General features: G+C 49.0%; 2 protein-coding genes across 3 annotated transcripts; both read left to right on the top strand.

The window, feature by feature from the left end:
- The first annotated feature begins 32,630 nt into the window (after positions 1-32,630).
- Positions 32,631-34,616, top strand: LOC116423677 (basic proline-rich protein-like). Its single transcript, XM_031968775.1, has 3 exons — positions 32,631-33,122; positions 33,320-34,040; positions 34,504-34,616. The coding sequence occupies exons 1-3, from the start codon at positions 32,631-32,633 to the stop codon at positions 34,614-34,616; spliced, it is 1,326 nt and encodes a 441-aa protein (XP_031824635.1).
- SH3BP4 (SH3 domain binding protein 4) lies at positions 33,787-139,937 on the top strand. Of its 2 annotated transcripts, XM_031968256.1 has the most exons (7): positions 33,787-34,040; positions 76,946-77,015; positions 103,518-103,629; positions 120,841-121,080; positions 125,078-127,449; positions 138,340-138,528; positions 139,267-139,937. In XM_031968256.1, the coding sequence occupies exons 4-7, from the start codon at positions 120,963-120,965 to the stop codon at positions 139,489-139,491; spliced, it is 2,904 nt and encodes a 967-aa protein (XP_031824116.1). In that variant the 5' UTR covers positions 33,787-34,040; positions 76,946-77,015; positions 103,518-103,629; positions 120,841-120,962; the 3' UTR covers positions 139,492-139,937. The 2 variants fall into 2 exon arrangements, with proteins under 2 accessions (XP_031824116.1, XP_031824115.1); XM_031968255.1 differs by lacking the exon at positions 103,518-103,629.
- The last annotated feature ends 1,829 nt before the right edge of the window (positions 139,938-141,766 follow it).

Genomic DNA, 141,766 nt, shown 5'->3' with positions numbered 1-141,766 from the left:
GTTTGACCCTGGGCAGGTCACCTCATCCTATTTGCCTCAGTTTCCTCATCTGTCAAATGAGCTGGGGAAGGACATGGCAAACTACTCCAGCATCTTTGCCAAGAAAATATCTCCTGGGGTCATGAAGAGGCTAGTTTTGGGAAGGGTGCGGGCAGGCAGGGCAAAGGATATATCTGGAAATAAAATTTATATAAAAATAAAAGCTATCAATATTTGTTTTTAAACCCATGTTACCTACCTCAAAATCCTTCAGTGGCTCCCTACTAATTCTAAGATAAAACACAAACTCATCAGCCTGGAATTGGTCAGAAGCAGTTTTTAGAATTCCCAAATCACAAGAGTAAAAGGACCTTCCCTAGAGCCCTAGAGTGGAGAAGCCACCGTCCATTCCCTGCCTGAAGAAGTCCAACGAGGAAGCGCTCCCTTCCTTCCTCCAGGTGCCCGGTGGGGCTCAGGAACTGCTCCGAGGGGTAGGATGTTCTTCCTTACCTCAAACCTTAATTTTTCTCTTTACAAGTTCCTTCCGTTGCCCGCTCTCTGCCCTCTGGGATGAAAGAGCTCGAAGGGAATCCTTTGATGTGACAGCCCTTCAAATCCTCTGCAGCAGCTCTCAAGCCCTGCTCACTGGCCAGGCTTGGTCCAGGCTCCCCAATCCCCAACCCAAAGGGTCTCCATCAGGAGAAGTGGGGCAGCGCCCACCCCTTCCCAAAGGGGGAAAGCCTCCTGGCCCATTCCCCCTCTTTATTACACCCCGGCTAAAGCCTACCTGGGGGAAGGTAGGGGATACAGGCAGTGCAGGACTGCAGGACAGTACTTTGGGCAAGACTCCAGGAGGAGAAGGGGGTCCCTGAGGGTCTTCCAGCCAGGAAGTGGCCACCTCGTCACACCAGGATTTTGCCAATTTGGCGGGTAGCTGGGCAGCTGCCGTCCCCACATCTGGCCTGCTCAGGGATGCTTCAGGGCACCAGGAGAGTGTTCAAAGAGTCTCAGGGAGCCATTTCCTATCTGTAATGTCACAGGAAGGGAGGCGCCAACCAATCAAGGGAGGCTTCCAAGAGACCCCACCTTGGGAAGACCCCTGATGAGGAGGGAGCCCCCAGCCCTAATGCCAGCGCACAGAGAAGGGCCAGAGAAGAAAGGCCTGTCTGGAGCAGAGACGGCCCAGAAAGGTCAGCCCTGAAAATCCAGAGGCCTTTTCGCGCACAGATCTTGGCTCTCAGAAGCTAACACTTCCAACTGGTCTTCACCCACTCGGTTAGAACGTCAGGACAAATAGTGAATGTGCCTGAAATAATTAGTCATTTTTATTAGCCATTAGCTTCACTAAGTACTTTCCTGTTTAGCAAGGAACTTTCCAATCTGTTGTATAAAAGGAAATAACATCCCAGGGCAGGATGCCTGACGCTGGCCCCGCACGACAGACCAGCAGGTGAACTTCTCGTGGCACGCTGGGACTTTAGCACATTAGGGCTGGAGGACTCTTGTGGGATATCCAGCCCAACCCCCGAGCTTCAGAGGGGAGGAAATGGACCCCAACCAGTGGCAGGAACTCGGCTAAGATGACTGGGAAAGGAAGCGGTACCTCCCTCGTCGCCAGCCACAATCTCCAGCAGCCACGTTCTCCTGTATCACTAAAATCTCGTTCCCTGTCCTAGATTGAACTAAATTGAAACCATTAAAGCACTTTCCACCCACTAGTCCTAATTCTGTTGGTACCAAACTGAACAATACAAATCTCTCTTCCCTAAGTCAACTTTTTTGGATACAAGAAGCCGCCATGTCCCTACTAAGTCTCCTCTTGTCCAGGTTAAACATCCTCTATTCCTTCAAATAATCCCCCGTGTCATGGACTCAGTTCCTTCCTCATCTCTGAACACTCTCCAACTTAATATCCTCCTTCAAATGGACCGGTTCTTCCCATAGAGCCCTTGTGAGTTTCTCCCATGACATCTATTCACCTTATCCCCCACTGTCCCCTTTTCCAAGGAGCCTTGTCTTCTCGTTACATGCTAGGACACCCCCACAAAGCGCTTTGGCCAACAATTCATAAAAATGATATATGGAAAGTGGAGAAGACACATAAACCCAAAGTTGCTTGCGTCATCTTAGTCACTGTTTGTTGTTGTTGTTTTCTTGGAAAAGAATCATCAACTAATCAACAATAATTTGTTAAAAGCTTGGTGTTCGATTGTGGTAGAATATTATTGTCCTGTAAGAAATGATCATGGGAACCGATTCCAAAAAATAAGGAAGACTTATGGGAACTAATGCAAATTAAAGTGAGTCCAACAAGGACAACATTGTATACAAGTAAGATAGTGATAATTGGTGAAATTATAAGCAATTGTTGAAACACTTGACAACTCCGATGAAGATAATAATCCAGAACAATTCCAAAGAAGTCATGATGAATAATGATAATTACCTTCAGATGGAGATCAGATGGACTCAGAGTGAAGATTTAAGCAATTTTTTTTCTCTTTCTTCATTTTTATTGCTTCCCCCCACCCCACAGCAATGTGTAAATATGTTTTGCACAAGTGAATGCAAAATGAATATTGAATTTGCCTTCTCAATAATTGAGGGAAGAAGTACAAGGAGAAAGAGAATTTAGAACTAAAAAGTAAAAATGTAAACAAATTTTCAAAAAAAAAAACCCTCAATCATTTGTTGTCTATATTTGTCATGGGATTTGTATGTAGCACTTGGGATACAAAGATACACAACATCCCCTGTTCTTAAGGAACCTAGTCTTTGAAGAGAGCCCATATACATATATGTATATATATATATATATATATATATATATTATACTAGATATATGTGTATATATGTTATATCAGGCTTAATAGCTTCTCCCACAGAGAACATAATTGCTGTAACTGTCCAAAATTAAATGTCCTCTAACAGGATAATAACAAGAAAGGCTATCGACATCAATAATTTACTTTTGTGTAGGCGGGAAGGGACTCTAGCATCTATGGGAATCAAGAAAGCCCCTCACATAGGAGATATAGTACTTGGGCTATTATATAGCTCAATATTACATTTATATACTCTGGACTATTCCCCCAAATTTGCTCTTATACCCTCTTACAGGGTATCTCTAGAGAGTGGCTGTGACTCTTGGGCTCTGGGGGACACACCTCTAATGCTAGAGTTCATGAGCCCACACCATGTACTTCCTTTTAGTCTTACTTTGAGGGTTTTTCTTACTGAATGAGATCTGTGATATACCGATCACACTGTCCTCTGCCTCCTTGACTTCAAAAAGGTCTTTCCAAAGTGTATTATATTGAAGAAAAACCCTGAACGGAAAAGGAAGGCATTTTCCCAACTAGAAATGCCTTTTGTCTCTCCTGGGTGACTTTATTGTCTGTCAGATATGGCCCATAAGGAGAAGAAAAGGGATCAAGCATTTATTGACACCTAATATGTGCCAGGAGTTAAACTAATTATTTTTCAAATACTGTCTCCTTATAAGGATTCTGTCCTGAAGAATGAGACTTTAGAGACAGTTTTCTAGATTTTGATTATCTTTTTTGAGAAGTACCAGGCTCCAAAGATACAGTAAAAAGAACACTTCTGTAAATAGGATTTCCATGGCTGATTGGCATCTCTAGGCCATTTGGGCATCACATCAATACTTCCCCTCTAAGATTGTTCCCCAAATCCCTCCTCATTTCTGAACAGTTCCAGAGGACCTGGAATGGATCAGAAGGTATTCTTGCAATGACTTTGTGCTCAGTTCATCTCATTGATTGTGAAAAGCAAAAAGCAAAACAAATGGGATTGACAGCATTTCTCAGTGAGATCTGAATATGGGATGCCCTCTCTCAGCTCTAAGGATTTGCCTTTCACTCCTTGGAAGGGCTTCTCTTTCCTGCTAGGAATGCACAGCAGCCAAACTCCCACTTCTTTCCAGTCTGATCTGTTCTCAATTGTGAAATGAGTTGTATTCTTACAAATTTGACTCAGTTCTCTGAATATTTTAGAAACATGATCTTTATCAGAAACACTGACTGTAAAAAAAAAAAAAGTTTCCTAGCTTTCTGTTTCCCTTTTAATTTTGGCTGCATTGGTTTTGTTTGTGCAAAATCTTTTTAATTTAGTGTCATCAAAAATTTCAATTTTGCATTTTGTGGCATTCTCTATTTCTGTTGGTCACAAATTCTTCCCTTTACCAAAGATTTGACAGGTAAACTATCCCTTGCTCTCCTAATTTGCTTGTAGTATCACCTTTTATGTCTAAATCATCTCTGCTTGGTAGGTTACTCAGGTCTGGAAATCTGCTTTAGTATAAGTTCCATACTAAGTTTCCAGGGTTTCCATTGCTTTCTTTCACTCTTTCTTTTTCTGTCTCCTTCCTTTCCTCCCTCCCTCTTTTTCCATTTCTTTCTTTTCTTCCTTCCTTCCTTCCTCCCCTTTTTCCTTCTTTTTTCCTTCCTTCCTTCCTTTCTTTTTAGCTTCTTTTTTCCTTCCTTTTTTCCTTCCTTTATTTTTTTCCTTTCTTAAGTCTTTTTGCACAAAATAACCAATATGGAAATGTTTTACATGACTGCACATGTACAACCGATAGCAGGTTGCTTACTATCTCTGACAAGGGAAAGGAAAGTAGGGAAGAACAGAATTTGGAAATCAAAACCTAAAAATGAAACAAACCCAAATATCAAAAACAGTTTTTACTTGTAATTAGTGGGGGAATAAAATATTATTCAAAAAAAGAAAAAGAAAAAAGAAATTTATTCCTGAGTACTTCTTAAATGTGTTGCCTCCAGCATGAATTTCTTCTGGATATATTTAGTCAAGTAGAAGCATTCTTCCTGACATCATCATGGTAATAGTTGCAGCTACTGAAAACCCAGAAAAGAAAGGTCTGGCCATCCAAGTCCTTGGCCCTGTCAAGTGGTTCAACATCATCAGCTGAAATGGTTTTCTAAATGGAAATTCCATTTTTAAAACCCTCCAGCATCTGCTTTGTGCTGTACTCTAAGGACCACGCATCCTTTTCATCTGACTTGCCTCCCATATATGTTTATCTCTCTACGAGAATATGAGCTTCTGGAAAACAAGGAGTGACCCGCATTTCTATTTTTGTTTCCAGTACACAGGATGATGCTTTGCATACAGTAAGGACTTTTAAAATTGTTTTTAATTTATATTTAATTTTTTTCATCAAATGCTATTACCAATTGATTTCTTGTGTGTGAAATCAGGTACCAAAGTATCAAAAGCCAAATTTGAGAGTGATTTTACTCTCCAGAGAGGTGGAAGAGATCAGTGGAAGGAAACTTTCCCTGGAGACAAAAAGCAGATCTGTTCCATTTTGAATGTGTCTGTTGCCCATCTTCCAACTTAATCTATAGATTCACCCTAGATAATGTTCAGCTGTTTCAGACATGTGACTCCACTTCCTTCAACTCATTTTACAGATGAAAAAACTGAGGCAGAGTTAAGTGACTTGTCCTGGCTAATAAGTGAGGCCATTTTTGACCTCAGGTTTTCCTGAGTCCACTGTGCCAGCCAGATGCCCTCTCTAGCTGATAATTCTTAGCTGAAATCTACTCCAAGCTTTCTGCAGATGCATTCTATCCCAACTATTTTGTGAAGTGATGCAGCTCCTCATTTTACATCTTTCTCCTTTGTGATTTTTACCAAAATAACCTATTTTCCAAACCAGGGTTTCTTTGGACAGCTGAGCTTCTCTGTTTGGCAGGAATAATAAAAATAAGAAGGGTTTTTTCATCTCTTTGCCTTCTTCATTGTGGTGAACACCGGTTAAACATCTCTAAAAACTGATGATAAAATCAACATCTTTTCTCCCCACACTCACTCCCATTTCCCATATTTTCAGTATGTAAGTTGCTTATTTAAGCAAGAGCCTCTGTGTGACACAGTGGATAGAGAACTGGACTTAGAGTTAGGACATTAAAAATTAGAAAGAGCCACTTTTCTGAGTTCAAATCCAGCCTCAGACACTTACTAGGCAGGTCACTTAATCCTGTCTGCCTCAGTTTCCTCATCTGTCAAATGAGCCGGAGAGGGGGATGGTCACCCACTCCAATATGTTTGGCAAGAAAAAGCCCAAATGGAGTTAGAAAGGCTCAGAAAAAAACTGGAAAAAATTGTCTGGAGTTGTTCCTTTGTTTAAGAGGCCAGGCGAGAGCTTCTATCATTGTAGGCCACTGGATCCCATCCCCTTTGCCTTTCCTCACATGTGGGGTCTCCTCTGCTCAGCTGGCTGGTTGAAATCCCTCCCCACAGACAGATGACCCAAAACAATGGCTCCTTCTGTATCTGGCTGCTTCCTGTCTGTCCACACAGAGCCCATGAGCTGGATAAACAGGAACAAATAGGAAACGCATCCACACAAAGATTGTATTCAGGGAGCAGGAAGCCACCTGGAGGGTAGTAGAAATAGCCCTGGCCCAGAAGCCAGGAGAATGTGGGTCCTGCTGACCTTGACCTAGGTGCCTCTGTCTCTGCCTGAGTTTTCTCAAAAACTCAGCTGTTCTCAGCTACCTCCAACTAACTTGGAAATGAAGCAGCAGAATCCAGTCCTCGGCTCTGACCCTGGCTCCCCCAGGCTGACTTGGCTGTTGAGAAGCAGAAAGAGAAATGGGCCCCGATGGCCTTCGGGGGATCCGAGGGTCCCTTGGGTCAGTCACCCCCCAAGATGCCAACCAGAACCTTCAGCTGCATTATCAGGCTGGATCCCTGACTCTTCATGAGTCAAACCGCAAGGTGCCTTTCGTGGACCTTGTTTTGAACCTTGGCTAACCCTTCATGTGATACCTTAGACAACCTGCCTTCTCTCTCCAGACCTCAGTTTCCCCATCTGTCAAAAGAAAGGCATAACGTCCTTATTTCCTCCCAAGTTTAAATTGTACGGTCCTGTGGCCTGGGCCATTTCTAAGTTACATCGAGCTACCAAAGCCGACTTACTTCTATGGGATCGGCGCATTAAAAGGCAGGTGTAGAATAGAGCTCTATTTGTTTCTAGCATTATTATATTTGCATTTCTGTGAGTTACAGAACTCTACTGTCTCTGAAGAATTAAACAGGAGAATCCCCCAGGGGTCCAGAGAGAAACAAATGATGGCCCTTAGCAGGTTGCCTGACACAGTGAATAAGAATTGGGAGAGAGAATCAAAGGAAAGGGCATCCTCTGAGATGTACTGAGCAAGAAAGGTCAGTCCTTGGGGCAAGTGAAGGGTGACCAGAGGGCATTGAGTGGGATCCATTTGACCCTATAATGTTGGGAGATATCAAGGAAAGAGCCATCACGGTGGCTGGGCACCCTTGGCGAATGTCTGGGAGGGTTAGAAGGGCCCGGACTCGACATCTTAGTCTAAGACTTTATTTTACAGATGAGGAAACGAGACCCAGACAATCTGATTACCAACGTCATCATCGTTCAGTCGTGTCCGACTCTTCGTGGACTATTGCACACTAACACTGCTCATGAGGAGTTTGGGGGCAAAGACCTGGGTGGCCATTCCTTCTCAGGGGGAGCGAGGAAACGCAGATTAAGGCCACAAGTACCAAGTGATCACAGACTTAGAACCAGGAGGAACCTCAAAAAGCTTCTGGTCAACCTGCTCAAGGTCCCCATCCAGTAAGTGTCAGAGGTCAGTGCTCTTTCCTCTTTCCCCCAGAGATGGTCCAACATGGACGGCCCCCTATCGTCTGCCCAGGAGGAAAGACTGCCCGCAGACCCACTGGAATATCTGACATTTACTTAAAACAAAGAGCTTTCGGTTCTAAAAGTGCTTTCTAGCCCTTGCCTCCTTTGAGCCTCCCACCAATTCCGTGAGGCAGCAATTACAGCCATTCATCACAGGCAGAAACTGCCGATACAACGATTAGCACGTGGACGAAACTCAGAAGGGTAGGCAGCGATCCAAGAGCACGTTGCCAGCTGTTGTGTGCGGGGCTGACAGCATCGTCCCTTCCCTTCCAGGTGTGTGCTGGTGTGGAAAGAGGGAGATGATGGGTCCGGCTGCCAAAAGAGCTTCTGTGGGTTTCACAAACTCTGCTGAAATACATTCGATTAACAAAAAAGGTGGGAAGGCACAGGAGGGTGTTTACTGGGACCATCTTGCTTGTTCTTATGACATCCAAGATGTTCTAAGAGCTGAGAGCGACAGTGACTGAGTGAGCAGCGTTAGCCGGGGCCTCCCGGCTCTAACCTTCTCCTCTGGAGCTTTGTTGCCCTTGAGGAGACCTTGACCACCTACAGGAATTCAACAACTTCCTGTTCTGTTATTTTTTTTAATCGACTCCCAGACGATGAGCGTAGAAAGTGCCTTGGTCAGAAGCCCAGTGGACGTGGAACTGTTGGGTTTGAATGGGGATCTCACAAAGTGTCCCTCTTGGTTACAATCTGTGCTTCCAATAAGAAGCTTCATTTTTCTGTCTCGTTCTTTTGTTTTCTGGGTCGAGAAGGCAATTCTGTTTCTTCCTGCCCAGTTATTAAAAAGAAAAGTCAGCTTTGCTGCTAGTCACTCACCTTGGGACACTCAGTGTGTTCTCTTAAAAGGCGGAGGGAGTTCCCTTGTGGAGAAGAAACTCGACTTGCGGCTGTGGCCATGGACCCTCCCCCCGGCCCCCCATGCAATCCCCCTGCTTTGTTAGCCTGGGAGATGGTTTCTGGGAAAACCGAGGATGTGCAGCCCCAGCAGCAACCCCAACCCCAACCTGCCGAAGGGCAAGATGGGCTTCCAAGGAGAGGAAGTAGTTTCAGTGAATGGAACTTGCCTCTGACACTACTCGAGTTCCCACTTTGACCCCGTAATGGGTGCTTTCCCCCCCAATTCAGGAACCATCACTTGAAGGGCAGTTTGGCCCCTCTCATAAGGCTGCTTTTCAGTCTATCCCTCCTCTAGCCTCAGATTTCCTTCCTAACTTTCAACAACAGCTTCCTGCTTCTGGGATTCTGTTTTTATTTTCCAGTGTTTAGGAGTCAGTCATTCTTGTGTCACCGAACCAAGAGTAAATGTCCTTCCCAAGAATGGGAGGCTTCCCCGCGCGAGTTTGCCGGTGTCTGGTACCGAGGAGCAAGATGATGGGAGGCAGTGAATGTGCTGGAGCCGGGGAGGGGGGGACGACAAGCGGGAAACCTGAGTTCTAATCCTCCTCTGTCACTTGCTCTATGTGCGACCTAGACAAGCCACTTAGACTCTCAGTCAGTTATCACTAAGCATGTATTAGGCAGCCACTGTGTGCTCAGTGTGGAGAGAGAGAGAGAGACAGACAGACAGACAGACAGAGATGGGGAGCGAGAGAGAGAGACAGAGATGGAGAGAGAGAGATGACTAGATAGAAGGCTCTGAGTTGTTTGTCCTTCATTCTCTTTTTTTTTTTCTTTTTTTTTTTATTAAAGCTTTTTATTTTCAAAACATAGACATGGATAATTTTTCAACATTGACCCCTGCGTAGCCTTGTGTCTCAGTTTTTCCCCTCCTTCCCTCACCCCCTCCCCAGCTGGAAGTAATCCAATATATGTTATACACATTAAAATATATGTTAAATCCACTATGTGTGAACATATTTGTACAGTTCTCTTGCTGCCCAAGAAAAATCAGATCAAAAAGGAAAGTAAATGAGAAAGAAAACAAAATGCGAATGAACAACAGAAAGAGAGAGGATGCCGTGTTGTGGTCCCCACCCAGTTCCCACAGTCCTCTCTGGGGGCAGATGGCTCTCTCCATCATGACCATTGTTGTCCTTCCTTCTCCAAGAGGACCGAGGACCTGGGGAGAGTGACTTGCAAATGAATTGGATTTAAGGGAGGCCGAGTTGTCCATCATCAGCCTCAGGCTCTCCTCCTATATTGTTGGAGGGCCCCACTGGGACTCAGTTTGCTTAACTGTAGAATGGGGGTTGGGGAATCTGTAGCCTCCAAGGTTCCTTCCAGCTTCAAGTCTAGGATCCGACCCCGCTGGGGGTTCCCCCCCACTGGATTCTCTGCCTTTAACAGCAGGAAGACTCCCTCCCTGGCTCTTCCTTATGCTGTTCATGGGATGTTTACAGCCTAGGATTTCCTTGGGGAGATTCCCTCCAACGGTAAATATCGCGCCACCCACGTTCTGTCCCTTGAAGCTGCAAATGGGCACATGGGAAATTCGGCCTTCACCAGCCTTTGGGGCGTCTCCTGCGGACCCAGCCTCCCTCTGCCCCCTTACCTGACAAGGGCCAAGGTTTCCCACTGCGTCCAAGGCCAGGCACGGCCCTCCTGGCCACCAGACTGATGACTACAGTGGAGGACCTGAGCTGATGGAGACACCTCCAAGGAGCTCTTTAGATGGGGTTCAAACCCAAGTTTTCCTGGTTCCGAGAGCTTCACTCTCCCCTACTTCCCCCCTCAGGCCCACCCTGAGGGGCTCAAATAGGCAGTAATCTCCCCCCAGATGGAGGATGGATGGGTGGGAGCCGGGGACCTAGGATGGATGCAGAGGGCCCCACACAGGCCCCACACTGGGAAGCACTAATGCTGGGGCCTCCGAGAGCTGGCCCGGCTTCTGGGAGCGCCTGATCGCTCGGGCTGGCCTACGGCGGGCTCTGCAGCTTAAGGTTCAGCTCGGGCTTTTTTCCTCCCAAGACCTGCTGGTCCAGGGAACGGCAATTTACTTCAATGATATCCTCATCTCCTCCTGGACGCCGGCCCGGACAGATTGGTCCCGGCCATTCTCCTGTGCTTCCACCACGCTAACAGCTTCCAGCCACCCATGGAGACTGGGGAGGAGGAGATGGAGGCCTGACAGAAAACGGGGCCTCGGGGAGTCTAGATGGCCCCGGAGAGCGGGGGGCTGCACAGCTGGGTGGGGCACCTGTCTCCACAGAGCAGCTCCTCCCCTTCAGGAGACAGGACCGTGCCCAAAGGGGAGGAGGGCGCTTCTGGAAGGGGCAGCTCAGGGGGCAGCTCCCCATTGCCCACATCCCCCGTGAGACTCCGGAGCCCTCCGTCAGCAGGAACACACCGGGGTGTTCGCTGCCTCTGTGGCTGCTCGGTCATTCCCAGCCACGTCTGACTCCTTGGGTCCCCATTGGAGTTTTCTCGGCAGAGACATTGGATGGTTGGCCATTTCCTTCTCCGGCTCATCTGACAGATGAAGAAACTGAGGTAAATCAGGTTACGTGACTTGCCCAGGGTCCGAGGCAATGTCTGAGGCCGGATTTTAACTTAGGAACGTGAGCCTTCCTGACTCCAAGCCGGGAGCTCTACGCTCTGAACCACCTGGCTGCCCAGAACAAAGGTGGAACGATCCGTGATTATGAATATAACAGTATATTTCCATGCCCTGATGCATGATGGATGTGAAGAATTCAGGGACAGAGGGAGGGAAGAAAGAAGGAAAGGAGGGAGAGAGGGAAGGAGGGAGGGAGGGAGGGAGGGAGAGATGACAATAAATAGAAGTTTTTATTATATATTATGTATAATATCTATTATATATAAATACATAGAGAATTAATAAATAAATAGATATAGAATAAATATATAATAATTAATAAATATATATAGAATTATATATTATATAGAATCAATATAAAAAATAGTTATTCCTGGAGCATAGGAAGGGAGATTTAGAACTGAGAGAGACACTAACAGCCATCCGGGTCGTACTCCTCATTTGACACAGGAGGAAATAGGCTCAGGGAAGCCAAGTCCCTTGCTGAAGCTCCAGGGGGGCGGGAGGATTCGAAACCAGAGGGAGCACCTTTGTGCCGGACAGACCCACTGGAGTCACACTCAGGGGGCTCAAAGCTGCGTGGCCCCGGGCAGACGAATCCTTCCGGGCCCCGGTTTCCTCGCTTGGTTTTCCAGATGAGGAAACTGGAAAACCAAGTGAGGATCACTCTAGGCCCCGACTCTTGGGCTGTTGTCAAGCCCCGGTGATAGAATGCATGTGGAAAGTGCTCTGCAAGCCTTCAGTGCTTCATAAATCTCAGTTATTGTCATTAAGGAGCCTGAAGAGACCAGCCTTAATACCTGGGGAGTGGGCCGGGTCTCCCTCATGGAGCAGGCTCCCCCTTCCCCGGGGACGCCTCTCCTCCCGAAGATGCTCCTGGGCAGGCTGGGGCTCGCCTCCCGCTTTCTCCTTCTACTCCCCACGTTCCAGCCAGAAACCAGGAAAATGTTAATTACCGTGCGGTAGCTCCATCTGAATTCCAGGATTAATCTGCTCACATCTGCATCACATCCCCGGCTGCCCAATGAGCCTGTAATTTCTCATTTGCTCAGACTTCTTCATCGGGGGCTCACGCTTATTCCTTTCAGCTCTGCTGGGGGGGAGGCCAGTCCCGCCCCTGCCAGCCCCCCAAAAACACCTCCCCTCCTGGAAGCTGGATTAGCCCCTGGCCTTCTGCCTTCCAGGACAGGGACACAACATGCTCTTGTTTCCACGTCAAAGCGCTGCCCTCTCTGTCTCCTCCTCCCCATGTCAGCCCATGGGACCAGCACAGGGGGCTCCAGGAACTGGGGCAAAATCTCCTCCTCTAACTAGAGAGGAGCCTGAAGGACGCTGAGTGAGTGAGGTGACTTCCTATGGCCACACAATTGGGAAGAGGCAGAACCAAAGATGGAACATGGGTCTTCTCTAAAGCCTGCTGTCCTCCTCCTCCTCCAAAAGCCCCCCATCCTCATTGACTCCAAAGCCTGCCATCCTCTTCCTCCTCCTCCTCCTCTTCCTCCTCTTCCTCCCAAAGATCCCCATCTTCTTCCTCTTCCTTCTCCAAAAGCCCCCCATCCTCCTCTTCTTCCTCTTCCAAAAGATTCCCATCCTCACCTATTTCCAAAGCCTGCCATCCTCCTCCTTTTCCTCTTCTTCCAAAAGCCCCCCAGCCTCACCAACACCCAAAGCCTGTCATCCTCCTCCTCCTCCCCCTCCAAAAGATCCCCATCCTCATTCTCCTCCTCCAAAAGCCCCCCTTTGTCACACATGATCGAGGGCTTTTCCCCATCTCAAAGAAAGCGCATGGGCAGAAATCAGAGAAGCCGACATCAGGATTCTGGGGCCGGAATCAGACTGCCCAACCCCCACGAGGCCCGTACCCCGGCCATCCCGGGCTTGCTCCCCCGTTAGAGCTAGGGCACGAGGCTACATCAGTGTTTGAGCAAATGGCCACAACTTTCCACGGAGCCACTGAAGGGGCTGCAGAGGCAGGATTGTACCAAGGCCTTTTTATTGCGTGATCGTACATCAGCCTCGTCCCTCCCGTTCCAAGCCTCTCGGTGAGTCTGTGGACTGATTGTCTTCTAACCCAATGAAGCTGAAACTCCTTTTCTTGGCCTTCAAGGCCCCCTTGTCCGGGGCCATCCTACCTTTTCAAGGGGAAGGCAGAGGGGAATAAATGTTTACACGGTGCCCATTAGGTCCCAGGCACTCCACAAATATTCTCTCATTGGCTACTTACCACAACCCTCCGAGGGAGGAGCTCGGGGAAACTTTTTTTCTCCATTTTACAGTTGAAGACACTGAGGCAGGGAGAAGTTAAGTGATGTGCCAGGATTGTACGGCCAGTGCGTGTCTGGGGCTAGACCTGAATCTGGGTCTTCCTGACCCAGATCTGGTGCTGTGTCTCCTGCAGCCCCCTCTTCAGTCTTCTCTTACCCCTTCCCCTCCACACTCTCTCCATCCTGTCAGCTTGGGTGACTTTCCTGCTTCTCTTCATGCATTTAACTGCCTCTCACACTATTTGGGGGGGTTAAATAAAGTGCTTTCTTCACTTAACTCTTTGGGCCTCAGTTTCTTTAGCTGAAAAATGGGAGGACTGCAGTCGGTGACCTTCGGAAGGCCATCACAGCTTGAGAATCGTGATTCTGTGTCTCAGTCTCCCACTTCCAAGCCTTTGCTGACACCATTTCCTCCCCCGGCATGCCCTCCCCCCACTCCCTCTTCATCCTCCGGGACCTTCGCCCACGTCCCCTCACCAACGAAGCCTCCCCTGATCCTGCCAAACAGAAAAGGCCTTTCCTTCCTCTGACACTGAGGGGAATTCTGTGTTCTTTTGCTGACTTTAGGGGCTGAGTCACCATGAGGGGGACAGCTCAGCAACGGTGATAATAACAATGACGGACATTGGTAAAGCCCTTCACAGACATTTGAGTTTTAGACACTCCCATGAGGTCCCCAGTGGGGGAGAAATTACCCTCGTTTATAGGCAAAGAAATAAAAACTCCATTTCGATGACTTGTCCGGGGTCCTTGTCCACGACACCCCACGGCTGCCCCAGCTGTGACAGGGCTGGCCTGGTGCCTCTGGCCGCCGGCTCCTCCTCGGGGGTCCTGCACCCCGCCGTGCATGCAGGGAGCCCAGGAGGGACAATGGCCTTGCACTGGGAGAGTCTCGCCCTCCAGGTCTTCCATGCCTCATAAACTCCATTTTCTTCTATCTGGAAGTGTCCTAAGTTGATCTTGGAGCTGTGGGCGCCAAACCCACCTGACCCGAACCCCAGTCCCAACTCTTTACTATTGGGGGGTGGCAAGGGTCCGCCACGGTGAACTCGACAAAAGAAAGGGACCAGACGCCCGCCTTCCCAACATCACTTCAGTCTTTGTGAGTGGAGAAAACACACACACACACACACACACACACACACACACACACACACTCACACACACACTCAGATGTCCTTTTCTTCCATTTGTTCCTACATGATTATGCTTGGGAATCTCTTTTCCAAATATCAAAACCACCCAGCATGGGCCCCAAATTAGTCAGCGACTTGACTTGGCTCCCTCCCCCGAGGGCCCCATCGCCGTGTCCCCGGCCTCCATCACCCTCCTGGGCTCCGTTTCCACATCACCACCTGCTGCTGGAATAACATTTCTACTCTCATCAATCTTCCACTCGATATTTCCAAAAGAGAATTATCTCTCTCTCCTCCAAACCAATCCCTTCTTCAAACGTGGCTCTTTCTGCCGTTATCTCCGGGGCTAATAACAGAGACATTATTATTCCTTGTTGTGTTCTGAACCACCAGATATTGCGCTATATTGCATTGTTGCTGTTCAGCCATTTTCCAGTCACATCTGACTCTTTGTAAGAAGAAAGTGACTCCATTTTAAGTCTTCCCGGCAAAGATCCTGGGGCGGCGGGCCATGTCCTTTTGCAGCTCATTTTACATTGAGGAAACCGGGGCAAACAAGCTGGCCCTGGTCAACTCACCCTCTTAGAGACTCAGTGTCCTCATCTATAAGGTGGGGAAATAGCATCTTTTTTTCCAAGGGTATGATGAGGCTCCCAGGAGGTTGGTCAGATAAGCGTTCTGTGCGGTGAAACATCATGTATCTATGGGCAACTGATGAGAATCTCTTTGGCCAAGTTATCTCAAATGGATATGCAGCCCCTGGGAAGGGAGGGGGGGGGCGCCTCCTGCCTTGGGAGGCAGCTGCTTAGCCCACTTTGGGATAATACTAATGATTTATAAACTTCTAACATTGAGCCAGAATCTTCTTTGATCTGACTTTCATCATCTATTCTTTCTTCTACTCTCTGGGATCAAGAAGAACATGACAAACTCCAAGATGAGACCTTTATGCTCCTTTTTCCAACTCTTGTAAAAGCCTCCTCATTAACATCCCTGCTCCAGCCTTTTTCCTCTCTCATCCATTCCCCATGCAAATATCAGATTAGCCACTCTAAGACCCAGATCTAAACTTTCAGGGATTTCCTGTCACCTGTAAGTTTAAAATTAAGTGAACCTTCCACAATCTGGTGGCATCCTCCCTATATAGTCTTATTTTGCATTGCTCCCCTTTACGTTCCCTACATTCAAGCCAAAAATTGGTCTCCTATCTGTTCTCCCATTGCTTCCATTGCTCGGTGCATCAGCCCCAGCCTGGAAAGGGCTTCCTTCTCACCCCCTCCTGCAGGAGCCTTCTCTCTGAGCTTGCTTCAGCTAATGTTCCTTCTTTTGTGAGAATCCTTTCTCAATCCTCCTTAACCTTGGTCCTTCTGACTGATTACCTCTGCTGGTTATCTTTAACTTAGCTTGGTTATATTGTGTTTGTATATAGTTGTTTACATGTTGTTAGGCTGTGAGCTCCTTGACAACAGGGACATCCCCAGGATTTAGTCCAGTACCTGGAATCAATTAGTGCTTAAGCAATTCTTGGAAGTACATGTGCAAAAGTGTTTGTGGCAGCCTTTTTTGTAGAGGCAAGGAACTGGAAACTGAGTGGAGGCCCATCAACCGGGGAATGGCTGAATAAGTTATAGTTATATGGATGTAATGGAATATTATTGTTCAGTAAGAAACAATCAGCAGAAAGATTTCAGAAAGGCCTGGAGAGACTTATATGAACTGATGCTAAATGAAGTGAGCAGAAACAAGAGAACATGGTATACAGCAAGAATAAGACTATGTGATGATCAACTATGATGGATGTGGCTCTTTTCAACAACAAGGTGATTCAAGGCAATTCCAAGAGACTTGAGATAGAAACTCCACATCCAGAGGGAGAATTTTGGAGACAGAATGTGAATCAAAGCAGAGTAATTAAACTTTTTGGTTGATGTTTATTTACTTGGTTTTTTTTTTCCTCTTTCACCTTTTGATCTGATTTTTCTTGTGTAGCATGATGAAATTGGAAATACGTTTAGAAGAATTGCACGTGTTCCACCTGTATTTGATTGCTTGTTGTCTATGGGAGAGGGTCGCAGGGAGGAAGGGAGAAAAATTTGAAATCGGAGGTTTTGCAAAGGTGAATGTTGAAAACTATCTTTGCATGTATTTGGAAGAAATAAAAAGCTATTTAAAAAAGAAATGCTTGGAAGTTCAACTCTATCATCAAGCTCTGGAGAACCTTCCCCAGCTTCCCACTTTTTAGTATTCCCTTCCTCAAATATTCCTCCAGCAAAGGACTGACTGGCCTCTCCTTGGTGTCTATTTCTTGGTGCTTCCAACTTTATCAGAGTACAGACTGTACTCCCTCAGGAGAATGTAATAGCAACAACTGTTCTTGGTCTTGTCTCTGTTTTCTCCATTTGAAGTCCAGAACAGCTCCTTTTGAAAAGTTTTCTGAGTTGAAGCAAATTGTATTAATGCTGCTTAAAATCAATATTAAACTGGTTTTCAGACAGACTTGAGTCCTTTGAGGTTATTAATCATTTAATAAATATCTATTAAGTGCCAGGTCCCATGCTAAGCACTGAGGATGCAAAGAGAGCCAGGAGAAAAGCCTTGGTCTCAAAAGGTTTACACTCTGATGGGGGAAAAAACATGCAAACAAATGTGTCCAGGAGAACAAACAAGAGAAATAGGAAATAATGACGAAAGGGAAGACACTAAGTTTCAGAGGGGCTGGGGAAGGCTTTCGATAGAATTTTAGCTGGGCTTAAAGGAAGCCCAAGAGCTCAGTAATCAGAGCTGAGAAGGGAGAGTATTCCAGGCAAGGGGGACGGCCAAAGGAAAATTTCAGAGCCAACGAATGGAACATCTTGTTTGCGGAAGAAGACTGGAAAGGGAGGAGGGGGCCAAGTTATGAAGGGCTTTGAATGACAAACAGAGCACTTTGTATTTGCTCCTGGAAGTGATAGGAGACCCCTTGGAGTTACCTTCACTGTAGAACAATCATGTTAGTGACTGAAAGGAGGATGGATTGGAGTGAAGAGAGACTTGAGGCAGGCAGACCTTCCCAGCAGGTACTGCAGTAGTCCAAGAGTGAGATGATGAGAGCTGTACCAGAGTGGGGGCAGGGTTAGAGGAGAAAAGGGAGTGTATTTGAGAGATGCTGCAAAGGCGAAACCAACAAGAGATGCTGCAGAGGTGAAATCAATGAGATGCTGCAGAGGTGAAATCAACAAGAGATGCTGCAGAGGTGAAATCAAGAGATGCTGCAGAGGTGAAATCAACAAGAGATGCTGCAGAGGTGAAATCAAGAGATGCTGCAGAGGTGAAATCAACAAGAGATGCTGCAGAGGTGAAATCAACAAGAGATGCTGCAGAGGTGAAATCAACAAGAGATGCTGCAGAGGTGAAATCAACAAGAGATGCTGCAGAGGTGAAATCAACAAGAGATGCTGCAGAGGTGAAATCAACAAGAGATGCTGCAGAGGTGAAATCAATAAGAGATGCTGCATAGGTGAACTCAACAAGAGATTCTGTAGAGGTGAATTCAACAAGAGATGCTGCAGAGGCAAAATCAATAAGAGATGCTGCAGAGGTGAAATCAACAAGAGATGCTGCAGAGGTGAAATCAACAAGAGATGCTGCAGAGGAATGACAATCAAGAGATGCTGTAGAGGTGAACTCACAAGAGATGCTGTAGAGGTGAACTCAACAAGAGATGCTGCAGAAGTGAAATCAACAAGCGATGCTGCACAAGTGAAATCAACAAGAGATGCTGCAGAGGTGAAATCAATGAGATGCTGCAGAGGTGAACTCAACAAGAGATGCTGCAGAGGTGAAATCAACAAGAGATGCTGCAGAGGTGAAATCAACAAGAGATGCTGCAGAGGTGAAAACAAGAGATGCTGCAGAGGTGAAATCAATAAGAGATGCTGCATAGGTGAACTCAACAAGAGATGCTGCAGAGGTGAATTCAACAAGAGATACTGCAGAGATGAACTCAACAAGAGATGCTGCAGAGGTGAACTCAACAAGAGATGCTGCAGAGGTGAATTCAACAAGAGATACTGCAGAGATGAACTCAACAAGAGATGCTGCAGAGGTGAAATCAACAAGAGATGCTGCACAAGTGAAATCAACAAGAGATGCTGCAGAGGTGAAATCAACAAGAGATGCTGTAGAGGTGAACTCAACAAGAGATGCTGTAGAGGTGAACTCAACAAGAGATGCTGCAGAAGTGAAATCAACAAGCGATGCTGCACAAGTGAAATCAACAAGAGATGCTGCAGAGGTGAAATCAATGAGATGCTGCAGAGGTGAACTCAACAAGAGATGCTGCAGAGGTGAAATCAACAAGAGATGCTGCAGAGGTGAAATCAACAAGAGATTCTGCAGAGGTGAAAACAAGAGATGCTGCAGAGGTGAAATCAATAAGAGATGCTGCAGAGGTGAATTCAACAAGAGATACTGCAGAGATGAACTCAACAAGAGATGCTGCAGAGGTGAATTCAACAAGAGATGCTGCAGAAGTGAAATCAACAAGAGATGCTGCAGAGGTGAAATCAACAAGAGATGCTGCAGAAGTGAAATCAACAAGAGATGCTGCAGAGGTGAAATCAATAAGAGATGCTGCATAGGTGAACTCAACAAGAGATGCTGCAGAGGTGAATTCAACAAGAGATACTGCAGAGATGAACTCAACAAGAGATGCTGCAGAGGTGAAATCAACAAGAGATGCTGCAGAAGTGAAATCAACAAGAGATGCTGCAGAGGTGAAATCAATAAGAGATGCTGCATAGGTGAACTCAACAAGAGATGCTGTAGAGGTGAATTCAACAAGAGATACTGCAGAGATGAACTCAACAAGAGATGCTGCAGAGGTGAATTCAACAAGAGATGCTGCAGAAGTGAAATCAACAAGAGATGCTGCAGAAGTGAAATCAACAAGCAATGCTGCACAAGTGAAATCAACAAGAGATGCTGCAGAGGCAAAATCAATAAGAGATGCTGCATAGGTGAACTCAACAAGAGATGCTGCATAGGTGAACTCAACAAGAGATGCTGCAGAGATGAAATCAATGAGATGCTGCAGAAGTGAAATCAACAAGAAATGCTGCAGAAGTGAAATCAACAAGAAGTGCTGCAGAGGGGAAATCAACAAGAAGTGCTGCAGAGGGGAAATCAACAAGAAATGCTGCAGAGGTGAAATCAACAAGAAATCAACAAATCTTGGCACCATATTGGATCTGTGCAGTTGAGAAAGAATGGGGAGTTCAGGATGACTCCTAGGTTGGTATTCTGGGGGACAATGAGAACCTGGGACTGATGGCACCCTCTATAGTAATAAGGAAAGTAGGAGAAGGGTTAGGGTTAGGGGGAAAGATAATGAGGTCATTAATGCCTTCACTTTCTCCTTTGGCACAGGGATATATCTTCTTTGCCAGGGGACTTTTAAGGAATAAATATTTAAAGAGAATGTTTGCTGTTAAGGCACTGTCCATTAATAAATATTTAAAAAAGAAAATAGTTACACAAACATTTTTCCTTTTTTTGAAATTATGTAAAATACTTCCATAGTAGTCATTTTGTATAAGAAGACTAGAATAAAAGAATAAAAATGAAAAATAGCATGCTTCAATCTGTATTCAAACAATATCAGTTCGTTTTTCTGGAGATGGATAGTATGCTTCATCCTTAATCCTTTGAGATTGTCTTAAATCCCTGTATTGCTGAGAACAGCTAAGTCATGCACAGTTCTTTATTGAACAATATTGCTGTTACTGTGCACAATTTTCTTCTGGTTCTGTTCATTTCACTATGCATCAGTTTTTGTATTTTTTTGCATTTCCAGGTTTTTCTGAAATCATCATGCTTATCATTTCTTATAGGACAATATTATTCCATTTCAGCCATAAGCCACATTTTGCTTAGCCATTCCCCAGTTGATGGGTATCCCTTTGATTTTTCAATTCTTAGCCACCACAAAAAGAGCTGCTATGAATATTTTTGTACAAATTGATCATTTTCCCTTTTTTTTGGATGTTTTGGGATTTAGATCTAGCGGTGGTATTGCTGGATCAAAGGTTATACACAGCTTCATAGACCTTTGGCCACAGTTTCAAATTGCTCTCCAGATTGGTTGGATCAGTTTACAAATCTACCAAGGATGCATTAGTGTCCCGGTTTTCCCACATATTCTCCAGCATCCAATATTTTCCTTTTTTTGGTCATATTAGCCAATCTGATAGTTGTGAAGTGGCATCTCAAAATTGTTTTAATTTGCATTTCTTTAATCAACAGTGATTTAGCGCTCTTTTTAAATATGACTATAAATAGCTTTGATTTCTTTACATGAAAACAACCTGTTCATATCTTATGATCATTTATCAATTGAGAAATGACTTGCACTTTTGCAAATTTAACTCAGTTCTCTACATATTTCATAAATGAGATCTTTATCAGAGAAATTGTTACAAATAATTCCCCACAGTTTTCTGCTTTCCCTCTAATTTTGGTTGCATTGGCTTTGTTTGTGCAAATCTTTTTAATTTTTTATAATCAAAATGATCTATTTTTACAAGTTGAGCTAGATTCCAATCAAAGATGAGTCTTTCATTGCTGCTGAATGATGAACTTGCATCAGTTCAATTCAATCCAATCCAATTAGATTAGCATTAAGTACCTCTATGTGCCAAACCCTGTACTAGGTCAGGAGCTCAAATGAGATGGTTTAGGTAAAGTTCTGCAGCAATACAGTCATTGTTTATACTAGTTTATCATTATACAGAGACAAAAAGAAAACCATTTTTGCCTTTAGGGTCCTTACATTCTACTGAGGAAAACAACATTTAGGTAGATAAATAAATATAAAATTTGGGTTAGAGTTGGGAGGAGGGGAAAAGAGCTTACTTGAGAGAATAACAATAATTTCTGGCATTTAAAGAGCACTTTAAGGTTCAGAAAACATGTTATCTTGTTTGCTACTCACAACAGTTATGCGGTATTATCCCCATTTGATAGATGAAGAAACTGAGGCTGGGAGGGTGTTAAAGGTTCCAAAGCTTCCAAATCTCTGAGGCAGAATTGAAACTCAGGCCTTCCTAACTGCCAGTTCTATAGTCTCCCATTTGCTTTGCCTGACTCCTTTGGAATTAGGAAAGGCTGGTAAGCCTAGATCACTGAAGCTGAGATCTAGAATCTCCAAAAGTCAGAGAGAGGAAAGGGAGGGGGGTACTGAGACATACACCTGAAAACTAGACCCTCAATTCTGAACATGCAGGAAACTGGAGGAAAGAGAAGTAAACATTCTTAACCTGTGGTCACAGACTTAATTTTGATGTTTGTTTAAGATTTTGGTTACTGGAGTTCCAGATAATTAATTTCCCGTGTTGTCCATTGCCTTTGTTTTTGTACATTGAAACCCATGACTCGGGGGGGGGGGCTCCCCTCCTTTCCCGAGTCTGCCAAGGAGGCCCATCCTTGACCCAGAAAGGTAAAGAACTCTAGACTCCTCCAGGAGGCTGAGGATCAAAGCTATGGTGCCATGGGTACATGGGTACCTGGAGGCAATTCCCATAGCTCCAGTGGCCCAGAGAATGTTTACTTAGAAATTACCTTTCTGATGGAAATGCGATGATGCTCCATCTTTCTCCACCCAGTGACTCCTTTCTTTGGCACGCAGGGGAAAGTTGTTCTGGGTTCTATTTGAATGATTCTAGCTCTGGTCCTAGAAGATGACATTAATCAGGGACCTAGAAATCTCTCCAGATTCCTTCTTTAGACTTAAATAACCCAGAGGTGGTGATTTTTCCCCTCTATAAAACTGAACTTATTATTAACATTTCAGAACAAAGATGGATTGAAGTTCTACATGGGGAAAAATAACCAATGCTGGAAAATCATGTGTGTGTGATTATGTGTGAGTGTATATATGTTTAAAATTTTATTTAATAAAATAAGCATTTCTATAACATTGAATAATTTTTAAAAATCAGATTGATAAGACTGAAAAGGAGAAGGTGGTCTACTTGGAGGAGGTGACCACCCCTTCTGATCCAAGAGGACTTCTCCCCATCAGGACCAGGCCCTCAGTCATTATCCCTTAAGTGTTTCAAAAGGGCCACCATCCCCACTTTCCAGCCTTCATAGAGGCAGGTCATAGGGACCAGACCCTTTTCAGAATACCTGCTAGCCAGCCATTCCCCCTCCATCTTGTCCTAGTGAAACTGACTTTTTGGACCCCAGTGAAAGACTTTACCTTTACCTCTGCTGATTTTCCTCTTAGTAGAGCCAGCACAGGGCTCCAGCCTGGCAAGGTCCTTTGGCCAGTCAGAATATCAGCAGAGCATCAGTGACCTCTGCCAATGGGACAATCAGGCTATCTCTAAATCAATGCTGGGGATGATCCCTCCACATGGATATTGAACCATTCATTTCAACAACTCTAGCCGGACAATCAGGCTCAATCCTTAGCTTTGGGGATCATTGTTTAATATCTAATAATACCATATCTCCCCATCTTCTCCTGCAGAAGAGTGATGGAGACCTAGGTCCAAGGCTCTGCCAAAAGCCGGGTCAGCTCTGTCCATAACCCTCTCCTGATGTAGTAATCCACTGCTGGTGCAGTAATATTATCAACAAAGGCGGTGAAGTGAGTCTGGCTTATTCCAGACTAAGCCAGGCTGGCTCCTTCTAATCGCTGTCTCCTCTCTTGATGCTAGCCAGCTATCCCTATGAATAACTTGCTCTAGAATTTTCCCAGAAATTGAAGTCAAGCTCCCTAATTCATAATTCCTGGATTCTGTTCTTTTCCTTTTTGGAACGTCCGGATACCTTTATCGTTGTCCAGTCTGACTTCTGCTATTTATCCTGAGCTTTCAAAAACATTGACGGTGACAGCCCCTGCTGCCAGCCCTAAATGTGATTCATCTGGTCAAGAGACTTGAATTCAACCCCTTTATTTTATATGATGTGAAGCTGAAGCCCGGGGGATTTCCCAAGATTACCAAAGTCATGAGCTTCTGCCATAGTGTATAAACACAGTTCCTGTGACTTCAGATGACCCTCAGGTCTTGGATCTCATCTTTTAACCACCAGATTCTCTTCTGTAAAATGGGCATCTTGTTTTTCAGATAATAGCTGACATTGTGTTTACAACCTGCTTCCTGTGCTCAGTCTCATTGATTATCTGAAGTTTCTTGTACAACTTCCTCACATGAGATAAGAAACCTGTGAATATAATGGATGAATGATAGATATTGACAGCATAAGGAAAAATCAAGAAAAAGGGAGTTTCAGGGTAAAACTCAATTCTGGACTGAAAGTTGCTTGAGAACGGACAGTATAGCCTGCATTGATCTGCAATGATAACAGGAAACTGTATGCAAATTATATACAAATCAGATTATCCTTTGGTTTGGCTGAATGAGACACATAAGGAAATTCAAAGAAAATCCCAGGAGGAAGTTTGTCCCTTCTTGGAACAGCTTTTAGAAACTCAGAAAACAAACCTCATAAAATAATAGGCTGCAATGGGCCTCTGAGCTCATGTAGTTTAATTCCTTCCCTTTGAGAAGGCCCAGAGAGGGCCATGCTGTCAGGCAGGTGAATAGGTAAAAGACGGAATTAAACTTGGGCCCCGATATCTTCAGCTCCCACACTCTGCTCTGCCCCCTGACGATGCTGTAGTCCCCTCTGGAAGCTGGCCTGCCGACCGTCGCGAGCTGTGGCTGTGTGGGCTCCCTCCTTGACCTTGCTTTTCCCTTCCCGGGGATGTTGTCCAGCCCAGGATGGCAAGAGGCCAAGGAGGCTGCTGCCCGGATCAAGAGCTGTTCTTGGCAGATGAGCAGCTGCTCTGGCCTGGGACTGCCTCCTGCTCCTCTCCCCTCCTTCGGGAAGCCATTGAGAAGCATGTCCCTCCCCCCACCATCACACATCACCTTGTCACCCTGTCATCATCACTAAACAAAATCACTTAGAAACAGGGATAGGCCATAGTATTTATTGTGGATCTGCTCTGTTTTAGTGACAGGAGTAACAAGGAAGAGGAAAAGACTGAAAAGAAACAGTTGATTTAGTCCCCGATGGAAAGACTTAAAACATTAGCCAAGAAACAGACCGAGCTAGGGCTAATGGGTTATTAAAATGATTTTTTGTTAGTGGGAAGGAAGCCTGCAGGATTTGGAGAACCTGGGTTCAAATCCTCTCTGCCTGAGAGTGGGTATGGAATAAATGGTTGGTTATTGATTGATGGATTGCCTGTATGACTTTGGGGAAAGCCACTTACCCCTCTGGACATCAATCTGCTCGTTCAATTGAGGAACCTTAGTTTTCTTCTGTTGTGCTGTCCCTACTTGGCACTGTGCTTTACATGTGGTAATCATTTAAGAAATACATGTAAGTGGCTAATATGGAATTTGGTTTTGTATGACTTCACATGTATAATGGGGAGCATATTGCTTGCCTTCTCAATGGGTGGGAAGGAAGAGAATTCAAAACTCAATTTTTTTTAATGAATGTCGAAACTAAATGAATAAATCATTTTAGAAGCAGTACATATTAAAAGGAATTAATTGTGAATCAATGAAATAAAATTCAAGACAGTTGCCAATATTCTGGATCTTATCCTTCTCCTCCTCCCCTCACTCCTATTCTGCATTCTGCTCAGAGCCCCTCAGGAGACATATTTAGAGGACCACCCCCAGGGAAATGAGAGGAGGTCTTGGAAGGGCTTTGTAGTTGCACCTTTAGACAACAGAGAAGCACAACAGTTGGTGACCCAGGAGTACCCAGATCAGAGCTGGGCTTGAGGAGAGGGAAATGATTGGAAGAACTCAGGCTAAAGGAGAGACAGATGGCAGAAGAGTCAGAGGCTCCTCTCAACAGTTCTTGAGGCTAAGAATGGGAAGTTTTAGGGGTGAGTCAATAGGGAAGAAAAAGGGGGGGGGTGACTCAAACATTTGGAATTAGGAAAATCAGAAGAATTGGATTGGGAATTTGACCAGAGATTTAGAAGTGCAAGAGACCTTCGAGGTCATTGATTTCAACCCCCTCATTTTTACAGATGAGAAAACTGGCAGAGAGAGGTGAAGTGATTTGTCCAGGGTCAAATAGCTAGTAAGAATCTAAGGCAGGATTTGCACCCATGACTTCCTGATGCTACATCCTGTGTCTGAGCCACTTCACACATTGCCTTTCTGAGGAGTTGGGGGCAGAGCTGAGTGTGGGGAAGGAGGAAAGTGAGAAGCTGGTTTTTATTTTTGCAAAAAAGGAGGAAGAAAAGAAGATTGATGAGCTCAGCTTTCGAAATGGAATTTGAGGTCATGGCTGCAGTCCAGGGAGAAATGCCTCCGAGCCTATTGGAAATGATGATTGGGAAAAGCACCGAGACAGAAATGAGGAATAGAGTGAATGGTGCAAGGTATAGAAGGGGAAATGACATGATCTCCGAAGGGACCCAAGAAAGTCTCTTTAACTTTTGGTCCTACCCCTTAGGGTCACACCTACAGAGAAGAGCTGAGGAGACCATCGAGATGCTCTTGAGATGTCACTTAGGGAGGTTTGGAGCCAGAAGTGACCTTCAGGGACCATCTGGTCTAACTATCACATCACAGATTGAGAAACTGAGGTCTGCAGAAAGTGTAGGATTTTCACTTTGGGGTGAGAAAGGGACTGAGAGGGCAGTTATTCCAGCCCTTTCATTTTACAGAGAAGGAAACTGAGGCCGGGAGAGTTTTGAGCCCCAGCCCTCTGAGCCAGATGGAGCTCTGGAGTATCGTACTGAGGTTACAGAGGGATTCCTTGGGCATGGCCACTTTGAAGGGAAGGGAGGAGCCAAAGAAGGCACCTTGGGAAGGAAGGGACCAAGCAGGAGAGATTAATGCTGTGGGAGATTCAGGGGACCAGGATCTTCTCCAGGAGGAAAGTGGTGGCCATGGGGGGAGGCCACAGAGGTCACAGAGCACGAGGATGGAGAAAACACAGACATTCTAGGGGCTGTTCCCCACAGCTGGAGGCTCAGAAGCCAGAGAACAAGGACTTAAGGAGAAATGGGGCAGCCAGAGGAGGAAGGGGGGGCAACAGGGGGAGACAGCAAAAATACTCAGACCCACCTGATGGGTTTCAGTGAACTGCTTTTTATCCCTTTGGAAGGGAAGGAATTCCAAAGGATTTCTCACTGGGAATGAAGATAGTAAAACCTCTCTCTCTCCCGCCCTCTTCTCTATATTTCTGTCTCTCTGTATTTCTTTCTGGATCTCTATTTCTGTCTTTATATCTGTGTGTCTCTATCTCTGTCTCTGTCCTGATCTCAGTCTCTGCATTTCTCTCCATGTCTCTATTTCTGTTTCTGTCTCTCTATCTCTCTTTCTATCTCAGTCTCTGTCTCTGTCTTTGCATTTCTCTTTGTATCTGTCTTTGTGTCTGTATTTTTTCTCTGTTTCTATCTCAGTCTCTCTGTCTCTGCATTTCTCTCCGTGTCTCTATTTCTGTCTCTCTGTCTCTGTCTATCTCTGTGTCTCTATCTCTGTCTCTGTCCTGATCTCTGTCTCTGTATTTCTCTCCATGTCTCTATTTCTATTTCTGTCTCTCTATCTCTCTTTCTATCTGTCTCTATTTGTGTCTATGTCCCTTCCATATATCCTGCAGACTTCAAAGGGAATCCTCTCCAAGTCATATTTATTGTTTTCCTCATAAGCAGAATTTTTTTTTTTGGGGGGGGGAATGGGCTCAGGTGCTCATCCCCCTACAACTCTAACCTTTAGCACTCTCTCCTTTGGGGAGAGGGAAGAAAAGGATGAGGGGTGTTGGACAGGAAATAAAGGAAAAGCCGGAGGCCACTTTTTGGACATGGGAGGGTGAGGAGGGGCAGCCCTTAATTACTAAAGGAAAAACCATGTCTCTGTACAGCCAGGACTGATCGCCATTTTTAAGGAGAGTTCCACATTGGGGGTAGGAGTAAAGGGGAGAGGCAAGGAGGTGAATGAATCCCCAAATCAGCATTTTTCTAGCTTTTCTTTCATTTACAATTTTTAATAGTCATCAAGGAAGATGATTCAAAGAAGAAAAAGACTCACGTGGCTGTCACCAGGGCTTCCAGCTCTGGTTATTAACATTTTAGAAGTGGGGTGGGTGGGGAGAAGGCTACACTTTGAATTGATTAAGGAAAGCAATGCTTTATTCAGCTTCTTTATCAACTTCCATAGATAAGACTTCAATATAAAATGTGGGCCTCTGTCCTATCAGGACTAGGGAAAACCAACCACTGAGTCCCCCCTATTTTCAGAGCAAAAGGAAGATTAAGGCAGCATCCAATTGTATATATTAGGGAACCCTAGAAAATGACGTGTTTGTCAGTCTCATTAATTTTTAAGCAGACCATAGAGGATCACTTCATACTAATAATGTCTCCTTACAGAGTGGCCGTGTTTTGTCAGCCAGCCCAAAGTAACGTTCTTTAAAAGGGGATTCCCTACTATGCATGTAATTATTATTTTTAATTGAAGCTTTTTTATTTTCAAAACATATGCAAGGATAATTTTTCAACACTGACCCTTGCAAAACCTTGAGTTCCAATTTTTCCCCCTCTTCCCCCCCTTTCTAAATAGCAAGTAATCCAGTATAAAATATGGCAAAAATATATGTAAATCCAATATAGGCATATGTAGTTATACAATTGTCTTGCTGCACGAGAAAAATCAAATCTAATAGGGAAAAAATGAGAAAGAAAATAAAATGCAAGTAAACAACAAAAGAGTGAAAATGTTGTGTTGTGGTCCACCCTCAGTTCCCACAGTCCTCTCTCTTTTCATCACAAAATCATTGGGATTGGCCTGAATCATCTCCTTGTTGAAGAGGGCCACGTCCCTCAGAATTGATCATCATATAGTATTGTTGTTGAAGTACATAATGATCTCCTGGTCCTGCTCACTTCCCTTAGCATCAGTTCCTGTAAGTCTCTCCAGGCCTTTCTGAAATCCTCCTGCTGGTCATTTCTTACCGAACAATAATATTCCATAATATTCATATGCCACAATTTATTCAGCCATTCTCCAATGGATGGGCACCCACTCAGTTTCCAGTTTCTGGCCGCTACAAATAGGGCTGCCACAAACACTTGTCCACATGTGGGTCCCTTTTCCTTCTTTAAGATCTCTTTGGGATACAAGCCCAAGGCTGGATCAAAGGGTCTGCACATTTTGCTAGCCCTTTAGGCATAGCTCCAAATTGCCCTCCAGAATGTTTGGATTTATTCACAACTCCAACAACAACATATTTGTGTCCCAGTTTTCCCACATCCCCTCCAACATTCATCATGATTTTTTCCTGTCATCTTAGCTATGGCATATAATTAAAAAGAGCAGGACTAAGCAGTGTCTGTTCTAGACTGTTTTTATTCTGGATGAATCTACTTTTTTGGGGGACAAACCAGTCTCCATGATGGATGGAGCTAAGTCTGTTCTGAATAACATTATTTCTGCCAGTATATTTAAGGAAAGAAAAGCTTATACTCCCATTCTATGTAACTCCTCCCCACTCTCTCTTTTAAAGAATTGATATTTTTTTTTTACCTAAAAACAAAAATCTTTTTTTTTAATTTTTTAAAAAAGATGGGAACTGTGCTTTCTCCTATTTTTGGGTGGCGCTCTCCTTTTAACATCCTTGTACCCCATCTTTTCACCAGAGAATCTGCCTTAGTACCTCCTTTGCTTAGAAGGTCCAGCTAAATAGGTATATGTCTGTGTATTCATTTATCTATAAACATGTATATGTATATATATATATATATATATATATATATACATACATATACTGTGACCTATATATATATAAAGAGAGAGAGAGAGAGAGAGAGAGAGAGAGATTATTTAAATCACAAAAAAGAACAGAAGTCTATTTCTTCTGGTAAGTGCCATGTCATGAAGATCTGAAGGACCCTTCCTCCTATCTAGAAGGTAAAGGTCGTGTTCAATGGACAAAACCGGACAAAGAAAAGAGTGGAAGGCCACTTCCCAGCCGAGCCATGTGCTCTGCCTTGTAGCTGCCTTTCCAATACCTGCCTCATCCCATCCCCCTTACACTACCCAAAAAATAATCCAAAAGGAAGATCCACACCTGATTCCCTCCTGAACATTCATTTACGACCAGAACAGTCCTGTCCTCAGATTGCTCCGTTCTACTTGGGAAAAGACAGAAACTCAAAACACAAAATAGACTCCAAATGAATGCAAAGTAAGCTGAGGGGAAAGGACCACTGCAAGTTGGGCAACAGGGGAAAGCTCCGGAGGGGAAATGCTGAGATCTGGATTCTAAGAACTAAAGGGTAGGGAGGAAGCCCTCATACAGAGAGAGGGATTGGTGGGGGTAGGATTGGAGGCCAGATCATTTCTAAGACTGCTGCCTGCTCAGCATCCTGGGAAATTACAGTGGCTCACTGACAGGGCTGCCTTCAAGGCTTATGCCCAAGAGCCTTTCTGAAGTAGACTTGCCTCTGCTATGGAAACATTTTCCTGACCTACTCATTACTGTTTACTGATAGCAACCCTCCTTCTCCACCACTAAAACTGGTCTAGCCTCTGTGTGGCTGCCAGACTGATTGTCCCTAAAGCATGGGTCTGACTGTGCCTTTCCCCTGCTCAGGAGGTGTCTGTGGCTCCCTATTACTTTTAGGACAAATTCATTTAACATCCTCCATGGCCTGGCCCCTCCTTATTCAAGAAGTAGGAAGCTCATTGGAATGGGAAGCATGCCGGAGTGACTGGCAGACTCTGGGAGTTGGAATCTTGCTTCTGGGGGCATTTGTAACAGTGTGTTGTAATCCTGTCTGATCTGGGGCAAATTTGCCTCCCCTGGGCTGTGATTCTCATCTGTAAGAGAGGGATTGGCTTGGAGGGCCTGAGGTCACTCACTTCTGGCTCTAAAGCCCATGATCCTGTGACCTACCTGATCATCCTTCCTTCCCCTGGTGATCATACACGTTCCCTCTGCACCCCTCCATGGACCGGCCCGATGGGCTGTTCTTCGGGCTGGCTCCACATCTCTGGGCTTGGAACCACCGGGAAGGGCTCCCAGCCGCGGTTCTGTCAGTGGGCCCCGGCTATCTTCGACCTCAGCCTTAGGCCATGACTCCATTTGGCTTTTACTGACTCTGTTTCCCTAATAATGCTCCTCAGTCACCCTATTCTTTCATTTACTTCATCATCGAGCATTTATGGAGGCCCTGCCTGGGCTGGGTGCTGAGCACACAGACACCCGAGGAAGCAGCCTGGCTTCCAGGAACCTGCAGACCACAGGGAGAACCATTTCTTTCTATTGACTTATCTTGGCACCGGCGCTTTCCCAGTACCTGAGTGCTCTCTGAGGACAAAAGCTGCTTCTCCCCGACCCGTGCCCGCAGTGCCAAGCTCCACACCGGGCGTATAATAAACAGTGTCAGTCAGCATTCCTTCCCCCTCAGGAACTCCTTGATGCCCCCAATCAGGGGAGCCCTTTTCCCTCCAGAACCCCCGGGGTACTTGGTCTGCACCTTTCTGGCATCTCTCATAAATAAATGAGAGAAAACTTGTATTAATTCCTAGCTCCATTCAGAGCCCTGGCTAAGTTCTGGGGATTCCAGTTCATTTAGTGCAGGTGGATCTTGTATTCAGCTGTTTATTTAGAGGATGCCTTCTCCACGGCGGGACAGCTCCTGGGAGAGTGGGGTTATTTCTGCCTTTCTTGGGTCCTCACCAGCAGACAGTGGGCACTCACTCATTGTGTGTTGTCTGCCCAGCTGACCCAAAGGGGGGATGAGTAAGAAGGGGTTGAGACCTACAGTGGAGCCATAGAAAACAGGATGATTTGCTCCCTGCCCTGAGACACAAAGCCCTTTGCAGTATTTCCCTCTCTGTTCAGGATCTCTCCACCTGCCTCACCTTCAGTAATTAGACAAGAAGTTCTAGGAGGGCCGAGAATCAGATTTTCTGGGCAACTTGAGCAAGAACAGGTTTTTACGTGAAATGAAATGAAATCCCAGCCTTAGGCCTGGGGAGAAGATAAAGGTCAGAACAAAGCTCTCAACCCGGCTCCATTTTTGTTTTTCCTGCTATTATTTCCCAATGAAAAAAACTAGCAATCAATTTGTAAAAGCCAGGTGGGCCTCCGGGGCTCCAAATGACCAGAAGATGGGGGAAGAATCAGGTTTATTATATCAGAAATCTGCCCTCAGGCCTACAGTTAATTCACTGGGAATGAGTATGGATGGCAGGGGTCCCACCTGCCCCCTCCAAGCCCCCCACCTGCCAGGTTTCTTTTTATATCTCCCTTCACCGAGAGCTCTTTTGTTTATATTTTTCAGAACTTCTTCCCAGACGGTATTTGGCTGGTTATTGATTCCATTTCTTGAGAGCAAGGCTGCTTGTGGGTTATTTCGTGGCAAGCAACAAATGCCCTCGAATGCCGGCCGCTGCACCGGAGACCCCCAGCTTTCCTTCCATTTGGGTTTTCTCCGTGCAATATATTTTATAGACACGTATCAGGCTTTAATAATAGACCACAATGGTTTTTATAGCATCGCCGACTCCCCTCCCTGGTATTCCGTGGCAGGGGTTTTGGGTTGCATTTTGCTGATAGGTTCGGGGGAGTGGAAAGAGAAACTGAGGCAGCAAACGGGACTGGGGACCTGAATTCTAAGCGAGTCTTGTCTCTAGGCAACCTCACTCCTCGGTGAGAGGAAGCCGACCCCTGCGCAAGATCTGCTCTCTCCAGCTCCGTGACGGAACTGGGGGAGCCGGGAACGGGCTGAGGTTTTCAGGGCAGGCTCTGGATCGGACTGAAGGAGGGGGAGGCGGGGACATAGTAAGGAGACAAGCAGAAATGCTAGTTCCCGACCTCCTCCTCCCGTCGGGGCCGGAAGGGAGCCCGGCCTGTCGGAGCTGGGACCCCCGCAGTCCTGGATCGCGCCTCCGTCTCTGGCCGGTGTAACAAGAGCCCAGAAAGGGGAAGCGCGCTGCCAGCCGGACTCCCGAGCTGGGGCCGGGCCCTTTGGGGTGATTGCAGCCTTAGCTCTTTCCGGCGCGGTGATGGATCCCAAGTCACAGGCTTGGCAGAAAGGGGCCCGAGCCCCGCCCCCCCGCCGCCCCCCGCAGTCCCAGAGTCAGGATTTGGGGAATAAATCGTTTCCCCGCCGGCCGCCCACAGCCCTGGCCAGAGCCGCTCGCTGTTCCCCTCGGGAGGAAGCCGGGGATGGGCCCGGAGAGCGGCCCCACTCCCAGCCTCCCAAGGGGTCCTCCAGCTGTCGCCCTCCAGCCTCCGGGGCAGGACCCCCCATCCCGCCGCCGCGGGCGCGCGGCTCCGAGTCCGGGCGCGGGGCGGCAGGAGAGCCAGAAAGGGGCTCGGAGAGAGAGGAGACTCCAGACCTAGCAGAGGCTCTGGAAGGTCATTGGCAACGGCCCACGAGGACGGAGCTTCTCCAACCTCCCGTGAGCCAGGGGCAAGGCCAGGCTCCGAACCCGTGTCCCCCCCCCAAGCCGCGGCTCCTCTCAGGAGAGCGGATCATTTTGCCTTCGGGGAAGGTGAAGGCCAGGACTAGGCCCCGCCTTCCCGAGGACGCCCGCCCCGGGAGCCTTCCCCTTTCCCCCGCCCGGGCCCCCCTCCGTTCCGGGGCCTTCCCCTTCCCCCCGCCCGGGAGCCCCCCTCCGCTCCGGGGCCTCCCCTTCCCCCTCCCCGCTCCGGGAGCCTCCCCCCCTCCCCCCCCCCCGCTCCCGGGGAGCCCCCCGGGGAGCCCCCTCCGCTCCGGGAGCCTCCCCCCTTCCCCCTCCCCCGCTCCGGGAGCCCCCACTGCCCAGCTGCCTGCCTCTGCCCCGGGAGCCTCCCCCCCCCGCTGCCTCCCCGCGGAGCCTCTGCCCCGGGCCTTTTCGGAGGCCGCTGGTCCCCCCCCCGCTGCCCCCGGGGGTCTGGGCGTCGGCTCCTCCTCAGTCAGAGAAATAACGCTTCCGATGCCCCCGCCCCCGCCCCCGCCCCCGCCCCCGGGAAGCGCGTTGCTTCTCTCTGCGCCCGGGACCGAGCCCCGCTCGCCGGCCGATTGCGGAGGCCTGAGGTGGGCGGGCCCCCCGCTCCGGCCCCGCAGACCCGGCCCAGGGCAGGGGGCGGGGCCCTCGTGACGTGGGCGGATTCGAATCCCGCCGCCCCGCCCCCAGCCCCCGCGGGGCTCCATTCTCCGCCCGCGCGGAGCCTGGCTCCTCCCCCGCCCAGCCCAGCCCGGTCCAGCCCCGCGGCGGAGCCGAGTCGGACTCAGAGCGGCGCGCGCACAGGGCGAGCGCCCCAGCCTGGCCCTCCCGGCAGCCCGGGATCCCGGAGCCGGACTCGCCCGCAGCCTCGCAGCCCTCTCGCCCGAAGGAAGCCCGCGCTGCTGCCGCGGCGCCCCCGGGATCCGGCCGCGCTCGTTGGCCGGAGGAGCGGCGGCCCCGGGGAGCAGACACTATGGGAACGAGGTAGGCTCCCTCCCCGCGCCGGTGGGAACCCGACACGCTTTCCCCCGAGGGCTCCCGCGGGGTCCCCCGGGCCGTGGACACTCGGCTCCCCCGAAGGGGCCCCTGTCCCGGGCTGAAGCCGCAGGCTCCGAGCCGGGGGCGCCCCGGGCATTTCGGGCGCCCCCCGCCCCCCTTTCTGCCCCCCCTCTCTCTGCCCCCCCGCCCCCCCTCTCTGCCCCCCCCTCTGCCCCCCCTCTCTGCCCCCCCCCCCCCTCTCTGCCCCCCCCTCTGCCCCCCCCTCTGCCCCCCCTTCATTCGCTGCTTTCCTCCCCTCCCTCCCCACGCTTCCCGCCCGCTGCGATCCCTCCCGCTTCCTCAGCGCGCCTTGCCCCGTGGGGACGGCTTCCCGGCGCTCGCTCGGCTCCTAGCTTCCTTCGCGCCCCGACTTTTTGCGCGTGTAGACGCCGCTGGCGGCTGCGCTCAGGTGGGCGCCATAGGGGTCCCGGCCCGGAAGAGCTTACCACCGGAATGCCCGGTTCGGGGGCGGGCGCAAAGGTCGCCGACGAAGCGCCCGGCCGGGGCCGGGCCTCGGGCTAGCGCCGGGCAAGCGGGGACCGGAGCGGGGCTTTTCCCGGCACCGGGTGCAGGGGCCGCCACTGGTGGCGCCCACAAGCGCCCACCCCACGGTAGTGGCACAGCCCTGCCCGGGCCCCCGGGGGGAGGGGGCGGGGACCCACGGGCGCGGGGAGCCTCCTTGTCACTGCCCTGGCTCCCTGCCGCTTCGCTCCCGGCGCGTTGCTGCTCGGCCGCTCGGGTCGTAACTGCGGGTCATGGAGGCTCCCGGGGCCCTGGGGCGCGCTCAGTCCGGCGGGAGCGGGACCCCCCGCCGGCCTCGGGCTGCCCCGCTTCGCGTTCGCGTTGTTGGGAAGCCTTCCCCTGGGGAAGGCCCGGCCGAGGGGGCCGGGGGGCCGAGGTGATCTCTGCGAACTTTCCCAGGCCGCCTTCAGCCCCCCGCCGAGGCTCTCGGTGCCCTGCGTCCGCTTCGTGGGCGGGAGACCGACCCCCCAGCCCGCCTGCCGCTCGGCGGCGCGGAGCGCCCGGGGCCAGCGGGAGCCCGGTGCCAGCCGGAGCCCGGCGACGTGAAGGCTCCCAGCCGCTTCCCCTGGCTTGCGGGACGCTCCCCCGCCGGCGTTTTCGCCGCTGCCTCCGGTCGCACCCGAGCGGGGGCGGCCGGGGTGCGTTGCCCAGCGAGGGCCCCTGCCCTTCTCTCTGGCCGGCATCTCCCTGGGGGGGGGGGGGGGGGGGGGGGCCCCGGGCGCGCCGCGCCCCTGGCGGAGGAGCTGCTCGCCCCGGGTCTCTGCGGAGGGGCGGCCGGGGCCGTTCCCCAGGCTTTCGCTCTAACCTTGTGATCCAGGCGAATCGGAGAATGTCGGGGCGGGGAGGCCTGGGGCCGGCCCGCTGGCCCTCCCTCCACAAGTGTCTCTCCGAGGCCACCAGGAGAAAGCCCGAGCTTTCCCGCAAGGCTTAGCCACTCCTGGCCCCCCTCCCCGGGCAGCGCTGGGCCCCTGCGGGGGCCAGCACGGAGAACAGCCCGCCTCTCCGGGCTCAGAGCCGGGGCTCCAGGACCGGAGAACGGGGCTTCCCCCGCGCTTAGCTGACTTCCCGGGGGTCATAAAACTAGCAGAAGCACTTGCCTGATCGGAGCCAGTTCTTAGTGGAGGAGCAGGAGGGCTGGGGGCGGGGCAGTGCATCAGTCCCTGAGTCTGGGTGCTAGAGAGGACCCTCCCCCCAGCCCCCCTCCTCGCCCCTCACCGGCCACTTGGGTCCCTCCTGGGGAAGGCCCGGCCTGCTGAGCTCGGGAGGCTGTTCCTCGGCTCCTGTCAACACTAATGAATGGTTGGGAAGCGTTCGCGGGGACATTAGCCTGGGAAGCTACCACTTCATGCCACCCTGTGGCCCCGAGGTTGGCGCGGACAGACGCACCAGTGCCTGCTGCTGGCTCCCCGAGGGAACCCCATTGGAGGTTCCGGGGCTGGGCCAGGGCCACGGGCCGCTGAAAGGTCCAGTATTTGGGCGCCGCGCCAAAGCCTTGCAGAAAATGGGGGTGTCCCAGAGGGCGGAGCGAGGCCGGGGCTCTGGTCTCAGCCCCTCCTGCCAGGGAAGAACCGGGGATAAGTGGAGGTAGGGACAGGGAGGCCGGCCCCCGAGAAAGTGCCCTTGAGTGCCGGCCCCAGTGCCTCCGAACAGCAGGAATGCGAGAACAATCAGTCCTGGGCCGGAGGCTGCCTCCCAGACTGATAAAGGCCGCCTTCCTCCGCCGCTTTATGGCTGCCTTGTTTACGAAATGAACAATGGGGATCTATGAGGCCTGATGGGGGCCGGGAAGCTGCCCCTCACCCGAGGTGGCCTGAGGTTCCTAAGTCCTGGGGTCTCCTGCAGGAAGTGCCTGCGTGTGTGTGTGTGTAAGAGAGAGAGAGAGAGAGAGAGAGAGAGAGAGAGAGAGAGAGAGAGAGAGAGTGTGTGTGTGTGTGTCACAGAGAGAGCTACACAAAGGGGCAGGGGATGTGTGTGTGTGTGAGCTGTACAAGGAGACAGGGGGTGTGTGTGAGCTGTGTGTGTGAGCTGTACAAAGGGGCAGGCTTCCTTTTGCTGCCGGCTAATGTGTGGCAGCTCACACGGGGGATTGGAGGCTACAGCCCCAGAGAAACCCTGTTTAAAACCAGTGACAGCCTTTAAAGGGGCTGGAGGATTGCCACCCGCCCCTCGAGAATTGGGGGGGGGGTCCTCATTCTTTGTCACTGTATTTCCCGGTCAGTCAGTCGGTCACTAACCTGCTTGGACCTGGAAGGGAACTTCTCTCACCTAGCCAGCTCCTTGATTTTGCAGTTGAGGGAACTGAGGCCAGAGAGCTTGGTGGGGGCTCCTCCGGGTTGGTGAGTGGAGAGCCAGAATTCAAAACTGGTTCCCAGAGTTCCAAAACCTGCCCTCAGAAAGGTCCAGCTCTCCACTTATCTCTGGAGATTCATGTTTTTAAAAATCATCTCCCACAAAGAGAGAGCAACTCTGGGAGGCCCCTGGGCCCAGGGCTAGCGCCTCAGGCTGCTATTCTGTGTAAAAGCCTCAGTCTCTTTGCTTTGTGGGTGTGATGTGTTTCCTGGAGAGAGACCTCTTGGGGACAGGTCTGTGGCGTGGCTGGCTGGGTTACCAGGCCCATCGGGCTGCTGGGATTCTCTTTCCATCTCCACTCCGGAGCAGCTCTCTGGGCTCAGGACGGTGGCTTGTGGAGGGTGGGGGGTGCTGCAAGGTTGCCAGGCCCAGAATGGAGGCCCAGGGCCAGAGGGAGTGCTGGAGGGTCTCGGGGGCCACATCTGACCTAGAAGGAGACGGGGACGGGGGAGTCAGTCAGTGGGAGAGCCGGGGCTCCTGTGATCTCAGTATTCTTTCCATATGGAGGGATCTCTGGGAGCCCTTTCTTGCCTTTCCCGGCAGGGAACAGGGACCCAATTGTCCACAGCCAGATAAAAAGTGCCAGAGGAGGCATCCAGGGTCCTGGGGGCTTCGCACTCCGGCTGGGCCTTTTTAAAGCCCTCACCTCTTTCAGGGTCAGCGGGGCCACCATCTCCCAGGGGCAGCGTCTCTTGCCTCCCTACTTGTGCCTCCTTGGATGAGACTGGCTTTGTGCGCCATAATGGGCCCGTAGAAGTCATCTCATCCCAAACACTCCCTTTATCGGCCAGAAGCTAAGGCCCCCAAGGTTAAGGGCCTGACCTGGCACGGGTGAGAAGTCTCCGCCCCCTGTTATCTTGGACTCTCCTCCCCTCCCTCCAGGAGGTCTTGGGACTAGAAGGTTCCCATCCCCAAAAGTGAAAGGATGTTTGCCCCTGAGTGATTAAGCTTTGTGATGGGAAAGTTCCTGGGAGTCCAGCCTTTGGGCATCCCCCCCCCCCCGGGCCAGAAGCCTGGGGCACGAACCCTCGCCTTGAAATTTAGTCTGTTGCTATTCAGTGGTGGCCGACTCTTGGGGACCCATTTGGGGTCTTCTTGGTGGAGAGACAGGGGGTGGCCATTTTTTTCTCTAGTTCATTTGGCAGGTGAGGAAATTGAGGAAAACAGGGTGACCTGAGTGGGCCGGGGTCAGGCAGCTGCCATCTTGGGGCCAGATGTAAACGCCAGGCCAGACCCTCCAGCCCCTTCGCCAACCAGTGCCCACCAGGTTTCAGCTGGAATCTGGAAGTGGTTCGGCCCAGTGAGCTGCCTCTGGGGCCGCCGCCAGCTTCTCGCCGGAGCTCTCCCAGCCAACTCGGCCAGACCCTCCAAGGGTTCCACCTCAAAAGGCCCTGACAGATCCAGACATTCAGTGGCTCCACTAATTGGATGTTGGAGAAGGGGATTCAGTGCCTGGTTCTCCTCCCGTGCGCTGGCCGGGCTGAGGAAGCGGCCCCCTCTTTACCAAACGGTTGCTTGGCGAATGGGAAAGGACCAATGAGGTGGGTGAGAACAGACTCCGGCTCCCCGAGGCCCCGGGACTTCCTTATTGGGAGCTTCCCTCTGTCTCCGCTGCCATTCATTAGGGCTGCAGCGGTGTCAGCTCCGTGCCAGAGCTCTGGTGATGGCTTCATGCATGGAGAGAACTGTGGTGCTGCCCTGCTGACTGGGGGCTCCCCACACTGGCCTGGGCCTCTCGGAGTCCGGGGTCTCCGGCAAAAGCAGCTTCCTGCCTCCCTGTGCAGACGGGGCCCAAGCCCCTTCACTTGCATCCTCATCCCGGGCCCATGGAGATGGAGGTTGGGGAAGCATCCGAGCAGAGCTAGCCCAGGGTGAAGTGGGCGGCGACCTCTGTGCTGGGCTTTAGGCTGCGGGCATTAGGATGAGGTGGGTGTCTTCCCATTCCCGGATGGGAGATCATAGGGAGGTTGGAAATTAACGGAATTATGAGCAAAGCTCTGGCATCTCTATGGACTGGTTTTGTTTAGTCCGGTTCTGTGCTTCTGGGTGTTATTTAACACAACTCATTGTGCTTTCACATCTTTTCTAATGCGGCCTTCCTCTCATTCCTAATATATAGTACATACATTAGTGTGCACGACTGTGAATCAGTGAAACAGCATCTACGTATTATCTATTTAAACTTTAAAAGTTGTTTTATTTTTACAAGGTGGCAGCCACTGCATAGAAAAACTCACCTTTATCAAACCATAGTAAATAATACAAAGTGAAACAAAATTTAAGTGACAAGTTGGAAAAAGATTTTAATAATTAACCCAGCGGTCTGTCGTCCCAGGCAGTTGGAAAGGGGGGTGAAGTGGAGAGGGGAGTAGGTCCACCATTATCTCAGCAATGAAATAGTATATTTTGCATTTATCCCTCCAGGGTCTTATTTTTGGGCCCTCGTTAAGTCCAGGAACTTTTTTTTTTTCCTAGGATATTTTGGTTTGTTTTCTACTTTCTTTCTTGCCATCATCATCATCTTCTCAAGATTCTCCCACTCCACTCAGATGCTCCATTTTGTACCATAAAGGCAAGTAAAGGCCTAGTTGCCCGCCTCCTCCACACCATGCTTTGTCCATCAGCTCCCAGAAGGCACGACTGCACACTGAGCAGAGTTCTCAGGGCCTTTCTTTAAAAGAAAATCCTTTCTTTACCTTGGGGTTAGCGTGCTCGTGTTAATCATTCCCAGGCTCTGCCAGTCTCTTACTTCAGTATGTGCAAGCCTTTTGCTCCCACTGCATCCAGGGCCAGCTCCACCCACCCTGATTTATTCTGACCCCTGGGCCATGATGGTTCTGGAAGAGAAAGTGAGGCCGGTGACCTTGCCCAGCCCTCCCTCGCTTAAATCCCCTTCACCTAGTGGCAGGACGGCAGATCCCCTATGTCTTGGAGAAGGAAGGACAGACATCAGCAAGGCTTCGGCCATTTCTTGAGGAGCAGCGATATTCACTTGTGTCCCTCTCCATGGTGGACGGCCACGGACAGGGCTCTTACGGGTATCGCCGCTGTAAATACTTTTTGTCAATATGGGCGCTTTCCTTCAGTCTTTGACTTCCTTGGTGGCTCCATACTCGTCAGTAGGTCATAGAGCAAGTACTTTTGATGTTTCTAGCTTTTTTTTTGTCTGTCCACACTTGAAAAAAAGTTTTTTTAATGGAAATACGTTTATCATTCTACATACACGATGTTATTTCTAAGTGGTTGTTCAATCATTTCTGAAGCTTTGTGACTCAATTTGGGTTTTCGTTGACAAAGATATTAGAATGGTTTGCCATTTCTTGCTCTGGCTCATTTGACAGATGAGGAAACTGAGGCAGACAGGGTGAAGCCACTTGTGTCACATTAGTGTAAGAGGGCTGATTCGAACTTTCCAGCTCATTTGACAGATGAGGAAACTGAGGCAGACAGGATGAAGCCACTTGCTTGGATTAATATCTGAAGCCTGATTTGAACTCTGGAAGATGAGTCTTCCTGCTTCCAGGCCAGTGCAAGGATTTCATTAGTGAAGGGAACTTCTGGTGTTGAAAATCCCTCCAGTGATGCCAGATCTCCAGATTACCCTTTTTGGAGGCCGCAGCAAATTGACAGACTTGCTTCTGTGTCCCGGGAGGAGGAACCCTGTGGCTCTGATTCTTTGTTCTCTATGTAAATCAAGCAGCCTTTTCCCCTGCAGCCAGATGATACCGCAGTGCAGGGAGTCCGGTCTTTGACATCCTTGGTGGCTACATACTCATTAGCTGGTCAAAGAGCAAGTATTGGGATGTCAGGCTGGCAGTGAGCTGTGGGAACCCAGGCAGGTCTCTCTCTGCCAGTTTTCTCATCTGTGAAATGGGGATGGTAATAGCAACTCTCTCTCTCCCAGGGCCATGGTGAGAATCTAATGAGATAATATTTGAGAAGCATTTCGCAACCTTAGCTCTAAAGCAAAGTTAGCTATTGTCATTATCACGATTATTATTATAAAATCAATCCAAATTGTTTTGTGGAATGGTCGGATCATTAATTCTTTTAATTGGATGATCCTATTTTCTCTCACTGTCACCTTCTCCCAACCATGACGTTATCCCTTCCACGTGGAGACTTTCCCCATCTCGGTTGCGAGCAGAAGAAATCTTGCATAATTTTAAAATTTCTTTTTCATGCAGTATTTTTATTAACATAGATCTACATGTGGCCTATAACTAAATATTAACCCAAATTTTAAATAAGATGCTGTAAACATCCCATAAAAGAAAAAGGAAAAAAAAAAAAATAGAGTTCTTGAGTCTGGAAGGGAAAGGCAAAAAATTTTAGGTGGATTTTCCAGATCATGGGGGTGCAGCACCCCTAACACCCTAAGCCCCTTTCATTTCCCCCACGTGGAAGGGACATCTTTTGTGCAATCTGGATGTGAGGTTAAATTTCAGAATTGTTTATATTCTCTTGGAGTTTAAACTCAAATAATCTACAGAAGATGTATATAGAGAGAATGGGAGAATTAATGCTATCTATACCCTTGTAGATATCCGGATTCAGCTCCAAACACCTCTAATGGCTGAACTTTGTTCACAGGGTCCAAATGGCCAGGTATGGTCATACCGATTTGAATGCAGGCTTTCCTCATTCACAGTCCCATACCCTATGCATTGTGCTACCCGGCAGCCTCTCCTTCCCTTGATAGTCTCGTAAAATCCCTGATAAAGTAAATAGTCACAAACCCTAAGTCAACAACTTAATACCTGGGTAACTTTGAATGAGTCATTTGAGTGTTTGGAGCCTCAGTTTCCCTTTCTGTTAGATGAGGAAGCTGATAATATCTGAGCTCCCTTCTCATACTGGTCTATAGAACATAAACTACCTGAGGGCAGGAATTGTTCATCCTTTTTCTTCTTCTTTTTGGTATTTTTATCACCAGCACCTAACACAGTGCTGGCCACATAGTAGGCACTTGAGAAAGGCTTGCTGGATTAGATCTTAATATTGAAGATGGAAGATGAAAGGATTTGTGAAGGACAGTCCTGAGATTTTTGCTGCAGTGAAGAAGATCTCCAATTGTTTTCCAGTCTAGTGGAAAAAAGTGAGAACAGGAATTATATCCCTGGGCTGTAGTTATTCTGGTCCCAATAGCTGGTCCATTGGACCAAGCCTTCCAGGTTTGGGGAATGACTGATGTTTCTGGCCCCTTGGTTTTTTGGTTCCTTTTCATCGTGAAAATAAAGGGAGGGAAATTAGAAAAGATGGCTGTCTGCCAGAGTTCCCAGCCTGAAGACAGGAAGACTCACCTTCCTGAGTTCAAATCTGGCCTCGCTTGCTTCCTAGCTATGGGGCTGGGCAAGTCACCTCACTCATTTTCCCCCTCTGTAAAATGAGCTGTAAAAGGAAATGGCCAAGGAGTCTCAAAGTCGGGACTGAACTGAACACAAAGCAGAAAAGCTTCCCTTTGGCAGATCTTGCTAAGAGGGAGATCCTTCCAGGGTGTTTGATCTCTGATGGCCTCTGAGTGTGGATTCTCCTCTCACTCACTTAGATTTGACCTTCCAGGTCTTAATCTTTGTGATTCTTGTCCAGCTCCTCCCATAAGCAAATGCTCCAGGGGATTTTGGAAGGTACCTTCTAGTGTCTCCTAGTGCTGGTGGGTACCGGAACTGCACTTATAATTGACCTCCCAGAATCATAGATTTAGAACTGGAGAGGACCGGACCGGAGAAAACGTTTTATAGAATACTTTAAGGTTTGCAAAGTTCTGTATCCATGTTACCTCATCCATCCTCACAACAACCTTGTGAGGTAAGGGCTATTTTTATACTCAATTTACAGATGGGTAAATTGAGTCTTCAAGAGGTCCAGTGACACTCACACCCCTTAAGTGTCTGAGAGGCAGGACTTTAACTCGTGGTTTCCTGGCTCCCAAATTCTGCACTTTATCCATTTGATCACTTATAGTTGACAGGGCTCTCTTTTTGCACCAAGGGAAACTGAGACTCAGAAGGATTAAGGTGACTTGCTCAAGGTCACAGAGGTACCCAATCTGGTGTCTTTTTCACCTTCCCACCACCATGCTCTATTCTACTTGTCTGGTCCTGGGTTTCCCCAATGTTGTTAAACTAGGTTTTGTGATGGTAGAAGGGGCTCTATTATTATTGAGGGTTGGATTCTGATGCAGAAGAAAATGATTAGTGAATGAGTAGAAAGCAGTTATTGAGGGTGGAGGAGATAGGGAAGGGTCTCTAACCCTGGCGTTGTGAGGAGTGTTTGGGGCTGCTCAGGCTGGAGTGGATGGGGAACCATCCATCACAAACCCTGGTTCTGGAGGTTCTCTGACACTGTCTGCGGGATCCTGGGCGTTGGGGGGAATGGGGAGGTTGGGAGGGAGAGTCTCTTAACATCTCGCTAACCCTGGCAATGGAAGCACTTGAAAAATCGAAATTCTCTTGCAAGACCTTGACCTCCTGATGCCATTGATCCTCTCAGAGGACAAAGTATAACCACCACAAACACTAACCGATAATAGATTGGGGGGAGGGGGTGACAGGGCCCCAGTGCTGAGTTGTCTCCTTCCCAAAAATACTCTAGAGAAAAGTGGGAGATCTTGGTCACCTTCCGATTTCGGTCATAAAGAATGGGCCAATTCTGTTCTCTGGAAGCAACTGGGGCAGCTTTAGATTTGGTGAAAATCTCACAAATTAAAAGTGTTTCGAAGTGGGATGGGCTACCTCTAGAGGTAGTGAGCTCCCTGGCACTGGAGAGATGCTGAGGAGGCCTCTTCCTTCCAACTCTGACTTTCGATGACAGGGATTCAGAAATCCATTTTTCTTTGATCGTTTTTGAATTCTTAGCATAATAGGACTTTGAATTGGAAAGAGCCTTTCGGGAAGATTGTCGCTTCCAATTATTTATATTTGTAGTCAACCAAGAGCAGAGAAAGGAATTCATTGCCTTAGGGTCCTAGTCAAGCTTCATTCTTATTTGGGAAAAGCTTTATTTCTATTATTCTAATTCTCAGAAACTTCAGTTTATGAAATGAATGATGGGCTTGAGTAATGAAAGATGGGCTAGAGTGCAAGTGCAGACTCCAGTTTCCTTACCAATTTCCTCAGTGTGAGTAAGGGGCTGCCCTAGGGGAGGAGAGTGGATTTAAATGTAGTTTCTGCCCCTTTATGAGCTTTCCACCCCAACAAAAGGAAGTTGCCCTGTTTTCCGAGCTCAGCCCTGACAGTTCTGACTCTGATGAGTGCCAGGCCAGAACTTCCCTCTGCTCTACTTTCTTGGAGATTTCTTACCATAGTGATTACAAAACCAGCCTAGACATCAGGGTTCAAGCCCCACTTCCCCCCTTCAAAATAAAGCCAAGTCAGCCAGCCAGCATTAAAGCACCTACTATTTCTAGATATTGTGGTTTGTGCCTGAGAGAAAAGCTAAGAATCCTGACCCTCAGGGAGCTCACAATTTAGTAAGGGAAGCAACATGCAAACTATTATATATGGAAACCAGATTTCTAGAGGGTAAATTGGGATAATCTCTGAGGGATCTCATGTTAAAGGGGAGAGAGAACAGTTTTTGCAGAAAGAGGGATTTTAAGGGAGGCTTGAGAGAATCCCATGAGAGAAAAAGGGAGAGGATGAGTCGCTGGCATGGGAGATCGCAAGTGGAAATGTCGGGGGGGCTGGAGAGGGCATTCTCTGGTACATAGACCAGCCAAAAGGCCAGGTCACTGGAGAATTTTATTTCTCTTATGTGGGGAGGGGAAGTGAGGTGTAAGTAGACTAGAAGGGGCCTGTTCTGAAAGGCTGTCAAAGCTGAGGAGAGGATTTGACCCTTAATCTTGGAGGTCACGGGGAGCCCCTGGAGTTGACAAGGGAGACTTGATAGTATGAGCAGATCTGCCCTATGAGGAGAAGACTTTGCTATCTATATGACTATGGGCAGCCCTGAGACTGTGCAGGGGAGGGGGTCCCCACTGCCAGTGACAGAGCTGGGGCACCCCCCCACACTTTCCATGGAGGCTCTAAGGGAATCTGAAGCATCCATCTAATGGAAGTGAGGTCTTTTCATAAATGAATGGTTTCTCCTCAGTTGGAGAACTGGGGGGAGAAAAAAGGCCTGAAAGCCCCGGGACTCCTTCCCCCAAAGCCAGACATGAGCTTTTCTTGGCTTGGTTCCACAGTGATTTCTGTGCCAATATTTCAAATCAACACTTGAGTCTGAGCAATAATCTTTGATGTGTAGAGGACCATTTAAATCTTGTTTTCTCATATTTTAAAATCTTTTTTTTTTCTTTTTTGTATTGCTCTTTCTTAAGAGTTCGCATTTGACAGCACACCTATTTTCCCCAGTAGTTGTATGGTGCTCTAATAGTTGACATCCTGAAGTTAGCAGCCATTATAAATCCAGGTAACTTGATTCCGGGGAAGCTTCATGGAGCCCAGAGCTGCAGAGCCATCCATCAAGCCCCCGTAATCACATCATGCTTTTCTTCGTGCTCCCTGAAAAACACATCAGGAGGAAGAGACCTGGAAGTGAGACCTTAGAAGTACCTGCAGTGGAGGGTTCAAATCTGGGCCCGGCAGTCAGGGGATTGTGGATGCAAGTTGGAAAAGGCCTTGGAGGCTTCCTCAGCCAACTCCCTCAGCTTACAGAGGGGAGGGAAACAAGCCAGAGAAAATCTCCCCCAGGGTCTCCTGTTAACAAAGGACTGAGCAGGATTCACATCCAGATCCTGTCTCCAAATATTTGCCCACTGTATTCACCATAGTTCTCGAAGTCAGGAATATCATGTGTGTTTGTGTGTCTGTGTGTGTGTGTGTGTGTGTGTGTGTTGGATTAGTTTATAATTTGTTGGATTAGTTTATACTTGGAGCTGATGTTCCCCGACTTTCACTAAATGTTCTTCAGATATAGAATGGCCATAAGAGGCACAGTGGGTAGAGAGCCGGCCTTGGTTGAGAAGGAGTTGGGTTCAGGTCCTGAGGTTCTGTGGTTCTGGCCCAGTTACTTAACTGTTCCATTTCCCAGGCAATTCACGAGACTCTGAGTGACAGAAAAGGTACTGGTCTGAATTGATAGTTTCCTCATGAGAATTTCCACATCTTCACCAGTGTGGACACGGGTCTAGCCTCCCCAAACAGGCAACAAATGAAACGCCAACTGCCAGCTGGGGATGTGACATAAATCCCCCTCGATTTCCAACTCTTAGGGTATGTGTACGATGTTGATTTCTGGGGGATGAGAGTCGGGTTCTCTGGAAGCTGAGATGGTTTCGGGGAGGAGAAAAGACTTCTTCAGGGTCATCATAGGAGCACCCCGAGGGTTTCCACATGGGTCCCTTAAGATACAGTGAAGCTGCCCCAAGATTTAGGCCATTGTTGTGGTTCTCAGCAGTGGGCGAGGCTCCTCCTGACTCGCCATTCTCGGAGAGTGCTCCCTGGACTACTTTGGATGCATTTGTTTGGTATTTTCTTTCTGGGTCTTTGTGAACACCTCTATTCACCTCTGTGAACAGGGCCCCTGTTCGGAGGAGGAGGAAGAGGAGGGTGAGTGAAGAGCTTTTGCCTCTGTCCATTCCGAGCTGCTTAGAGGCCCTCAGAGAGCGAGCTGGCCGGTATCTGGGCCTTGAGGCATCAGGAGTTCTGCTGTTTTCCCACTTGATTTTCCTAATCCTATGAGGTGAGCGCAGAGATCCGCCCATTTAACCAGTCAGGAGAGGAATGCTCATTCAAATTCTGTTGTCTTGGTCCTGCTCCGTTGGTAATTTTAGGCTGGATGGAAGAAAAATTCCCCAAATGAGAACGGTCTAAGAGGGAAATGGGATTTCTTCTAGAGTAGAAGTTCATTAATGGGTTCTGAGTCACCATCCCCAGAAGGCCTCATTTCCAGCTTGTGAATGCCCTGCGTGTGTGTGTGTGTGGGGGGGGAATACTGCCAGATATCGGGGCCATAGGCGTAGTCAATGAACCCCCACTTTCCCCTATAGAAAGCTCCGCCTCCTCACAGTTTCGGGCTATCCCAAAGTGGAAAGGATTCCCCCTCATTGGAGGGCATTTGATCAGAGTGGGGGTTTCTCCGACAGGGAGGTGGGAGAAGGGATTCTTGCTCATGCTGCCGGGGAGATGGTAATTGAGGTCCCTTCTGAGCCCAAGAGTCTGTCGTTAGGGTCTATTGTGCTGCTCTTCTGGAATAAATGGGCATGTGCCCTTTGGGTTTGCTTGGTCATCATGTCCATTGAGTCTCAGATCTAGGCCATTCCAGGTTGGTGCTGGCAGCGATCGGGTGGCTTCCAGATAACACAAAAGCAGAAAGCGTTGACCCATGCGAGGTCCGTCTGTGCCCGAGACACCGGGGAAAATGTCGAGATTGCCCCGTTAGTCATCACTTCCTATTAGTCATCAGGAAGGGATGGCAGCCTTGGCTTGCCGGCTTGCTGTCCTGATTTACAGACAAGAAGGCTTCATCCCACTGCCTGGAACATGGAAATGGACTAACAAAATTACTCTCCGTGGTTAATCATTATCCCTTCCCCAGGGTCCCTTATTAAACCCCAGTGTGCCTTTTGGATTGTTAATGATTCAAGTCACCGATGCTTTAGTTGGGGGATCTTATCAGTTCCCTTCCCTTGTCCTCAAAGTGGAGGGGGTGGGCAGCCAGGGGTAAGGAATTGGGCCCCTGTTAAGAGGAAGAGGAGGAGGGTGGGTGAAGAGCTTTTGCCTAGGGTTGGTCCTGCTGGTGGGATAAGATATTGAATAACACCCTAATGCATTCAAATTTATTCAGCTCAATTTCTTTTTCTCCTCCTCGGCTCCCACACTCCAAATCCATTTCATGCACCAAAAGTTACTAGGATTCTTAACTCAACTGACTGAGAATTTCTCGAGGGCAAAACCTCGGTGTAATCTGTTACCTGTAGCTCCTGATACAAGAGTTCTATTAAAAATGTGCCCTGTTGGCTGATGGAGTCAAAGAATTCTGCTGTATCCTCGTATGGAAGACCTTTCCCTGGAGTGGGGGTAATAGTGCTCAGGGATTCTGGTCTTTGAAGGGCCTGGGGGGACTTTTGCCTTTTATGTGTTCATTAACCAGTTGTAAAGGACTCTGTGCAGAGGGGGAGCAGGTCGGGTCCAGTGGAAAGAACACTGGATTGAGGATTAGAAGCCCTGGGTTCAAGTGGTAGCTATGTGATCTTATGGCATCTCTGAACCTCAGTTGTAAAATAGAGAGGAAGGGTGGCCAGGTGATGGAGTGGATAGTGTGCCGTGCCTGAAGTCAGAAAGACTTAACTTCCTTGAGTTCAAATCCATCCTCAGACCTATCCTAGCTGTGTGACTCTGGACAAGTCACTGACTGCTGTTTGCCTCAGTTTTCTCATCTGTAAAATGAGCTAGAGAAGGAAATGGCAAGCCATGCCAGTGTCTTTGCCAAGAAAACCCCAAAGGGATCACAGAGAGTCAGACAGGATGGAAAGGACTAAACAGCAACATAATGGAGATTCTCGTTTGTTGGGTAATGAAAGTATTATATAGAAATCTGTGTTTGTATTTCATGTGAAATCATTAAAGACCCTCAGAATTTGAATTGGGAAAGACCTGGGATCTCAGCTAACCAGCCCCATCCATTCCCAAGGAGGAATCCTTTTCCAATATCTTGACCAGGGGTCTATTTGTGCTGGATCAGGCCCACCTTAGTGGGCTCTCCACCATCATCTAGAAATGCCAACCTTTGTGGACAGTTATTTAACTCAAGGTCTAGTCAAAGTCTCTCTGCTGATGTGAGAGCATTCGGTGCTTATATTTTCCCCTGATTCTCCTTGTTGTCCATTATCCGTTAGGAGACCGAGTTCCCTCTGGTGACCCCAGTCTGGCTTTCTTAGTTGGACAGCTCCCTGGAATCGCAGCTGGAGTCAGACTTGGTTGTGGGGTCTCTTTCCCACCTTTGAGGGGGAATCCTCTCAAGTATTCAGCAACGAGGATGGGCACCAGATCATGGCAGGCTCTGCATTTGTAACTGTAGGCAAGAAGTGTGTTCACAACATCCCAAAGTTCCTGGTGACCTTACCTACCCCTGCAGCAATTTCTCCATGGAAATCGAGTGATAATGAGCCTTCTGGCTTGTCCAGGATTCCCTGCTACAGTGTCCCTGGCTGGACAGGTCCATCATCCAAGTGCCGTTTGAGGTTCCTCAATGAGATCTTCACTCCCTCCTATAGCTGTCCCCTCCTTGTGGGAGGGAGTCCTGATTGGTGACTGCCCATTTCCATGAAAGTCAAAGTTGTCATCTTTGCTCACTGGCCATTTGCTGAGTACTTTTCAAGGCAGCAAACCTCTAAGATTTGAATCCTTTTTTACTTAGCTCTGGTAACTCTTCTCACGGTTGGGTTGAAATCTGTCTCACCGGTTGCCAATGGAACAAAAGTCTCTTTCCTTCCAGTTTTTGAAAACAGCTATTATAGCTTCACTTAATCCTTTTCTCTTTCGATTAAATGCCCACGCTTTCTACAATCCTTTATGAATGGTTGTAGAACGCTTAACATGGTGCTTATTTCTTGAAATTCGCTCTACGTTTTCAGGCCAACTCCATGGAGCCCTTTGGCCAAGGTGAGGTTGATCCCATCACCCTAGTCTGCTTCTCAATCTTAGCGCGAGGAGGCCAGAAGCGGCTGAAACGTTCTTGCCGTCTGACCTGCTGAGTGGCGAATGCGATGGTAGCCACTGGGCAGGTTGCCGGATGTCTTTGTGGAGGGGAAGGCCGATTTATTTCCTCATCTGGACCCCTAGGACAGCTTGATATCACGCTCACATTTTTATTTTTATTTTTACTGAGGCAATTGAGGCACATTTAACAAGCTTGTAAGCCTGCTCGTGGCCAATTAAAACCGAATTTCCCCCCGACGAATTCTCACTGAAACCTCTGTCCCTTCCCCTTTTCTCCTCCCACCCTGAGCACATGTTTTTAAATTTTCTAAATTGATTATTTGAGCCAAATGCTTAGAACCAAATTCTCCAAAACCGACTGAAAATGGTTTTTTCTTTATCTTTCTTAGAGGACTTTTTGCAGTCCCAGCTTTGCCTTTGGTACATTTGAGATTGTTGTGCATAAATATTTATGGTGAGACCAGTAAATGGCACAGCGGATTAAGTGCTGGAGCTGGAAGGGGGAAATTCTCCTACCTGAGCTGTATTTGAATCCTCCCTCTGACACTCTCTGTGTGACTTTGCAGATGGGCAGGGAGAAACTAAAGAACTGATCCCTGAGACAAGCAGGGAGAAGGCTCTGATAGAGATCTGGTTAGCCCCCTGATCCCACTTTCCCAGAAGATCATCCAGTTTGAAATCTGAGATATGTCATAGCCCCAAGAGCAGCTTCACCTTGCTCCTGTCAGAAATCCCAGTTGTGTCCCTGAGGTTAAAATTTCCCTAGAAAATCTCCTTGTGCCCATCCCTTGGCTGCTGTTTTCCTTTGGGTCAGTCCACCTCTCCTTTCTGCCTCCTGGGATCTTTCTCCTTCCCCTTCCCCATGGTATCTCCCCTAACTCCACTGTTTCCCAATCACCCTTCTCCTTACAGCTAGCTGACTTTTAGGGTGCCGAGTCCCTTTTGGGATTTAGCCTGCCAGCTAAGGACGTGCCCCAGTTTCACAGAGGGCTCCCTTTTTGCTGGGCAATTGTGAGTTCCACTGAGGAACTTTGTCTTTCTATGCTCTTCCCCTGCATTTTATAGTTACCATTCCCAGTGTCTCTTGCGTCCCTTCATTTGGTCTGTAAGCTGTTCCCATAAATAAATCTACCTTTTGCCTACCATCATCAGGGGTCTCTATCACCCATATCAACTCTGGACAAGTGACTTAGGCTCTTAATTTTCTCAACTGTAAGATGGGGATAATGTTAGCCCCTACCTCCAGGGACTGTTGCCAGGATTGATGCTTGTAAAGCACTTGTAAATGCGGTAGGCGACCTTGAGGGCTTGCAAAGTACTTTTTCAATCATTCCTGAGGTGCAGAGGTTGGTGTTTTTTTCTCTTGTTGCTGTATTCCCAGCTCTTAGCTTGCCCACGGGAGCACTTAATAAATGCTTGTTTCTTGAATAATTGTACCTCTGTTAGATGGTGGCAGACCAGGCAGGGGATTCTGGGAGACCCATGTTCAAATTCCATCCCTGATGTCAGTTTCCTGATCTTACTAAGTCATATCATCTTCATAGACCTCAGCTCCCAGGATGGCTTCCCCAAGGAAGGCAAAGGGCTTTGCAGACCTTGGAGTACCATATAAATGTGAGCCTTCTGGCTGCCCCTGGCAGCAGGGTTCACCCTGGGCCAGACTTCCTGGCAGTGCTGGGGAACTCTAGCCAGGTGGCAGTGAAAGCGATTTGTGAATTTTCTCCTTAGAAGTGAAACGCACCCAGCCTGCTTCTGGATGAAAGGACTTGGGAATGATTACAGCCGAGACTTTTCAAACGTTCCAGCCTTCCCATTCTCCGAGGAAACCTTTGGGAACATCCTTCCCCAAAGGCGCGAAGGGAGCCGGCTCTCCGAGGCGAGGGAGACATCTGCCTTTGCAAACCCAAAGATTTTTTTGTAAAAACAGACCTCCAGCTGTGGGGGTGGAAAGCCTTTCATAAACCAAATCCTGGCAAAGCTCGCCGAGGCTGCCTCTTCGGGACTGCTGATGGGCTTTGGGCTCTGACAAATTGAGCCTCTTCCCTGCCCACAAATGAGGGAATTAGGGGAGAGGTCCAACTTGGCCACCGAAATCCTCAGGCTGGACGGTCACGCAGCGATTGGCGGCCTTCCCCAGCGTGGATTCTAGCCCCAGATTATCTTCAATTGGGCCGTAATCTTGCCATCTGGCCGGCTGCCTCTCCGAAGTGCCAAGGTCTTGGCTGTTCGGCTGTTTGTGGGGCAGGCCCGGAGAAATGTTGGCATTCTGAGGGCGGACTTGGTTTGTAAAGTTTGAACTGCTGAACTTTGCCTGGTGGTAAGAAGATGAAAAGGAAGGGAGATGATGAGAGTGAAGGAAGGTGGGATTCTGGGTAAGGCATCCCTGAGCCGCAGCTGCCTTGTCTCTAAGGTGGGAACCACCTCAGGGTGGTTTTGAGGATGGGATGAGAGGGAGGTGGGCTTGTGAATCCCTTTTTCTCAGTCTTAATGGCGCAATGTACTTAACTCTTCTATCTTTAGTATCGAATGTAAAGGGAGATTTGGATCCCTCCTTACTTCAGGGCTCCTGGACTTTGGGAGTGTGGGTCCCTGGGTCATGGCCAACAACCTTTTTCTTCTCTGTGGACCCGTAGGTTAAGGACTTAACTCGATCTCTTTGATCACATCTCTACGCCCCTTCTCAAAAGCAGGTTTTCAAATCTGTAAAGTAAAACACATGGTATTAGAAAGAAAACCAATTCTATAGAAATATAGGGAGTTCCCAATTAGTAGGAATAATGATTGGGGTGAAGTGTTTGCATTATTCAGATTTAGATGGCATTTTTCCATTGGATGGTAACCTACCATAGTGGTTTATTATAGCTTCAAGTGATACAAACTGGATTTTTTGACTCATACTTTGTTTTCATTTGCAAATGTATCCCTTCCTTGTTCAGCAAGCCATCGCTTGTAAGAAAGAAGAGAAGGGAGGAAAAGGCAGTTTCATAAAACTTCAGTTATACTGAGTGTAACAGTGTATTCAGTATTACACACCCTCATTCCTCCACCCCTGCCTAGACCATGCATTTCAGACAGTTTGATGGATGCATTTTGTTACATCGGTTCTTTCGATTCCATCTCTTCCTTGAACACACATTCCCTTCTAATGAAGAATGAAAATGTACTTATTGCATCTGAAATCAGAGATCATACTTTGGCCCCTTCTGTGACAGGAGCAAGTATGCTGTCTTCCTTAGTCCTTGGCAGGATACCTGGCACACAGCTGGTGCTTAATAAATGCATGACTGCTAGCGCTCTTTTCTGAAACCTCTGTTGGGCTTTCATCCTCTCAGCTTGACTTGATTTGGGGGGATTGTTGCTCACATTGTTGTCACTGTGTTGGTCGTTCTGATTTCTATTTATTTGGCTCAATATCAGTCGCGCCACCCTCATGTGCACAAATGTTTGCGGCAAGCCTTTTTGTAATGGCAAAGAACTGAAACTGAGTGGCTGCCCGTTAGTTGGGGAATGGCTGAATAAGTTATGGCATATAAATGTTGTGGAATAGTATTGTTCTATTAAAAAGTGATGATTTTAGATTGTAGAAAGGCTTAGAAAGATTTATATGAATTGATGCAAGTGAAACAAGCAGGAATATACAGTTTTCACAGCAAGTACACAGTAATAGCAAGATTGGGCAATGATCCATTGTGGAAAAACTTGGTTCTTCTTAGTGGTTTAGTGATCCAAGGTGATCCCATAAATTTTGGATGGAAAACACCATCTGCATCAAGAGAAAACAATGGGGACTGAATAGAAATCAAAACGTGATTATGTTCACTTCTTTTTTCTCTTGTGGTTTTTCCCTTTTGTTTTGATTTTTCTCTCCCAACATGATTCATAAAGAAATGTGTATTTAAAAAGTTAATATACATGTATAACATGTATAACTAGGGGGAAAACAGTTTTAAAAAGTATCGTCCTGACTCCAGGGCTGGTGCTGTCTCCACTGTGCCATTGAGCTGCTGCCAAGACCTTCTTTCTCTCAGTGGTTCCATCCAATCCTGGGAAGTATCTCATGGTTGGAAGGACCTGACTGGGACAGCCTATCTAATCATAAATTCTAGATTTGGGGTTAAAGGGACCTTGGAAGTTTTCTAGTCCAATCCCTCACTTTACAGAGGAGGAAACTGAGGCTGGGGTTGAGGATGGACTTTTCCATTGCTTACAGCATTATCTGTGGAAGAGCCACAGGCTGGGTTTGTTAATCTCTAGAGGGCAGAACCAGGGGCATTGGGGTGGGAGGAAGGGGAAGAAGTTCCTGGAGGCCAGATGAGGCTTGGGTCAAGGGGAACTTTGCTGTCAATGGGCACTCAATGGTGCCCGCTGTCACCTTGGAGGTCCCTGGGGAAACTTTGGGCCAGACGGCTGCCAAGTTTGCTTCTGACTCTGAAACATTGAGCTTCGGTTAGTTTTTTGAGTTATTCAAGGTGTATATACTTAAACCAAGAGGGACTTTGCATCTGCAAGAGGACTTTTAAACAAAAATAACCCCATAGAGCCGTTCATTTGCTTAGAAAATGTTTGCATGGTATCGGCTCCAATATAAATCACTCCTGGATATTGGCCACAGACCTAAAGAAATAATCAGACAGACACACAATACACTGCTAAAGTCTTGCTTCTTAACAAGCTTGCCTGTGAGTTTTTCTTTTACAATTTAAATAAAAGGTTTTTTGTTCATTTCTTGCGTTGCTGCTTTCCTCTTGACTTCCTGATCTTTCAAATTGTCATCTGGAGGATCAGCCCTTTTTGCAGGTACCAGTGATAGATGATAATGGACTGGCTTCTCGTTCTGCCTTTTGCAGGTGGCCTTTCTCTGTCCAACACACTGTCCCAGCAGTGGACTTGACAGGAGCCTTTGTGAGGCTGGGGAAGCATTGACCGCTGTCTCCTTTGTTTCTCCAATGTAACTGTTGAGTAGGGAGGACAAGTGGTATGGGCCCATTTTGAAGGTGAAGTAAATGAAGGTCGGAGAGGTTAGTGGGCAGAAGAAAAAAAAAACCAGTATGTATGTATATAAAGGTATTATTAACTCCTAAACTTGTGGAAACATCAGAATGAGGGTGATAATTCCTGGTCTCAACTCACCACTGGGGGAGACCCATATCAAAGACAGTTTAACTCTGGGGCAGATGGAAAGGCTTGGAAACCCTCAGGGTGCCAAGGCCCCGGGATTCCCAGGTCCCCAAACGGGGCAGATGGCCATGGAGACAGGATGGCAGAGGCAGGGCGGATGGAGAGGCCACGGGACCTTGGGAAGCAGCGACAGGCAGATGACTTGTTAAGTGATATTTCTGGGCTCACACATGTACAGAGGTGGAATCCAAAGCCAGGAACCTGCACCGGAGCCCAGAGTCCTTTCTGGAATTGCCACGGCTTTGCCTGGGGAGCTTGGCGGCCCTGGCCCCATCTGCCACCACGGCTGTTCCGTAGCCACTAACTGCCGAAAATACACCTGAATAGCAGCCAATCTCCCCTTTTTTGGGGGAAGTGCTTACCCCCATTTCCCAATTAGGACTGGACAAACTTTACCCCAAGAATTCTAAACCTGGGTCTGGGAACTTGAAGTTTACACATTTCACTGTATTTCAATAGAATTGCCTCCCTTTGTGTTCCTCCATATTTATTTTGTGCTTTTAAAAACGTGATTTGGAGAAGGGGTCCCTAGACTCCTCCAGATTTCCTGACCACGGGGTCGAAGAAGAATTTAGATTCCTCTCTGAAATAATGTCACCGGACAACTGGTGCCATCAGTTAAAAAAGCTGCGTTACGGTTATCTTATGGGAATGACTGACTGAATGAAAATGCATTTATTCAGTGTCTCCTCTGCTAGACACTGCTAGATCCTGGCTACATTGAGACAAAATTGAAATCAATCCTGCCCTCAAGGAGTTTCCATTCTTATAAAATGACTAAACTTATTTTTTTCTTCAATATTCCAAATGCCTATAAAGATAATTGTCAGCCTTCATTATTGTAAAATTTTGTATTCCAAATTTTAAGTCCCTCCCTTCTCCCCCTTCCCCAATATCTGATAGAAGTTGGATATGTACAATCCTTTTAACCGTATTTTCAGATTTATCATGTTGTGCAAGAAAAATCATACCAAAAGGGGAAAAAACAAACAAACAAGGTGGAAAAAGTCTGCTTCAATCACATTCAGTTTCCATAGTTCCCTCTGACTGCGGATGGTATTTTCCCAAGTCTATTGGAATTGATTGACTAAATTTTCTAAGATTCACGGGTGTTATCTTAATCTTAATGGAAAATCTTGATTTTCAGCTGCATTTATTTGAAATGTGGTTCAATGGGCAGAGCCCTGACCTTGGAGCCTCGGCACCTGGGCTCTTCTACTTCCTGAGGTTCGGGCCTTGGCACGGGGATCTTAATCACACTTTCTGCTCCTCAGTATCTTTATCTGTAGAATGAGGAGGGGGAGGAGGGTCAGTCTAGATGACCCTTAGAGGGTCCTTTCATCTCATGATTTGTGAGCCTCCCCTCCCCCTTCCCGAATCAGGTAACAAAAGCCATTTGTAATCTCCAACAGTGAACATCTGAGTATGTTTGTTGTTCTCCGGGACACATTCGGCAGGGGAAACGTGGCCTAGATTTGGTCTAAGGCAGTATATGTTTCATCTCTCGAACCAATCCCCAAGATCCTTGAAACCCAGACGTTCCTTTGCTCCAAAATGTGTGGAGTCTTGTTTATAGCTCTCCGTGACCCTTTAAGTTATTTTTATTTAAAAATTGTAATATCTTGCTCCCCTTTCTCCCAATTAACAAGCATTTCCTCTCTCTCCCCCCTACATTCCCCACTGGAAAAACAACAATAAGCAAAATGTACAAATCGAAGCCAAAAATTCCCACGTTGGACGCTATCAAAAAGATGTGTCTGGTTCTTGGATCCCTCCGGGCTGTCGGGAGGTGGGGGGGAGCAAGGTTGTTATTGGACTTGGGGAACCAGACTTGTTGTGCAAGGAGCTTTTAAAATACAGTTTTACTCCATTAAATATTTGCCACTTGTTTAAAAAAAAATTAAGATTCTTCCTCTTTTTTATTTCAATTTCCAAATTCTGTCCCTCCTTCCTGGGCCTCGCTCACCCCTGAGAAGGCGAGCAAGAGGACACTGTTTTATATGTGAAGTCGAGGCAATCGCCTTCTAGCTGCTTGGTTTCCCCTCTCAGCCATATCTCCCTCAGGTCAGCTCCATTCCCTGGAAAGGGGGTCTCTGGCGTCAGGCGTCCTGGGGGCTCGTCCCAGCTCCCAGGCTCGGCCAGGACCCTCCTCGGGGACAGCGCGGTTGGACTCGGGTGTTCTGTTCATTTCTGATGCCGCGGGAGCCCTCATTGCCTCCTGTTGCCTGTGGGATGAAGTCCAAGTTCTTTTGCTCGGCATTCGCAGCCCGTGACCGTCCAGTCTTTCTCTTCTCACTGGTCACCTCCGGGCCCACAAGCCCGGCTTGCCCGCTGCCACCTCAGAAACCCTTGGGCGGCCTGTCCCCCTTCCTGCTCCCACTCCCCCCATCCGGACTCCTGGTCCCCCCAGGCCCAGCCCTTCCCCATATGCAGCTGGCCCTTGTGTCCATCCTCGGCCGCTCTCCTCCAGGTAAATCTTCCCCAGTCCCGGGACGACCCGGAGGGGTTGGGGAGACCTGGAAGAGGGACCTCCCGCGGAGACACCAGCCACGTGGCCCATCCCGGGAAGGGTGTCTCGGTTCCAGATGCTGTTTCAGAACCAGCCTCTCTGATCCAAGAGGAAAAAATAAACCTGGGCCACGCTGGCCAAAAGTTGTCTCAGACGCGAGGCATTTCCTCTCCCCTCCTCCTTCCCCCCCATTGCCTCCTGGATGGGACTCATTTAGCCACAGGAGAACCAGAGGAGGAAGGCCCTGGGGAGTGGGGGCGGGAGGGCCCGTGTCTGTCACCTTCTCCCGGACTCAGTCCGGGACCAGGGGCCGCTTCAGCTGCCGGGGAGCTTTCCTGCTGGTGCCTCGCACAAGGCAGGTCGGGACACCTGGGGAGAGCTGGGGGCGGAGCACGAGCCCTGGCTGGGGAGGACGGTGTCTGTGCTTCCATCCCATTGTCCCGGTGACGGTGAGAGGCCTAGGGGACGGACGGACAGACAGTGAGCCCCTCCCTCCCTTCCTCTGGCTTCTCGGACACCTCTCCCAGCCGCAGAGGCTCTGCTGCTTCCCCTCGGACCCCTCAGTGGGCGCTCTCTGTCCCCCCAAGGCCGGGCCCTGAGCCCCTCCCTCCCTCCCTGCCAGGATCTGATTAGCATCTCCATGAGGATTCTGGAGCTTTACCTCTTGAACTTCTGTCTTGAATTTCTATGGCCTATTAGTCATTTCTAATGGGCTCCGAGAGGCCTTTCCTACTGGCTTGAATAAAAACAATCCATCCTCCCTTTGTGCCCCGCTCTGTGCTGAGATACAACAAGAGGCAAAAGGCGAACCGGCTTCTCTCAGGAACTTTCATTCTCCTGGAGGAGACAACGGGCCAAAAAACCACCCAGATCTAGCTCCCCACAAGCCAAAGGGAAATAACAAAGAGGGGCTGGGACAGCGGCCTAGAGAGGGTTGGGGCTTAAAGGAAAGCGGGAGGTCAGGGGTGGGAGTGGGGAGAAAAGGGGTCCCAGAAACAGGCTGGGCTCGGAGGGGGGAAGAGATGTGGGGAGAGAGAGACCAGGAAGCAGGGACACCAAATAGAAACTTGTATGAGCTGGAGGGGCCGGAGGGAGCCAGGGCTGCCAGTGCCAAATGGAGCGTTTTAGATTTGATCCCGGAGGGGATAAGGAGCCCCTGGACTTTGGGGAGTGGGGGTGACAGATACAGGAGGAAAATCACTTCTGGGACTGAAGGAAGGATTGCCTGGAGCACAGAGAGACTTGAAGTGGGCCGGAGCCCCTTCCTCCCTCCCTCCCCCCAGCAGCTGTTGGAACTGTCCTGGTAGGAGGTGAGGATGTTGAGGTCTAGACTTGGGGACCTAAATGAAATTAGGGTTTAGTGGTGGTCTCATGGCAGGCTTGGGGCACAGGGAGTCAAACAGATCTCCCTGCAGCCCCCCTGGATTCGGTGCAAGGATATGGCTGTAAATGAGGTCTAGTAGCGGCAATAAAAGCATTTATTGGTCCAAGAGCTAGATTGATAAAAGAGGTTTATTATTGGGTTTGGAAGTAGGAGAGAGGTGAAGGGAGAGCTAAGGAGGGCACCGGACAGAGGGGCCAGTGGGCAGAGGGTCCTCACGTGGCGGCGTGTTTGGAATCCTTAACTACGCTCATTTATGCCCCCTGTCCAGTCCTCTGTCATCTCTACTTCTCCTGAATAAATCTTCATTCACACAATTGCCTCTGGGGTACCCCTGATCTCCTTTTCTCCCGGCTCCACTTTCTAATTGGTGCCCTCCCGGCCTCAGGTCCCTCCCAGACTCAGGTCCCTCCGGGTTTCAGTCTATTGTCCAGCAGCTGACAAAGGGACTTTGCTGAGGCCCACATTGCCCAATTCCCCTGCTCTGTAACCTCCAGCGACTCCCTGTTTACCTTAAGAATCCAATCTAAAACCTCTTCTGTTTGACATTTAAAGCCCTTGACAGCCTGGCCCCCTCCCACCATTCCCATCCTTGCCTGTCACCGGGACGCAGCCTCTCTGTCCCAGGCAATATGACACGCACAATGGCTTTGTGATCGCCAGCCTCCTTGACCTCTGTCTCCCGGGACTTACTGACTTAAGCCCCCAGCTTCCCTGGCCTTCTCTCCCCAAAATACTAGGGAGTGACATGAGCTGTCTCACAAGGGAGGCAGGGCCATAAAACTGAGTGGGGGTCGGCTGGGCCCCAGGGCCCAGTTTCCAGTTCTTTGTGACAACAGACTACTTCTGTAAATCTTTTTGCCTCTCTTTTACCTCCATTTTTGATTCCCCCCCCCCTTTTTTTCCCATTATTCCCCTTAAGATTCTTTTGCTGATTCATTTTATTCCACTTCTCTAAATTAACCCTTTGATAGGTTGCTATAACCCTGAATCTGTGTATTAATTTGGTTGATCTCATTTTTTAATGTGTTGATATCATCTAACCAAGAGCAATAAATACTTTTCCTATTACTTAGTTCTGCCTTTATTTCCATGAGGGTTTTGTAGTTGTATTCTCATAGTTGCCCCGTAGATTTTAGTAGCTGCGACCCTAGATACATATTCTCTGTTTATTTTGAATGGAATTTTTTATTTCCATCTCTTCTTGCGGCGTTTTTTGCTGGTTAATATTGAGAAGGGCCAATTACTTTGGTAGTTTTTATTTCATATCCTGCTATTTTACTGAAATTTCTGTTTCAGTGACTTATTTTTAGCTGAACTTGTCTTCCGCCGCCCCTTCACCGTGATTTACTGGCCACTTCCCTGGAAGCTCTTTCTCTCCCCTTGACTTTTTTGTTTTTTCAGTCTGCTAATGGTTAATCCAAAGAAACCTTGGTTTCTCTACTTGTGTTGTGGGATTTACTTGCTGTTGCTGAAGAAAGGCCTCCCAAGTCCAAGAGATTCTGCTTCCCAGTCATCACTCTAAATTTCTTTGGCCATTTTAGCTCGATTTAATCCTTAAACTTTTGTTGATTTAGTCACACTTTGCTCTGTCTCGTTCCTCTTTTCTGATCATCTCTTCAACTCCCCTAATAAATAGGTAATTTGCCCTTCTGGACCTTCTCTGCACCATCCTGAGTCATGATTCTCCACCTCCCCCAATTTCTACAGTTTCTGATGAGATATCCGATAGCTTTAGGGCCACAGAGGGAGAAATGGACCTTCTGTTTGGTTATTACTCTCTAGCAGGAGAGAGAAACAGAGCTGTAGAAAATGTCAACATATACATTAATGTAAGACCCTCCCTCCCCAAATACTGGAGGAATTAGTAGCAAAAGAGACAGGGAGGGGACTTAAGAGACCTTTAACTTGCTGTCTCCTCCTGGGAGCACAGCAGCTGGAGGAAGACAATTTTATTTACTTATTTATTTTTGTTGGGGAAAGGAAAGAATTACACTAACGCTATAAAGGAGGAAGACAACAGAGGAAATGTTCTGAGTGCTTTGTAACCAAAGCCCTGCTATTCTCTTCTGAATTTTTGGAAGTTTATTTTTTTAAAGGACTATTTCTGAATTTGGTATTAAAACTTTTCTAAATATGGCAAATACCTCAGAAAACGGGTCCAGCTCTAACCACTCTCCCACCTAGCAAATGTCACCCAAGAGTTGGTATTTGATTCTGGAGGTAATTGCCCTTGGACTGTATTCTTTGGGGAATGATGTTGTTAGACTTTGAAGAATGGTTTTAGCCAAGTTGATTTGGCCCCAGTGGAGGATAGGGGACAGGGTGGGAGGCAAGAATTGTTGTGGTCAAACCTTCTAGGGTTAGTTGGACCGCCCCACCCTGACTCCTGACTCTAACCCTAAATACCAGGGACCTGATCTAGGGAGGGTGTGATGGCAGCAGAGAGAAGGGCTTGGACTCTGGAGATCGTCTGGTGATGGAATGGGGATGCTTGAGAGAATGGAGGACACTCAACCTGATGGGGAACAAGCTTACAATCCTCTGGGTGTTTGACGGTTGCTCATGGGAGAGAGATTTGTTTGGCTCTTGGAGAGAGAGCCACCAGCAGAATTCCTGCCCCAGGAAGGAGCCATTTCCCCCTCTTCCAACCAAGGTTCTATTGACTTGGCCGAGCTGTTGGAGAGGTGGCTTCTTGTCCAGGTGGATTGAATTAGGTGCCTCTGAGGTTTCTTTTAGGGGTCTGTGATTTGGGGACTTGGTTATGTCACAGAAGAATTGTGCCAGAAGCAAAGATTACAAGGGCAGCGCAGGAGAGGAGGGAAGGGAAGGCAGTGAACCAGGCAGTAAGACATTGGTCAGTAAGCTGGGCAGGGGATGTGGAGGCTAGGAAGCTGCGTTTCAGGGAAGATGTGACAGAGACAGAGACACAGAGATTTTTTGTTTTTGCTTTAATTTAACATCATGTCGCTGAAGATCACGAGCAAACGAATTGTTTATTCCTGCTAAGTGAAAAAAGCCAAGTGGGAAATGTGGTATTGTTTAAATATCCAATGGTTCCTGAGCTGGAGAAATTGGATCGCAAGTGAGAGGGAGGTGGGGAATCCACTTCCTAGCTGGCTGACCCTGGTCTCTCCTGAGCCTTCTTTTTCTGATCTGGAAAACTGGGGAGTGGTAATAACTTCCACTGCCCAAAGCTAAGGACTGTTAGAAGGACAATGCTTTGTATATTTGGCTGCTACAGAAATGTGCCTTTAATAACAGGATAGCAAGAACAGTAGAATGTCAGCTTCATAAATATGCAGTCAGAGCTTTGTGCCATGGTTCGAGCAGAGTGACTGAAAGTCCCTGCTTCAGGTAGGGAGCTGCCTCTGGCATCAGAAGGGAACAGGTTTTTTTCCGGGCCCTATCTGGCCCTCAGTTTCCCCCTGTGTAAACTGAGATGATTGGACCAGAAGGCCTCTGAGGTCTCTTTTTGGTCTAAGTCTAGGATTCTGGGACCTTTCAGCCTCAGTTTCCTCATCTGTGGAATTTACAGGGAACTGCCATTAAGCTCTTTTCCTTTCTCAGAATCCCATTGGATTCCTCGGTTCCAGGCCTCCCGTCTTGCCCTTTCCGGCTCCCTGGATTTATCACTTCCCCATCACCAGCTGAGCATTTGCCCTCACAGTTCATTGGGGTCTCCTTCAGAAAGTTCCCTTCCCCTTTCCCTACTTCTTAGGGGTTCTCGTTCCCCGTTAACAACTGTTCTTTTCTGCCCACTCTGAAGATCATTGTCTAATAAAATGGACATGTGTCAGGATGCCCTGGGAAGGAGGCCCCAGGTGGAGTGTGTGGGTCCTGCCTCCAGAGTTAGGGGATGTAGATTCCCATCCTGTCACCTGGGACAAATTAGCTAAGGCCTCTGGGATATTCTCACTTCCAAGTGTCCCTTCCGGCTCTGAATCTCTTTCTCTAGAGTGTGGAAGCTCCCAATGCTCTTTTGGAGGCTCAAGATTCTTGTTGCCTTCTCCATATTTAATCTAGTCCCTCCTGCTGTTATTTAAAAATAAATACTTGGAGTGAGGATGCTTCAGGGCCGAAAGCTCCCAGATCCCCTGGGTTTGAGAGGGTTGATAATGATTAGGTGTGACTTGGAGTTTTAATAGAATTTCTTGGGATTCTCTGCAAGGAAAAAAAAGGAAATTGGAAAGGGGTCAATTTTAGCTGTAGGTGACCTGGTTTGGGACTAATGGTGTCCCAGGATGCTGGGCGTGGAGTCAGGAACACCTGGGGTCAAGTTCTTCCCGGCCTGATGAAGGTATGTGTCCCCTTGGAGAATGACTTCAACCCTCCTGGCTTGATTTTCCTCATCTGTGAAATGGGGACCAGGGCGCCTGAACCTCATGGTTTTGGGGCTTCGATGAAATGCAAAGGGTCGGCAGACCCAAAAGTGTCAAAACTCAGAATTCTGGAGGAATCCGGGAGAGGGGATCCCGGCAAGTTGTGCAGAGAGGTTCCTTTTGGTCAAACTTAGGGGAAAGCCCCGCTTTGAAAGGGGCCGGAGCGTGACCTGCTTCTGAGGATGGAATGGCGGCGATGGGGAGGCCAGAAGCCCCTCAGCACCTCCCGGGACAACCAGGATGCTCCCTCCACCAGGGAGGAGCGGCGGGGCCCTGTGGCAGTCCCATTCATAGGCTTTGTGCCTTTTATGGCGTCCACCTCGTCCTTCCCCCAGGGGCCCTGGAAGGTGCTCGCCCAGCGACGTCCCGGTCAGCTGCTGGCTCAGGAATGCCCAGGACGCGGCAGCTGTCACAGGCCCCTCCGCCGAGGGCCAGGAAGTCTGGCGCTTCTGCCGTCCCCCGGCAGTCTCGGCACCCAATCTTTATCCTCTCGGGCTCGGCGGCATCTCGTTTCAACTCCCCCTCCCACTTTTAAAAGCCCACGGCGGGAACAGGAAAAACCCCACATTGTGTCTGAGAGTGAAGGAGCCACTTAGTGCCCGGAGCCCCCACCTCTCTTACCTAAGGAGGGAGAGACGTTTCCTCCTCTTCTCCCAAGCCGGCCTGTCAATAAGTCAGTTAACAAACCCTTAGAAGGGCCTTCTGGGTGCCGGCCCGAGCTGAGTAATGGGAGGAGCCAGAAAGGTCAAACACACTGAGCCCTTTCTTTCTATCTCTGGCTCCCGGCGATGAGCCACCGGTGGGATGGGCAGCCCGGTGCCTTTTGTGCTCAGGTCTGCCTTGTTCCCAGAATGACTTGGCCACTTCCCAGCCCCCCAGAAAGCCCGAGTGTTCCTCCCAATGATTTACAGCTTTAATACGGGGAGCTCTTTCCCTGGGGCCGGGCTGTTAGGAGCTCTCTCGCTCTGTCCGGTGACTCCGGTTCCCGGTAATCCTTGGAACCGACGGCCTGCTGCTTCTCGGGCTGATATTTGGGAGCCGTGGGAGGTGGCCCGGCTAGTTTCTCCAGCCAACACCGAGGGCCCTTCTGCCAACCCGGAAGCAGAGAGCCGGGAGCCAGGGACACAATGGCTTCTTTCATGCCCAATCCTCCAAGTGGGAGGAAGGTGGACTCCCCAGGAGGCTTACTTATCAGGAGGGCCAGATGGTCCCAGAGCTGGGACCCAGAGCCGGACCGAGCCTGGTTGTCATGCAGGCAGCAAAGCAAACAAGGGGACCTGCCGGTGCCTTCCCAAGGATCACCTCATTGTTCTCTGGTGTTTTTCCCTGCCCTTCGTTTCAGATCAGATCCCGAGCCACCCACTCTGCTGTGAGCAAAGGAAGGGCGAAGACCCTAACTCTAAACGCTCCCTCCTGGATTAAGGGGCCTTCTGAATTAGCCATTTAGCTTATCTACCTATTCTTTTTGCTTTGTTTTTGTGCTGAGGCGATTGGGGTCAAGTGACTTACCCAGGGTCACAGAGGTCGGATTTGAACTCAGGTCCTCCTGACTTCAGGGCTGGTGCTCCAACCACTGCACCACCCAGCTGCCCCTTATCAATATTCTTATTGAACCTAAAAGATTACTTATTGTAAGATTACTTATTACTTTTGCTTCTTTCTGAGGTGTCTAACACACATATAGATTGCGATCCACTTGTGTCCCTCAGCACTGAGGGATCCCCTGCTTGGGGAGGGGGGAGGTTTGCCCTCAGATTTTCCTTGTAGAGGGTCGTTGGATCAGGCCGCTGGGTTATTTGGCAGATGGCGGTCCTGGTCCTCACTGGGTCCGCTCTGCTTTTGGATGCTGTTGTGGCCCCCACTGGGATTTTAACCCGCTCCCTCGGAGCCCCCTTCTGAGAGCTCGGCAGGCCCTGGGTCCGTTGCTCTGCCCTGAAGGGCAGAGAGTGGGCTTGGTGGGCCTTTCACAAGCCCAGCTGTAGCTCCGCGGTTCTGCCCTGTGTACCTGGGTTGGCACCTGGTGGGTTTGGTGCCCACGTGGCAGCTCCCAGGTTGAGGTGCAGGACTTATCACTCCCTCACGTGCGAGGAGAGAAATCCCGGTCAGAAACCAGCCTCGCCTCACCCGGAGACTCCCGCGGGCCCTGCAGACCCCTCGGAGAGGCAGCCAATGGCCCCGGCATCTCCCTCTCCTCCAGCTTGGGGAGCTGCCGACGTGTCTGGCTCCACGGTGCTGGGCCTCCATTGCAGGGGGCATAAATTTTCCAGGCAGCTCCAGCCTGCCCAGATTTATGTGAAAGCTAAAACTGGGCTTAATGAAGTTCCCATCAGTGTCGCTTCTCTCCCTCGCCCTGAGATGCTTTATTAGAATGTAAATTCTGGCTCATGGAGACAGGCCCCTTATGCCCCCAGTGCCGATCTCCCTGCTGCCGGCGGCCTGGCCCTGCGCCAGCGGGAGGTTGTTTCTGTGGGGCAGGAGAGGGGGTCCTCCTGGGCATAAACATCTACCGCCTGTCCTTCGCGCTGGTGCCTTCAGGGAGTTCCTGATTCCATGGGGGAAGAAAACACCCAAAAGGAAACTGAAAGGGGGGTGAGGAAGGAGGGAAGGATGGCTCCCTGGGGAAAGTCCAAGATAAAGGGATGGCTGTGAGTGAGCCCCTAAAATGAAGTTTGGGGTCGGAGCTTTCAGTACAGCCTTTCAGAGAATTTGAGGATCCTGAGGGGGGCCGTGAGTGGCAGGATGAACAAGTCCCAGGGTCTGTGAGATGAGCAAGGGGTTACCATGTCCGAATGCAGAGATATTCCTTCAGGGCTGGGATCATTTAAGTTTTATTTTTTAAAAAATCGCTGAAATAGAAGAATGCTACGTGTCAGACAGATAGTGAATGCTTCCCTTATCTCCTGAAGTTGTTGAGAGGCTCAATTCATGACACTCAGCTGCTGCCCCACAAAAAAAGACATGAGGGTCCTAGGAGACCACATTCTCCCTACGAATGGACAGTGTGATATGGGAACAGAAAAAAAATCTCTAAGTTAAAAGTTCTTTAACTGTGGTCGCAACCCCATGTGGGGTCACTTAACTGAATGTAGGGGTCACAGAATTACAATTTATTATCAGTGAATGTTTGATTTGTATGTCTTTTACATATCTCTATACTCAGAGTTGCCTACAAATTTCTTTGGTGAAAAGGGTGGTGAGTGAAAAATTAAGAAGCTTTCCATGATCTCTAAGGCTAAGTGAAGGGCTCTGGTGATAGAAAATAAGGAAGGGATGACCTTAGACCCCACCTGCAGTTCTATGTTCCGTTCTGGGCCAAACAGGGTTAAGAGACTTGCCCAGGATCACACAACTATTCACACGTTTGAGGCCGTAGTTGAATTCGTGTCCTCCTGACGCCAGCACTCTGTCCCCAACCACCATCTTCACGGCTGCTGTTCTAGGCCGAATAAGGCAAAAAGGCTCTTCTGTGACAGCTCTTCTTCCCAAGAGAAGCATCCAGGCAGCAAGAAACACACACGACCGGGATGCATTAGAGGGCTGTTCTATAAATTCCATGGGGACCCTGACACTTTACACAACCTTTACAAATTTGGGAAATGCTTCCCTTAAACTTTGTACATTCTCCTGTGAGTCTCTTGACCCTGCGGGGGAGCCACTACAAGTGGTGTCCCCCCCTGGAATGCTGTGGCTAAGCTAAGGGACTCTGTAACCAAGGGTCCGTCGTCACCCAGCCCATAGCCCTCGGAAGCATCTCTTACTGCTGTTGCCTGTGGGCTTCCATTCACCCTGATGTCCCTCACAGAGCCATTCATGGGGCAGATGTGGGAAATCTTCAGAGCTGGAATGGGATAAAGCTGAGTGACTGTTGTCCCTGGGTACCTTGGGGCATCCTCTCCAGGCCCCCGAGAGTCCCAGCTCTGGCCTCTGCCAGACCAAATGTTCCAGATTTCCTGGTACATGCCAATTGTCCTTGGTTTTAATTCTCAGTAGAGATAGAACTCCCTACCAGGGAGGCGAAGGGAGCAGAGGAGGAAGAGGATTAAGGGAGGTGGAAATCTGGGCAGTTTTCCTGGTTCGTGTCACTTGTCCTTGCTTTTACTTCTCTCTAAGTGGAGATAGATAGAGCTCCCTACCAGGGAGGCGAAGGGAGCAGAGGAGGAACGTGGGATTAAGAGAAGCAGAAATCTGGGCAGTTTTCCAGGTCCTGTTTCTTCAGAGGCCCCACGGGCCCATCCTTGGTGATTTTGTTAAATATTGATGGAGAGGAGAATTGCATGTCCCTGTTCTTTGCCTCTGAAGAGAACAGGGAGGAGGTAAGTTGGGGAAGGCTTTTGTAGGAGGTCACGAATGTCCTGATGGGGTTGTGTGAGAGGAGGCTTGTATGGGGAAAAAGGCCCTGAGAGGACAGCAATGGCTGATCCTGCCAAGATCCGATAATTACAGAGAGCTTTAAAGTGGGCGCTCCCACTGAGGAGCCATTCCAAGGCAATATGGCTTAGTGGGTAGAGAAGTTGTGTCAGGATTATGTAGACTCACTTATGAAGCTCAGGGTCATCACTGACGCAAACTGTGTGGACAAATTATTTAATCAATGAACCCAGAGCCCAGATAGTTGTAGTGAAGGTAGGTGCCCATCTGTGATTGCATGAGTACAAATCTACCAATGCAAGCAATCCCTGCCGGTGAGGAGACTCGGGTCTCACGGGGCAAAATGACTCCAGCCCGTTGTCTTTCCTCTGCACCATGTTCCTGTGCCAGGCTGGGAGGAGCTGGTGGGGCCCGGCCTGGCTGACAGGCTGAGCTTGGACCCGGAAGGCCTGCCTGTCTGAAGGCTGCTGGCCTCCACTTGATAGTCCTGTTGGATGGGTTTCCTCTGGAAGGAAACCCTCTTGATGATGAGGATGATGATAGGATTCAGGACCTTGAGGGTCCTTCAAATCAACAACAAGCATTTATTAAGCTTAATAGAATAATAAAAAAACAAAGCATCTGCTTTGTTTCAGGTCTGGGGAGAAAAAGAAAGGCAAGCACAGTTCTAGGCTAAGGTGACTTTTTTATTTATTACTGGTCTCAAAGCTAGTTTTCCCAATTGATTCTCAGTTCCTCACTCAGTATATCACTTCAGTTTCTTGGTTCCTGTTAGTTCCATGCCTGAAACATCCTTGATTTTCCTCCTTGCCTTAGTTTCCACTTCTGCCACTTTAGCTTGGTCCCTTGTTATAACTTATATAGGTCTTGGCCCTCTTAAGATCTTAGCACTGAAAGTGCCTCCAACACAAATATCTTCCTTCCTCTGCTATATTTCCCATATCTTGTCAAAATAACCTCTCTATATGGAAGTCCCCTGAATCTTCAGTGACGCCCTGTTGCTTGCCTAATATGATTCGCCTTTTTTTCTTCAAGCCACCAAGGTCCTTCACAATCTTCCCTCATAGAGTAAGCTTCTTGAGGGTAGAAATAGATAAAAATAAATTCTAATCGACACATTTTGTTTTAAAATCACCGATATTTCCTTTTCTATCCCTCCTCCTCTCCATTGACAGAGAGACTATGTCTTAGTACCTGACACAATTCTCCATAATGAAGGATCCCACAATCTCCAAGTTGGAAGGGACCGGATGGCCCATCCAACCCATAGCTGAGTTAGAATCCCTTCTAAGTCACTCCCAATATACGGCCATCCAGTCTTTGCTTAGACCTTCAGGGAGGGGGAAGTTACCAGCCTGTGCCACTTGGGAACCATTTTCCTTGTTGGGAAACTTTGTTTCACTTGAATCAATATTATTATTTAATGGATGTTGTTTGTCCTTCGTGGCAGTTGGAGCAGATTGTTTTCATCTGCCCATTCCACCAGGACAGTCTTCCCTTGCTCGGAGGAGACATTTCCCCAATTCATGGACAGGTTTGAGGCCTCTTGTTTACCCTTAGACTATCTTTCAGTAGGATATGGCCCCTGAACCAAAGGTGGATGAGCCACCCTCAGCAGAGGGGCCAGTCCTCTCTGAATCCCCCTTAAAACTCAGTTAATCAGTACAGATTTGTTAAGCGTGCTCGTAAACACTTTTTAAGCACCTACTGGGTCAGACCCTGTGGTACGCCCAAGCTCACGACCAGATCTCTTTGCTTTCTCCTTCCACCATTCCTTCAGTTGTGTGTTTGTGGGGGGACGTCCTTGTGTCCTAAAACCAGAGTTCCTTGGAGGCTCCGGGGCAAAACTGAGCTCATTAAGTGTGAACTCCAGAAACCCCACATTAGAACCCGGCTGCTCCATTTCCTGCCATTGAATTCCAGTTGGTTTGTGTTTATGTGGGTCCCGCCCGGGGCTCACCCAGTTTTGTTTCTGGTTGTGTGGATGCGTGGTGCTCTGGCAGCTCTGGGGCACTGCTTTGGTCCAAGGCTTGCCAAACCCGGGAGAACACATGTTCTGTGATTGTAAAGGGAAGCCGCGTTTCTGGGAGTCGGGGAGAAAGAGGATGCCTTGGGAAGTGCGTCCTCCTCCTCTGGGGCTCTGGGCCTGGTCTCCTCTCCGCCGGTGCACATGCTTTCCCAACTAGCGGCAAAGAAGGGTCAAGTAGATGTTAGAATAGGAGACTTTAAGTTCATGTGACCTCAAGTTCTCACATGATGGAGAAAACTGAGTCGCCAATGGACGTGTCTTCAGGTTCTTAGCTCATAGCACATAAAACAACAATTTGGCTAAATAATAAGCATTTACTAAGTACCTACTACATGTCAAAGACAACATAGTTTCAACCCTCTGGAGCATAATTTCTATTAGATGGCTGGGACATGTTCCCAAATAAGGAAATACCAGAGAGAAGCAAAATAAGTGAAAAGTTATGTGGGGATAAATATGAACAACTGGGAAGGATCTGGGAGGTCTTGAATGAATAAATGGACATTTATTGAGCACATACGCTCGAAGCTGCTAAACTCTGGAGGTGATTAGAAGTAGAAAATCAAGCCTTTGGGAGCTCCCAACCCACTAAGGAGAGACAGGAATAGGGCAGATGGAAAGAGCCATTGGTTTTGGGTACAGCAGCAGAACAGATGGAGCCCCTTCAGTGTTGGTTCCATCAATCAAACGGTGTCAGTTTTGCATCCAGGACCATTTGATGGTGCTAAGGGCTTGGATCTTTGGTTTGGGGGTTTTCAGTAACTGGGACCACCAAGGAGCTCGATTTCAAGTTCAAGAGGTGTTGATCTTTGGAGGGAGGAATAGAGAAGGACCAGCGCTTTAGCAGGAAAGCCCCGAGAAGAGAGGGCCACGAGAGCCGTAGCTTCCATCCATCCATTGCCTTGGGATCTGTGCAGGGTCGATGTCTTAGTGGTGCGTGGCCATGTTGATTGTATGTGGGGAAGACCAATTCCAAGTGTGAAGGGTTAGAAACCCCCCTCCCCTTTCAAGTTGACTTAGAGCATTATCTGTCATGGTTCTCGCAGGTTTTGAGCGACACATTCCCTATGGTTCAGTGTTAGAGGGTGTTTTGACTCCAGAACAGGCGAGAATGTTGAATTTCACAAAACATTGTCCATTCTCATCCATTTTCCTGTACTTGAGGTTCTAACCCAAGTCAGGGTCATTGGCCAAAGGGCTGATGGACACAGTGGTTTTTCTTTGGCTCCGTTTCAGAGCTCAGACATGTTTCTAACTCTCAGCAACAAGGGAGAGATGTTCCAGGGAAGGGGCGCTGCCCTGCTCCTCTTTGAGGAATTCAGATTCCAGCATCGGGAAGCAAAACACCAGTCACCGGGAGAATGTAAACCCGGGTCTCTTAGCCTTTCATGTCTAATTGATGGTTATCATTAAGAAGGCAAAAATAAACATACCTATCAGCTGCTGTCATTAGGGGATGATTTGTAACCGGCTACAGAGGAAATGAGAAGAAAGGCTATCATTGAGAGCAGATCGGGGCACTGGGTGCCTCCTGACCCACAGCCATTTGTCCACGGCCAGTATTTCTGTTTCGGCTTGTCCCGTGAAGCCGTAAAGAGTCATGATGTGGGTGGGGATTTAGGGAAACTGACTTTTCTGATGGAATGGAGGAAGAGGGAGGGAACTGACACAAGTCCATGGCAGGCCTGGAAAAACTACTCAGAAGGTGTCTCCCCGCAGAAGAGCCGGATGTTAAGTGATCTTCTCAAAGTCTAGATTTGTAGAGTACGGGGGCTCAGAAGGGCCTCAAAGACCATGCTCGCCATTGCAGAATCACAGCATCCAAGCTGGAGGACCGACCCGGTGGCTGTAGGTGCCAACCATGATCCTGACCAGGAAGCCCCGCAACAGCCCAACTTCCAGGGACCCTCCACCCTCTCCTTGGAGATCTTGGGAAGGCCAGGGTGAGGAGGGACCTTCAGCTCTTGAGATAGCTGGTCTCCTTCTGAGCAGCTCCCCTCATAGGAGGGATATTTGTTCCAAGTCTGTGCCTGCCTTCAGGTCCCTCTCAAGGCAAGTGCCCCTTAGGTGGAAAGCGACTGAGACCCAGAGAAAGGTCTGACCCACAGAACTCGGCTCCACCCCCTCATTTTGGAGACAAGGCAGTTAGGCTGAGGGAGGTAAAGGAACTTGTGTAAGGTACCTGTGGTGAAAGTGTCGCAGATGGAATTCGAACGACTTCAGACTCCAAAGCAAAAGCGCTTTTGTGCTGCCTTGGAGAGTCATTTGTCCAAGTGGGCTAGTGGGTAGAGGGCTGGGTCTGGAGTCAGGAAAATCCTCTTCCCGAGTTCAAATCCAACCTCAGAAACATGCTTCTACAGCCTGGGCAAGGCACTTAGCCTGTTTGCCTCGGTTTGCTTATCTGCAAAATGATCTGGAGAAGGAAATGGACTCCGGTGTCTTTGCCAAGGGACTCGGGAAGAGTCAGATAGGGCTGAACGGTATTATTAGTGTTGTTATTATTAATAATTATTATTATAGCCAGTATTTAGGTAACTCTTTGAGGTTTACGAAGCACTTCACAGCAACATTAAGAATATTTTTCTAAATAGAAGTTTCTAAGTTACACTCCAACCCTTAATACCATATGCACGGTGCTCTTGTGAGTCCGGGCAGTGCAGTTTTTGGTTCCATTAGGGAAAGATTATTAGGGGTGTGTGTGTTTGTGTGTGTGTGTGTTAAATCTGAAAGTGCCATATAAACACTACTATTATTTATTGTGACTTCTAATTATTATTAATCATTATTATTGATGGTGACTGACTTCTGAATCTGGCACGGAGACATTGAATCGGTCCCTTTTTCCCTCTAGATGAGTCACCCCTCCATTGTCCCAGGGGCAGAAGCCCCTTTTTAGTTCAGTGTTTCACGCACGCATCCACCCAGGTCCCAGGTCCAGCCCCTCTGTCCCTGAGAAAGCCCATCTGTGTTCTCTCTCTGGGCCTGGCCGGGGGTTCTGCTTTAAGGGGTTTGCATTTCAGTGGGGACATTACTGGAGGCCAGAGAGGAAGAGGGTGCTGGATGTGGATGCTGAGGGAGATGACCTGGTTCTGGGCAAGAAAAGCAGAAGCTAAAGGGGCGGAGCCCCAGTTGGTGGGGGGGGGGGGGTGGTATCTGACCAGCAGGTGCCCCCAGAGCCCTTTAGATCCTTCCCGCTCTAAGTCTGGGAAGTGCCTCCTGCAGGGTGTGGAGCTAAACCTGAGGCTTAATGGAAGCTGTGGATTCTGGGGGTCCAGAGGTGAGCAGGAAAGGGAGCCGCGGCAGGTGGGGGGCGGCAGTGTCGAGGCACAGAGAGGGGAGACAGAGCCTTCCGGGGGAGGACAGAGAGAAAATTTGTTGGCTGGACCCCAGAATGGGGGAGGAGGCGTGTGACAATCGGGAAAGTGACGTCAGGACCGCGTCATGTTTGGTTGTTTAGTGTTTTTCAGTCTTGTCCAACCCCACCACTGGGAGTTTTCTGGCAGAGACACTGGGGGCTTTGCCATGTCCTTCTCCCTGTTTTTACAGATAAGGAGATTGAGGCAAGCAGAGTGAAGGACCCCCCCCAAACCCCCCCACCCCCGTGTCACACGGCTCACAAGTGTCCACGGCCGGACTTGAACTTGGGAACAGTAGTTTTGTGACTCTAGCTCTGACACTGGAGCCCAGAGAAATTCAGATGGATTCAGTCACTGTCCCCGTGGGTCCCAATCAAAGATGCTTTAAATCATGGAACTATCGAAGCGAACGGACTATCAGGCGATTAGAGTCTTGTCCATAAGTGATGATGGTTTGTGGGTATTTCTCTCTGTGAGCTAATGACACCGGGGGAGGCTCCGGCTGCATTAATGAGATGGACAAGGCGTCCGGGGCACCTTTGGCTCTGCCGGGCCAGGGCTGCCTGTGTGCGGGAGCCGTGGAGGCTCCATGGGTGAGTCCCCTACTCTGTCAGGGCCACTTCACTTAATGCAAGGGTCACAGAAGGGGTCCCTGCCCCGAGACCCTCTTAATCAAGAGAGGAAGGAGGAAACATGAAAACATGAAAACATGAAAATCTGTACACAAGGTCAAGGGGGATAATAAACCAAGGGGAGGCCCTCGCAGGAAGCTGGGTCAGGGGGGGCTTCTTGTGGGTGGTGGGGTTTTGTTTTTTTTTTAAATAACTTTTTATTGACAGAGCCCATGCCTGGGTAATTTTTTTACATTATCCCTTGCACTCACTTCTGTTCCGATTTTTCCCCTCCCTCCCTCCACCCTCTCCCCCAGATGGCAAGCAGTCCTATACATGTTAAATAGGTTACAGTAGATCTTGGATATAATATATGTGTGCAGAACCGAATAGTTCTCTTGTTGCTCAGGGAGAATTGGATTTAGAAGGTATAAAGAACCCGGGAAGAAGAACAAAAATGCAAGCAGTTTACATTCATTTCCTAGTGTTCTTTCTTTGGGTGTAGCTGCTTCTGTCCATCCTTGATCAATTGAAACTAAGTTAGATCTTCTCTTTGTTGAAGAAATCCACTTCCATCAGAATACATCCTCATATAGTATCGTTGTTGACATATATAATGATTCCCTGGTTCTGCTCATTTCGCTCAGCATCAGTTCATGTAGGTCTCTCCAGGACTCTCTGTATTCATCCTGTTGGTCATTTCTTACAGAACAATAATATTCCATAACATTCATATACCACAATTTACCCAGCCATTCTCCAATTGATGGGCATCCATTCAGTTTCCAGTTTCTGGCCACTACAAACGGGGCTGTCACAAACACTTTGGCACATACAGGTCCCTTTCCCTTTTTTAGTATCTCTTTGGGGTATAAGCCCAGTAGAAACACTGCTGGATCAAAGAGGATGCACAGTTTGATAACTTTTTGGGCATAGTTCCAAATTGCTCTCCAGAATGGCTGGATGTATTCACAATTGGTGGTGGGGTTTTACTGGGGACCTGAAGGAAGTCAGGGATGGAAGTGAGGAGAGAACGTCCCAAATATGGCGCTTGGGCGGCGCACGGACACAGCCTGGGTGTGGACGGTCCCAGAGCGCCCTCCTCGCCTCTCATTTCCTTCTTGCTGCGCCGCCAGTGCCCACATTGCCGCCTTGTACCCACCAACACACTCAGGCACTGGTTCAGAGTCCTGCCCGTCCCACAAGCTTGTTGATTTTAGCCGGACCTTGGCGTTTGTCTCTGTGGAACTCTTCCCACTTGGGCTCCTCCCAGGGCTTGGGCCCTCAGCCCTTGTGGCCTTGGTTGGCGTTCTTCCCGACATTATCCCCCTCGTGTATCATGGGCAGACTTTGTCAGTGGGCCGACTCTTCCTTTGCCCAGATGGCACAGGGCCACCCAAGCCCTAGCCCCCAGGGCCTTGTAGGGCATCTCCCTCAGAGCTGAGACTAGACCAGGGTTGGGCAGTGGGGCCTGGCCCAGCCTGACCCGATCCAGCCCAGCCCGGCCCAGCCCGGCCCAGCCCAGCCCGGCCCGGCCCACAGCTTTTTATTTGTCCACAAGGAGCACATGGAGGCTGTCAGATGCTTTGATCGTAGGCAAATGCCTGAGACCATCGATCCTTGACAGGTCGTCTAGTCAAGCACCTTATACAGGAGAAAACAGACTCAGACAACTGAAATTATTTTCCAAATTATGTCCTGAAGGCCAGTTAGAATTTGAACCCAGAGCCTCTGACTTGAGTTCAATGTTTCCCCCTGTCCAAGGAGCTTCTGATATTTAAGTCCGGTGTTTTCTTCCGGAATACCAAATTCTGGGGAAGTCTGGGAAGGAGCAGGGAGCCTCGCAAAGTTCCCCCACAGACCCCGGGGCCGGCTGGGACCTTTGCAGAGAGCCACTGGGAGCTGATCTGATAACCATCCCCCAAGTAGGGTTGGGAGCTCAGAGGAAACTCTACCCAGCGCAGAGAACAAGGCTGCCCTTGTCCACCCCAGGCCCAGCCAAGAGCGGCTTCGGCTCTGTGGCGGGGGATTGGCCGTGGCCCTGGTCAGCAGTGGTCAGCACTGGCCTGGGCTTCCCCTAGGCAGCTCCAAGGGCCCGTGACACTCATCCCTACCTTTGGCACGTCCCACCTTTCTCTGCTTTTTTCTGTTTTTTAAAAACCAAGTATTTGGGCTTAGTCTTCAGAAACTGAAATGGTAGTGACAGGGGGTCACCCACCCCCATCCCTCCCAGCCCTAGAGATTCCTAGACACGGGATGGGTCTGATTTGTCTTTTTTTGTTTGTTTGTTTTTTGGGGTTTTTTTTGGAATGTCTCTTCTTTGAGAAATAGTCACAGGGACCCATAAAGATAAAGGATCTTGTTGGCAGCTTTTGGGGAAGAGGGGGAGGGGAAAGGTAACTGGAACAAGGATGATTGATACTAACTCAGCTCTCCCTGGAGAACTTCCTTTCCTACATGGGAGAAGAGTAATTACAGCTGTCTGACGCTCAAATGAGAAATAATATGAAATAAATAAGAAATAAAACAATAATAACTACTAGCATTTCTGTAGTACTTTCACATTTGCAAAGTGCTTAATAAGTGTTGTATGGCCATGACAAACTTGAGAAGCAGGTACTGTTAATGCCCCCATTTTACAGATGAGGAAAAAGGCAAACAGGTGTTTAGTGACTGGGAAGAGAAATCACTTAAAAGCTAGACTTGCAAGACTTCCTGACTCCATGCTCAGTGATTCCTCCCCTACTGTTCTGGGGACTGAGAAAGCCTGGGTTATGGGTTGATGATGGGGGGGGCTGGGAAAGGCTCCTCAATTCCTGCCAGTTGGATTTCCGAGTTCCAATCTCCCCTCATCACGGTCTGTTCTTTCTTCCCCTCTTGAGTTTCTTTAGGATTCTCTGAGTTTGTCCTTGTCCAGCATGCTGTGGCCGTGCGGGGCTATCATGACCCTTTGGGCTGGGCCCTGTCTCGCTAACTTCAGGAGGATGTTGTAGGAGGGGTCACGTGGCCACAACTGCCCTGGTCTCTTGATCTTTCCTTGTGTTCCTGGTGCTGCTTCCTAGTCTTTGCATCAGTCACAATGAGGCTTCCCATGCTTCTCAGGATCGCTTCGTTCTGGGGCGGGAGTGGGATAGCAGTGGAAAAGCAGTGGAAGTTGTTCTACCTAGTTTTCAGCTCATCTTCACCTGTAGTTGATTATACAAATGATTTCTCGGAAGGTTCCCCATCTCTGCTCTGGGTGTTGCTGAGGGAGGCAACTTCCTGGGACCCCAGCCCATGGGGGAAGAGAATCTATCCCCTAGTAATAATTTCATTACAGTCTGGTACAGTGATTTGTTCTGCCATTCTCTGAGAGAGGGACAGCATTGTCTCTGCTTTTTTATTATCATAGACTAGAAGAAAAAAAATCCCCAGAAATAAAGGTCATCTCTGAAAGTTGAGAAATCTTTACAGCTGTTCAATGAGAGGGGCATTTTTCATGATAATTTTGCTTTTCTTTTTTAGCTTCTGGATGCAAGACAGGGACAGCCCCATTCTTCTCTGACATCGGAGGGAAGTGACCCGTTGCCTTCAGGTAAGAGAAGCTGAGAGCAGCGTTTGGAAGCTGGAGAGAGGGTAGAACTGGGTTATTGACTTTGGGCAAGCCATTTGAAAATTGCAACATAATGATCCACTGGCAGGAGACCAGGGAGGCTCAGATCTGGACAGCTGGAGGAGGCAGAAGTGGCCCTGGAGCATGATGATACTTGGGCTTGATGGATCACTGGCGGGATCCCGTGGCTCCAGGGACCCTTTTCTGGAGGAGAGGTGACGGTGGCTGGCCAGGCTGCCCATTTTCCGAGGTGCCTCGTCCACAGTATCCGACCTCTGCTGCTGAGATCCGAGAGATCTAGAGGGAACAGTGTGGGCAGAGAGATCTGGCTGCTGTGGGTTCCCAGGCAAAAACCCTTCCCCGTTGTTTACATTGGAGGCCTTTTTTTTCCCAGTTCCCATTAAGACGGTTGTTCTTGCAAGGGCCCGAAAGGACACAGGAGGCTTTTCTGTGTTGACAGCAGGTGAATATGGCTGTGTCTTTTGTTCCAAGACAAAGACGTTATTCTTGTACTGTGGGTATTCAGCAGTTTTGAAAACAATAAAGTAAGAAGCCGATCGGGGATGGGAGAGTTGACAGTAGCCACACTGACTCTACATTGAGCTCCCATGAAGGCTTCTGGGAAATGGTGAGCCTTCTGCTAAGACAACTGTCCTGAAGCCCAACTCTTGTGCATAGAGGTGACCCCGAGGTCTCAGAGACTGTGCTGGCTGACCAGAAGCTCCCACAGTTCTTGGCCTGGCACCGGACTGTGCTTTTGGTCTGGGACATCTCGGCTCTATTAGGACCAACTCTGACTAAGAAGAGGAATGCTTTTAGACTTATTCTCCTCCCCCTGCCCCCTAAAAATTATCTTCTAAGGCACTGGGAAGTGGTAAATGAAAGGGAATAGCTATATGAGTGAAAAGGACAGTTTCTGCCTCTCTGGATCGCTCCTTTGCTGAGCCTCCTTCCCCCACCCCCAATCCTTCCACCTTTGTCTCCCAATTATCTAGGAATGCAGATGAGAATACAGACTTTTCTGCCTTGTCCCCTTCCATTCAGCATTCACTAAGTGTCTACTATATACAATACATGTGTATTTGTATGTGTCAGGGCCTGGGGATCCACAAGAGAGAACCACATGTTATCAAAGATTTCATTTTCTTTCAGGATGATCATTGTAGAGATAAGGAATAATATCTTCAAAGTCTAGGAATAAAGTTTACAAACGTAATTTCCAGAGGAAAAGGGAGAGCAGGAAAAAGCCTGAGGAGGTATTCCCTCAGGAGATGCTTGAAAGGAACCTAGGAGTGCTGGAAAGTTCATCGGGGAGCTCCAGATGAGTCCCTTCCTATTATTCACCCACTTTAGGTCACTTTTCTTGGTTTTCCTATTTAAGCCCCTGAAAGGCAAAGGCCACACTTAGTACTAACCTTGCCACGTTTGTATGTTCCAATCTGGTGACAGCGGTGGGACAAAGCATGGCTTAAAGCGCCTGATGAGAGGCTTCCAAGTATGGCGGACTAGCTTGGACCAAGGGGCAGAAATGGAGCGTTGTTGATTGTGAGAGTCATAATTAAGATAAAAAAAGGGGTAAAGTGAACAACTTCAAATCGGAACCTATTCAATGAGCATCTATTTAGTTTGTAAGTCTTTGAGTTCACTTCTGTTGTTGCCATTTGCTAAGAGTAGTGTCTGGGAAGTCTCCTCTGTCCGGGTTCTTCCCAAGTTTGGGAGCCTGGCCACGGTCTTTCCTTTCCCTCTCTTGGTTATTCTAGTTTTCCTTCTCCAACTGTCCCTTCTTGGTTTTATTTATGTCCATTTCTCCAACCTCGGATTGATATTAGTGGAGAGCTGTTCCCAAGTTTTTGCTTCTGGCTTGTCTCTTCATGATCTAGCTTACCCATTTCCTTTGTTTCCATAAAGCAGGTCTTCTCCTAAATCTGTATGTAGCCAGGACCGTGGTCCCCCCTTTTCTTCATTCTCCCCCACCATTCCTACCAGAGTATCATGATTGATTGTCAGGTTGTGCTAAGCCAAAATGATCTTCCCCCAAATCTGATCTTTTTGATTTACTTAGTTCCATTATGGTCCTGACCTTTGTAGTCTGGCCAGCCTTATTTTCCACTAATCTATACTTTCTCTATGCCCCGGCCAAACAGGATGACCCATAATTCCCCAAGTAACCCTACCATTTCTGGCCTATAGGTGGGCTTCAGCTCATGTCTGGAACATCTTTCCTCTGCCTATTTTTGCATGTTGAAATCTGGCCTGGTTTTAGACTTTAGGTGAGATGCATTTCATGACCTCTGATGGCCATAATTAGAGGAGCATTTTCTCTTTGGAGATATACTGGCACTGACAGCATATTGTGGAGGGTCTTTCTATGCGACTTGGCCACCTAGTCTGAATTGACCTTGGGGAGAAGGGGCTATTGCAAAGTCATGGCTTTTCAATTAAGGTTAAAATGATCGCATATCTATTTCAGATACTTGGGGTTCACAAACATTCTTTTCTTCCTCCTTGAACAAAAGCATTTTCACAACTTCATTTCCATTCCTACAGATTTTATTACTCACAATTTATCTATCATAGCACAAGCATGGTGTCCTAAAAGTGCTAATCTCTAAGCTTTAAAAGTTTAAAAGTCACTGAGAACTTTGGAGCCCCCTCTCTACTGTCTGAGTTTGGTGGGACTTTTCAAAGCCTTTTAGTTTGTTTAATGCCATCAGTGTTTATTATGTGCTTACTGTATACCAAGTCCAAGGGATCGCAGGTCCTGTCCTTAAGGGACATCCATTCTACTAGGTAATTTGTTCCATCCAAATCTCAGTGCAGAACTTGACTGTCCACTCGGATCTCTCTGTCAGTGGTTCCCATTCCAGCCAGTGGCCCCAAGCTCTCTTCCTCTGATCGGGCTTCTCCTGACTTTGCAGGCCTCTGTACACCCTGTTCTTTTAAAGGCTGAAATGTCCTCCCTCCTTCTGCTAGTTCTTTGAATCCCTCTTACCTACCTCCTGCCCAGTGTTCCCTCCTACTAGGGACTTTTATTCTTTTGTTTCTTTGTGTCCCCAGGGCCTGATACCAGGCACCTGATAAATACTGCTTGGTTGACTTAGTGTACCTTTGTCTCCTCACTCATTGTGTGACAACAGAGTGTTCCCAAGTCTTGATCCTGCCTTAAACTTCAATGACTTTATAAGTATTTTTGCTGCAAACTTAGGAAAGACATCCCTCGGAAGTTCATTTAAGTTTAATTTATACTCATTTAGAGTGTTTTTGAATTTTGAATAATAAATCAAAGCTTTATTTATTTTAATAATTTAATTTTTAATCTATATATTTTTGTTATTTTATTTAATTAATTAAGTAAATTAAAATTTATAATTTTTAAGAAGTTAGAGACCCCTATGCTATTGCATGTTTGGCAGTTTCTGGATGACCCAGTGGGTAGAATAAATCCTCTTGTCAAGTCATCTGTTCTTGTGAAGTCACATCAGAGTGACTTCTGTAACCATAAATGGTTCTCTTTAGGATTTTAAGGCTAAGATTACAAATATTATCCTTTTAGCCACTGAGCAACAGCTGATGAACGCTTTTACAGAAATCAAAAATAGAGCAATGTCTTTCCTAAAAACCGGTTGGTATGTTGAACTGCAATAAGAACCATATCAGTGTTTTATTATTTTAAATTGCTAACCGTGTGTGTGTGTGTGTGTGTGTGTGTGTGTGTGTAAAGAAAGCTATTTTTGGGTGAGGACTTTTTCATTTGTTGTAGTGTTTTTGGTCTTCAATATAGGGCATAGTACACAGATGGTGTTTAATAAATGCTTGTGGGATTGCATTGCTTGGTACAGCCCTTAGCAGCCTACTTGAGGAAGGTGAGGGGGAGGTGGCTGTGTGGAGAGACAAAGAACAAGGTGGGTTTGCATTTGCTTTTTTTTTGTTTGTTTGTTTTTTGGTTTTTTTTTTCCCGTTTTAGGGTTTATGATGGAAGGCTGTCTGGTCATTGAGCCAGCCAGGGAGAACAGGCTGTGGTTCCATTGCTTGTTTTACTGACCTGGAACTTCCAGATTCCCTCATCTTGGAGGGGAGGGTCCGATGCTTGGGTCAAGCCGAGTCCTCGGGCCATTGCGAACTTGAGCCAAACTTATTTGGGAACCTGCACGTTAAATATAGACTCAAGGCAGCTGCCTTATTACAGAACTGTAATGAATTTGGCTGAGGTCATCGACCACGGGAGGGAAGCTCAAGGAATCTGGAACAAGCACGAGCCAGAATTCGGCTTCTGACTGCCTATTTGGTGAAAATGGCGTCAGCTTGTTCAAGCAGGGATTTGCATCTGGGTTCTGTCCTGCCCTCTGGGTTCAGGTCTGGGCTCCGTCCTGCCCTTCGGGTTCGGGTCTGGGCTCCGTCCTGCTCTTCGGGTTCGGGTCTGGGCCCCGTCCTGCGCCCCCCTCCCTCCCCCTTCCCCCCCCAGTTCGGGTCTGGGCTCCATCCACCTCCCTGAAAACAGGGGCATCAGAGAGTCCTGCAGATGCCTTCTGAATGGCCTGGCTCTCAGGGAAGTCTTTGAACTGGCAGAGCCTTAGCACCCTCTGGGGCACAGCCGGAGGCCATTCATTAACACTGGGCTGTGGAAATTGGCTTTTTAAGGGTCACTCCTGCCCTGTTTGGGGTTTCTGAGTATTTTAATCTGAAGCAAATTAATATTTCAATCACTAGACATTTGATAAGTGCCAATAACATGCTAAGCAAATACAAATTAAAATATGGTTCCTGCCCTCAAGGACTTTACGAGTGCATACTTTTTCTGGAGGCCGCGGTTTTGGATGGAGTTGAGCTATGGGTTGCAATCCCCATCCATTTGTCTGGCAGCTCCCACGATCACAGCAGGAGCTCCCTCTCAGCCCCTCATGTTATAGACGGGAAGCTGAGGCCCAGAGAAGGACGATGGCCAGCCCCACACAGAGGTGCTAAGCAACAGAGCTGCTCTCACCTGGGCCATCAGGCTGCCCTGGGTCAGGGGGCTCTGAGGCTCAGAAGGGCTGTGTGAATAAAGACGTTCTGAGGGACCGAAGAGTCCCAAAGACATGGGTTAGGGATCGCCATGTGCAGGAAAGAAGGCGGGCCCAGATTAAGCAGCTCACCTTTGGGGAGCCTCAGGCTCAGTCTCCAAGGGGAGGTTGTCGGAGCCTGAGGTCCAGTCCTGGTTCTGCCACTTCCTCCCCTTGGAGAGGTCATTTCCCATCTCAGGGCCTCAGTTTCCACATCTGTGAAATGTGGCGCTTGTGGAGGTTTTGGATCAGAAAAGAATCCCATCTTCTCTTCCTGCTGGGTGACCACGCAATGGCTTTGGGTCTGAAGCCGTCGGTTGTGGTACATGGTGCAGCCCGACAGGAGGCGGGGGACACCCGAAGTTCCCCTCGTTCCATCGCGCACCTGCTGGGAGCCGGCTGCTGGGGATGGAAAGTCCAAGGCGGGAGCTAATCCCATCCTCAGGGAGTTAATTCTCCAGCTGCATCAAGTGCTTCCTTCGGCCCCCTTTAATTTTTGTTTTCTCATCTATAAAATGGGGACAAGAATAGCCCCTTTTGCACAGGATCAGATGAGGTCACATGGAAAGCACTTTGTACACCGTGAGTGTTCCGCTGGTGCCGTTATTATCCTCATTATTGGGTATTATTATTGCCGGCCCAGTAAGAGGGAAACCACGCTCTGGACTGTGACGGGTCGAGGCTGGCTCCCGGGCCAGGGGCAGGACCGAGATCTCTCGCCGACGTTTGATTGAGTTCTCTCCGACGAGTATTAATTACTCGCCTACTTATGTGCAAGGGCCTGGAAACACAGCCAAGACAAAAATAACAGCCGTGCTTTCAAAGCCTCGATCCTCTGCGGGGCTGGAGGTGGGGCCAAGAAAAGGAAGGAAACCTGAGGAGGGTGAGAGAGTGCAAGCCTGGGGGAGGGAGGCAGGAGTCTTGGAGGAAGCTCAGGACTTCGGGAGGGGGAGTTGGGAAGGGAGGGCAGGGCCACAGAGCACAGGAGGCAGGAGCTGCACCCCAGAATACAGAGAACAGGAGGGGAAAAGCCGGGGAAGAGAACCTCTGGGGGCTGGCACTGGGCCGGGTGCTGGGAGTCGGACCTAACGCCAAGCTGAGGGCTTAGGGTTCTTGGGCTGGGGAGAGACACCGTCCCGAAGCCCTTCATGGTCCCAGCTGCCCTGTAGCTTCTCAAAGTCCTTCCAAACATGGTGTCCACAAGGGAAGCCGCCTGGCGGACTTTTCGTGCTTCTTCCTCAGGGTTCTGTAACGTGGTTCCTACTTCAAATCTTGCAGCAAAGCAGAGCAGAACAAAAGGAGTTCGCCTTATCCCCCCCGTTCTGGGCTGAACATCCTGGATTTCTCTCACACACGCCCATGAACCTTTCACTGTTATCCGTGGTCTTGTGAGGTCCCAAAAAAGTAACGGGTGACGGATGATGGATCAAGCCCCAGCCCCGCCACATATCTCCTCCCCATGTGACCTTTCTAGGTCTTTTATTTCTAAAACTGTGAAATAATCGTTTCATAAGAACCATCAAGAAGCATTGTGGAGGCCCTAAATTTAGTCGGTAAGATTTGAGTTAAAACCCAGCCTCAAGCACTTAGTAGCTGTATGGCTGCAGTTAGCACGTTTAATCTCTGTGCGCCTCAGTTTCCTCATCTGTAAAATGAGAGGGTTGCCAGTCAGTGGCCCCTAAGGTTCCTTTCAGATTGAGATTTAGACTCCTGTGCCTTGTTCTGAATGGGCATTAAGCTCCTGTACGTCTCTTTCTAGGGCTTGTGATACTGTTCAACCAGATTAGGTTCCTGGTAGTAATTAGTCATAATAATTTTAGTTTTATATATAATTTAAAAAATAAATTTAGTTAAAAAAATACAAATTTAAAAATAAAGATAATAAAAAATAAAATAAAAACAAATGTTTCCACTTCTGCTGTGAGATGGGGCTCTGAACTCCCCACAGTAGGATCCCAGGGCCTAGTCTTGTTCAATATTATTACCAGAGGCATGTTTGTTCATTATAATTAGACAGAATTTCGTTTTTGCCTTGTTGTCCCTTCATTTATGATGTAGCCATTGTTCATGTTGCCTTCCTACTTATTTCTTCTCTGGACCGGTTCATACGTCTTCTAGTGCTTTCCTTTACGCTCTTAAAAATATCTATTCTTACAAATGCCAGATACAACAGATCTTTGTGTAAGTATTGCTGAAAAAGAGAATTCTAGGGGGAAAGCACAGATCCCATTTATAGCTCCTTTTCATATATGTGTATGTGTAAAGCAAGTAGAGAATTAGGTTCAACTATGGCTTTGAGAGCTGTCTTTTGGGGGCTTTTTCCCCCCTAGACTTCTCTTCCCTTCTCTGCCTTTTAAAGCATGTCTCAGTGATTTGCTTTTCTTTTTTTTCCTTCTCTATCTCCTTGATCCTTTTTACCATTATGAGAAAACAAACAAAAAAGAAAGTCCTTGTAACAGATCCACATAGTCAGACAAGGTAACTGCCCCCATTGGCTTTGCCCAGAAATTCCTGTCAGTCTTGCGGTCGAGCCTTCCGCCTCTCCGATGAGACTCGGGTAGCGAGCTTCCTCGTTAACTCTGAAATTGTAACTGTCCTTGTCTCCCATCAGAATTCTCGGGTGTTTCAAAGTTCTTCTCCTTTACAATGTTATTGTATAAATCGTCTTCTGGCTCTGTTCACTTTGCTCTGCATCAGTTCCCCTTGTCTCTTAATAAACCTTTCCTAGAGCTCAGTAACGTCCCACTGCATTCATGTGCCACAATTTGCTGGCCATCCCCCTAAATGACAGGCGTAGTAGATATACTTTAACGGGGATGATCAGTAAAGTTGTATATTTAGGGTTTTTTTTTTTTTTAACTCAATTTCACAAATACAGGATGTGGAAAATCTGGCTAGACAGCATTTCAAGGGAAATGCCCAGATCTTGCCATGACCACAAGCTTGCTTTGTGCCAGGGGTCTGATATGGAGACTAAAATATTTCCCATAATTCTGTGTCGAGCTAATGGGATTTGAGTGTTCTACTTCACAAATCAATAGTTCCCAGGGTGGATGGATTTGGTGAGAAGGTATCAGAAGAACTGTTTTTAATTCTGGCTGTTTGAGCTCGAGGGACATTGACCCTTTCCAGTATATTCTGGCTAGGTATCGGGAAACCAGCTTTTAGGGGAAATTGTTAGAATTTTGGTTGTTAAAATCAGGTTTGTTTAATCTGGATTTAAAAAAAAAAAAAAAGATGTACTCACTGGCTTTGCCCTATTTGAAAAGCTTTAACTCAGAAGGGAAGGGAGGGGAAAGGAAGTTGTTTTTTAATTTTGTTATGGTTAGTAATATCAGAACCAGAGGATGGAAGTTGCCGTGTGAGAGATTTTGGTTCCATTGGAAAAATTTTGTAACAACAGTTGCCTGAAGATGATGTGACATAACGGCCCTGAATTTTGGGTCAAAGGACCTGGGATTACATCCCTGACGCGTTGGCTGTTTACCTCCTCGGTGACTTGGGATAAGGTCTTGGATTGCTCTGCCCCTCAGTTTTCTCCACTATGGGAGGTTGATTTAGTTGATTGATGGAGTGTCTCTTCTATTCTGTTTTCTGCTGTGATAGCTGCTCATGAGTACGAGCGTTCGTTAAGCAAGCACTGTACTTAAGTTATATTCTATTAAAAACATAGACTGGAGGCGTGGTTGCAATGGTAGAAAGGACTTCCTGGGGAGAAGGAGCAATAATTGCCTCAATGGAATTGATGGGTCTCGTCCACCAAATACAGAAAAATTACCCAAACTCCATCCTGAGTGGGGAGTCCCACTGATTTTTCTGCGAGAATTCGCCTGACTTTGTCGAGTTCCTTCTTCGAAAGGAGTCTTGAATCAGATTAAGGTGGGGATTCCTTGGTTTCTTTCCAGCTTTGAGGTTTGAAGGTTTTCTGCATGTTAGAATCCACAGATGGTGATGGTTTTGCTGAATTTTTCGCCCATGAACAAACGCCATATAAACATTTGGGAGTGGTTGTAGTTGCCAGATGGGAACAGAGGAAATTAATGAGACGCCAGCCTCCATAGAATGCTGTCCTTGGCACCTCGTTGTGAGATTATCTTTTAGGTGAAACCACTTGGAAATGAAGTCTCTCTCTTTTTATCGATACTTTAGTAATTAAACTCCACTGGATGGGATCCAAGACAACGGACTCTTGTGGAGAGTGACAAGGTCCCAGTGTAAGGGACTGAACAAAACTCTTTTCCTGCCGTAAATGATACCCTCAGCGCCGTTTGGCTCCAGGGACCCGATGGGATGTTTCGGTTGCTCACAGTCTAACTTGGTTCTTTTGATGGAGTCCCATGATACTTCTGCTTCTTTCTCTCAGCTAAATCTGAAATTCGCTTCTGACCATCACTAGGGTGAGAATAGGATGTGAATTAAAGACTTCACTAGAGCCGAGGCAATTCCAAATGATGACTCCCGGCAGCCATGTTTGACTCCCATTCGGGGTGTTTCAGTTTTGTGAGTTAGTCTGTCTGGGATGGATTGATCTGTGTTTACCATCTGGTACATCTGCTTCTGCTCTTGTTAACTCCCTTAGAAAAGACTGTTGGCTGTGAGTCAAATTCACTTTTTCCTTGGTTTCTCAGCATCATGAAGAACTGAATTCCACTCACTTGAGGAAGACACAGTGCAGTGCACAAACATTGAGGAGAATGCACAAAACTCCCTGCCTTTGAGAACTTTTTGGTTTACTACTGTTCCCTGAATTCCAAGCTAGGAGAGAGTTTTGGGGTGACCCCATTAGACAGGTGAAGAAACAGAGGCAAACAAGGTTAAGTGACTTGCTCAGAGTCACACAGCTAGTAAGGGTCCGAGGCTGTATTTGAACTCCTGAACATCAGTCTTCCTCTCCATCGACTATACTACCCAGCTGCCCAGGAGAGATAAGTTGAAATTGTAAAAAAGCAGTCAAAAAAAATTCCTAGTATGTGGAGATATCCAGAAAAAAAATCCCCCAGCATCACCCTCTCCCGTCATATGAGCACAGCCTTCGTTGAGGCAGAATTCTAGGTCAGAGAGGGATTTAAGGAGCCGTGACTCTGGCTGCATCTTTAAGGGGAATGCAGAGAATTATTGGGAACTTTTTCACCTCAAAGAAGGCACCAGGTTCTTGTGAGCAAAGTGGAATTGCAAGAAAATTCAAGACGCCTGAATCTAGAGACATCCCCCTCCCCGATGTTCAGACAGACTATGAGAGCTGAAAGGAGCATTTTGTGGTTGTTGCTGAGGGACTTGAAGCTGTCTCACCAAACCATTTCACTTGACAGCGGAGGGTGAGGAGGGATTTTCTTTCTGGACCTGGACCTCTGACTCCAATCCACAATTCTTTCCACTATCGCAGCCTGTCTCTAGATGAGCCTGCAGAAAACCAGTTTATTAAAGTACTATCTGTTAAGGGCCCAATATGTGCGAGGCACTGGGATAAAATAAAAGCACAAACGTGTGACTGTTCTACAGCGGCTCCCGGGCTGCTGGAAAAGCCAGCACACAAGCAGGGATGTGCAGATGAGGTGGGGACAGGTTAGCTTGGAGGCAATCATGGGGAAGGATAACCTGAAGGGGCGGTGAGGGGCTTCTGCTGGAAGGTGAGGGTTTAGCTGGACTTGGAAGAAGCCAGGAGGTGGGAATGGGGAAGGCGTGGGGCGTGCTGAAGGCTTCTATGGGCAAGGAACAGCAGAGGGCCCGGGGGTCATCAGATCCTCTTTGGGAAGGGGGCTACGGCTGGCAGAGCAGCTCATGCCAAATGGCTCCTGCTCCAGCATGGCGGACGGTCTGAGTGGGTGCTGGTGGCATGTTTAGGCAGGAATGTCCAATGAAAAGGGTGAATGACCCTTGAAAGGATGCAAGAATTCAAGAAAAAGGGTGGTTCTGATGAGATGGTGGCTCTTTTCTCTTTAACCAGTCATTGAAGAAATGTTTTCAGGCTTGCACCAGGGAGCTCTCCCTTGGAGAGGAGATGGGAATAAACCTTGTCCTCTGGAAGGAAGCTCACAATCTTGGTGGAAAGAGAAGATTCAAATTTTATTTCCGGGGTTTGTTGATGGAAAAGAAACGGGCCAGGGGAAGAAGATTTTTCTGTAGGGTGAGGCCTTGGGGGATAGACAAGTTGGAAAAATAGAAAGGGAAGGCAGCCAAAATGGTAAAACCTTGCGAGTCAGTCAGGAAAAGGGGGGGGAGGGAACAGCATCCACAAGTGTTGGTGGAAAGGACCCAGCACATTTAGCCTGGGCAATATGTGGCCCAGGGAGGGAAGAGAAAGGCCAAGGAGTTGTGTTCATGTATGTAAAAGGCTCTCAAGTAAAAAGATAATTTAATTTCACCTGGTCCCAGAAAGTACAACCGGTAGCTGTGGGAAATTGGATGCTGGGATGTTGCTCCGGGCCATCCTCTCTTACTTTAATTGAGTTCAAGCACCTAAGAGTATGGAACCCACTACCCTTGGGTATGTTCCACAGAAAGGCTCCTTCTGCTGTCTGACCTTTTGGAAAAGGTAACGCCAGGACAAAAGCTGGGTTCTCAGCTGTGGGACTGCTCCGGGTGGGGCAAAGCTGGAAGGGCCGAGATCACACTCGTGTTGTGTTAAGGGCGTTTTGAGCTCTTTCAGAATTATTATTTTAGAAGGTGGCTTTCCGACCGAGATCATGAGACTGGAAGAGAACAAGGCAGTGATGGCCTTCTGCTTTGTCTGTGCTCTCGGGACACCATGACAGACTCCCAGGAGCCCCTGCTCTCAGCACCAAGCAGATGTGTGCAAAGTGTAGGTTGGGTCAGCTCTTCTCTCTCTTTATTCTTAAAACATAATTTCCATATTTGTCGTGTTGTGAAAGAAAAATCGGAACAAAAGGGAAACAAACAAACAAATAAAAAAAACCTGAGAAAGAAAAAGCAAACAAACAAAAAAGGTGAAAATTCTCTGCTTCGATCCATGTTCAACCTCCATAGTCCACTCTGGATGTGAATGGCATTTCTGTCCCAAGTCTATTGAAATCGCTGCGGTACCAAAAGGCCTCACAGCCGATCGTTGCAGGACTTCTCGTTACTGGGTGCGAGGTTCTCCTGGTTCTGTTCCCTTCATCCAGTATCCATGCATAGAAATCTTTCCAGGCTTTTCTGAAACCAGCCTGCTCTGTAATATCCCGTTACCTTTATATCCCATCGCTTGTTCAGCCGTTCCCCAACTTGGGGCCTCCCTCAGTTCCCAGGTCCTTGCCGCTGCAAAAAGATCAGCCCTTTCTCTTCCCGGCTCTCCCGCCGGCGTGATTTTAAGGGGAAAAAAGGCCTTGTTCCGTTCACCTGATGCCTCAGCTCAGGTGCTTTCTTGCAGGGAGAGGACGACTGTGGGCTGTTTTCCCCCTTAGGAGTGGAAGTCTTCAGAAGCCGTTCAGGCTCGTTTCCTGATTTCCAGGGAACGTGGAGAGATTTCTCACCCTCTGAGAGAGGAAAGGCTGTTCTGGGGTGGGGGGTAGGGGTGGGCTTGGTCGATCCCCAACATCACCCGGTGAATGACACCCAGCAGGTAGGAGCAGCAGCTTGGCAAATGAAGTGAAGTGAGTGTGTAATTGTGATTGTGTGTGTGTGTTTATGTGAGTGTGTGATGGTGTGAGTGTGTTATATCAAATGCGATCTCAGTGAGTGCCTTTACAACTCAAAAGACCTGGGTTTGAAGCCCGGCCTTGGGCAGACTGACACCCCCTGAGCCTCAGTCGCTTGACTTTGAAATGGGGGTGGTTGGACCAGTCACCGTATGAGGTCCGGTCCCCTTGACTTTTCTGCTATATCTGAGTCCCTCCACAGCCTGAATTTCCAGGTCAGTTAGCTCACTGAAGGCCCCTCATCCCCATGCTCTTGGATAAATGCAGCACGACTGTCCTCCTGTCTGTACATGCACACATTAATCACACACTTGCACGCTCACACTTGCACACTCACACTTGCACGCCCACACCCTGACTGCAGCATCCGCCGCATCCCTGAGGAGAGCACCAGCTCGGGTCTTCACCATTTTCTTTCCCTCCCAAGGGATCCTCAGGCCCCTGGGGTTTGGCCCCTTTCCCACTTGGGCTAATGGTTTTCCTGTTGGAGCCTGTTCAGCCGGGCCAGGAAGGGCTGCGGTTACTCGGGCCCAGCTCCCGGCACCCTCCGGCCGCTCCGCGGGCTGTTTCCCGGGGGCCGCGCTCGGGCTGCGCAACGAGCCCAGATGGTTCTGGAGACGGGACCTGTGTGGGGGGGGAGGCTCTGGAGCCTTTGTGGGGGGCGGGGGGGGACGGGCTCCAGCTCCATCTCCTGAGGCCAGAAAGTTAATGGTTGACCCTCAGTGGGAAGGGCCGCCGGCCGGACCCGCTCATTTGGCGGAGGAGCCAGAGAACTCTGGGAGAATCTGCAGCGGGGAGAGATCTGTTGGGGGGGGTCAAGGAGGGCTCTTGCCGGAGCTGAGACCTGAAGAAAGACTGATTTTGAGGTGAGGGGGGGTCTCTTGGTATATCTGGTCTTTCCAGAAGTAAGGAGCAGCCCCGGAGGCTGGTGCCGGGACGCGGAGTGAGGTTGGGACCTGAGGGAGCCCCGTGTCTTAGTCTAGTTTTGTGCTTCTTTTTTAAACAAGCATTTATTAGGCACCTGCTGCGTGCCCAGGGCTTTTCATCCAGCTCCGCGGCGCAGGCCTTTCGCCCCACTTTGGGGGCCCCTGGGGGGGGCCCCCCAGGCGGGGGAAGGGGGAGGCTCCCTAATGGTCCCCCCCCCCAGGCTCCCCCCTGGGGGCCCGGGCCCTTTCCCTCCCCGGCGGCACCGGGCCCCCTCCTGCCCGGCTCCTCCCCTCCCCGGGGCTCCTCCCCCCTTTGCCCCGGCTCCTCCCCGGCCGTCCTCCCTCCGGGCCCTCCTCCCCTTAACCCAGGCTCCTCCCTCACTGCCCACGGCTCCTCCCTCCCCAGCCCCCACCCCCGGGCTCCTCCCCTCACCCCCCCGGCTCCTCCCTCCCTGCCCCCTCCTCCCTCCCCCCCCGGCTCCCCCTCCTGCCCCGGCTCCTCCCTCCCCTGCCCCGGCTCCTCCCTCACGCCCCGCTCCTCCCCTCCCGCCGGCTCCTCCCCTCCTGCCCCCGGCTCCTCCCCTGCGCCGGCTCCTCCCTCTTCCCGGCTCCTCCCCCCCCCCCGGCTCCTCCCTCCTCCAGCTCCTCTCCTGCCCCGGCTCCTCCCCGTGCCTCGGCTCCTCCCTCTCCCCGGCTCCTCCCTCCCCCCGGCTCCTCCCCCCCCTGGTCCTCCCTCCTGCCCGGTCCTCCCTCCGGCCAAGCTCCTCCCTCCCTTTTGGCTCCTCCCTCCTGCCCGGCTCCTCCCTCCCTTTGGGCTCCTCCCTCACAGCCACGCTCCTCCCTCCTGCCCGGCTCCTCCCCTCACAGCCTGGTTCCTCCCTCCCCCCGGCTCCTCCTCACCCCCGCTCCTCCCTCACAGCCCGCAGCTCCTCCCTCACAGCACATGGCTCCTCCCTCACTGCCCACGGCTCCTCCCCCCTTTGGGGCTCCTCCCTCATAACCAGCTCCTCCCTCCGCCAGCTCCTCCCTCCCACCTGGTCCTCCCTCACAGCCCGCAGCTCCTCCCTCACCCCCCGCTCCTCCTCCCTCCGCCTCGGCTCCTCCCTCCCCGGGCTCCTCCCTCACGGGCTCCTCCCCCTGCCCACGCTCCTCCCTATAACCCGGGCCCCTCCCTGCAGCCGGCTCCTCCCTGAGCAGCCAGGGGTGGGCCCTGCTTCCAAGGCCAAGCCTGGATTCTAATCCAGCCTCAGACACCTCCCAGCTGGGGGACCCTGGGCAGCCACCTCTCTCCGTTTGCCTCAGTTTCCTCATCTGTAAAATGAGCTGGAGGGGATGGCCCCAAACCCACAGTGTCTCTGGAAAAGCTCCAAGGGGCCGGGCTTAGCCCAGCCCAGACGTGACTCTGTCCCCGGGGAGGGGGGGGGACAGGTTCTCACGTAGGGGATGCCTCAGGCCCAGGCAGGGGCAGGTCTCAGCTTCCCTTCCTGGAGTCCGGGCTCTGACCCGGGGGAGGCCGTCCCTCCTGGTCCCTTCCCTCCTGGTCCCTGGGTCCTGGGGAGGGGCCGTGGCAGAATCGAATCAGGGAAGTGAGTTGGTTCTTGACAGAAACTAGGCCTTTTGGATTTTTGCGTGTTTGGTGAGGGGTGGGAGGCGGAGGAAAGGGCTCTTGGGGAGGGTTGAAAACAGCCTTGGCCAAAGTAGGTTTGGATCCCTCCTGGTCCCTTCCCTCCTGGTCCCTTCCCTCCTGGGCCCCGTCCCTCCTGGCCCTTCCCTCCTGGGCCCCGTCTCTCCTGGCCCTTCCCTCCTGGGCCCCGTCTCTCCTGGGCCCGTCCCTCCTGGGCCCCGTCCCTCCTGGTCCCTTCCCTCCTGGTCCCTTCCCTCCTGGGCCCCGTCCCTCCTGGCCCTTCCCTCCTGGGCCCCGTCTCTCCTGGTCCCGTCCCTCCTGGGCCGTCCCTCCTGGGCCCCGTCCCTCCTGGTCCCTTCCCTCCTGGGTCCTTCCCTCCTGGGCCCCGTCCCTCCTGGCCCTTCCCTCCTGGGCCCCGTCCCTCCTGGTCCTTCCCCTTAAATTCCTGGGGCCCCGTCCCCCTGGTCCCTTCCCTTCTGGCCCCCTCCTGGCCCTTCCTCCTGGGCCCTTCCTCCTGGTCCCGTCCTCCTGGGGCCCTTCCTTCTGGTCCCCGTCCCTTGGGGCCCCTCCCTCCCGGCCCCTCCTGGTTCCTCCTGGGCCCCGTTTTGGCCCTTTCCTCCTGGGCCCCTCCCTCTGGTTTCCCTCTGGTGGGTCCCTCCTGGCCCTTCCCTCTGGGCCCCGTCCCTCGGTTTCCTCCTGGGTCCCTCCTGGGCCCCGTCCCTCCTGGGCCCTCCCTCCTGGGCCCTTCCCTTGGCCCGTCCCTCCCCTGGCCCTTCCCTTCCCGGGCCCCTTCCTCCTGGGCCCTCCCTCCTGGGCCCCGTCCCTCCTGGCCCCCCCCCTGGGCCCCCTCCGCCCCGTCCCTCCTGGCCCGTCCCTCCTGGGCCCCTTCCCTCCTGGTCCTTCCCTCTGGGCCCCGTCCCTCCTAGCCCTCCTGGGCCCTCCCTCCTGGGCCCGTCCCCTGGGCCCCGTCCTCCTGTCCCTTCCTCCTGGGTCCCCTTCCCTCCTGGGCCCTCCCTCTGGCCCTTCCTCCTGGGCCCCACCTCTCTGGTCCCCGTCCCTCCCTCCCCTCCCTCCCTGGGTCCCTTCCCCTGGTCCCTTCCCTCCTGGGCCCTCCCTGGGCCCTTCCCTCCTGGGGCCCCGCTCTCCTGGCCCTTCCTCCTGGCCTTCCTCCTGGGCCCTCCCTCCTGTTTCCTCCTGGCCCCTCCCTCCTGGTCCCTTCCCTCCTGGGCCCCGTCCCTCCTGGCCCTTCCCTCCTGGGCCCCGTCCCTCCTGGTCCCTTCCCTCCTGGGCCCCGTCCCTCCTGGGCCCCTCCCTCTGGGCCCCTCCCTCCTGGGCCCCCTTTCCCTCCCTGGCCCCGTCCCCCTGGGCCCCGTCCCTCCTGGCCCCCCCTCCTGGGTTCCCTTCCCTCCCCTTGGGCCCCTTTCCCTCCGGTCCTTCCTCCTGGGCCCCTCCCTCCCTTTCCTTTTGGCCCCGTCCCCTTCCTCCCTGGTCCCCTTCCTCTGCCCCCATCCCTCCTGGTCCTTCCTCCCCCCATCCCTCCTGGCCCTTCCCTCCCTGGGCCCCGTCTCTTCCCGTCCCTCCCGGCCGTCCCTCCCGGCCCGTCCCTCCTGGCCCCGTCCCTCACAGTCCCCTCCTTTTCCTCCTGGGCCCCGTCCCCCTGGCCCTTCCCTCAAGGCGTCCCTCTGTCCCTTCCCTCCTGGGCCCGTCCCTCCTGGGCCCGTCCCTCTGGGGTCCCTCCCTGGGCCCGTCCCTCCTTCCCTTCCCTTCTGGGCCCCGTCCCTCCTGGTCCCGTCCCTCCTGGGCCCCTTCCCTTCTGGTTCCCGTCCCTCCTGGGCCGTCCCTCCTGGTCCCTTCCCTCCTGGGCCCCGTCCCTCCTGGTCCCTTCCCTCCTGGGCCCCGTCCCTCCTGGGCCCCATCCCTCCTGGGCCCTTCCCTCCCCCCTTCCTTGGCCCCGTCCAAGGGCCGCACCAAATAAGCTCCCTGAGGGCCTGGTGGTCCAGGGCAGGCGGGGAGGGGGGCTCGGGGAGGCCGGAGGAGGCAAAGGCGCCAGAACCCGTTCGTCCTTGACCCCTGATGGGCGGCGAGCCGGATCCGAGCCCCCCCCAGTTCTGGCCTCCCGAAACCCCAACCCCCGGGCGGGGACCAGGCCAGGCCCGACTCCCTGGCCAGTGGCGAGCAGTCTTCCATCTGATCCTCTGTCCCCCCTCTGTAAGGCAGGGCCTCCGCTATGGCAGGGCCTCCCCGCCAGCTCGGGAACACAAGAGGAGAGAGAAGCGGGGCTGGAGAGGGCAGAAGTACTGGGGAACCAGCCTCGTCCTGTCTCTGAGCTGGACCTGAAACGGTTCCTCTGAATTCATTAGGCAAAAGGAGAGGGGTCCTGGGGAGGGGCCGTGGCAGAATCGAATCAGGGAAGTGAGTTGGTTCTTGACAGAAACTAGGCCTTTTAGCAGGATTTTTGCGTGTTTGGTGAGGAGGGTGCGGAGGCGGAGGAAAGGGAAAGCTCAGATTGGGGGGGGGTGGGAAAACACCCCTTGGCCAAAAGGGTTTGGATCAGAGAAGTCATGGGGACCGTGACCCAAGGCCAAAAAGTACAGAGCCGCCCTGTCCGGGCCTTCCCTGCCCTGCCCCAGCATTCCCTGCCCTGTCTGAGCGTTCCCTGCCCTGTCCGGGCCTTCCCTGCCCTGCCCCAGCGTTCCCTGCCCTGTCCAGGCCTTCCCTTTCCATGAGGAAGCTGTGGGTCAGAGGGGTGACACAGGCCCGGATTTCAGGCTCGGTCCGAATCTGGAGCCGCTGCCCCAGAGCGCCCTCCTCCCCGAGACCCCCTTGGGGCGGCTTTTGGCAGCAGCCTCCAGGATGGTCCCAAAGGGCCGTGGAAGCCAAGGCAGGAGGAGGTTTTGTGAGGGCCTCAAGGAGTGAGGCGGCTTCCTTTGGGGCTGGGCCTGGCGCGCCAGGAGGCCTTGGGAAGCTGAGAGAGGATGGGGCAGGTCGCTGGATGAGGGGCCGGAGCGGGACACCCAGGGGGGCTCCGCAGTACTGAGGGCTGCAGGGAGAGCAGCCGGGAAGGCGGGCAGGGGAGCACCAGGAGGCTGGAAGCTGGAGGAGCAGATTATTGCAGCAATAATCGTGTGGATTTGTTTATTAAGTGGGGTCACCATTGAAGTGACCATACAACGTTTTCACAAAGGAGGGGCCTTCACTCTCCCTACACCAAACGGATTGATTTTGTTTTTAGTTTCATCCTCTCCCGGGCCTCCATCATCACCATCACCGCTGGGCTTGGTGGGGGAAGGGAGAGTGTTTCAAAACGATGGTCCGTGTGGGCCCTCTGGGTGATCCCCACTATGCCGGATTCCCGGGGTTCCTCCATCCTCAGGATGGGGCACCAGGGCAACCTCGGCTGCTGCTGGGGCAGAGAACCGGAGCCAGGGGGGGCACGTACCCTGGATTTTTGAGAAGGTGGATTTTAAGAAAAAGGGTCTCAGACCTTTAGCACCAAACCTCTGATCCAGTAAGTCCAGATTTTTGGTTCAGGAAACAGTTACTTTTGGCCCCTTTTCCCCCAAACAAAAGCCTCCCCAGACCCCTGCAGGCTGTTTGTGTTATTTGTTTTGGGGGTTACTGCCCTAGTTCAACCCAAGTCTCTCTCACATTTTTGGAAGCAGTGATCTTCTCTTCTCTGGCTGAATTTGTGGAAAGACACGGATCAAAATGCGTGTGGATGGGGAAAGCACCAATTTACGCATCATAGCATTGATCTGAGAAAGGACCTCACTTAATGTCCAGTCTTTATGGCTGTGACCACAGAGGAAACCAAGGTCCAGAGAGGCTGTGGTTAGCCCCTGGTGGCAGAGCTAGTGGTGGCGGCGGCCGGGTTTTTAAGGTTTCTACCAGTCTCGGGCTGCAGGGTGTGTTCTAGGAAGAGAACTTGGACACCCTCGAGACCGACCCCTTCCCGTTGCAGCTCTGGGCCAGGGAGGCTGAGCAAGGGGCCCCTTGCCCAAGCTTTAAAGCTGGCCCCACAGGGATGGATTTATCACAAAAAACAACTGAGCCTGAGTCATGGCCTTTGTGGTTCTTGGTATTATATTTGTTATACTGAAAAACCTGATTCTCCGTGACATGGCTTTGCCACTGACCATGTACCAAGAGGTACAAAAGTCTAGGCCCTCCCTTGGGCAGTTCCCTGGAACTTTGTATCAAGCTCTGTGGTCAGTTCCTCTCCTCGCCTGGACTTCAGACCAGCTAAGGATTCTTCCACGGTCCCTTCCAGGTCCCTCTGAATCAGTGATGCGGTTCCCTTCATCACGGTGGATCTCAGTTTAGAATTGGGGGAGGAAGATTCCTCTTGGGTCAGAAGCTGCCATATTTGGGTCATGGATAAGGTTCTCGTATCTCAGGTTCTGTTCATTTCCCGGGCAGCCATGTTCCTCTGCTGCTTGATCTCAACTTTTCTGCTCGTTTCCAGCGTTTTTCACTTTGCCTCTGTGAAGGCCTCGTAGCTTGGAATCCCCCTTCGGGTTTTGTCTCCCAGCTCTTTGTCACACCTTTGGCCAGTTCTGTGATTGGGAAGTTCCTTCTGATTTCTCTGGCAGGTAAGTCCCACTGATGGGAATGTTTGGCTGGGTCAGAGAGATCCCAGAGGCAGGTTCTGATAGGGAGTGTCTGCTCTTGTGTGCTGCAGTCCTCCCGGCCTGCCCCTCATTGTGATAATGATAACGGGGGAGTTGCTACAGTTAGGATAGTCCCATAGGAAAAGGGTCTTTGCTTCCTGTGGGAACTGGTGGCAAGAGGGCCTGGCTGCCCATTCCTACACTACTCGGCCAGTAGAGCCTGGGCGACCCTTGTCTGGGATGAGCGTCAATGGGATTTCTACGTAGTGGCTGCAGGCTCATGGAATGGATTGGTACTTGGCCTCGAGACAGCCGGGGTTTAAATCCTGCTTAAGATCCTTGCTAATATATAATTCCATGTTAGTCACTTTACCGGAAAGTGTGACCTTCTCTCGATTTTTGCCTTATCTGACCTGATCTCTAGAATTCATTCTAATTCTGCTCATCTAATATTGATGCTTAAATATTTTAGGAACAAAAAACACCCAATATTTAAGAAATAAAAATGGTTTCAGAAGAAGAAACCATTTTCATTTCAGAAGTTGAACAGACTTTAACAATGTGAGCTAAAATCAAGTCTGAGCTTCTCATCCCCCTTCTCAAGAGTCCTCAGTGGCTCCCTCTTCCCTCCTGGATAAAATGGAAGTGCTTTAGCTCGACACTTAGAATGTGGTACAGCCAGAATCCAGACTACTGAACCATACTTGATACTATTCCCTTTCAGACACTTCAGTCTAGGCAAACCATCCTAATTATTCCCAAACTCCATCCCGCGCCGTCTCCCAATTTCCTCTCCCATCTCTGCCTTTATATGGGCTATAGGCACAGGACGCTGCTGCCTCCTTATCACCACATCTTCGAATCCGTCGCTTTCCTCAGGACCCGGTTTAAATGACGTCTCTGATGGGAATCTTCCTGATCTCCCAGCTGTTAATTCTTTCTTCTCAAGTTAGCGTGAATTTCGTTATTTACCTGTAGTTGCTCCCCCTCCTGTTGCACCTGGGCGGGGGCTCCTTTGGGGGGATATATGTATACCCTTGGAGGCTGACACAGGACCTTGTAATGTCCCTCTAAAGTACTTGGCAAATACTAGAGCTGTCCTGACTTGGGAGATGGAGCCGGCCAAGGGGATTCTGGGTCAAGACCTTTGAGGGCGTATAAGGCAAGACTTATTAGCGGGCAGGCGTTATGTAATCTGTCCCATCTTCACCCCCAAGCATGGACAGATGGTGCATCTGTTCGGCAATTGCGCCCTTTCCCTCGTGGTAAAAAGCTACCTGCTAGAGGATGAGAGGAGGGAGGTGAAATGGACCCCTGCTTTCCCAGAGGACCCCCACCCCCTGGCCTCAGCACCTTGGTTCCAGGGCCCAGCAGGCCTTTAGACTCTGCCGAAGTCCCTGGGGAGAGTGTGGCCGGCAGCCGCTTGAGCTGAACAAGAACCTGTAGCATTCTGAGCCCGAGACCTGGTGCCGTGTCCTTAAGTGGTCCAGAAGTGAGAATTACACGGTGCCAGGCTGGCCAGGCCCTTTCTGGACAATGTCAGGCCTGGAGATGATCTGCCCAGGGGCTTCCCAGGCCAGATCCAGGAGTCCCGTGACCCCTTCCCCCACGTGTGGGCCCAGCCTGGTGAACTTCTCTGTACGTTTCTTCCTGGCCATAAAAACGGACCCGTTCAGGCCACGGCAAAGTCCCAAAGACAAGGACGATAGTTTTCCAAAGAGCCGGAGCTGGCTGGAGCGGGACTGGGAAACCTGAGGTTCGCCACAGATGTAGCTGGAGCTGGAGTGACTGTAACAAGTCGGAGGAAACCCTGCCGTTCGTAGCACAGATTCCCGCAGGCTGGAGAGGAGGCTGGGCACCCCAGTGCATCCGGAGAGCTGCTCCTTGAAGTGGCAAGAGAAGCAGCCCCGGGTATTGGAAAAGGGGCGCAGGGGTGGGCTCCGGGTTCAAAATCTGCCTCTTGTTGCACATCATAGGTAGATGGGCCACCTCCTCTAAGCCTCAGTTCCTTACTCAAAATGGGAGACGCAATAGGCTGGGATGGAAGCTAGAGTTTCGGATTTGGAATCAGGAAAAAGACTGACACCATTTCTTTTGGGGAGCTTCTTGTCTTCTCCACTTACCATGCCTATAACACGAAGCCTGGGCTCCGGCACTTAACCATCGCACATCTCTAAGTGATGTTCCCTATGGATGTGAAACTTCTTTTTCCTGCCTTTCTATCCAAAGCAATACTTTTCCTTCACATCCCACGGTAACCCTCAGCTCATCTCTCTCTTAGGTGCAGCCATGGATGGCCGCCAACTTCTCAGGCTTCGCTCATTCCAATTCCATGCAGCTCCATTCAGGCTTCCAACGTCTGCCTTCCTACCCACTCTCCCTTTCTTCCTTCAGGCCCTCGTCTGCCTTCATGGGCTACTAAACCCAAGGGGAGTGCGGACAGACCAGACGGTGAGCCCACACTGAATCATGAGGTTCCTAACAGATGGAAGAAACCATAAAGCTCTGTGATCCAAACGGAGCCAGAATTAAGTCTACCTTGGGAGCCATGCTTTGGAATACAAGAGCTCTTATTATCGTCATTATACTTAAATAACTGACCTCTTTGGAATTTATTGCTGGGTACAGCATGAATTCTAATCACTTTCTTTTTAGCCATCCTTAATTGCCTTCCAATTTGGCCAATAAGTTTCACCAAATAAAGATTAGACATCATGTCACCCAGAGGACCACGGAGTGATAGGATTCAGTGTACCACCGGCGGAGAATGTATGCATGCGAGAAGGGGAGTAATTGGGATAAATGGATGTACAGCCGTTTAGAGACTTGGGGCCAATCGGGTTTCAGGATCAAGGCGTGACCAATAGCATCCTGGGTACCATGGTCATTTTCTTGGAGCGTCCAGAGATTTAGAAAACACGTTGGGTGGAATCCCATTGGAGCACTGATGGTAGTTGTGGACAAGAGACCTTGGGAAAGCTGAGATGTTTGCATTCTGTACTACTGGAAGGAGAAGCCATTTTAGTGAAGCTTTCTCAAAATATTGGACAAATAGTCTTAATATTTTGAGATTTTGTCTTGACTATTCTACTGAGTTTTCTGTTTTATTGTAGTGATCTAATAATATCTGCTAGCACTCGTATATCGCATGAAAGCTGATTTTTGCAGTTTAAATCCATTGCCAGATATTTTATATTTCAATGATTGTGTTTGATGTGACTCTGGGAAATTGTTAAGCCGGAAAACCTTTATTGGAGAATAATTGAGATCGTGACAGGCTTGGAACTTACACAAATCAATGAAAAATCAGTTGAGAAGATTGGGGAGAAGATTTGGCCAAGCAAGAACCCCTTTCCTGTTTAATTATTTAATTAATTTAATTAATTAATTAAAGAATAGGAATTAGGTTTGCTTTTCTTTATACGTTTTAGTCTAATTTTGTCATGCCATGAAATAACCTATTAGGTTGAACGACTCTTTTAGATAATTAGATAATAACAGGAGAATTGCAAAGATCTTTAGAGACCTCAACTCCAGTTTCCTCATTTCATAGATGAGGAAACTGAGACAGAGAGATTAAGTGACTTGATTTAGGTCCTACAGCCATTAAATCTGCCATTATGGATGATACTGACCCGTTGATTCTGTTGGTTTGACGACTCCCTGTGTGTGGAGTTAACTTCCAGTTATCGAGTAGCTAGAGGGACTTGGAGTCAGGAATTCCTGCTTTGGATACTTCAGCTGTGTGACCCTGGATAGTCCCTTAACTTCTCCCCAAACTTCATCTGTAAAGTAGGCTTAATAATACCACCCACTCGTAGGATTATTGGGCTGATCAGTTGAGCTCTGCCACATGTAATGCACTTTGGAAGCCTTGACATGCAAGTTCTGATTATTATCATCATTCCTCTCCTTTTGTAGGTCATTTTTTTCCTCAGCTGTCTTAGTATAGAATTTTTAGGAGAGAGAACCACACCTTCAGGTTTTATTTTCACACAAATGCAACCCCTAAAACACCTTTGCTCACACACACATTGGGTGAGATATGGAGGTGTTAGATGGGTTAGGTGTTTTTTTTTTTTTTTTTTAAACTAAGTTTTTCAAGCCCAAACTTTTCTAATGAGAAAGGAGTTCTGTTTATAAAAAGGCAGAGAGCTGAGCCTGTTCAGCATAAATTAAGTGCAGGGCATAGAACTAGAAGGGGGCACACAGGAAGGTCTACCCAAGCCCTTTGGTTCCTTGGTGAGGGAGCTGATGCCAGGGCACTGAAGTTACTTGTCTACACAGATATTAGGCCATGAAGGAGCCCGAGCTGCAGACTCTCGTAATTGTGGCAGGCTTTGGAAGCAATCTTATCAAGCTTAATCCACATCTGAACAAGAATCCATTCTACTGAGAACCTGAACATTTGTCTCTTTTGTCTGAACACGACCGATGATATTCCTTTCAAAACAACCCACTTTTGGATGTTTGTGATGGTTCGGAAGTCTTTGCCGATTTGCTGAAATCTAGCCCAAACCAGCTCCTTTGTCGCTTCCCGTCTCGTTTTGAGGGGATTTGTCTTGATGTTGTTACTGTAGAAGTGGTTCCCCGATCCTGCTTCCTTCCCCTCCGAATCAGTTCTTCCCAAGATTCTCTGACTCCGTCCCCGTCGCCGTTTCTCACGGACAGTCGTATTCCTTCGTGTTCCTATTGTCCAGTCGTCCCCAGTTGAGAGATACTTTGTCAGTTTCCAGCCCATTAGTGCAGCAGTTGGAATGACCTGCCCTGGCCACGTTCCATTCCATGGGTGGATGTTTCCTTATTCACCAAAAAAACCAGGACCGAAGATACTGCAGACGCTGACCCGACTCGGTCCTTCCTGGGAGAATGGGAGTTTCATGCCATTTGTGGTCCTGTCCCCACTGGCTTTCATTCCCCATCCTTCCCGTTCCCCATATTCAGTGTGAAAAGAAAGTCCACATTCACAGGTTAAAAAAGGGATCAGGACCAGACCTGATTTCATCCTCGTTTGCAGATGCGGAAGCTGCCTTTGCCAGGACGGGGCAGCCCCTTCTCCACAAGCGAGCCCGAGAAGGATTCTACAGTCCCCCCTCCAGTCTGAGTCAGTGGCAAGACCTGCACCCGAGTCCTTGGGGCTCTAAAACCCACTACGCTATCCTAGGTGGACAAAGGGAAAGGGGGGATTTCAGGAGCACAGTAGAATTATTTGCAGGTGTTCCCTCCATCCCTTCCTAGAATTCTCATATTCTGGGGGATTCATGTGGCAGAAAAAGAGTTAAGCTCCAAGGCAGCCACATCTCCCTGTATCTCCTCAGAGTGTTTGAGGACACGGGGGGTGTGACATGAGTCCACAAAGCTCCCAGGAAGGGATGAGTGGACACGTGGAAGATGACATACACTTCCCAGATGCACAATGGAGATGGGAAACATGAGAATTTTCCAGGAGTGAATAGTTTCCCATTAAAGTAAGAAGCCAAATAATATCTATTTATCCATTTGTGGCCGGGGAGGAACTTCGAAAAGCCGGACTGTACCTGAATAACTAAGAGAATTCTTAAAACAGAACCTGTGTACGGAGTAGAGCCAAAAAGGATCTTTTGTTTCCTTGAAATTTAACATGAGCTCATAAAAAATAAGGATTTGGGTAGAAGATCCACCAGGAGGGAAAGCATTTGAACCCTGCCCTTTGAGTCCAACCGCCTTCCCGGCACCACAGGCCGAGGCTTTTGGCCAAGGGAAAGAAATGAAGAGAAAGATTGTTTAAATTGAAAAGGCCTTTTAATTACGGAACATTTACGGGTTAACCTTTAGATAACGGGAACAGGGTAGAATTCCGGGGTTAATTTAGGAGGAAGGGAAAAAGGAGAAGACTTTTTACCGGGTGGGTGCTGTGATTGTGCTTCTGTAAAACATGGTCTCGTTTGGTTCTCACAGGCACCCAAGGTTATTCTAAGCAAGATTGTGAGAATTAGACCCGGTAAAGTCTGAGGTGGATTTAACCGGGCTTTTTCTGCTCCTTGCCCAGTGCTCTGGTTCTGCCGGGGGCCTCCCAGCCTTGACACTTGGATGAGAGACAGCCCGGGGCAGAATGGGCTGCGCAGATGGGTGCCAGAGAGGCAGACATGGGCGCCTGGGCAGCCTTAAGCCCAGGCTGTAATTCCTGTGCATTCTGTCTCCAGCTTCTTTGGGTCTGGGAGTTGTCTCTCCCACTTGATCGACGGCTCCTCGAGGACAGCGACCGTCTCTTGCTTCTTCTTGGGGCACACAGTAGGTGCTCAATAGTTGTCTGTTCAGTGATTGTGGTGCTGCTCTTTGCGTCCATTCTGGCCATCCCCCTGGAATCGGGCACATGCAACAAGGCGGCACAGAGTGAGCTGTGGGACAAGAGCAGAAAGAACCGTGTAAAATGGCCTCCTGCCTTTAGAGCTAAAGGAGAATGTAAAAGCCTTGGAGTCGGACCCTCCCCTCCCTGCGAAGGAGGGGCCCCGGCTCCGGAGGGAAGTGACCTGGCCAAGTTCCCACCGGCAGCAGTAGGAGGGCCAGGATCGGGTTCAGGGTCTGTTACATTGTCCGCTGGTCTCTCCGGTGTCCCCTCCGGGGACGTGGGACTGAACCGCTCTGATGGGAGGATTGTTACTCTGGTTCTAGATAACCTGGAGTCTCCTCTGGCCTTTTTTAAACTGCTGACTGTGCGCCCGACACTGTGACAAGTGATGGGGACACAAGGAGCCCATTTCTGCCTTCAAGGAGCGGGACCGAGGTCAGTAACGGTATCAGCGATTCACACGCGGAGGAAGTCGGGTTTATCTTGGGGGGTTGGGAGGGCTCTGGCCCTGGGGAGCCAGGCAGGGGTGGAGGGCCCTGCGAGCCCGTAGCCCAAACCCCTACAAATAGCGCTGCCAGACATGGAGCTGTTTGCCAGGGATCATGGCGGACGTGCACAGAGCTCTTCAATAAGTCTTTGCCGAGCTCTTTCTCCAATTGAATCTCACAATAGCCCTGGAAGGAGAGAAGGGACACGTGAGAATTTTCCAGGAGTGAATAGTTTCCCATTAAAGTAAGAAGCCAAATAATATCTATCCCCATTTTACGGAAGAAAAACTGAGGGCTCGGGTGAATGAGGAGACTTCTTGGCCACCCTTTTCTGGCATCTGGGAGTTGGGCCCTTTCTCAGCTTCGCCCCTAGATCACTGGCTCCCTTAGGGGACCCGCCGGGGCCCAGAGAAGTGATCCAAGGTCACCTGGGTGTGTGAGGGTCAGGATGGGAACGGGGCCTCGGGCCTCCAGGCCAGTGCTCTCTCTCCTGTGGATCCCACTCGTCTCAGGTTTCGGTCTCGGTCCCCATAACTGTGCTTTCGGAGGGTGATAATTCTGTAACTGAAGGTTCCCCTTGGCTTTGGGTTTGTCCCAGGCCGACCACAAACATCGTCTGACACACCCAAGTACGGCCTGGTTTTAGAAAGGAAAAAAACCCTTTCCAAAAGGGGCAGATTTATTTAAGGGGGTGTCGGGTGTCCCGGCTGCTGGCCCTCAGCCTTTCAGGGAGATGGGGAGAGAGGTGAGCCCTGGAACCCTGGGCCTGGCCCCGGCCTCCCCGGTGCCAGAAAAGGGACAGAAAAGGTCCCCGCGGTCCAGACTGGTGGTGGTTGGAAATGTTTCTCTCCCTGCCCAATCACAAGACCCAGGGCCTCCCTCCCCCCCCGGCCGGGCTTCCTCCCGCCCCAAATCGTTCCCCACAACTTTCCGCAGAGGGGCTGAATCGGCCCACGCCCAGGCTCTGAGAGCTCAGGACACGGGACTTTCCTCCAGCACGGGCCCGACCCCTTCCCCGCCCAGCCGGCCCTGCCTCCCCTCTGTCCAGGCCATCGTTCGAATGGGGGGCCTTCCCCATGGACTCCTGGCTTCATCCCACTGAGCCCTCCCTTCCTCCGGCCCCCATCTCTTCTTTGGGACCTGCATCCCACCCAGAAAACGGGGCCTCAGGGGAGACCCTTCCCCGGATCGGGACACCCAGTCCCGGGTGCCGCCCTATGACCTCACCCTGATACTTCTGCCCCCTTCAAATGCTTCCTTTAGGAACAATGGAAGCTGCCAGGAGGCACCTGAGGCTGCAATGTACAGAAGGGGAGCTTCCTTACTGGGGAGCTGCCCCCAGGCGGCCTCAGGCTGCTAGGGGGCTGGGGGGTGGGGGGGGAGCCTGGGATCCTTTCTCTTGAGACCCTAAATAGAGAGTGGGACCACTTGGCAGGGACATGGATGTCAGGAGGTTCTGTTTTTTTTTTTTTTTTTTTTTCCCCTTAATGGATTTTTCATTTATTTTGTAATTCTTTTTTTTTTTTTTGGAGTTCTATGTTGTCTTCCCTCCTGCCCTTCCCCCACGGCCTGAGAAAATAAGCAGGAGGATAATGATTATCCACACAAAGTCATCTGCCTCCTCACCCCCCTTCCCAGCTTACCCTCCTAAGGGGCTGCCGGCCTCCCTCGGCCTCTGCCTTGAGGTTGTAAGCCTCTCCAGGGCAAGGGGCTCTTTCCCCTCCTTCTATCCTCAGTCTTTGTAACTTGTTTCATCGTTTAAGTCCTGCCCGAGTCTTCCAGGCCCCGTTTGGGCTTTTCTCAGCAAACCCACCGCAGTAGTTTGCAGCTTTGTTTTTTTACCACTCGTTTCACAGATGAGGAAACTGAGGCAAGACAGGTGAAGGGACTTACCCGGGGCCCCACCCCGCTGTTGAGTAGGGGTCGGACTTACATGGGGGCCATCCCAGTCTGGCTTTAGATTCCACCCAACTGTTTTTGGTTGTTGTTGTTGAGACCCTATCCCCACTCCTGGGAGAACGGAAGCCCCTGGAGGGCAGGGGTTGCTCTGCCCTTAGCGCCTGATTGACTGGACCAGAGCAGACCGGACCGGTCTGTGGCCTCCGCTTCTAAATCCCTGCCCCTGCTTCTAGCTCTTCCTTTGCCCAGCCTCACGCTGGAGCAGAACTGAGCTCTGAATGTCTCTGGAAGGCTCCTGCCAGGCTTCTCCTCCCTGCAAAGCCCTGCCCAAGTCCTTGCCCTGAATCCTCCCTGACCTCTTCTCCTGGGCCCCAAGCCCATCCTGCTCAGAACCTTCTGTTCCCCAGAGGAGCCTCCGAATGGCCCCCAACGGGCCCTGGGTGTTTCTTGGATCGTTACTCACCTTTTTTGGGCTGGTTACTATCAAATGCTCCAAACACATAGTAGGTGCTTCATCAATGCTTATTCCCTTCCTGACCCCCTCGTTAACCCGGAGCTCCCTGCAGGGCTGGACGGTCTGAGGGAGTCTCCTGAAGGGAAATTTTCACTATTGACAACTTTCTTTTAGGTTTTAAGCATGTCGGAGTAGGACGGGGCATTAGAGATCAGGTCCAGACCCCTTTGTTTATAGGGGGAGAAGTGACTTGTCTAAGGTCACCCAACCACGTGGCTAAAGTGGGGTTGGGACCCGGGGCCTCTCCCACCTGATCTCCTCTGCTTCTCCTCTGCTCCCCCAGGAGCCTCTCTCAGGCTGCGGCTGTGGGAACCCAAGCCGGGATGACCTCATTTGTCTCCTTCCCTTCCCCGGAGCAAAGCGTTTCTCCCGGGTGGGCGGCCGGTGAGCTCATCCTCAGGAGGCTCCGGGGCCACTGAAGAGAAGCACTCGCATTAGCTCAGGCATCCATCGCCTTTCTAGGTTTGCAAATTGCCCTCAGACATTATGTCACTGGGCGTCCCAACACCCTGGGAAGCAAGCTCTGTTACGCCCATTTCCCTGATGAGGAAACCAAAGGCAACCTTGAAGCTGCTGGTGTTCTGGGAGAAATTGGTGCCCTGGGCTTCCATACTCTAGGCTCCCGCTGCTGGACTTTTCTTCACTGAGCCCAGTATTTATGAAACGCCTCCAGCGTTCGGGCGCTGTGATGAGAACAAAGGTGCTGGGCGGGGTTTGGCGGGGCAGGGGCTTCTCCTGGGGGCTCTCCCTCCCTGGCCCCCTGGGGTGACAGCACTGGAGAGGGGCTGGGGCTGGAGGGAGGCCCTTTTATCAAAGGATGAGATTAGAGCCCCAGGTGTGTCCCTCTGTTGGTGCTGAAATCTTCCCAGGATGCACCGCGTAGGAGCCCCAAAGGAAGCTGGTGCTGTTATTGGGGTATTTGTAGCGTTTGTTCACAGACTCGAAGCTGAAAACTTCTGGAGTGACTTTAAAGGCCCGGGGGCCCAAGTCTTGTGCTACAGAGGAGGAAGCCGAGTCAGGGGGGCAAAAAGGACTTACCCCAAATCATCCCGGAGGGGAATGTTTTACTTGCTTGGGCCCTCATCATTCTCCCTAAACTAATGTCAGAGACCCAATGGGCCCCAGGGATTCTCCTAATTACAGATCATCTCTCCCCAGCTCCAGAACTGTCACTGACTCCCTATTCCTGCAACTCCTCTGCTTGTCATGTAATAGCCCTGCAGGCCCATGTCCAGCCAGCCTTTGCTGACTCGGCTCAGGCCCCTCCATCAGAGTCTCCATTCTGGCCTCCTTTTCTTCCTCCTCCCTTTAATTAGGCTTCTTCCCAGCTCGGGTGCCTGGCCCTGGAGCCCCCAGGCCTCCTGACTCGAGGGCCCTAGAACACTATAGACACAGTTTGGGCAGCACCGGACCAAACCGAGGTGATGTAGCCTCCTGAGCCTTCGGGGTGAATCCTGCGCCAGGCGCCAGCCCCTGCCTCGGTGACCCCCGAGGGCTCTCCTGGGGCCTCTTTTCTCATTCGCAGAAGGGTAGGGCTGGACTGGGCTGTCTCTCGGCACTTAGCCTGAGTGCTGCTGCTTCTGACATTTAGGGTTAGAGTCGGGCCTCTGCTTAGGGCTGGTGCTTAATAAGTGTTTATTAATCAGTTGTCCCTACACGGAACCCTTTGGACCTCAGTCTCCTTCTCTGTAAAATGAGAGGATTCCCTTCCAGCGCTTGAACTGTGACCTAGTGTGACCCATAAAATGAGGGCCTGTGGGATAAGGAAGCTCACATATCACTTATGTTTGTGTGTGCATATATAATATTTATCTAATAATGTGTTACGTATTATAATGCAAAATATTATATCTGCCTAATATAAACATACATGTGCATCATATAAATATAAAATATTGTTTTTATGAATCACAATACAAAATATTATATTTGCATAATACAAACTTACAGCATATAAACATAAATATGAAATATTGTTTCACTTAGTGTGACTCATAAAATGAGGGCCTGTGGGACAAGGAAGCTCATGTATCACTTAGGTATGTGCGTGTGCATCTATAATATTTATCTAATAACGTGTTGTGTTTTATAATGCAAAATATTATATTTGCATAATACAAACATACAGGTATATAGATATTAAATATTGTTTATGACTCACAATACAAAGTATATTTGCATAATATAAACATACATATATAACATATAAACGTGTATATATAAAAACCTATAAGCATAATACAAATACACCCAGAGCCGTCTACGCAAGAGTGTATTGGGGGAAAATACACATAAAACCCGCTTTTAAGCTTCAGCTTCATGACTAAGTCATCACTTTCTCCATCACTTGAAGTCCGGACAATAAAGCAAGCTCCCAGGGGAGCTCTGGCCGGGGTCCAGCGGGCGAGTGCTCCCTCTGAGCATCAGCGAGTGCGTGTCCCGGCAGACAATGGGCTCTGACTCTCCCAGAGGCCATGGACTGATCCAGGCGCTCGCCGCCTCGTGGTTCTGGAAATGGGAGCATCCTTAGAGATCGCGAAGGCCAAGAGGAGGAACCTGGCGGAGCATTTGGACCTGAGCTTTCCTGAGTCCGCCCGGGGCGCTGCCCCTGCTGCCCAGAGCTTGCCCACGCGGACGTCTGGCTGCTCCTTTAACCTTTCGGCCGCCTGACCAAGGCTCTCTCCTCCCCTGAGGCCTCGGGGTCCGAGAGGGGGACTCCGCTGTCTGCAGAGGCGCCGGGGAGAACTTGTGATGCTCCCGCAGCTCCTCGAGGCAAACAGAGGCCCAGTGTCCGTCAGCAGCTGCTCTGTCAGAGTTAGGAGGAGCCAGTCACATGACTTGGGTTTTGATGGAAAGAAAAGTCCCTGATCCCCAGAGGCCCCGTTCACGTTGCTGTCCCAACCTTGCCCGCCTGAAGGTCTGGGGGATTTGTTTTTCTTGACCAAGTTTATTATTTGGGTTGTTTTTTGTTTGTTTGTTTAGTTTTCAGTTATACTCTATAGGAAAGGTTGTGTTGACCAAAAATTTAAGCATGTGAGTAATTTAAGAATCCGGTTCGCCTATAAACATTACCTTGCTTTGCTGTTCTGCTGTTAGGGAATCAGCTGCCCCAAGGCCCTCTCGCCTGGAGGACGCTCCCTTGGATGGCCCTCGCCCGGGACACCGGTCTCCTGGCCTGTGGGAGATGAAATCTGGGTCTTTTGTTTTAAGGAGCAGAAGTGTTGCCCCTTGTCCTCCGTGTCCCTTGCAGCTGACAGGGTTAAGCCTTCCAGGTCACATCCAGAACGTCCCATTTCATTCTGGTTTCCTTAGAAGAAGGACTGGGACATATTGGGAAGTTGATGAAATATAACTGAGAATAAGGTAATAACTGAGATAAAGATAAAGTCTTATATTTGGGTTCAGAAAATCAACCAGCAAGTATGAGATAGAGGAAGGTGGGGCTACATAGCCCTTAGTCTGGGGAAAAAAGATCTGGGGGTTTTAGTGGCCCCTAAGCCTAATCAATATTTATTAAGTTCCTGTTATTTTCCAGGGGTTACAAAAACAAAGGATAGTTCCTGTCCTCAGCAAGCTGTCACTCTAGGGGGGGAGGGAGAGAGACAACACCTAAGCAAATACATACAAAGCAGGATGTACACAGGATAGATAGGAAATATTAACAGAGGGAAGGCACAAGACTTAGGAGGGCTTAGGGCAGGCTGCCAGGAAAGATGGGATTTGAAACTTAAATGAAGTCACAGAGGCCAGTAGGTGGAGTGGGGGCTCCACGCTGTGGAGGCAGCCTGAGGAAATCCCAGGAGCCAAGAAAGGGGGTGTCTTGTTTGTGGAGGAGCCAGGAGGCTGGCGTGTGAGGCAACCCCAAGGGATGTGCCCAATGGGTACTACCCAGGTGACTTTGGGTAACCTTGAGCATCATCTTCCCCATTTGGGCAAAAGTGCCTCGGAGGCATCTTCCTGCTTGGCTGGAATAGCCTACCCATGATATATAAAAATTAAAACAACGTAAAGGAAAATGACAATAAAACAAGTACAATTTGTGGGTGTGAAATGTAGTGTCTGGCCTGAAACTAGGAACATGAGAAGCTTCTCTTCGATTCTTTGCCTGGGTGGGGGACTATGGGGTGGAACATTACAATTAATGTCACTTCTAAAGTGCTGGCTAGTTTTGATGAACCATCTTGTTTGTTTGTTTTTTTTCTTTTTCTTTTTTAAAGGTAGCTATGATAAAATTGATTAATAATTAAGGATAGCACTCCAAAGCCCAAAACATAAGACCCACTGAGAAGATCGAGGGGAGAGGGAAGAAATCCAGTCAGCCCTCATGTTCCTAAGAAAACAACACGAAAATCAAAAATGTAAATATTGATAAAGTAAACATTGGATTCCCACAACCACCAAAAACAAATTTCACTTGAGACGGCCGAAAATTCATTTTTCTGCCTGTAATTCTTTATAGCAAAAACTTTAATTTTGATAATATGCCTTTTGCTTTCTACTTTAGACATAAGTTGAATGGAAATTCAAGGTGAAGGACACTAGAGTTTACAGTAGACTGGGATCATTAGGGAGAACGTTTACATATGAGAAAACTGAAATTTAGAACAGCGAGAAAGCTAGTGATTGGAGAGTCAGTGTTTTTAAACCAGGTCCTTCACCTCTACAGATATTCTGGGGCAGGGGCAGCAGTCTTAGACAATAGGTCTTCAAAGAGAGATACAACTGAAAGACTATCTTCCCTTTCTTCTCTTCCACTTTCCTTACACCTCCTGTGCCAGGCAAGCTGGGAAATGCTGAGCTTAGCTAGGACGCAGTCCCTGTCCTCAGAAGACTTAGTCTCTAGTCTCACAGGAAGACACAAACTTACAATTTTAACACAAAAGGGAGAGATGTGGCTCCATGGTCTGGACCTTGAGAGTCAGACACAGATGCTCACTGCCTATGTGACAGTAGTTTCGTACCTTTGCATTGACTTAGGTAAGAGGGACCTCAGGGGCTAGTTAGCCCAACTGCCTTCATTGAGAAATGGGGAAACTGAGGCCTAAGGAGACAAATGGACTTATCTAGGGTGTCAGAAGCAGGAAGTATTAGAAGCTGGATTTGAACTCAGGTTTTCTGACTCCAGAACCAATATTTTATCTCCTGACTGATTCTAAAATTGAAATAAAATTAGTCATTCAAGAAACATTTATTAAGCTGCTTTTACAGACCCCTCATTTGTGGGAATAAAATCATAAAGAATGACGTTCTTAGTCTGAGAGAACTTCTAATGGAGATGAGGATGGAGAAGTATCTCAAAAAGATTCCTTGCAGTTGAGGTTAAGGGGGTGGGCAGAAAAGCTTGTGTAGCTCTTAGGTCCCAAATGGGAGCCTGCCCGTTTATTATATCTGTGCCCCCCAGAACCTATCCCAGTGCCAAGTGCTTGTTGGCAAGTAATAAATGCTTGGTGATTATAGCCTGGGGATTAAAAGTGGGGAGTCACTGAGACCACAGGTAGCTGGTCGTCGTGCTGAAGGAGGAGAAGGCTTGGAGCTGGTGGGGAGCAGTTCTTTAAATGGATTTCACCAGCCCGAGAAGGAATTATGGACACGTGGTTCAGGAAAACTTTCATTTTGAAACATGATTTCATTTTATTGTAACGTAAATCCCTGCAGGTCACCTAACAAGAACATTCCTAGCAGTAAAAGATTTAAGCTTTGCCCTGTAATATATCTACAGCATCCCAAAGGTCTCAGTGTAAATTAAAACATCAATAACTCCAACAGGTCAGCTGGAAAGTAGCTCTCTCTGAATACCCTGTATTTACTTATTTACAAATTGTGTATATTGTGTGTGTGTACCCCTGAATTAATACGTATATTATAAAACTTTTTTTTTTTTAATGGAATAGAAAAGGAATGTGACAAAGAGGAAATGACGTGTGAGCTTTGTCCCAGTAAAGGAGGTCCTGGAGCTCGAGTTTGGTGGTGACGTGGTCAGCTCCTGCTTTGAGGAAATCACTTCTGCGTCTGATTCGCAAAGAGCTTTGGGAGGGCGAGGTTGGAGGCAGGTAGACCTTTTAGAGAAAGCTCGTCTGGGGAGAAGAGAGGGAGGTCCCCACCTTGGTGGTGGCTTTGGGTGGGGAGAAGGGAATGGAAATGAGGTTTTGTGGAGCTAGAATGCGGAGGTAGATTTGGCAGTTTTTGATGTGGTGGATTTTGGGGGGGAGGTAGGTAAGAGATGGAAATAAATGGAGCACGACCTTGTGGGCTTCGATGGGGAAGGAGAAGGATGGCCCCTTTACCCTTATTTAAAAGAAGCTTCTGGGGTTGCCTTTACAAGTATGAAAGGAGTTGAATCTTGGCATCCTTCCGTGTACATTATGAAGTGCGTCGTGTGCTCTAGCTCTCAAAGTGAGTCTGGGGTCCCCACATCCAACAGGATTGGTCATTTGCAGGAGTTTTTCCAACACATGTCTTTTTAAAGTTATCTCCACCACGGATGTGGGAGGTGCTCGGTCTTGTGTCTCCATCTGCTTTAGAAAGCAGGAAGAGAAAGGCAGAAACAGGGCACCCATCTTCTCATCAAGATTGCTTCTCACCTTTTATTCCAAGATCTGATTTTTACCAATATTGTAGATTCCTCCCCCAACTCCCTAAAAGCGGTTTTACGCTTCACTTTGGCCCGGAGAGTCCTTCCCAGATACTGGGGAGCCCTTCGGACCCTAGCTAGACTGGCCCTGGAGGCGGGACCAGGTCTCAACTTCCCACATGATGGGATTCACCGGAGCTTTGCCAATTCTCCTGGTGGGGCTTCAGGCCATGATGATTTCTCCAGTGAAAGAACCTGGTAACATTTTGTCCCCAAACTATTAAAGCAGTGCTTTTATCATAAGTACTCAATAACATGTTCGATGATGGGTCTCTGACCCACCCTTGCTGAGAGGGAAAATTGAGTTGTCAGCTCTGTATAGGATTACAGGGCCTTCCCCCTCTGAAGTTCACTGATTGATCATCATGTACTCCAGAAAGTCTGTGGATTATGGTTTTTAGCAGATTTTCGCTTCGGAGGTAGAGAAGACGTTTGATCGTGGAGCTCATTTCATCCAAATTCTTCATTTTATAGAAGAAACTGGAGCCCAAGAAATGTTATAGATGGAATTCTTGTTCAAGTGTGACTTGGATCGCATCCCAGCTTCTTCATCTGGCTTCCATGAGCTTGGGGCTGTGTTTTAAATATTTGGATGATTATTTCAATATGCGTTTCTTTGTAGTTCTTTATTTTGCTTGATTTATTTGAAAACATGATTCCCCAAAGAGATTCTCTTAGCCTTCCCCAGACTGCCTCCAAGGAGGTCCCAGAATGCCAGAAGGTAAAGGACCTGTTATGGAAGGAATCCCTTTTCAAGCACAGTTCGCACTGGCTGCCTTCGAACTCCCTTCTGGCTCTGAGATTTGGAATCTTTCATCGGCTCCTTTTGAGCTGCAAGGCTCAAACATCTTATGCTTCCATGTATTCCTCAGCTCCGTGGACCATGCTGCCATTCCAAGCCCATCAGCCCCTGGCTGGAGAGACGATCCCCTGACAGTGGGTTTCAGATCTGCTCCTCCTCAAGATGTATACATGGCCATTAATACAATCTGATGACTAGAGTGTCCCCCAAGAAATGAACATTACCCAATTTAGGTCGGAATGGCCAAGAATGGAAGAGTGCCTTGGAGGGCTGCTCCCCCTCCCCTAATCTTACAGGCCAGGGAATAGTGGTCCTGGACATGAGAAGGGAGTCATCCAAAGTCACACAGGGAGAAAGTGGAAGAAGCAGGATTCACACTCTGCCCCTGTGGCTCCAAGCTCCACGTTTGTTCTTCTGTTCCATGGTCTGTGCTGCCTCCTAGAAACTGAGGAGAAAATGACAATAAACTGACTCATGAATGATGAAGATGGCAGTGGATTTTATTGCAATACGATTATCTGTCTATCTGGAGGTAATTGGGGTTATGTGACTTGTCCAGGATCACAAAGCTCATTAGTGTCTGAGGCAGGATTTGAACTCGGTTCATCCTTCTGCCAGTGCTCTAGGCACTGTCCAAACCTAGTTGACCCAAAATATTTTTCCAGAAACAAATTCAGGAGCTCTCCATCTTCTAGTCTAAAGCGTTGACTTAATCAATTAGCATTTGGAATCGGTCCTAGAGGAAATTTCAGACTCGGTCTGGGACGATGGATGACTGAGTACCTGGTCTCAGGTACAATCCAAAATAAGACTGGATGACCCCTGCTTTCAAGCCTTTGGGAGGGAAGTTCTCATTCAGCCATGAGCCGTGGCCTTCATCCCTTTGAGATGCTCTGGGATTGTGAACTCCCAAAGGGATCCTGGGTCAGGCAGCTCGACGGCCCAAGTGGATACCTCCCAGGTGCTCAATTCTGTCGATGAATCGGTGAACAGAAAGAGTTTATTTCTGGCTTGCTTGGTGCCCGCCATGGGGATGCTGACGTGAGCCGGGCTACGTCCTCAACGATCCTCCTTCCTGATCAGCGCAGGCAGCTCGAGCGTGGAAGGGAAGTGGCTCCCTCGGTGCTACTTGATCCACAGGACGTTCAGCTGACTGGCCCTTGCAGAAGCAATGGGAGTGCCGCTTTGATTCCTGTGCCTACAGAGCTAAGGGAGTTGGGAAAGTTTGGGAATCATCCCCAGATTCAGAAACCAAACCCGGTGATCTCCTTGGTACCACGCTGGAAGGAGGTCATAGGATCACAAAATTTTTTTCCTCATTTCTTTGTTTGTTTATTCGTTTATCTATCTATTTAGCTGTTTGTCTATTTATTCACTTACTTGCTTATTTATAGTAAGGCTTTATTTTCAAAACATATGCATGGATAATTTTCAACATTCACCCTTGCATAACCTTGTATTCCAGATTTTTTCCCTCCCTTCCCCCTACTCCCTCCCCTAGATGTCAAGTTATCCAGTATATGTTAAACATGTGCAATTCTTCTACATATATTTCCACAATTCTCTTGCTACACAAGAAAAACCAGATCAAAAGAAAAAAAATGAGAAAGAAAACAAAATGCAAACAAACAACAACAAAACAGTGAAAATGCTCTGTTGTGGTCCACACTCAGTTCCCACAGTCCTCTGTGGATGCAGATGGCTCTCTCCATCACAAGACCATTGCATCTGGCCTGAATCATCTCATTGTGGAAGAGATCCATGTCTGTCCGAACCCAAAATTGTAGCACCAGAAGGAATCATGGAGGTTGGGGGTGGGGGGGTTCCAGCCCCTCATTTTACACATAGGAAAACTCAAGTGGGCTTAAGGGACTGCCCAGGATTCCAACCAAGTTGTTGCGAGTCCGATTCCTTTGTGGTTGTTCCTTTGGATCTGACTGATCCCATTTGGGGAGGAGGTGGCGTCCCCTTCCCTGGAGACCCTCAGGCAGTCTCGGGGCTTCCCTTGTCAGAGATGTCAGGGGAACATTACTGTTCAATGACATCAGCAGGTCCCTGAAGCCCCTTCCCAATCTCTCCTGTGGAACCCAAGTGATGTAGCCTCATGTTTCCCATTGCTGAACTGCCTTCTTGTATATTGGCCTCCACAGACATTTTGCCCAGCCTTGGGAGGGTCGTTCTCACATGATGGCTGGTGCTTTTGAAAGCTCCTTCATTGTAAAAAGAGAAAGCACATTTTGGTTCCATCTTAGGCAGGAGGTGAATATGCTCCCTCCCTCACAGCCCTGTTTTTTACAGCCAGCCAGCCTGGCCAGGTAAGAGATGGGCTGATTTATACTAATCTCATTGAAAAACTTGGCATTTGTTGGCTGACCCAAGGACAAAGCGTGTCTAGAAAGGTAATTTATCCTGAACTCCCAGTCAAAGGAACAAGGGATATTTGAAGACGGGGATGTTGGGCCCTTTGAAAGAATAGCAATGTTCTGCCCTCATTTTGGGTGCCAAGTGGCCAAGGCTCTGGGTTATCTGGTTTTGTGGCTTATCTGCCCAGATGTTGGCAACCCCAAAGAGCTGCTTTTGTGTTTTTAAGGGCTTGCGGATCCTGTTAAAAACAGTTCTGCGGCAGCCTAGCATTGCCCATTACCACGACTCGATGTACAAAGCTGTTTGATTCCATTATTTATTGCTGTAAAATTGTTGGTGAGAATGGGGGGCTTTTAGCTACAGAAACATCTCTGCTGATAAATAATCAAGGGATTCCAGCCCTGCCTCGGACACTTCGTGATTAAACCTCTCTGGGGTCGTCAAAAATCTAGGGAGAAATGAGTTCCTGCTTGGCAGTGGCTGGGTTGGGCAGTGGGTAACGTCCAGAAGCAAAAAGCAGCAGTGTGCGCCGAGAAAGGGCGAGCGCCGGCTAGAAGGGAGCTCAGTGCCTGATTGGTGGGGGTCAGTTGATGGGGCATTCAGTAAGCATTTATTAAGTACCTTCTGTGTGCCAGACACTGTATCCATTGTGGACACGTAAAGATGGGAAAAAAGGCAGGTCTTCCTGTCAAAGACACTTTCATTGATAAAGAGAGACAAATATATACATGAAAATGCACAAAAAGAAGTCTACTGGAAAATACAAAGTAATTGGGGAGAAGGGAGTGAGCACCTTCTGTGTGCCAGACACTGTGTGAACTACCCTGCCATATTATTATTATTATTATCCCCACTTTACAGATGAGGAAACTGAGGCAGACTGAAGGGAAATGATTTGCTCCAATTCCAAAGCTGAACTTGAATTTGTCTTCCTGCCAAGGCCCCAGGAAGATGAAGTCATTAAACTAAGGTTGTGCAGAAAGTATGGGTCTATAATGGAATTTGAACCCAGACCCTTTTGTCTCAAAAGTGAGGGCTCTTTCCCAGAAAGCCCCTTCTAAGCCTTAGAAAAAGAAGCTGTTCTTATCATTGTGACTATGTAAAGGCAGAGAAGATCCCAGTTTATCCAAAGAACATCTGGCCTGTTTGGGGATACAGATTTGAAATCAGTTCAGTGTTTATTGGGAGGCCCCCCTAGAACATAATCCCTAGTGGTTCTGCTCTGATCATCTCTCTCTCATTTTCTGCCTTGAAGGTTTTCTCCTAGGAATTGACTAGATCATATCTGCCTTCAAGAATTGTTTGTATTTTTGTTTTTTGATGTGATGTTTGGGAAAAGGGGGATAGAAATAAGGTTAATCATGCGAGAGCTGCCCTATTTGCAATTGGTGCTGTTGGGGGTGGGAGCGAAGGTTTCAGTCTGGGCTGCAGCAATCATGCGGGAGGCTCCCAGCTCGTGGCCTTGGGCTGCTGGTCCTATAGTGGCCGGTTCGCTTGGAATAAAGGGAGCCCTTCCATTTGTGCCAGCAGCGGCCGCAGGCCTTCGGGGGTCCGCTGGCTGGCTCGCTGGACAGGGTCGGGGAGGCAGCTACATTTCCCTGAATTAGGTCTGTTCTGTGCAGTGGGCACCTTGTGCTGGCCAAGAACGTCTCCTTTGAGTGGGATGTGGGTGGGCACGGGAATGTCTAAAAGATCAAGTTCCCTGGCGTGTGATTTGCACGCTTCTTCCCTTTGTAAACACATGGCTCCCACTTGGGGATGACCTTTTTCTGGTTCACTTCTACAAATCCCTTCCCTTCTCCCCAGAGGTTTTATCTAAAGCCCTTTCTTAAATTAGAGGAGAGTTCCTTGCCCATATCTTGAGGAGATAGTTTTGATGACCTTCCGGAACTCCAAGCTATCTCTTAAGACCCCAGGCTTGTAGCTCCTTCCCTGGAGGATTCAGAAGAGGGAACTTCTGTTGAGCAGGTCAGGGAAATCATCGGAGTAGATTAAAAAAATTTTTTTGTTTTATCTAAATGATACTTTTGTATGGGGAAGGAAAGACTGGACTTAGTTTAGCCAAAAAGTAATGGCAAAAACAAAGCACTCTGGAGAGTTTATCTTTAACTGAGGGAGGGTGGTGCTAGATCAATCTAGATCAAAGATAGCTAGTGACCAAGGAGGCTCCTGAGTCCATCCCTTCCGTGAGAAATCTGGGAAATGCCACGATCCAGGTTCACACTGATAAGTCACATGGATTGTGTTAGAAACCAGATTAATTGCATTCTCATCTGCATTCTGTGACCAAAGGAGGGAATGTGCATGAAGTGGAGAATCTCTTTAAGACAATTAGTAAATTGCCTTTCAAAGCTGTCCTGCTTATCTGGGGCTGCATCAGACTTCCCTTCCTTTCTCTTTTCATTGCTGGGAGGAGGGAGAAGCCTTAGCCTTCTGGCCTCTCCCACCCCAACACAATCTAGGAAAAGAAAGGAAAAATATCCTGTAGAAACAGACTCCTCGATCATTATATACTTCAACAACAATACTATATGATGACCAGTTCTGATGGACCAGGCCATCCTCAGCAACGAGATCAACCAAATCATTTCCAATGGAGCAGGAATGAACTGAACCAGCTACGCCCAGAGAAAGAACTCTGGGTAATGACTAAAAACCATTACATTGAATTCCCAATCCCTATATTTATGCCCACCTGCATTTTGATTTCCTTCACAAGCTAATTGTACAATATTTCCGAAGTCTGATTCTTTTTGTACAGCAAAATAATGTTTTGGTCATGTATACTTATTGTGTATCTAATTTATATTTTAATATATTTAACATCTACTGGTCATCCTGCCATCGGGGGGGGGGGGTGGGGGTAAGAGGTGAAAAATTGGAACAAGAGGTTTGGCAATTGTTAATGCTGTAAAGTTACTCATACATATAATCTGTAAATAAAAGGCTATTAAATAAAAAAAAATATATATATATATATATATTTAAAAAAAAAAAAAAAAAAAACAGACTCCTCCCTACTAAAACATGCTCTTTTTGGTGGGTCCTGCAGCCCTCTGGCAGGAGCTCGGGAGCCTGTTTTGTTGTGGTTCCCCTTGAAATGCTCTTAGCCGTTGCAGTGGGTGGGTTTCTTGCTTTCAGAGTTGTAGTCATTGTCCACGTTCTGTCCATGTCATTTCAGAAGGGAGGGGATGTTGAAGACGGCTCGTCGGCCGTACTTTTGGAGAGACGACGGGGGATGCTTGGGGGGTTGGAGGGAGCATGTTTCAGCCATAAGGAAAAAACAGCCTTGTAATGTAATGTTAAAGGTCACTTTTAATGGGGTGATCAGTTCCTCCATTTGTCCTATTTCTTAATTCTGCCTTAAGGTTATGACCGTCCCCTCTTAATGGTTGAGATAAAGGTGTTATAGACATTTCTTAATGTCATTAGAATATCAGTAACCTCCATCTACGAGGCTATCCTCACCTAGGTCTCTGCATTATGTCATTGTTAATGTTATTCCATAAAAGACTTACTGTCCCTATACTTTGAGATGATAGTCTTGTCTAGCCCTGGGATCCAGTGGTCCCAGAATATTTCTCTCCATTTAATAAACTATTGAATTGGTCTCTAATCTCTGTCTTGCTCAGTTTCTTTTAACATTACAGTACAAATGTCCGCACATGCCCATTTTCTGCTTCCTTCCCAATATTTTAGCCAGTCCTTGTATGATTGTCTCAAGTGAGAAATAAAAGAAGGCCCAAGTCCAGCGTATGCTATGGTTGACCCTGCCTCCACCCGATATTGGACACTGGCTCAGTTCATAGATTTGGTCCTGGTGGGAAACCCTGGCAGGCCCCTCCTCCCCCCCAACCTTCCAGGTCTGGTGACAGGGCCATGTCTGGGGGAGACTTCATGCAGCATGAAATAGGTTTCTTTAGAGCAGAGCTGCCTTTTTTCCAGCCCATGTGACTCGGGGAACTGCCGTCCCCCATCAGTGAGTGCCCCCCACTCCCAGGGAACGGGATGCTGGCTTTGTGCTCTTCCATGAGAAACAGAGCCCAGAGATAATGAGGGCTGTCTTCCTTTCAGCTGGGCCAGTGCAGAATTGGTTTTGCTTCTGATGCACATTTGCTGCAGAGCACCTCCCCCTGCGCACCTGCAGTGCCTTCCCTCACCTGCGTCTCCTGGGAATCCTGGCTCCCCGAAAGCTCATCTCCAAGAACCTCTTTTTGTGGGGCCCCTTTCTGAGCCCAGCCACCCCCGTTATTTTCTACATTCACTCTTCTACACCGATGCACCTTCTGGGTCGTTCTCCGTAGCTGGGCCACGGGACAGGGCCCTACACAGAAGCACTTCATGAAGGGGCAGATATTGGGGGTCTGTGCCCGTGGCCCAGCTGTCTCCCTTTGACTGCTTGTTGTCAGGAGTCGCGCGGTCATGGGGCGATCATCGGGAAGACGGAGCTGTCCCCATTCAGGCCCATTTCTCTGACCCAGAAGCTCCATCGGCTGTTTGCAGGACCCACTTACGTCTGCAGAGAGCCATGAGGCTCCGGGACTAAGGAGGGGCGGCCCCTCGGGGAGCCGGGATTGGCTATTCATGAAATAACAATGATCGTATTGTCGGGTGCACACACATCTCCCCCGACCCACAAAACCAGCTGTGTATTCAGAACAAATAATGTTTTATCTTGTTCACTGACTGGGATGAATGGGCAGGCCAGGTGGCCGTGCCGGGGCCCCACCAGGAAGAGAAGGCATGAATACCAGGCCAAAGAAAACTGCTCGGGTTGGATGGGATGGCACCCGGGGCAGACCCAAAGGGCGGAACGTTGGCGTGGGCCGTCGGCTCTCGGCCGTCGTCCGTTCCCGGAGCGTCTTCCGACGGGGGTGGGAGTGTTTCTTCTCCTGTAAATGGCCATTGGGTCCACCCTGACCATGCTTTTGTCTCCCCTTTCCGACAGACGCGCGCTGTGAAAGTGCGGCCCTGGGAAAGCCAGGTTTGCCCGGGACGGATGTCGTAGGGACGGCGGCCGGAGCCTGGGGAGGAAACATGAAGCACTAGCCCTCTTGAAAGGGTTTCAAGATGGCAGCTCAGCGGATCCGCGCGGCCAACTCCAATGGGCTCCCGCGCTGCAAATCCGAGGGGACGCTGATAGACCTGAGCGAGGGCTTCTCGGAGACGAGCTTCAACGATGTCAAAGGTGAGCTGGGGGAGACGGCCGCCGCCTCGGGGGGCCTCCCTGTGCGAGGAAGGATGGGTAGATGTGGAGGTCGGGGCTGCCCCCGAGTGCGGGTCCTTGTTGCTTGCCCAGTAGCCTCCGAGCTATTTGAGAGCAAGGGGATCGTTTCCCCCTTATTCATTTCCCCAGCCTGGCCCAGCTGGCACAATAGATAGGTGCTGTATGTTGACTTTCTACCTGATCACATTAGGGCTCACGGTGAGAAATGTCAGTCAAAGGATCTGACAGGGAGAAGTATAAAGAGCCTCTTCCCCTGGAGGGAAGGATGGATCAGTATTACTGGTTGGGAAGGATGGGTCAATATTCCCAATTGGGATGGAGGGGTCAGTATTCCCCATTGGGAAGGAGAAGTCAGGGTTCCCGGTTGGGAAGGATGGGTCAGTATTCCCGGTTGGGAAGGAGGAGTCAGTATTCCTGGTTGGGAAGGGTAGGTCAGTATTCCCTGTTGGGAGGATAGCAGGTGATCATTTAAATGGTGCCCAAGGACGAAGGTCTAGCAAGGAGATCAATGTTGGGGGAACAGCTTGTGGACCCAAAGGGTGCGTTGATCTTTCACCGAAGGACTGCGGTTGCCATGGCCTCCACCACGGCCTCATTCCAGTTCCTCTCTGTGGGGGTGGGTGATATCAAGTTTTTCCCTCTCTCCATTGCACTCCCCACCTCCAGGGATGGGTGGAGGACCCTTGCTGTCCCAGCTCCTTATTTCACAGATGAGGAAACTGGTCCGTCTCTACGTGGTCCCTGGCCTGGCCAGCCCGTGTTCTTCATCAGAATGGCAGCTCAGCCAACTTTTCCCAAGTCTCAGTTTCCTCGTCTGAATAATGACAGGATTTTCTTTAAGGGCATCTCTGGGGGGGATGTTGCTGCAGACTTGGAGCCCCCTGGGAAGTGGCCGCCTCCCCTTCCGTGCAGCTGCCATTTGCATGGAATGTCTGTACAGATCGTTGGTCTTGGTCTGGGTAAAAGCCCCTTTTAGTCCTAGGGAGACCGAAGCGTGGGTGACTGGCCCAGGGTCCTCCTTGCTAGCAGGGCAGAAGGGATTGGAAGCCAGGGCTTCTTTACTCCCAGTCCAGACTGTCCGCCGTGTGACTCTGTCTCAGACACTTGGTCTTGCCTCTGCCCGGGTGTCCTGGGCTAGGGATTGGCCCCTTTTGTGTTGACCCGATGCAGTAGAAAGGGCTGTCCTTGCGGTCCGAGCATCGAGTTCGAATCTAACCCGCCTGGGTGATCCGGGTGTTCTGGCCCTCGGACCCTGGTTTCCAATGAGGAGCCTGGACTGCATGAGCTCTGGATTCCGAGATGGGCCTCAGGGCTCGCCCTGTTCCCGAGGAGGATCCAGCCGCCTGTTGCCTGTGCTAACGGTAACCCCTGCTGTGAAACAAACTCACCCAACAGCACAGATGGCATGGACTCCAAAGCTCATTGGTCCCCAAAAGAGAATGGGGCCGTGTACGTGGGTCAGGTGACCTTGGGGGAGGGCTGCGGAAGATACTTAAATGTACTTGCGAGATTAAAAAAATGACATTTAAAATATTTGAGAAATTCTGGGTATGGCAAGTGAATGTGGGGGAGGGGGACCGGGAAGGAGCCTCCGGACGGAAGGGCCCGAGCAGAGCTTAGGAGGAGGCAGGAGCCTCATGGAGGCCCGACTGCCCCTGCTTGGGGTCAGAGGCCTCGCCCGGGCAGGTGGCCAGGATTTTCCCCGAGGCAGCTGCGGTGCTGACATTCTGGAGGCAGCTGGGCGGAGGGGGAGGGCTGGCCCTGGCAGGTAGAGGGCTCCCCGTGATGGGCAGCGTTTCATAAACACCAGCCGGGCATGTGACGGGGATGCTTCCTGGTCAGGTTGATCTCCAGGCCCCGAGGGCCTGTGACTCAGAAACAGCCTCTGAGGTCACCTCAGCACTGCCAGAAACTCCTCCAATCCCAAAGCTGCCCGGAATGACTTGATCATTTTAATCTTTAGGTGTCTGCAGAAAAGAAAAAGAAAAGAAATAATTTCTAAGGGCAAGAGTTCTTACTTTGTATGTTATATACATATGCATATTTGTATTTATATATATATATACCTATACATCCACAAAGATATATTATATATGTGTATATTTTTACATATACATACATATATACACATAGAATACATACATATATATATATATATATACACACACATATTATATATACATATACACACACATATATGTATTGCAGACAGACCCTTTGGCATTCTGGAACCGATGGATCCCTTCTCAGAATAAAGTTTTAAGTGCTTAAAATGAAAGAGAATTACAAAGAAAGTGTTTAAACACAGTGATCTTTTTTATTTCTTTCTTAAGTTCTTCAGCCCAGGTTAAGAACCTTTGTCCTAGACTCCTAGGCTTAGACCTGAAAGAATCTTGGAGACTAATCCCTGCATTTCCGAGTCAAACCGAGTTGGAGTGATTTGTTCGAGGGGTCAAGTAGGCAACGAATGGCCGCCCTGAGTTTGGAATTTGGTTCCAGGTCCCCAAATTCAGCATTCTTTGTAGCTACCACCTCTCCCTTTGATTTCTACGCACATGTGGGGGACAGGCAGGGATGAATAGAAGGGACTAAGGAAGCCTTTTGTTCATGCCCTGAAAATGTCGCTCCCCATTGTAGTTGAGACCTTTCCTAGGAAAAAGTACTTAAAGTGTTTCAATAGCACCTGTCCTAGCACCAGAATCCTTAGTCAATACTTATTCAATTGAATTAATTGGAAATGAATTCTGCAGTCCAAGGACCTGATTTCCAATCCCACCTCATCTGCTTAGTTTTGGGTATAGGCTTAGGAGTCACTTTTTCATCTTAAGGAAACTGAGGAGCTTGGACTTAATGATTTCTGGGCTTAGGAATTTCCCAACTCACACCGTGCTGGTGTCTGACATTCTGAATGGTATTGATCATTGGAAACTCTGTTGGGAAGCCCTTGGCCACTCATCTTCACCTTCCTTTTGCTTTTTCAATATAATAATGTTTCTCAACAATGTGTTGATTCAAGGCAATTCCGGTGGTTTGGGATGAAAGTTGCCATCTGTATCCAGAGAGAGAACTATGAGGAATGGAGACCGAATGATTGAAGAATAGCGTTTTCACTTTTTTGCTTGTTTGCTTATTTTTTCTTTCTCGTGGTTTCCCCCCTTTGATTGACCTGCTTTTTCTTGCACAACATGAAAAACATGGAATTATGATTAAAAGGACTGTATATATTGCACACTATACCAGAGTCCTTTGGGAGAGAGGGAGAAAAATTTGGAACACCAAGTCTTACCAAAATGAATGTTGAAAATTTTCTTTACATGAATTTGGAAAAACAAAATACTATTAAAAATAATAATGCTTGACGTTTCTGTAGCCCTTTTTAGATGTAGATGTTAGATCGTGGGTCAGTCACTTTGCTAGGCACAGAGGGGACAAGTAAAAAGAATGAAATAATTCCATCTTGACATTTTGGTTTTCACGATCACAATGGTTTTGTTAGGTAGATGCCCTAGGCACTAGCAGTTCTGTTTTCCAGAGGGAGACTGAGACTTGGGGAGATGGTGATTTGCCCATGGTCTTGCCCATTTCAGAGGTAAGATCTTCCTGACCGTCCATCGGGTCTCTCTAGTCTAGTCGAAATCCATTTTTAGGTTGGATATTTGCATTGGTGGTTCATGGGATGGTAGCTCTGGAGCAGAAGGGACATTCAAAGACTTCTAGCCCATCTCCTGAATGTTAAGAAACTGAGGTCTAAGGAGACTGAATGATCCACCCCAAAATCTTGAGTTCACGGTGCCAGAGCTGGGATCTGAACTCCTGATGTGGGACTCCAGGTGTGGCTCTCGCCACACCTCTGCTCATTGAGGCCTTTCTGGCTTTTCCCTCTCAGACCCACGCCTCCCCTGTCTGTCAAAAAGCCCCTACGATTGATGGCTCACTGACTCTGTTTACTCTTTTCCAGTGCCTTCCCCCAGTGCCTTGCTTGGCGACAATCCCACGCCGTTTGGAAACGCAAAAGAAGTGATAGCAATCAAGGACTACTGCCCCACCAACTTCACCACCCTCAAGTTCTCCAAAGGGGACCGCCTGTACGTCTTGGACACCTCGGGCGGGGAGTGGTGGTACGCCCACAACACCACGGAGATGGGCTACATCCCCTCCTCCTATGTGCAGCCCGTCAACTACCGCAACTCGACGTTGAGCGACAGTGGTATGATCGACAATCTTCTGGACAGCCCCGACGAAATGGCCAAGGAGCTGGAATTGCTGGGAGGGGGCTGGACGGAGGAGAAGAAGGGGTCGAATAAAGCCCACAATAATAATCCTTTCTGGAACGGGGTGCAGACAAACCCATTTCTGAATGGGAACGTGCCCCTCGTGCCCAGCGTGGAGGAAGCGGTCCCGAAGACCACGGTGGACTTGCTGCTCTTTGACACAGAGGTGCCCCCCCCTTCTTATACCACAACCGGTTCGGTGACCGCCAACAGCATCGGCAACATCTTTGACGAGCTGCCGTCCACCAACCGACTCTCCGACGCCGAGCAACCCATCAAGCGGGACAACCCCTTTTTCAGAAGCAAACGGTCGTACAGTTTATCCGAGCTCTCCGTCCTCCAAGCCAAGTCAGAAGCCCCTTCGTCGTCCACGTTTTTCACCGGGTTAAAGTCTCCGACCCCTGAACAGTTTCAGAGCCGAGAGGACTTTCGGACCGCCTGGTTGAACCACCGAAAGCTGGCCCGTTCCTGCCACGATCTGGACCTGCTTGGCCAGAATCCCGGCTGGGGTCAGACTCAGCCCGTGGAGACGAACATCGTGTGCAAGCTGGACACGTCGGGGGGGGCCGTGCAGCTCCCGGACACCAACATCACCATCCACGTGCCCGAGGGCCACGTGGCTCCCGGGGAGATGCAGCAGATTTCCATGAAAGCCTTGTTGGACCCTCCCCTGGAGCTCAACAGTGACAAATCGAGCACCATCAGCCCGGTCTTGGAGGTGAAACTGAGCAACATGGAGGTGAAGTCCTTCATCATCTTGGAGATGAAGGTTTCGGCCGAGGTCCGGCAGGACGTCGTCAGTAAGAGCACCGTGGCCGTGCAGTGCTTGCGCAGCGACATGAAGGAGGGGCCCTATGTGCCGGTCCCTCTGCTCTACAACTACGGCGACACGATCCAGGTCCACCTGGAGAACCTGGAGCCTTGCATGTACATAGCCATCGTGGCCCACGGACAGAACATCCTGTACCCCTCCACCGTCTGGGACTTCATCAATAAAAAAATCACCGTGGGGGTGTACGGCCCCAAACACATCCATCCCTCCTTTAAGACAGTGGTGACGCTCTTCGGGCACGAGTGCGCGCCCAAGACGCTGCTGGTGAGCGAGGTCACGCGGCAGGTCCACGGGACTTCTCCGGTGGCCCTGCAGCTGTGGGGCAAGCACCAGTTCGTTCTGTCTAGGCCCCAGGACCTCCGGCTGTGCATGTTCTCCAACATGACCAATTACGAGGTCCGAGCCAGCGAGCAAGCCAAGGTGGTCCGGGGCTTCCAGATGAAGCTGGGCAAGGTGAGCCGCCTGATCTTCCCCATCATCTCCCACGACCCCAACGACCTGTCCGACTTCACCCTGAGGATCCAGGTGAAGGACGACCAGGAGGCCATTCTCACCCAGTTCTGCGTCCAGACCCCTCAGCCCCCGCCCAAGAGTGCCGTCAAGCCTTCGGGACCCCGGAGGTTCCTCAAGAAGAACGAGATCGGGAAGATCATCCTGTCCCCGCTGGCCGCCACCACCAAGTACCCGACTTTTCAGGAGCGTCCCGTGGCCAGCCTCAAGTTCGGGAAATTGCTGAAGACGGTCGTGAGACAGAATAAAAACCATTATTTGCTGGAATACAAGAAGGGGGATGTCATAGCCTTGCTCAGCGAGGAGAAGATCAAGTTGAAAGGGCAGCTGTGGACCAAAGAGTGGTACATCGGGTATTACCAGGGTAAGATCGGACTCGTGCACACCAAGAACGTGCTCATCGTCGGGAAGATCCGGCCGTGCTTTTTCTCCGGGCCTGACCTCAGTACCAGCGTGCTGCTGGAACAGATCCTGAGGCCCTGCAAGTTTCTGACGTACATCTACGCCTCCGTACGGACCTTGCTCATGGAGAACATCAGCAGCTGGCGCTCGTTCGCGGACGCCTTGGGCTACGTCAACCTGCCGCTCACCTTCTTCTGCCGGGCGGAGCTGGACAGTGAGCCTGAGCGCGTGGCCTCCGTCCTGGAAAAGTTGAAGGAAGACTGTAACAATACTGAGAATAAAGACAGAAAATCTTTTCAGAAGGAGCTCATGATGGTGAGTACTCGGCAGCTCGGCTCCCTTGGGGTGGACTTGGAAAGCGTCCACACACGTTTGAGAGTTAGCTAGTCCCCTCCGTGCCCGTCACGGGGTGTCTGCTTTCAGACGGATCCTAGGAAAGTATGGGAATAATGCCCATTTCATGGAGATTTCCAGGGCTCTGTTTGATCCATCACGGGACATCTGGGGGTATTCTGACAGGTCCTGGGCACACCAAAAATAACTCACTTAGCATGCTTTTTAATATGGAAATGTCAGTGACGGATGCACAATGAGAGGGGAGTAGCAGCTGCTGTTGATGAAGCCGTCGTTTTGAATGGTTCTTGATTTTCAGCCTTAATCTTAACACGGTTCCCAATTTCTTCCCGGGAGTGCAAGTCGGCACGGGCTTCCAAGGCAATCTAGAGCCCAAGCTTGCTGGGAGTCTTGGGTGGAATCCCTTAAAGTCGAGAATAAAAGCTTCTCAAGTGCTGCCATAGCCAGTTATTTATGTTTTAACAACAAACACTAAGGAAAGGAAAGGACAATGTTACTGCCCTGATGCATTTAAGAACACAACAGCCTAAGGATAAATTCACTAAATTCCCTCACTTCCGGGGATAACTAGGTAGCGCAGCGGATAGAGCACCAGCCCTGAAGTCAGGAGGACCTGAGTTCAAATTCCTGGCTGTGTGACCCTGGGCAAGTCACTTAACCCCAATTGCCTCAGCAAAAAAATAAAAATAGAAAAACTTCCCTCACTTCGAGAAAAGGTTGAATGTTAAGTGTATTGGGAGAGCCTACAGACTAAGGTTCGGGTAAGGGTTGGACAAGTGCCTTTCCCACTCTGATATTCTGTGATTTTATGGAATATATTTACTTCAGGTAGAGAGGAAATGTTAGGGGTCCCTCTCCCCCAAATAAACAAAAACAAAACCCTGAAAACCAAAACTGTAACTATTAGTTAATTATTAATTAGTTTATGGATTTCAATAATATGTTCCTCTATAATGGCTACATTATAAATGTGTACAAGAGCTTTGATGGCAGCACGGAGTGAGTGGGAAGGGTTGTCCATGTTGGGGGCAAAGTGGGGAGACTTGGGTGTTCGGCCAGTTCTACTGCTCACTCGATGTGCCCTGTTAGACCACGGATTCTCCTCCGGTGGGCCTCTCATCCGAAAACTAAGCAGGATTAGGGATGATCTTCACGGTTAGATGGAGTTCTCCGAGTTCTAATATTTTTTCCTAGGATTTGATAGAATTTGAAAACTAGGGAAGTGTTTCTGCTCTTGCCCTCGAGTACTCAGCAAACGTTTTTGAACTACCTGCTGGATCACTAGATTGAGGCTGGGGGCTTTTTAAGGGCAGAGGAGGGAGGGGAGATTCTGTCTTTTGCCTCTTTCTCTCTTCAGCATTTAGCGCAATACTGGGCACACCATAGGTGCTTAATTATTGTTTATGGATTTACTGCCGGTTTCTATGCTATGAAGATGAAAATTAAGATACTCCTGCCTTCCAGGAGATGGAATATAAGTTGTGACTGTGTCTAGTCTTCCTCATTCATGCTCAGGGTAAATGGTCAAAGAACTGATAGTAAAGCCATCCTTTTGGTGGCTCACTTCTCCGTGTGTCCTTGGAGAAATAAGTCGTGTCTCCTTCCTTATTTCCCAAAGGAAGGTGTTTGAGGATTCCCAGAGAGCCTTTTGGAGCTAGATGGCATGATTCTGTGTCTTATTCTTGCTCCTCTCCTTGGAAATGTTGGAAGGGAGAACAGACACCCTGTTCCGAGATGGCGCTCAGTGTTTTGAGAACTGACCCGCCCTGAAATGCCAACCTACCGGTCTGTTATCAGAGCACTACATCAACAGACTTGACATTCCACCCTCCATCGGTGTTGGCCAAGCACTAGACCTGGGGCCGCTTGGCGTGCTGCCAGGGGACCGAGATTTAAGGGCATCTGTCTCCAAAGATAAGGGAATGTGTGCATATCAGCTTCCATGAACTGCTGAAAGGATTGGGTATCAGAGCTTCAGAAAGCCCCAGAGCTCTGAACCATATTAATTTTTTTTATCAAAGCTTTTTATTTTCAAAATATATACAGATAATTTTCAATATTCACCCTTGCAAAATTTTGTTTCAAATTTTTTTTCTCCCTCCGTTCTCTTCATTTTCTCCCATAAATGGCAAGTAATCTAGTGTATGTTAAACATGTGCAATTCTTCTATACATATTTCTACAATTATCTTATTGCACAAAAAAACAATCAGATCAAAAAGGGAAAAAATGAGAAAGAAAACAAAATGCAAGCAATAAAAACAAAAAAGTGAAAGTGCCATATTATGATCCACTCAGTTCCCCCAGTCTCTCTGAGTGCAGATGGCTCTCTCCTTCACAAGATCATTGGAACTGGCCTGAATCATCTCATTGCTGAAAAGAGCCACATTTAACAGAATTGATCTTCATATCATCTTATTGTTGCTGTGAATAATGATCTCCTGGTCCTGCTCACTTCCCTCAGCATCAGTTCCTGTCAGTCTCTCCAGGCCTCTCTGAAATCATCCTGCTGGTCATTTCTTACAGAACAGTAATATTCCATTATATTCATATACCATCACTTATTCAGGCATTCTCCAGCTAATGGGCAGCCACCCAGTTTTCAGTTTCTTGCCACTACAAAAAGGGCTGGCACAAATGTTTTTGCATGTGTGGCTGCTTTTCCCTCCTTTATGATCTGTTTTGGGACACAGGCCCAGTAGAGACACTGCTGGAACAAAGGGTATGTACAGTTTGATAGCCCTTTGGGCATGTGAACTGTACTAATTAACAGTCCTTTGGACAGCCTTCCTCCAAGAAGGCCCTTGGCAGGCTCCCTCTTCACTTGTCAGTGTAGTTTCTTCACCCCAAGGTTGGGGATAGAGAGGGATGCTCTCTGGAGACTTTTTTCATTTTGAGGAGGTGCTAGAGGTCCAGATCCCTTTGGATCATGGTCAAATCCAGTAGTTAGGAAGCTGTCTTCAGTCAAACAGGGAGATGTCCATCCCTTTTTGCATCCTTTGAAAGTTGGCAGAGATCCTTAAGGAGAAGGTGAGAATGATAAAGGGTTAGGACTGAATGAGAGTAAAAGGAGCAGGAGTTTAGTTGGCAAAGAAAGGAGCTTGAGTATGTGGTAGGATCCAGTGAATTTGTTTTATTTATTAAAGATTTGGGCAACTTTAAGGCATCAGCAAGGAGCTAATACCAAAGGAGAGACAAGTGAGGTTTAATCTACTGGCGAAGATGGGATTAAGTGATGAAAAAAGATTTGTTTCAGTGTCAGAGACTAAGAAAAGAGAGAAAGAGTGGGAGGTGATGTCCAGGGGGTTTTGAGAGGAAGAGGGAGCTTGTGTTGATGGACCTCAGTTTTCTCTCTAAAATAAGAACTTAGGGCTTGGACTATCAGAGTCGGTGGGTGGACTGTGGGGAATCAGGGAAGGAAGAAAAGATTTAGACCAGCTTCCATGGGGACAATAAGCTAGCGATTGCTCTAGTGAGAACCCGACTGAGGATGGAGGACATGAATCTGAACCATGTAAGCCTGACTCTTTCTCAGTCGAGCTCTCAGTAGGTTTTGATTAGTAGGAGACACGCATGGTGGGTGCATTTCTCTGCTTATTCGTGATTTGGAACACTTCTTACTCTGCTGGCTGGTGACTTGCCTTTTTCTTGTCGGAACTCTGTCTCCGTAGCCTTTGATCATTCATCTATTGAGCAATACCTCTTTCTTACATTTCTCTGCATCCCCATTTATTGGCTGTTTATCAAGGAAACATGCTTGAAATTCTCAGCTCATGTCTCCTTTCTGCTTGCATCAATTTGGTTCAGATTTATATTTTATTCATACCACCTGTTTTTCCATCACCATAATTCCTGACATATCCCTTTTCTCTCCACCCCTTCTGATGAAAAATTTAAAAGTCGAACAAAAGGAGTTAAGCAGAAAGGGCGTGATATTCAGTGCTCAGCACACCCAGATCTGCACTGATTTTTCTCGTTCCAAAAAAAAAAAAAAAAGCTTTTGGATTTTGTCCGTGAAATTATCCATTTTATCTTCTCTCCCCTTCATCCATCGCTCTTTTCCCCTCACTGTCTTGCCTCCCTCTCTGCCTTGCCCTTCCTGCACCCCCATTCCCCTACTCTCATGCCTGTTAGAAGCAGGTGGCCCGGACCATAGAGGGAGGCAGAGAGTTTCTGCTCTCTCTGGTAGATTCGGCTCCCTTGGGCCTCAGGGTTCCTCCAGAAGGCTTCAATCCCATCCTCATCAGTGCTTGTTTGGATTGGAGCAGGAGCCCCCTTCTAACCTTCCATTCCTACACTTGTGGCTGTGCTGACCTTCCAGAAATCTGGAAATCTCAGCTCGTTAAAAATCTTCCTTGGCTCCCAACTAACCAACTCTTTTCCCTTCACATTAGCATCTTCCCTTTCCAGCCTTATTCGGAATGACATATTCTTTTATAGCCAAACTGCAATAATGTCTCTGTAACCGAGGGAAATAATATCATGTACACTGTCATACCGGGGGAAATGCTCCCCATAATCATTTCTCTCTGCCCTCTGCCCTCATTGTACCTTGGCTCAAGCTGTTCTCTGGTGCAAAATATGGTCTTTCTTCCACTTTCAGTTATTTGACTGACTTCCTGCCCTTCTTTTTGAGCAGGACTTCAATGCTGCTTTTTCAGAAAGCCTTCCCTGGTCTCTGTCTTCCCCCTTCCTTCCCCAGCAGCTTCTTTGTCACCAGCAGCCCCACCTCTGAACCAGCCAGCATGAGGCAGTGATTAAGGCTGCCATATTGTCACTAATTGGTGTGAAAATCCCCGTGAGTCACTCTTCCTCTGCAAATGGGACTGAACTTCCCAAATGGGGTGTGTGTGTGTGTGTGTGTGTGAGTGATTGGGGGAGGGCCATCCAACAATTCCCAGTACCTGTTGTAGATGGGAAATGGGGGAGGGGGTGACGTGACTAAATATGGCCCAGTATCTTGAGCTGAAAACGATATCCTATTAGCTCCAGCCCCACTCGTGGCAGAATTGAAAATGTGATGCTTTGTGAACCTTTGTAACATGAGCTCGAACAATTTCACACCAATAATTAAATTTCACTCGGGCTGAAAGATGGAGATGAGATTAAGGACACTGAGCTTGGCTAGTGACTTAGCAAACAGATTGATTATATGTTTGTTATGGCAGATTGAGAACCCTTTTTGCCAGATATGCGAGTCCTAAAAATTGAACTGCAGCTTTGGATGATTCTTGATGCTTTGTTGGGTGTTTTTTTTAATTTGTTTAAATGTACTTTTTTCAATTATTAGGCTTTTTTCCCCTCCTGCCCACCTCCCACTCACTGGAGGAAAAAGAAATAGAAAAAGAACAGAAAAAGGAGGAAAGAAGAAAGGGAAAAAAAAAAGCACTGTGTTATAGAATTATAATCACAGAAAACAAAGTGCCCCATTGGCCCTGTCCATAAATGTGTCTCATTTTGCATTAACCCACCGTCTATTTGTCTTGCCTCCTCATCTCTTCACTGGAAGGAATCATGGGTGCTCGGTCTGGATCCTTGATACTTTCATCTTAGTTTTTCTTAAGTCATGACCGATGGGCAACACAGAGCATAGTTTCCCTTTTTCCAGGGAGCATAATAAGCCGTGCCAGATCGCAGAGGTAGCTTGGAACGTTCCCTGAGCAGGCTTGGGAGGGCACTCACCCTGTCTAACAAAGTGATCCCTAGGGGAGGGCCGATTTGTGTATCCATGGTGATGCCTTATGTTTGCAGCTGATGGCCCTGATCCACAAAGCACCACCTGCCCAGAATCCCACCTGCCTGGATGTTTGTCTTGGAGTGTTTAGACAGGTGCCCGTGACTTGTTTTCTGTGTGTTTTTGGAAAGTGATACAGGATCCGGGATGTGGACATAAGGGGGTGGTCCATTCTCCTCCCGTTGTTGGGAGTCCGGTCACCCTTTCCCACTGGTGTAAGAAGGGGCTCTGTGGAGAGCCAAGGACCCCACCTCTTCCTTATCTCTGCTCTTGGGCAGATCCCTGAGCTCGGGCTCCCTCTGCTTGGAGCTGTTTGAGCAGAAACTAGATGACCATTTATCAAACAGGTGACAGTGTAATGGGGAATTCCTTACATCTCCATTAATAAAAATATTGTTGCTGTGTTTCTTTTTTGTTACAGATAAGATCTTGGGTCTCATTGATAAATGAGCCTAGCGATACAAATTGCTGAATGTGACTTTTGGGGGCATTGTTCCAAATTGCTTTCCAGAATAATTGGACCAATTCAATGCTTATCTTTTATTTTATTTTTTTATACTTGGATTTGGGGGTTTTTGGTGTTTTTTGTTTTTGTTGAGAGGCATTTGTGACTAAGGGACACAGTTAATAAGTATCAAATATCTGAAGTAGATTTGAACTTGGTTCCTGACTGTAAAGCTGGTGCTCAATCTACTGAACCACCCAGACCCTTGTATGTTTTATCCCATTCAATCCTCACAGCAACCCTGGAGGTAGGTATTAAGTTGCCCCCACTTTACAGAGGAGAAAAGTGAGACCATGAGAAGTTAAGTGACTTGCCCAATGGTACCTAATAAGTATCTGGAGCAAGATTTGAATTTGAACTTTCCTGAACAGACAAGACTTTATCCAAGATGCCATTTTGCTCAGCATAGGTTGGACTTGACGCATGGAGCCGGCTCACAGATTCTGAGACTCCCCTGTAGCTTCTTCCTCTGGAAAGCTAGACAAGATGCCTTGAGGTCTCTTTCAGCCCTTTTGTGTGACCGTGGGCACCCACCGGCCATGTGCCATGGCTCCCAACTTCACGGCATCCAGCTGATGCTGGAGTTGGAGAAGCCAGTTTGTGCAACAGAGCACGTTTGGGGCTCAGCATGACCAGTGTAGATGACCTCCGAAGCAAGCCCTGTCCAGCTCATTTATCCGTAATCAGTTCTTCTATCACATAATCTATAATCAGTGAGTGATTAGCTCATGAGAGAAGCATGGACATATATATATTTATAAATGTTTACTCTTCTATTTATTTCTTTTTTAAATCATAGTCCCATTTTTATTTTCCAAACACGGAGCATGGATCAATATTGAACTAGAATGTCTAGGCCCGAGAAAGAAGCAGCTTTATTTTGTGGGGCTTTTCTCCTGCCACTGTTGGCGTCTCAAAGTCCAAGGTGGTGCAGTTAGCAACCTGACAGCCGAAGCCTGTGATTTACTAGTGTTTTCTTCTGGACGACTGGGGGTGTCTGATAAAGCAGGTTTCCAGCTAAAGATCGTAAGAAGGGGGGTCCTGGGGTGAAGGTCGAAAGAATCTGGAAGGTGGGGATGGGAGGAGCTGCGTTCCAGGCAGTGCATGGCTCTGGCTGTCCGGGAGGCCTGGAATGTCGAGAGGGTGTCCAGAGGAAGGGGGCGGGAGGGGAGGGAGAGATGGTTCGTTGTTGGGAAATGCCGGGACTCCAAGGCCAAGTGGGATGTTTGAATTTGAACTTATTGGTAATAAGGACTCCAGTGAGGGCACAAATAATGTGATTTTATTTATTGCTCAAAGCTTAGGGGGAGAAAGTGAAATAACAAAGGTGATGAGGTTTTATAGGAAGATTCAGCTGATTTTGCACACAGAGGGATACAGACATTTGGGAAGAAGATGAAATAAAGAGCTTGCAGGAAAAATGTCCCCAGAGCCTTTTCTACCCCCTTAACTTAGTATGAACTTTTAAAGGGGGGAGGGAGCATTAACCACTTTGCTTGGAAGACTCCTGCTGAGGTCCTGGGGCCCAGGGCTGCCTCCTCTGTGTTCACCCAGTGAACAATGGCTTCATTTGGGCACTGGGGTGTTCGTTCATCTCAGAGTCCACCGAATTGACTACCTGGGCCTGCTTGCCTTAGTACACAGCTCCTGGACCCCCACCAAATGGCGTGGGCAGTCACCAGTCACCAAAGAGCTGGCTTGTCTGGGAACTTTGGGTTTGGGCTTGCAGGCATTGAACCCATTAGAAAGTGTTCATCCTTACTCCACCCCTTCAGTCCCAGAATCCTTAGAAACGTACAAATAAGTGCTCGTTTACTCAAAATCTCAGAAGTGGGGGCCGAGGGACATTCACCAGAGTTCTGTTTTTCCAAGATTTACAACGGTCACCTTCAGTAAAGTGTGGATCAAAATTTCACAGGGAGGATGGGTTTGATCCCATTTCCTCTGAAAAAGATACTTCCAAGTTCCAGTTTAGTATCTTGACTTTCTTAACATGACTGCAAGGGGAGCGTGAAAAAGATGGGAGTTGGGTGTTTAAAATGCTTGGATTCTTGACCCCATGACCTTGATTGAACCGTAATTTATTTTCTCCAGCTTCTTCCCTATGAAATAAAAATATTGGCCACTGCCTTGCGTGTCATGATGGATTAATATGAATGTAAGACTTTACTGTGAACGAAACAAAAAACTCATAAGAACCAGATAAATAAATATCTTACTTTTAAAAAAGGGTACAAAAAGGACAGGTACAGTGAGAAAGATTATAACGTAGTTGGAATATAATAGTTCCAAACCTCAAATCTAGATCCAAAATAGAGCCTTTCTGGAGTAAGAAATAGGAGTCCTGAAGGGTCCCCTGAAAAGGCAAGGAGGGATATAACAAAATTATAAATTATTAACAAATGAATAGTCAAGGAAGAAGACAAATATGGAAAAGCAGGAATAGATTTCTATTCTAAAAAGGCACATTTATGTCAATCAGTAAATGACCGAAGTATGATTTTGTATATACTCTATTTTTTTAAAGTTTTGTTAGTGCCTTTTCCGAGACATATTTCTCTTCTTCTCCTGTTTGTCCAATGGGACTTCCTCTTGTACAAGAAAGCCAGTTCAGCAAAACCAGCCAATGCAGTTCTGCTTCCGTGTAACCGTCGTTCTATACCCAGAGTACTCCACATTTCTCCCCCCCCCAAAATAAATAAATAACCGGTCTGTGTGGGTTTTTTCCATTTATGTACAGCCCTTTGTGTATGTATTTAACTTTTTTTTTTTTTTTTTAATGGTGTGTGTTCTTTTTAATTGACCAGAGAAAGCCGATTACATCTGGTCAGTCTAGTTCTGAAACGACTGATTAGTAGAAAGAAGCCCATTCATCCTCCACCTTTTTTTCTTATCCCTCAAAATGCATCCAAGTGCAGCTGAGGTTGGATCTCTGAATAGGAGCCAAGAAGGTGGGATCATTTTATTGATCCCTCTGGGAATTAAGGGGAAGAGGAGGAAAGAAATCACACCAGCTCCTTCCTTGACCTTCTTGTACCAGCCAGCAGTAAGCTAGGCAAGGACAGCGTGCTTCCCTGAGGGCCTGAGAAGAGCCTGTACACTTTCACATCAGCGGTTGGATGGAAGCTCCATGAGGTTGAGGGGACTTTTCGACTTTTACATTTGTAGACCCAGGGCCTAGCACAACATGTGGCTAAATACTTTCAGGGCATGGGTTCAAGTCCTGCTCTGCTATTTATCACTTGTGTGACATTAGCCATTCTTTGATCATCAGCCCCTTCTTTGTGGTCTCCTTCCAACACCCTAATTGTGACAGTTTTCAGAAAAATTGCCTTTCAGAAAAAACTCCTCCAAAATATGTGCATGAAGGCTTGTAAAAGACAATATGGCGCCACGGGGGAAAGATATCTATCTCTGGAGACCCGGGTTCAGTTCTTTTTATCTCCAGCTGCTCACGTACTTGTTAGAGGGATTAGCAGCTTTGTTTAACTTGGAGGAGAAAAGCTGTTGCATTTAGGATTTGGGAGGGAGCTCCCGTTTCTGCCCTCTGCTTTATAGATTCCCTGACACCCGGCGAGTGAGCCCCAGTGTCTTGGAGGCGTATTCCATGCTTAGTCATCATTGGTTTTTTCCCATGTGTCCCAGGAAGATTGACATCCTCTGATCATTTAAGCCTTAGTCCCAAGCACTGGGCTGGGGATACAGAGACCAAGCGCGAGCTGCCCTGAACTTTGAGGATCTCAATACACCTTGTCAGAAAATAAACATATAATTATGTGCAAAATAACTAGAAAGTGGTTTGGAAAACAGGACACCAGCAGCTTGCGGGGCCCCCATCTGTGTTGGAACTCATCAAAGGCCATGGCCCAGAATGGTCAAAAGTATCACTGGATTGATTGGACCGTTAGCAGGGAGCACAGCTCACAGCTGTACAGGCGTAGGATTATGGGAGCATAAATTCAGAATGGGAAATAATTTTGGCCATCCTCTTGTCTAGTCCCTCATTTTATTTGCAAAGAGAAAAAAAAAGTGATTCCCAGAGAATGGAAGTGGTTGCCATCCCTACAGGGCTTTGCAAACAGGAAAGTGCCACCCAAAGGCCAGCTGGTGATGGTGATGATTATGGTGGCGATGGGTTTGAGCGCAGTGATGGGGATAAGGAAGTGACTGCCCAAGCGCACACGGAGAGTAGGTCGTAGAGCCTGCATTTGTTTCACGGAGGAGTACCTTGTGTGGGCAACCTTTCTTTGTAGAGTGTTTTCAGATTTGTGCTTCCTTTAAGATTAAATGTGTTATCTGAAGTGATAATGGTAATAACAGTTCTTTAAGGAGCTTTTTAAAGTTCACAAAACACTGATGTTGTCTCATAACAGTCTTGGGGGAGAGTATTATTTATTCACTGATGAGGAAACTGAGGCTGAGGGAGGTTAGTGACTTGCCCAGTGGGACAGAGCCAGAGTCTGAATCCAGGAGCTGCTCTTCCTGGTTCTCAAATCTAACCCACCTTCGGTGGTTCCCTGGGTTTCTGGGAGGCTGACTTGGGTCTGCAGTCTCATGTGCGGGTGCCTGGCTTGGGTGCTCAGAGCCTCACCGCCGTGTTCTTGTTCCTCCAGGCCTTGTTGAAGATGGACTGTCAGGGCCTCGTGGTCAGGCTCATCCAGGACTTCGTGCTCCTGACCACCGCCGTGGAGGTGGCCCAGCGATGGAGGGAGCTGGCCGAAAAGCTCGCCAAAGTCTCCAAGCAACAAATGGATGCTTACGAGTCTCCCCACCGGGACAGGAACGGGGTGGTCGACAGTGAGGTGAGGAGGGGCTCCGTCGCTGGCACAGGATGGAGATGGCCCCGTGGATGAAACTGCTCAGGGAGGAGGGGTCTCGGTGGGAAGAATTCTTATGCTCCAGCTGCCCCAGAGCTCAACTGGACTGGGTGTTTGTGGGTTTATTTTTGGGCTCAAGGACAGCTCTTTCCCTAATTCTTCTGGGCAGATAAGCTGACCTCTCCTTTTTTGCATTCCATCATTAGATCAGGGCTTTGGGCTTTACATAAATAGGCCCTTTTGAGCTACATTTAAGTCCTCTTCTTGGGCCTGACTAGGAATATACCATTAAAGTAACTAATGGCTTCTAGGATCCCAATAGAAAGAAACCCCTTGTTGAATTGCAGCAGTGAAGGCTCTTTCCCTAGACCCATCATTGTGCAATTTCTCATTTTCTTATATATGGACTTGACGCTAAATTTTAAAGGTGGTCAGCCTGCCATTAAAGACATTTTAGCGTGGACAAAAGAGAACTTGAAATGGAGGACAAGTGGCTATGGTCTAGTCCCCATCCCTTTGTTGAAACAGTTTATTCTTCTATAAAGTGAAGGATGGTGAATAATTATTTTAAGTCACCTCTACAAGTCACCTCTCAACTGTTTCATCCCCCAAATACTAAAAGTATTTTGTAATTTACTTTTATTAAATACATAGGTTGAAATAATAGTTCTCCTGCTTCCTAACTTCATCCCTCTCCTCCTTTGTCTTGGGCTAACATTCTAGGCCATGTGGAAGCCTGCCTATGACTTCTTATTGACATGGAGCAATCAGATTGGGGACAGCTATCGGGATGTCATCCAGGAGCTCCATCTGGGCTTGGACAAGATGAAGAACCCCATTACGAAGCGTTGGAAACATCTCACAGGGACCCTGATCCTAGTGAACTCCCTCGATATTCTGAGGGCAGCTGCCTTCAGCCCCATGGACCATGAAGACTTTGCCATCTGATATGTGGGCTTTCAAACCCTTTCTGCTGCTTTCTCTTTATGATGAATGGCCTTCAGCCCAGGATGGAACTGAACACGAAGAGCAGGCCATTCGGTACAGACCAGAATCCTCTGCTCCAGACTGGTACCATGGCCAAGGACTAAGCATCTCCATATTCTTTTCTTTCCCATCCCTCCCCCTTCCTCGCTATTCTCCTGACCCAGGACCATCCCGAAGAGATTTTCTATTGTATATTGTTGCCAATCAAACGGACTTTCTACTTGTAAAGTATAAAATGAAAAATCATGTTTTTATAGCTATTTGGAAAAAACATACAGAATATCTAATTTTTTAACAGACAAAAGGGAAAAAAAATAAAACCGCTGATGAGGTGAGGTGAGGAAGATGTGGACTTTTTTCAGATGTATAAAGCCTTTTTTTTTTTTTTTAAATTATGGTATGCTTTTTTTTTTTTTTTGATCTTGTAAAATATATATATATATATATTTTAAAAAATCTCTCTTACGTTTGACTCCCCTACCCAGTTTTGCATTTCAGCTCCGTGAGCCTGACAAGACAGTTAATCCAGCATGATTAGGCTAATGGAGTGGATCCCAGCTTCTGAGGTCCTGAGAGAGGAAAGTAAGAGCTTCTGAAATGTCTTTAACCCAAAGCCTGGTTCACCCTCATTTGAGAACGGCCCAGGCTTTGTTCTTTGGGGTTTTGTACCATTGGAGTTTTGGGATCTCTCGTGGTGTGTGAGCTTTAGCAGGAAGCTTTGCAGCTGACCTTATCATTTTGTTCCCGGCAATCAGGAAGCAGCTGAGGAAAGAAAGAGCCACCTTAGACGCAGTGGAGGGACTGTGGTACCTACCTCGGAACCCCTGCCCTATATTTGGCGTAAAGACGTGCATCCCTTATGGTTCACAGGCATGCATTACCCGGCAGGGAGGAGCCGCCGGAGTCTCTCTCCCCTAGACTAGGCAGGCAAATCGGCCCTTAAGAAGCTCGTCACATAATCGGTGGATGTGATCGAGAGAAACTCCTTCCTACTGACTCTGGCTCTTTTCCCAAATGCAGCATCAGGAGACCCTCCTTCACCCCCAGTGGCCATAGGCAGCCTAACCAGGACCGTCCTATGGTCATTCCTGGCTCTCCCTTTGGGAGTACCATTTACCAAATTACCGACACTTACTGGGCTCCTCTTGGAATCCCATCGGTTATTGTCTTCTTGTTCTTCCTGTGGGTTCCTGGAAATAATGGGGGTGAGAAGGGTTTTAGCGTAACAAGGAGATGTAATTTGGAGTGAGGAATATTCTTTCACAAAGGAAAAAAGGTTACCCCACACCTCAAAAATCAAGTCCCTGGGGAAACAAAAGGGTTAAACCCACAATAGAAGGAGACCTTAGTGAATTCTGAAGCAAACTAGGCTGAGCGTGTGTGCAGGCTGGTGGCGGGTCTCGGGTTCTGGTGAATGGTGGCTGGGTCTAGGAAGGGAGAGGCTGGTCTCCAATGGCCTGGGGAGAAGCAGGGGGTGCCGAGGGGCCAGTTCCAGAATCCAAGCAATTGATCCCCTCCTGTCAAAAGACCCAGAAAGCCTTGCTCCCCGAGCACCCACCCTCCCTCTTATCTGCTCTGCTGGGGTCAGCTTGTCTTGCTGCTGGGAGCCAGTGGGAAGCCAGAGCAGCTGCTATCGCAACTGAGGAAAGTCGGCCCCAAACTTGTGCCAGCAGGGTTTTTCCTCTGTGAACCCTGCAGATGTTTCCAAACAGGGGAATTCGTTCCCAACTCAAAATGAGGGAGAAGTCTGTCCCTGAGCAAAGCCTTCCTCTTCCCTGACCCGGCCCAGGACATCCTGGGCTTCGGCTCGGATCAGAGAGAAAACAAAATGGCCGTTTGCACCTTAAACTCACGTCTTTTCCTCAGGGGCTTTGAGTAGTTGCCTATGCAACTTTACCTTGTAGCACAACCAAAATTCACCAAGTTGCAGAAGCTTTTTTTGAATGTTACCAACCTGTTGAGTGTTTTTTGTTTTTTTTCCCCTGCACCAAACCAAACTCTAAATAAAACACTAATGAATCAGTTGTAGCTTTGTGTCTGAAAGGGGGCAAGGGGAGGTGCTGTCAGGGCTGGGAGAGGAAGGGAAGAAAGCGGCTCCAAGAAGCCATTTTTCCAGCTTCCTTTGAGAATGATGTGACAACTGTCATATTTTTGGTGTGACACTCAAGGGCTCTGAAAGGCAGTGGAGAGGATTTGGGGTGGGTGATTTGGGCTTGAATCCTGGCCACTTAATTGC

This window comes from Sarcophilus harrisii, chromosome 4 (assembly GCF_902635505.1).
Source record: "Sarcophilus harrisii chromosome 4, mSarHar1.11, whole genome shotgun sequence".
Classification (NCBI taxonomy): domain Eukaryota; kingdom Metazoa; phylum Chordata; class Mammalia; order Dasyuromorphia; family Dasyuridae; genus Sarcophilus; species Sarcophilus harrisii.
This window is presented reverse-complemented; position numbering and strand designations above follow the sequence as displayed.

Excerpts from the sequence above, each read along its gene's own strand:
- SH3BP4 (XM_031968255.1), top strand. The coding sequence starts at position 120,963 with ATGGCAGCTCAGCGGATCCGCGCGGCCAACTCCAATGGGCTCCCGCGC. Across the intron at positions 121,081-125,077 it reads GAGCTTCAACGATGTCAAAG|TGCCTTCCCCCAGTGCCTTG; the intron begins GTGAGCTGGGGG and ends ACTCTTTTCCAG. Across the intron at positions 127,450-138,339 it reads TTCAGAAGGAGCTCATGATG|GCCTTGTTGAAGATGGACTG; the intron begins GTGAGTACTCGG and ends TTGTTCCTCCAG.
- LOC116423677 (XM_031968775.1), top strand. The coding sequence starts at position 32,631 with ATGGATCCCAAGTCACAGGCTTGGCAGAAAGGGGCCCGAGCCCCGCCC. Across the intron at positions 33,123-33,319 it reads TCATTTTGCCTTCGGGGAAG|CCCCCCGGGGAGCCCCCTCC; the intron begins GTGAAGGCCAGG and ends GCTCCCGGGGAG. Across the intron at positions 34,041-34,503 it reads GCAGACACTATGGGAACGAG|GTGGGCGCCATAGGGGTCCC; the intron begins GTAGGCTCCCTC and ends GGCTGCGCTCAG.